This window comes from Dendropsophus ebraccatus, chromosome 3 (assembly GCF_027789765.1).
Source record: "Dendropsophus ebraccatus isolate aDenEbr1 chromosome 3, aDenEbr1.pat, whole genome shotgun sequence".
Lineage (NCBI taxonomy): Eukaryota > Metazoa > Chordata > Amphibia > Anura > Hylidae > Dendropsophus > Dendropsophus ebraccatus.
In genome coordinates this window covers 164991997-165136175 of record NC_091456.1, presented here as the reverse complement: position 1 = coordinate 165136175, position 144179 = coordinate 164991997, and the positions used below count along the sequence as shown (strand labels likewise).

Genomic DNA, 144179 nt, shown 5'->3' with positions numbered 1-144179 from the left:
TATCTATTTATTATCTATCTATCTATCTATCTATCTATCTATCTCCTATCTATCTATCTATCTATCTCCTATCTATCTATCTATCTATCTATCTATCTATCTATCTATCTATCTATCTCCTATCTATCTCCTATCTATCTCCTATCTATCTATCTATCTATCTATCTATCTATCTCCTATCTATCTATCTATCTATCTATCTATCTATCTCCTATCTATCTATCTATCTATCTATCTATCTCCTATCTATCTATCTATCTATCTATCTATCTATCTATCTATCTCCTATCTATGTATCATCTATCTATCTATCTATCTATCTCATATCTAGCTATTGCAATATATATATATATATATATATATATATATATATATATATATATTGGGATCACTGATTGTTCCACTCTGTCACGATGAAATTGGACAACACAGAGCGGAGGAGAAGGGCAGGCAACCCAGCTTTGCCAGTGTCTTTTATGTCTGTAATATCCCGCTGCTCTCTGTTATTAGATAATACAATATACATTAATACATACAGTATGTCATTCCCTTGTTACAAGCATGGACTAGTTTCAAGGTCATTGCTAAAAGCAAGGCTATAAATCACTCTCTGCAGATACAGGCTGCTTCCTTATAAAAGTGAGAAGACACTGTTTCAGTAGCACCAAGTCCTATGTTACATGAACATGGTTCTCTGCACATTGTAACCAACAGAACGCTAATATTCTAAACTGTAAGGAATCTATTGTCCACAATTTATAGCCTAATGGATATAATTGTTTTGCAGTATATGTTACAAAACTGTGTGCTAGTACTCTACATGGTGACAACTAAAATGATTGCACTTGCCTACAATGCAAAGAAAAGATCATACTGTACATAGTAAGGAATAGAATGCTCATACTGTACATAGTAAGAAATAGAATGCCTATACTGTACATAGTAAGGAATAGAATGCTCATACTGTACATAGTAAGGAATAGAATGCTTATACTGTACATAGTAAGAAATAGAATGCCTATACTGTACATAGTAAGGAATAGAATGCTCATACTGTACATAGTAAGGAATAGAATGCTCATGCTGTACATAGTAAGGAATAGAATGCTCATACTGTACATGTAAGGAATAGAATGCTTATACTGTACATAGTAAGGAATAGAATGCTCATACTGTACATAGTAAGGAATAGAATGCCTATTCTGTACATAGTAAGGAATAGAATGCTCATACTGTACATGTAAGGTATAGAATGTTCATATTGTAAACAGTAAGGGATAGAATGCTCATACTGTACATAGAAAGAAATAGAATGCTCATACTGTACATAGTAAGGAATAGAATGCCTATACTGTACATAGTAAGGAATAGAATGCCCATACTGTACATGTAAGGAATAGAATGCGCATACTGTATATAATAAGTAACATAATACCCATCCTGTACATAGTAAGGAATAGAATGCCCATACTGTTCATGTAAGAAATAGAATGCCTATACTGTACATAGTAAGGGATAGAATGCTCATACTGTACATGTAAGGGATAGAATGCCCATACTTTACAAACAGTAATAAGGAATAAAATCCCATACTGTACATGTAAGGAACAGAATGCTCATACTGTACATAGTAATGAATAGAATGCTCATACTGTACATAGTAAGGAATAGAATGCTCATACTGTACATGTAAGGAATAGAATGCTCATACTGTACATAGTAAGAAATAGAATGCTCATACTGTACATAGTAAGGAATAGAATGCTTATACTGTACATGTAAGAAATAGAATGCTCATACTGTACATAGTAAGGAATAGAATGCCTATACTGTACATAGTAAGGAATAGAATGCTCATACTGTACATGTAAGGAATAGAATGCTCATACTGTACATAGTAAGGAATAGAATGCTCATACTGTACATGTAAGGAATAGAATGCTCATACTGTACATGTAAGGAATAGAATGCTCATACTGTACATAGTAAGGAATAGAATGCCTATAATGTACACACTAAGGAATAGATTGTTCATACTGTACATGTAAGGAAGAAAATGCTCATATTGTTCATAGTAAGGAATAGAATTCCCCTAATGTACACGTAAGGAATAGAATGCTCATACTGTACATATAAGCAATAGAATGCTCATACTGTACATAGTAAGAAATAAAATCCCATACTGTACACAGTGGGGAACAGAATGCTCATGAGTGATATTGTAACAAACAGAAATCTCAAACTGTACAGTACACTCTAAGAAGCAACATGTTCATATGTGATATTCTAAGGGATAAAATATAAATATTGGATATTATACTGGGGAGGACATGTACTCTGTATATGCCAGTGCTCACACAGTTCTTTCGACTTAGCATAATGTTCATAGGTTACAGTTTAAATTATGGTGTACATTCTAAAGAATGCCCTTACAATATACTCCAACTAGTAGAGAGCCCATGCAGTATACTGTATTTCAACAATCAACATGCTTATATTCTATATTCTAATATTGTAACAATCAGAATGCTCATTTTCAACACACTAATGAATAGAATGCTCGTAGCTAGTATTCCATATTAACAGAACCCTCCTTTAATATACTCAAATTACCAGGAAACTCTAAATGAATCTACTAAGAAAAGAGGCTTCTACTGAATATGTAAATGATTAGAGTGCTCACACAGTATATCCTCAAAAAGACAACACTCACACTATACAGTCTAATAGAATGTCCCTACTGTCTATCCAAAAATACTAGAAAGCTCAGGCAGTCTATCTATAAATACTAGAATGCTCAGGCAGTCTATCTGTATATATTAGAATGCTCAGGCAGTCTATCTATACAGTATATATATATATATATATATATATATATATATTAGAATGCTCAGGCAGTCTATCTATATATATTAGAATGCTCAGGCAGTCTATCTGTAAATATTAAAATGCTCAGGCAGTCTATCTATATATATTAGAATGCTGAGGCAGTCTATATGTAAATACTAGAATGCTCAGGCAGTCTATATATATTAGAATGCTCAGGCAGTCTATATATATTAGAATGCTCAGGCAGTCTATCTGTAAATACTAGAATGCTCAGACAATATATTTGTAAATATAACACCACTCCTGCTCCATATTTGTAAATATTAGAATGTTATATATTTGTAAACACTGCAATCCTCAGACAGTCTCTCTGCACATAGGAATATTCTCATTCTGTACACTGTATAGAGAAGCCAGCAGTATGACTGATCAGACTGTGTACACCCAGAGCTGACATTCCATAAGTGTCAGGGACCTGCTGCATTATCCACAAGTTAGATAAAGTTGCTGCAGTCCTGGTATCTTCCTGTTATGCCAGATTCCCAGGAAGAGACCACACACAGGCACAGGGGCACACACAGGCACAGGGGCACACACACACACACACACACAGGCACACACAGCCTGGCATGCATGCACTTGCAAAGTCACCAGGTACTACTTGTGGCATCTGCCACCCATAAGGAAGCCAGGGATTACAGACAAGGTAGATTTGCATGAGATTACCTGAAATCACTATAGGGATGTATGATCCAAACGCCTGCAGTTTTAACCCTTTCTTGCTCTTTCTCCACTGCCTTTTGACTGCCAAACATGCGAAGGGAGAATTTATTGACTCCTGGCTGCAGCAGAGAGCTGAACTGTCTCTGCATGAACCCATATGGCCTGCTGGGCCCCTCTGCATCTTCAAAGCCAACCACGGGGTCCTCGCCATCTGTTTTGAAGCACACAGAGTTGCCATGCTCCTTCACGCTGGAACTGCTTGCAGTCAGACTTTTCTCTGCTTTCCCCTGGAACACGTTATTGCCTTCATCTCTGCTGTTAGACGACGAGTTTAATTTGCTTTCCATGCTCAGGAGTGTGCAGAAGAGGGGGGAGAAGATGTGGAGAAGAAGAAGACTGGGCTCAGCAGCGAGCTCCTGGTCTACACCTCTCCAGCTCTCATCTGATGCCCTTCAGGAGCTCAGCCTCTCTCCTCTGCAGCTGATGTGGGAGCCTTAGACCCGGCAGAGCTCTGCGTCTGCCTCTCTACACCGCCACCTGCTGGTACTGCGCCGCCTAGCAGTCTGTCCTTCCAGCAAGGCAGACTATTACCTGGTGACATTGAGATCAGTCCTTGAAAAAAAAAAATTGCGACAATCAGATTCATTCTTAAAAAAATATATATCTATATGGATAGAATACTTTAAAAATCCAAAGAAAAAATGTTTTACTATGTGTTTGTAGGAATGCAGGCAAGTAAATTAGGTTGTATTGAAGGCTATAGGAGGGGGGAAGGTCACATGACAGGAATCTCATCACATCACATGGCTTGTTTGTCCCAGGAATATATGGAAACAGTCAGCATGTAATCTCCGCCTTAGTTTTAGTCTTACTAATTGGATTCTGTCTCAATTTCACCAAAAAAATCAGATTCCTTAGAATTTTAATAATCTTTTTATTAAATTAAACATGGAAGTAAATGGATGCACTGGATGCAGAACAGCTTCCACTTACTACATTAGGCTATGTTCACACAACGCATATTATCGTAAAACCACGGCCGTTGTACAACGGCCGTGATTATTACGAAAGTATACGAAACCTGGCCATCTATGGGATCCTGTCCGGAGTGTATACACATAAACCCAGTCAGTGCACACAATGGAGAAAGTGGCTCCGGCCGTATGCTCCGTAGTGTGCTGTGGGGGCCCACGGAAGCGCCCGTATCAGAGCTCTGCGGCTGAAAACATCATTCAGCCGGTACTGCAGTACCAGACGGGATGATCTTTTCAGAGACTGGCCGTTCCATGACCTGGACGGGTCACGGAACGGCCGGTCTCTTACAGCATGTGAACATAGTCTAACAATGTCGTTAGTGAAAGCTTCACTGCATATAGCATTGATAGGTTACCAGCACCTGCCTTTGATAGGAGTCCCTGCTCCCGTATAAACCTTGCATGGGCAATCAGGGCACTTCCAAATCAGAATCCATCTATGAATCCAAAATGACATTTGGATTCATCAGATCAGACCTTAATTAAATCTTGTGAAATTTTTGCATTGCTAGTCATATATATTTGCTATATATTTGCTATATATCCACCGCCAGTGCTGATATTTCCTCTGCATGTAAAATAACCCTACATAACATGTATGGTATTATCTACAGATCTGTAATAGAGCCCATACTTCACTTCCATGAGCTTCCTAATAGATCCTGTAAGAATTTTAAAGATTTTTTTTTAGCATTGCATCTTCCTGATACATGGAAGCATCAGTCTAATGGAGCCCCCTCTGATAGGCGGCCTGCACCCACAGGGGGGCTAGCTGCTGTGTGTGGCCATTTGTCGAGTGCGTGAGGCCGTAAAATGATACACCCATCAATGACACGCATGACCAGCCCTGTTACAGTACTCTCTAAGTGCTATGTGTAATGCAACAAAGTGCTAAGTGCTAAGCAACAAAGTGCTATGTGCTGTGCAACAAATCCCCCAGTACTGTAATTGAGCCGACCATCTGTGTTATTGGGCGGCACTTTGTTGGTGAGTATCAAAATAAAAAACATTCTCCTATAATAAGAGGAGTTATCCTTTAGGGGTTTTCCAGGATTAGTTTGACTTTCTTGCAAAAACAGCAACATCCCCCCCCCCTGTGGTATTACAGTTAAGATCCATTCATTTCAATGGAACTAAGCTGCAAAACCGCACACCCAAACTGAGGACAGGAGAAGAAAGTAGACATTTTTTTTATTCCTTATTATATAAACATGTCTAATCAGTTATTTGTAATGTAGGGAGAGGTATCAGCCAATGTGGTAATATTACAGCTCCCATGGAGGGCGGTCACCTAGATTCCCAGACTTCCCAGACCTATCTACTTAGTTATATGCCAATAAAGGAACAAGGGTTGGATAATTGCTTACTGGATCTGATACTAAGGTGCCTGGCACACCTGCAATATAAGGGTACGTGCACACTATGGGTTTTCCGTTGCAGATTCCGCAGCTTGCACCCGCTTGCGGACTTCGGCGGCCGCGCCGGTCTTCGCCCATGTCATAGACTTCATTCTATGCACACGCGGATTCCGCCATCCGTCCAAACAATGAACCTGTTTATTCTTTGGACGGACGGCGGAATCTACCCTTGCATAGAATGGAGTCTGTGGCACGGGCGGAGACACGTGTGGCCGCCAGAGTCTGCGAGCGGGTGTGAGCTGCGGATTCCGTAGTGTGCACGCACCCTTGGTCAGTAATGGGGGCAGTAATGTCTGCACCAACCTAGAGTTTTTAGCAAAGTTTCTGGGAATATTTAATGAATCTATCAAATCTATCTATCTATCTATCTATCTATCTATCTATCTATCTATCTAATTTTCTATCTATATATCTACATCCTTTTTATCTATCTATCTATCTATCTATCTATCTATCTATCTATCTATCATCTATCTATCTTCTATCTATCTATTATCTATCTATCTATCTATCTATCATCTATCTATCTATCTATCTATCTACTATCTATCTTCTATCTATCTATCTATCTATCATATATCTATCTATCTATCTATCTATCTATCTATCTATCTATCTATCTATCTTCTATCTATCTATCTATCTATCATATATCTATCTATCTATCTATCTATCTATCTAATTTTCTATCTATATATCTACATCCTTTTTATCTATCTATCTATCTATCTATCTATCTATCTATCTATCTATCTATCTATCTATCATCTATCTATCTTCTATCTATCTATTATCTATCTATCTATCTATCATCTATCTATCTATCTTCTGTCTATCTATCTATCTATCTATCTATCTATCTATCTAATTTCCTATCTATCTATCTATCTATCTATCTATCTATCTATCTATCTATTTATGCATCCATGTATTATCTATATAAAATCCATGTATATAGCTACATATTTTCCATCTCTGCGGCATGCTGTAAGCAACCTGTGGCTCAGATACTACAAGTCCCAGCATGCCCAGTCCCTGATGCACAGCAGCAATATGTCCAGCTAGCCTTTTCCCACACAGAATATTTCGCATAACAATGGATGCGCCTGTCTCATGAAGCACCGTATGAATGGGCTCCTTCCAGTCCAGCCTGCGCAATGCAGATGTCTAGTGTGACTGCCTGCTATTTCCAACACACATGGATGTATCTGAGTCATTTTAGGTTCCTGTGTTTCCCCCCTCCCCCTCCTGGATGACAGCAGAATTTCTCAGTAGCAGGCTGGATTCTCTTTCTCCTCTGAGCTGGGCTTCACCTAACATTGCTGTTCCTTCCCAGCACATTATAAGATGGATTTAGTGTTGCCAGGGGTCTGTCTTGCCAAGGTCATGAGGGGCTGCAGACTGCCCCCACCCATCTGCAGGCATCACACAGGCTGCTATGCCGCTTAATGACACATGACAATTTCTGCTGTGACATGAAGGGTATTGCTGAATGGAAGTCCCCTTGAATTTGCTTCCCGCAGCTTTGATGTAGCAACAGTAAGTGGAGGTCCAATAGTATAATGCATTACAGCAGCCACTCTCACAGTAACACACCCTGCAATTGGCTGCAGCTTTATTAGCCGGTGCTTGTAAATAGTATGCCATAGGAAAATGGATTAGTGGGTTTACAAGGCTCAGTATAAGAATGAAGCAGGAGCTGGGATTGCAACAGGATCCTTGTAGAATGGTGCACAGAGCCAGGAGGGTGCAGCATAAGGGGGGGGGGGGGGGGAGGGGTACCTGCTGAGATACCTCTCCATTCACCTTGTCTATATCACAGCTGCCATGACTGTTCTGTTCTCATTGGGACATGTGATGAGACAGGAGCATTGTGACTGGCGGTGACTGGTGCTGGGCTACAGGGGGGCTGACACAGCGACAGTGTCAATGTGGATGGGAGGGGGTTAAACACATTACACGTAACTCTGTTAGGATGACAGGTTGTATAGCGTGAGCTGGGAAGGACTGCAACATGGGAAATGGTGTATTCCTCACATAGGGATTCTCCAGGATGGAAGAGGGTGTGCACATGAGGAACTGCGGAGAGTGGGGGTCAGTCAGCTGAGACCTGCAGAACAAATAGAAGGGGATCTCCAAGCAATTGATGCTTATGGAATCCCTCTACTCCATCTCTCATTGACAGAATCTATTTAAATGTAATTCCAACATCAGCTTTACATAAAGGGGTATTCCCATCTCCGATAATATACAGTAGTTATACTTGTGGGACTTGTCAAGTTTAATATTTTTGCAACAGTATTCATTTAGCAAACATTTCTCCTTCTCCTGATATGCTGCTCTTTCCCTCCTATTGTTGACAGCTTCTTGTCTAGGCTACGGACCACCACTCTGCTCTAAAAGCAGGGGTCAGGCTGGTGGATATATAGAGCTAGTATACTTATTTATATGTAGGGAAAAAGATATGCTGCTCTTTTCCTCCCATTGTTGACGGCTCTTTGTGTAGGTTGCCGACCACCACTCTGCTCTAAAAGCAGTGGTCTTTATCTATAATGTAGATGTACAGCGATAATAAACATTCATCACTAATGGTGCGTTTACACGGAACGATTATCGTTCAAATTTTCGCAATGACGATCACATTCGAGCGATAATCTGCTCGTGTAACCACAGCGAACGATCAGGCGACGAACGAGAAATCGTTCATTGTGATCTTTCAACATATTCTCAAATCGTCGTTGATCGTTCGCTAAAAATTCGCAGATCGCTTTGTGTAAACAGTCTTTCACAGATTCACCCTATGTGTGAGATAGGCTTAATCGTAATAGCGATTTTTTTTTACGATTTATTTGTCTAAATGCTGATCGTTATAAAAACCAAATCGTTGTTTCAAAATCGTTTAACGATCGATTGGGCAAATTATTGCTTTGTGTAAACGGACCATTAGAATGCTCCTAGAAGGATTTCTCCTATTTATCATCTGTCTAAACACGTCACATGGGCTGGATCGTTAAGTCTGATGTGCAGTGTTTTGACAAGTGATGAATAGGAGAAATCCTGCCTTGGGCATTCCTAATAATGAGGAGGGTGGGGAGGAGAGACGGAGAGGCGGTGCAAGTCTAATGCACAGACACTTTGGGCCAATTTAACACAGGGCTGGAAGTTTGAAAGTTGTTTTTTAGGACAATAACTGCATCACCTGCCGAATGGACCCCAGGACAGATCTTGGATTAAAAGCAGCTATCCGACAGTAGAAGCGGTTTTGGGGAAGGGGGCAGATTGTGGGTACAGAGTCACTTTAAGACAACCTAAAGATGTAGCCACTATTGTTACCATAGTGTAATATGCTATTGGAGTTGTGCATCACAAGAACGGAGGCATCTTCCTTTTGTCAAACCCCCTGTATCTGTAGGTACAGTACTCTGTGTCTATGAGCGGAGCATGGCACATTATTATTATTATTATTATTATTATTATTATTATTATTATTATTATTATTATTACTGAGCAGTGATGCATCACTGCTCACATACACTTCTCTGTATTGTACACCAATGGTGATAAAATGCTGGAGAGCCTCGGGTTACAAGACACTTCTCTATGATAGTAGACTGCATTATGGGGGAGATTTATCAAACATGGTGTAAAGTGAAACTGGCTCAGTTGCCCCTAGCAACCAATCAGATTCCACCTTTCATTTTCCAAAGAGTCTGTGAGGAATGAAAGGTGGAATCTGATTGGTTGCTAGGGGCAACTGAGCCAGTTTCACTTTATAGCATGTTTGATAAATCTCCCCCTATATGTTTAAAGGGGTTATCTTCTCCTTCAGATTGCAGAAATGTACAGCAGCAAGTGCTGATGGGAACTGTAGTCCAGTGCACTTTGAGAAAAGAAGTCCCTGCTTGCCATGGGCTGGACACAATGTGAATTAGTATGGTATCATATATTATAGGCTTAGAGGTCGGGGCATCAAAATGAACTGGAACTAACTGTACCTATGCTCTATCCACAGGGGGCGCTGTATCCTGATGCAAGACTCTACATATTTGTATCTATAAACAGTATAGTTACAGCATCACAGCTCACATAAATATGGACAGGTATGATGCAGTGTCTTGCAGTAGGTAGCCATGTTTTCATATCCTACAACTCATTTACTTTTCCCAATCACAACCATCCTGCGACCCTTAAAGGGAATGTTTCTGACTCCTGACCCGCCGTTTGAAGAACTGGTTCATGGCCACATTCAATTACATAGTAACTTTGCTGTTATCATTATACACAAGGGGCACATGGGTTATTGGCGAAATAACTCAAAACGTGATAAACGCCGGCAGCATGAGGCCAACTCGCTGTCAGCACAATTCTAGATTATAGGACGGTTTTATTACCATACTATATTATAAACAATATTGTATTCACTTATAGAAGAGAGTGGAGAATCCAGCGTCTGGGACGTCAGCCAGAAATGTATATAATAACGTTCTACAAGCAGCATGGTCGGTGGTAGTAATAGACAAGAGCAGCTTCCATGGGAGAAATATTTCATGGTGACATAATCCAACATTTGCCCCCACTGACCTTACCCCCAAGGGCAGGGGCGGATTAACTTTACCATAGGCCCCGGGCTGTTCACCAAGCCTGGGCCCCCCCACCCCCCTTTAACCACTTAAGGACAGAGCCAATTTCGATTTTTGTGTTTTCGGTTTTTCCTCCTTGTCCTTAAAAGGCCATAGCACTTGCATTTTTCCACCTAGAGACCCACATGAGCCCTTATTTTTTGCGTCACTAATTGTACTTTACAATGACAGGCTGAATTTTTGCATAAGGTATACTGCAAAACCAGAAAAAAATTCAAGGTGTGGTGAAATTGAAAAAAAAAACGCATTTTGTTTATTTGGGGGAAATGTGTTTTTACGCCATTCGCCCTGGGGTAAAATTGACTTGTTATATATGTTCCTCAAGTCGTTATGATTAAAACGATATGTAACATGTATAACTTATATTGTATCTGATGGCCTGTAAAAAATTTAAACCATTGTCAACAAATATAAGTCACTTAAAATGGCTCCATTCCCATACTTATAACGCTTTTATCCTTTGGTCTATGGGGCTGTGTGAGGTGTCATTTTTTGCGCCATGATATGTTCTTTCTATCGGTACCTTGATTGCGCATATACAACTTTTTGATCGCTTTTTATTACAATTTTTCTGGATTTAATGCAACCAAAAATGCGCAATTTTGCACTTTGGGATTTTTTTTGCGCTGACGCCGTTTACCGTGCGAGATCAGGAATGTGATTAATAGTTTGGGCGATTACGCACGTGGCGATAGCAAACATGTTTATTTATTTATTTATTTACTTTTATTTATAACCTGGGAAAAGGGGGGTGATTTAGACTTTTATTAGGGGAGGGGGCTTTTTACTAATAATGACACTTTTTTTTTTACTTTTACACTTATACTAGAAGCCCCCCTGGGGGACTTCTAGTATAAGTGCTTTGATCTCTCATTGAGATCTCTGCAGCATAGATATGCTGCAGAGATCCATGAGATCGGCACTCGTTTGCTTTCGGCTGCTGCAGCCAGAAACAAACGAGTGCCGAGCCGGGGACGGCGCAATTTTGGAGCGGTCCCCGGCCGGCTTCAGTTACGGAGATCGCTCCTCCGGGATAACATCCCGGAGGAGCGATCTCCCCACTAGACACCAGGGATGACGCTGCTTCCGGTAATCGGATGCAGCTGTTATGTTTGACAGCTGCATCTGATTACTGTATTAGCGGGCACGGCGATCGGACCGTGCCCGCTAATACCAGCGGTCCCGGGCTACAAGTGGCACCCGGGACCGCCGCGGTTCAGAGCGGGGTCGCCGCGCGGCCCCGCTCTAAACTCCCTTACCGGCATCAGGGCGTAAATTTACGCCCGATGTCGTTAAGGGGTTAACTATGGCAGCACTAGCCTGGCGTTCATAGTACAGGACAGATAATGTCATAATGTCCTGATTTGTGAAAAATTGCCATAAAAAACTGTGATTTTTTGCAAATCATGGCGGAAGTGTAGCCAGGAGACAGTACATAACTGAAAGTATAACTCTTTTTGGGTGGTCATGGGCCCCCCAGGAGCTCAGGGCCCCGGGCTGCCGCCCGAAACTCCCCTGTTGTAATCCACTACTGCCCAAGGGTGATTTGTTGCTTTGACTTGATCACTGGGTAGAGTTTGCAGAAATATAGAACCTTATGGGGTTAAGTGATGGCAGGTTTACATCGGTGACGCCAGTTGTTGACAGATGCGGTGTGCAGCAGTTTCCGGAACTGTGATATTTGCCGTAGAAATGCTGAATTCTGAGTTTTCATGGTGACCTAGGGTGGTCGCCACTGGCAGAGAGCTGCGATGTGACATTTCCGCTGCTTTCATAATTACTGATATTTTTAGCAAAAAGATGTCAGAATCTGCCTGGTGCTGTATACATTCTGAATTCTAAATCAGCGAAGGTGCGAAATATGGCTGAAAGCGTATTCTGGCTCATATATGAAGTCACATGACTCACGGTGCAGTCTGCATTATTGGTCTATTTTGTATATAAAAGGTCTGTTCACACCAGGCATCCTTTTCATTCTGATTTCACGTAATGGTAATCATTATTTGTTTTTTATTTTCTAGGTTTAAATCAGTAATATACATGCGGCCAAACTGTATCTATAACATTGTGCTGATACTTGGCCTTTTCTCTGCTCATAAAAAGAGACCAAACACAGGAAGTCCCAGTCCTTTGCAGCTCATTCAAGGAAAGACACCTGATCATTATGCAGGTTGTATATCAGCTGAGGGCAATTAACTTAGGATAATTATATTGTTAACCAAGGCTAATTATATTATCAGTTATCAAGCTTACCAGGAGACAATGCTTTTTTGTTATGCAACAATTCAGTGAGTATACTGTAATTAGGAGAGCTGACCATACAATGCAAGGATCCCCCCCCCCCAAGATTCTCTGCTACTGAATGAGGACGTGCAGCAGCTGTACACATGCACACATGTGCATGCTCAGGAATGGCTGTCAATCCATACCAAGCCATGTGTGTGTGTTTGATCTCTTTTTTTTTTTTAACAAAGAAAAGACCAAATATTGGCATGGAGGGAGCATGGACCATAGTTTGGCCATATGTATCACACTGATTTAAACATAGAAAACATAATAAAAAAAAAACTAAGCAGGTACCGTAGATTGCAAAACTGCTTGTGATTACAACCCTGTTAATTTCTTTAACCTCTTCAGGGCCATGCAAATTTTCGTCTTTGAGCTTTCGTTTTTTCCTCCTTTAAAAGGTCGTAGCACTTCCTTTTTTCACCTACAGACACACACGAACCCTTATTTTTTGCACCAATAATTGTACTTTGCAATGACAGACTTCATTTTTCCATAAAATATGCTGCAAAACCGGGGAAAAAATATTTGCACAGTGAAATTGAAAATAAAACACATTTATTTTTATTTTGGGAGGTTTCGTGTTTACACCGTTTGTCCTATGGTAAAACTGACTTGTTATCTATGTTCCGCAAGTCAGTACAATTACAATGATATGTAACTTGTGTAACTTTTACAGTATTTTATTTGATGGTTTTTGAAAACATTAAAACCTTTTTAAAAATCTAAATGCTCCTTAAAATTGCTCTATGACCATGCTTATAGCGCTTTTATCCTTTGGTCTATGCGGCTAGTTGAGGTGTCATTTTTTGCACCATGATGTGTCATTTCTATCGGTACCTTGATTGCGTATATGCGACTTTTTGATCGCTTTTAATTACAATTTTTCTGGATTTGATGCGACCAAAAATGTGCGATTTTGCACTTTGGCCGATTTTTGCGCTTATGCAATTTACCGTGCGAGATCAGGAATGTGATTATTTAATAGTTTGGGCAATTACGCACGCGGTGATACCAAATATGTTTATTTATTTTTTTATTTATTTTTATTTATAAAATGGGAAAAGGGGGTTATTTAACCCTTAGGGGACACAGCCAGTTTTCATTTTTGCGTTTTCGTTTTTCCCTCCTTGTGTATATAAGGCCATAGCGCCTGCATTTTTCCACCTACAGACCCAAATGAGTCCTTATTTTTTGCGCAACTAATTGTACTTTGCTATGGCAGATGTAATTTTTGCCTAAAATGTGCCGGGAAACCAGAAAAAAAATTATATGTGTGGTGACATTGAAAAAAAAATTTTTTTTTTTTTTTATTTGGGGGGGGGGGGGGGGTTTTTTTTACTCCGTTCGCCCTGGGGTAAAAATGACTTGTTAAATATGTTCCTTAAGTTGTTACGATTACAACGATATGTAACGTGTATTACTTTTATTTGATTTGATGGCTTGTAAAAAGTTAAAACCTTTTAAAGAAAATATATGTTCCTTAAAATCGCTCCATTCCCAGGCTTATAGCGCTTTTATCCTTTGGTCTATGGGTCTGTGTGAGGTGTAATTTTTTGCGCCATGATGTGATCTTCCTATCGGTACCTTGATTGCGCATATACGACTTTTTGATCGCTTTTTATTACAATTATTCTGGATTTGATGCGACCAAAAATGCGCAATTTTGCACTTTGGGATTTTTTTGCGCTGACGCCGTTTACCGTGTGAGATCAGGAATGTGATTAATTAACAGTTCGGGCGATTACGCACGCGGCAATAGCAAACATGTTTGTTTATTTATTTATTTATTTTTATTTATAAAATGGGGAAAGGGGGGTGATTCAGACTTTTATTAGGGGAGGGGATTTTGTGTTATTAAAAATACATTTTTCTTTTACTTTACACATATACTAGAAGCCCCACTGGGGTTAGGGTTATTCCCCCTGGGGTTAGGGTTATTCCCCCTGGGGGACTTCTAGTATATGCACTCTGATCTCTCATAAACATCCATGCAGTACAGTTATACTGCATGAATCCATGAGATTGGTGTTCTATTGCTTTTGGCTGCTGCAGCCAAAAGCAATAGAATGCCGAGCCGGGAACAGCGCCATTATGGTGCAGACCCCGGCCCGGGATGGATGCGGGGATCGCCCCCCTGCAATCGCGCCGCGGGGGGGGCGATCCCCCCATTAGACCACCAGGCATGGATATGAGCAAGTATTTAGAGGCAGCTGTCAACTTTGACAGCTGCTTCTAAGTACTTAATTAGCGGGCACGGCGATCGGACCGTGCCCGCTAATAGCCGCGATCCCGGGCTACATGCAGCACCCAGGATCGCGGCGACCCCCCTCTGAACTCCCATAGCGGCACGAGGACGTTCAGTAACAGCTGGTGCAGCTATGGGTTAAACTTTTATTATGGAGGGTTTTTTTTTACTAATGAATTTTTTTGGGGGGACTTGGGGGACTTCTATATACACAGCATTGATTTCCCATTTACATCAATGCTTCCTAATTAATACAGCATAGATCTATTAGATCGGTGCTCTATTGGTATGGTCTGCTGCAGACCAGATCAATGGAATAACGAGCCGGGATCAGCGTCATTCCAATGCTAAGGCTTGGCTGGGTAAGTTAAACGTATCGCCCTGTTGGGCGATCTGTCCAACAGGGATGGGGGAGAAATAGCAATTTAGAGGCAGCTGTTAGCCATGACAGCTGCATCTAAATGGCTCATTAGTGGACACAGTGCTATTAATAGCACCCAGGATCACGGCGGTTCAGAGCGGGGTCGCCACGCGGCCCTGCTCTGAACTCCCCTACCCGACTGAGGACATACAGTTATGTCCTTGGTCATGAAGGAGTTAAAAAAAAGCAGATTGAAAGGTTCACAAGTGAATAATTTAGTATTAGGATATAGTGTTCTATGTGGATGAAGCATTACAGTTATTTCCAGTTATCTTATCTTAGCATATGTAGTCAGGGCCGATTCAGAGACGGCCGGCATCGCCCTCCACCCCCCCCAGCCAGCCGCTCACCTGTCCCACGCCGCAGCCGGCCCGCGCTCTCTGCTGTCTCCACATCCCGTCAGGTCCCGCGACGTCACCCTGCAGCTGTCATGGACCTCCAGGCTGTGGTGAGTGAGTGGGGCGATCGGGTCGAGCGGGGCAGCCGGGGGGGGGGTTGTTGCAGCCCCACGCGACCCGATCACCCCAGCGCGTCCCCCACCGACCCTGGGCATGACAGCTGCAGGGTGATGTCGCGGCCCCAAGGTCCATGACAGCTGCAGGGTGACGTTGCGGGACCTGACAGGATATGGAGACAGCGGAGAGCGCGGGCGACGGGACAGGTGAGCGACCGCTGTCATTTTTGTTAAGTGATACTTAACTAAAATGACAGCAGGGGGGACATAATGCCGCCCCGTGACGGACAGCAAAATCTGCCGTCTGAGGCAGAAGGCTCATTCCGCCTCATGGCAGAAGCGGGCCTGTATGTAGTGTCCCACTACTTGTATTTCTTTTCATCTTACACCTTGGTAAAAGTGTCTCACTCTAGTGTCACAGGTTAGGACAGGAGGCAGCTGTACCTTACTCCAACCACTAGATGTCCCACTTACACAGCACAGCTGCAGATAACATTAGGTTCAGCAACACATACACTTCCTCTCTTTAGTCTGTACTTCCTTGAGGTATTTAGTCTGGTTTCAGAGAGAGAAGAAAGCAGGCCTGGTTTTTTTTTAGCTAGTTACCCAACCACTGTGGGTTGCTGGACAAGACGCCTAGGGAAACCAGAGACAAGGGAGTCTTCACCCCTTGCCTACGCCATGGATTTTACTGCTAAAACAGGACAGTTGACCACCTTAGAGAAAGGGACGGGCAACTCAAGACCTGCAGTGCCACAGTGCCAGTAAGCCGCTGTCTACTGACAAGAAGCTCAGCTTTGTAGGAAGAATTCTACAAGTCGGCACCATCCAGATCCGGGACCTGGTACTTCTATTACCCCAGTAGAACGGGGTAAATCGGGGTAAAAAAAAAACAGAAGTTATATGGCACATTACTGGTGGTACCACATACAGGTGGTGCTAAATACTGTACTGGTCCGTATTCATACTAGGCATCCTTTTAATCCTAATTGAACCCAATATTAATAATTTTATATGTTCATTTCTAGGGTTAAAAACCACTTCCAATCTACAATGTACATTTTGCAACTTTGTGGAGGGTGGGAAAAGTAGGAGGTCGTAGAGGGGTCCGACCTGTGTGCCCCCCGCCAATCTCCTTTTCAGGCCCTGCTGGCTCTGTTATGAACAGATCCACTGGTCTGGCACACAACCCGCGGCTCTATTGATTCCTATGGAGCCAATGGAAAGAGCTGAGTATGACGCTCTTTCGACGTACTTGGCTCTTTCAGTTGCTTCATAGGAATGAATAGAGCCATGAGTCGCGTGCCAGACCAGTGGCTCTATTCATAACAGAGCCAGCGGGGCCCGATAAGGAGATTGGTGGGGGGTTCAGAGGTCAGACCCCCCACGACCTCCTACTTTTCCTCTATCCTGTGGGAAAAGTAATTTTTCTTGCACAGCCTCTTTAAGGGACTGTCATATTAATAAAAATAAATCTGCATCCATCCTCTGCGGGTCACCCAAGAGCTCAGGATTACTACAACTGCATTAAGACTTTTCTCTAGGGAAACAAATGGTGCATTTTTTGTAATGGTCCTACTCTGTGTCCCCAAAAATAAGACATCCCCTAAAAATAAGAGGTAGTAGAGGTTTTGCTGATTTGCTAAGTATAAGGCCTCCCCTCAAAGTAAGACATAGCAAAGTTTTTGTTTGGAAGCATGCTTGCCAAACAGAACACCAGGGCATGCAGCTGTGATTCTTTTTAGCTCGCCCCCACTGTCCCCTACCTTCACCGTCTGTTGCAGAGCAGCTGCATGCAGGACATGAAGACCCCAATGTTCCCTTCTGTGGCCATCACTTGTAAATGTGCAGACAAGGCATCAAGAGGCCTGTTGCCTGTTGCCATCCCCGTTGTCCCCTACCTCCAGATGTATAGCTGCACACAGCCAGAGTGTTCTCTGGTGAACTCTCCCTGGTGGCTGGAAGCTGCCATACCGTATGATGTCCCTGATGTGCTGTACGAGTGTGCTGTGGTGAGCTCCCCCTGGTGGTCAGAAGCCGCCATACCGAATGATGTCCCTGCTGTGCTGTACAAATGTGCTGTCGTGAGCTCTCCCTGGTGGCCGGAAGCCGCCATGCCATGCTCTGCATGTGACGTGAATTCTTCTTCATGAAAAAATAAGACATCTCCTGACAAATAAGCTTAGTGCATCTTTGGGAGCAAAAATTAATATAAGACCCCGTCTTATTTTGGGGGGAAACACAGTCATTTCCCTCATAATGTAAGTATGTTTCCAGTCCACTAGAAGTGCAGAGGGAATCTCTATTCTGCATTATGGAGGATGACCCCAAGCTGGGGATTCCCCTCTGTGATGTCCATATAATCTTACAGCAGGGATGAGGAACCTTCAGCCCTCCAGCTGTTGCAAAACTACAATTCCCATCATGCCTGGACAACCAAAGCTTTAGCTTTGAGGGGAATTGTAGTTTTGAAATAACTAGATAGCTGCAGGTTCCACATCCCTGCCTTACAGGGTTTTAAAGTGATCTATCTGCATGAAATCTGAGTACTACAGCTGTAAAACAAATACTTACCATCTACTAGAATACATAGAGGGAGATTTAACAAACATGGTGTAAAGTGAAACTGGCTCAGTTGTCCCTAGCAACCAATCAGATTTCACCCTTCATTCCTCACAGACTGTTTGAAAAATTTAAGGTGGAATCTGATTGGTTGCTAGGGGCAACTGAGCCAGTTTAACTTTCCACCATGTTTGATAAATCTCCCCCATACAGTATAATAAGCAGGCAGCTTCACAATACAAACCTTTCAGGGCAGATTTGTTTTGCAGAGCTACAGAAAAGACTTTACAATCTCAGCAGACAAATCCCTGTGACAACATCTCTCGATAATTTCGCATTCTTTTCTTGTGCCTTTAGAAATCAAGTGTGAAACTGGTCTAGGCTGCAATCTGCTATGTAGGCCAATTTAGTCTCTGGACTCTTTCCCAGATCCCATGTATCCAGATGTCTCTAGTCACACTCACCAGAAAATCACTGTTGCTGCACGGAAACGCTGGCAGATGTGAAGCTTATAGACGCAGCTTATTCTTCGGAAAATTCGCAATTATTCAGTTACATGAAGAATGAGCAATTACCAAAGTGATTTCTACACAATCTATAAATATGGAGCAGGCTCCTTTCTTCTAGACTGTTTGCAATGTCTCATTTACAAAAAAACATTGGCCATCATCATCCTCACGTCCGCCTTATCTGCGTCTCTTTACGCCGCAGCCTCCCATGCAGATGGCGGTGGCTGCTGGCCAGGCTGTTGCGGGCTCTTATTATTGCCTGAGCTGAATGTCAAAGGTGAGCAAAGTGATTAAGTGCTTCTCTTGTGCTCTTATCACACTTATCTTTGACACAAGTGGATTAGTTGCCATTTTGCTAATGAAGTCAGACAGGAAGTCTCGCTTCTACGTGCAGGCGACAGTTGTGCTGGCTATTAATGCCATGTGGGTCACACTGCTGCCGGGTCTTTGGATTGGCAGCACATACACTGTGTTGGTTGAGCACCGCTCCCTGGACTCGGCTGGACAGTCACTTTCAGGGACAGAACTAAAAAAGGCTCGGCCCCATAGCAAACTTTTTATTGGGCCCCCCTTCCCGACTGAGCACTAAAGTGTAGTCAGGAGTGCTTGCAGTTAAAGGGACATTTGCAGAACTCAGAACTCATCCAGCGGGTGCTGCAAATAAACACAGCTTAGGGGGCCCAGTGTATTGCAGGAGGGGGCCATCAGGCTGCTACAGTAATAGTTCCGCCCCTGGTCACTGGGGCTCTTAGGGGTCTTCATTTTGAATTTTTAATGGAATAAGTGCAATTAGGGCAATAATGTTTGTAGCTTAGATGAACTACACTCCTGAGATCTCCAGACTGTATTACATACATATTTAGTATTTTGTTTGTTGTGATTTAAAGGGGTACTCTGGCACTTTTTTTATTTATTTATTTATTTATTTATTTATTTAGATCAACTGATGTCAGAAAGTTATATACATTTGTAATTTACTTCTATTTAAAAAATCTCCTGTCTTTCAGTACTTACCAGCTGTTGTATGTCCTGCAGGAAGTGGTGTATTATTTCTAGTTTGACACAGTGCTCTCTGCTGCTACCTCTGTCCAGAACAATAGCAAATTACCATAAAACCTCGTCTGCTCTGGACAGTTTCTGAGATGAACAGAGGTGACAGCAGAGAACACCGTGTCAGACTGGAAAGAATACACCACTTCCTGCAGGACATACAGCAGCTGATAAAGTACTGGCATATTTGATGTTTATAAATAAAATTATTATATAATATTTAAAATTATTATATAATATTTTTAAATAGAAGTTAATTACAAATCTGTATAACTTTCTGGCACTGGGTGATTTGAAATAATAATAATAATAATAATTATTATTATTTATTTATTTGTATAGCGCTGACAGATTCCGCATTCCAAATTGTATTTTTCTACTGAATATCCCTACTGTACAATTGTATCTAAGGGTTTCCATACACTTGAAAAATTTTGTTGTCCATCAGTATGAGTCCCCTTACACACCCGCCAATTCTATTTGCATTTGTGGACCTGGAAATGCGGACAGAATGCAGGTCTATTAATTTCCATTGCCCTATACACACATGTGTATGTGTGACGGACCTGTGTTGGTGCCGTAACACATGCCACAGCACGGATCCCCTCTCTTGAATGAAAGTGTCCATGCCAATGTAAACAGGTTTCAGACAGTTGCGAGTGCACGTCCATAGTCTGTAGCTGTGGGTCTGCGGCTACAGGCAGGACTATGTATGTGTGAATCAGGCCAAAGGTGTATGGGGCTCTCCTGACCGCCCACCGACAGATGATGTTGGACGTAGAGGAACGAAATGCTTGATATTCAACATGCCCGATCTTCTCGCTCTCAGGCAGATAAGCTGCTGCAATAGGGGGGATTGTGAGGGATATCTCTGTTGGCTGAATTAACTTTTGGCTGACAGCTGAACTTAAAGGGGTTATCCAGCACTACAATAACATGGCCACTTTTCCCCCTACTGTTGTCTCCAGTTCAGGGGCAGTTTGCAATTAAGCTCCATTTACTTCAATTGAAATGAGTTTCAAAACCCCACCCAATCTGGAGACAACAGTAGGGGGAAAGTGGCTATGTTTTTGTAGCGCTGGAAAACCCCTTTAACTGAACTATGTGGCTTGGTTAAGGCTGGGACATTTGTATAGGCACTATGACTAATATGAATAATATTTTGACTGCTATTATATTTTCAGGAGCTATCTCTTTTATAATTGAATAGTCACCATGTAGTGCATACAGGGCCTTAAAGCAAAATATATCCCTTGCTGTTACTGATTCAGGCCATCATATACCCACTATTTTGGGGCAGGAAAGCCGAGAACTTGTTGAACCCTACATTATACTGTATATTTTTTTCTAGGTAACATGTGACCAAGGCTTATTTCTTTTATACATAAATAGTAACACTTGCACTCTCAATATACTTTACTGTATACTGTTTTGCAGTGTTTAGCAGCATGGCATGAAAAATGGCAACACATGCAAAAAAAACATACAATACCCAAATACATTTATAGACGCTTAGCTAGAAATTCCTCAACCATACAACAACTCAAGGCTGGGATACGGGCACCAGTGTAACAGACCAGAGTATACCCCCAGTCCAGACTATATCTGTCAGGAACCGGACAGCAGGACAATACAAGACAGTGACCCCTAAGCTCAGCCCCGCCCACTGTCCTCTACCTACTTGCCACAATCCGCCCCAAGATGGCGCCAAGCAACTGGGCGACAGTCCCTGCACTGGCTAGGTGGGACACAAAGACAAGACAGACAGACAAAACACAATGAAGAATAGTCGACAGTCCGGGTCACAACAATCGGGCAGCACAGTAAGAAATCACAATCCAACAAGCAAGGTCAATAAACAGGCAATATGGTCAGGGGCAGGCGGCTAGCAAGGATGGTCAGAACACAAGGCAAGAAGGGTCAGAGAAAAGACAGATAATAGCAGAACCACAAGCAGACAGAGACAAGCTCACTATCCGGCAGTGAGAGGCAGGCTGGCACACACTATATAGGAGACCAGAGGTCCAGTGCAGGAGCTGATTGGACCAGACCCCTAATCTCCTCAGAACACCTGGGGCAAGAGCAACCTGACTGGCTGGGAGAACAGTCTGTCAGACTAGCTAACCAGTATCAGAGTTAACTCCGGAGTGGCCAGGAGTATCTCAGGCAAAGCGGGCGTGGCTGAACAAACACAGAAGGAAATAGAGCAGTGTTCAGACAAGGCTTAGGACACGCAAAACATACAAAACACTGAATATCAGCGCCATCTCAGGCGCGCAGCACGAGCCAAGGGGCGCACAGAGTTCGGCACAGGCATATTCATGACAAAGTTAAAGTATCTTAGGCTTGATTATACCCCAGGGTATATTTTGGCCTAGGCTAGATTATAACCCAGGGTATATTTTGGCCTAGGCTAGATTATACCCCGGGGTATATTTTGGCCTAGGCCCATTCATACCCCCTCAGGCCATATTATACCCCCATGAAATCTGCAGCAGTAAGTGATAGACAGAAGAACTACTTAATTTTTCAAAATTTTAGTGGGGATTCAGCTTTGTCTGCTAAGGTAAGTGAGAAGCTATAAAGTTTAAAAGTCTAAACATTCGAGGCTTTTTTATACTATGGGGTATACTCTGGCCTAGGCTATATTTTACCTCAGGGTATACTCTGGCATAGGCTATTTTATACCCCAGGCTATCCCAAGCTATCGCCAGGCTGGCCCAAGCTATCCTATACCTGGGGTATTTTCTGGCCTCAAGAGGTATAGTTTGACCTAGGCTATTTTTTACCCCGGGGTATACTATGGCCTAGGCTATATTTTACCTAAGGGTATACTCAGGCCTAGGCTATTTTATACCCCGGGGTATATTCTGGCCTGGGGGATTTTATTTTTTAACCCGAGGTATACTCTGGCCTAGGCTATTTTATACCCCGGGATATACTCTGGACTAAGCTATATTATACCTCAGGGTATTTATATTCCAGGGTATATTCTGGCCTGGAGGGGTATATTTTGTACCCTGAGGTATACTCTGACCTAGGTTATTTTATACCCCGAAGTATACTGTGCCTAGGCCAGACTATAACTGGGTACAATCTGGGTGGGGGTAATTTGGTCTGCTACATCAGGACATTGCACTTTGAGCATGGATACTTTCTGTTAAATATGCCTATGGAAATGAGAGGATATTTCTTGTGCATGTAACACATTGATAAAGGATTTTGTTTAGAAATGGGACACAAAGCAAAGAAGGGCTAAAACTAAGGCTGCGGCCTGCCTGGTTGATTATTAGTATTATTATTACTACTACTATAAACTATGGAAATGTTATATGATAGTGATGGGAAACCTTTGGCCCTTCAGCTGTTGCAAAACTACAAATCCCATCATACCTGGACAGCCAAAGTCTCTCCGGGCATGATGGATATTGTAGTGCTATGTTATATGCTGTACGTATGTCTACAACTTTTTACAGACACAGTATGGCACCTTTTTAGGTATACACAATAAGTAAATTTACGTTTCTGGAGCTGCAGATGAAAGATTAAGGGGATGCCCTTATGTTCCTTTCATGCCCAGAGGTATACTAAAATATCTAAACTGCGTTCTTCAATTTATCTGAGAAATAAAAAGACTTCTCTAAATGAGCGCATAAGTAACCATTACATCTGGGACTGTCAGTAAAGAACGCACAGCCAGATCCATCAGCAGACTGCCAGGATAAGGATGACAGTCTTAAATGATATCCAGACAGAAGTGTGAAAATGCTGAGGCATGAATGTAGTCATTTCCCAGAGTTAATAGAATTTCAAAAATGTGTATAAGTATATAATCAGAATCCCGAGACTCAATCTGTAAATTTCTGAAAACCAGGAGGGGTCTGCAACCACTTAAAATACATTATAAGGCGAGAAGTAAGTGAACGCCAGGTGACCGTCACATCTACTGTATATTGGCCTGTTGGACATTCTAAAATCATATGCATTAATATGGAGCTGGAGCCCCCTTTTACAACGATTTACAGCTTCCACTCTTCCCATTAGATTTTTGGAGTGTGTCTTTGGGTATTTGTGGCCATTCTGCTAAAATAGTCCATCATCCTATGAGTGACACAAAGTATTTTACTGCAGTAGGTCACAGAATCTGGAGGACATACTGTACAGTGACTTCATCATCAGTTTGTATATGAAAGGTGACTTGTATCCATCACAATATATTATGTAATATATTATTGTGTGAATCTGATGCTTTCCTGGAATTGATACATGGTGGATCATGTTTTGCATGCACATATGATTTGACTTTTTTCCATTTTTTATTTTCCTTTACTATTAGAGATTTGTTAACACAGACTAGTTTATACAGATGTAGCAGAGCTGACATTGTTTAGTATGGTACCTTGTTTAGTAAGTAATTATTATTATTGTTTAGTAAGTTTAATTATTATTAAACACATTTGGCTGATTATCGTCCATTATGGTATAGTAACAGTTCACTGCTGAATTTAGCAGTCCCATGTCATAGTATTGGGATATCAGCAACAAGTGTGCAAAGCACCATTTATAGGAACGTTATTTTCACACAGTGGCTTTTGAGGCTCAGAAATGTGCTTATTTTTGTCTAGGTTCTCAGTTATTATTTGGTATCTATTATTAGCCAGCACCAAAGGTGGAACCAACAGGGAAAACCTATAATGGAAAGATGAGACAGTGAGAAGCTGGCACCACTCCACACGATAGGAGATAAGGAGCACGTACTGAAACCCACAGCGGCCAAAGTAGGCTGTGGAGGTGTTCAGCAGTAGAAATAAAATCGCATAGTGTAAATACTCACAGAAACAGAAGTGGCACTCACCACATTGTAGCCAAAACAAGTCTTCATTGGGGTTGCTATACACTCAGCATGGAAGGGGGAAGATGGATACAGGCAGGTGCGTTCCTAAAGAAACATTTTCGCACCTGCCTGTATCCATCTTCCCCCTTCCATGCTGAGTGTATAGAGACCCCAATAAAAATTTGTTACTCACTTGGCTACAATGTGGTGAGTGCCGCTTCTGTTTCTGTCAGTATTTACACTATAATGGTAAGAGTTGCACCTTTTTCTATGGTTTGGTCCCACTCCTAGTATTGGCTATAAAAACTGACCGAAATACTGACCAACATAGTACAAATGAACCCGACCTAAATTATTGGCCAAATAGCCTGATTATTGCCTGGTGGAAAATATTCAGCGATTATCTGACAAGCAAGCAAGTAAAAATGATGACTAATCGCCTTATTGTTATACTCTCTATGGTAGATAAGGACCACTTTTATCATCTGGTTTGTTATTTTAATTCTCTTATGAGTCCGTAATTACCAACAGTGTATGGACTGTATTGGAGATTCAAGGCTGCTCTCACACAAGCAGATTGTACAATATGTGCATTTTTATATCCATATAACAAACAATCTCGACCTGACCTTATTTATAATAACCTGAACTAACAGTCCATATAGATCAACAACAGGATCACTCTGGTCAATTTTCTTGCAAAGGTTTTTTTTGTTTTTTTTTGGCTGTTCTTTACCTTCTTTCTTAAAGGGATTATCGAGAGAGAGAAGAAAAAGTCCTACATCTTCTGCTCTCCGGCGCTCCACTTCCTCCCTTTGACTGTGTCTGCTGATAACTTCCGAGAAAAGAGGGGAGCGGGATTATGTTGCAGGCAAAGATCAATAGTTCCCCGATATTACCGATGTTGCAGTGAAATCGGGCAACTATTGAAGATTGCAGTGCCCACAACATGCTCCTGATCCCTTTCATTTTGGAAGTTCTCACCAGACACGGTCAGAGGGAGAAAGAGGAGAGCTGGAGAGCAGAAGAGGTAGGACCTTTTCTTCTTTTCAGATAACCCCTTTAAAGCGAATGTACCAACAGTACATTGCTTTTCTGTTTTCAAATCAATGGAGCTGCGTCATAGAGGACAGGGGATTGTCTTCCACTGGGGGTGAGTTGACACCCCTCCAGTGCTTCAGGTTGGGCGGGTGCTCAGTAATAGCACCGTGCGGAGGAACTGGGCTGCGGCTCAAAGCAGGACCACGGCACCGGTGTTCCTGTTACGGCGCCAGTCTATTCATGGTAATAACAGCAAAGCGATGTACCACTGGTACATTCACTTTAAGCCTTTGTTGCCCGCCCGTATCTACTACACCCTGAGTGTGGGACACAAGACTTTTAGTGCACGCCCTAGGCAATGTGCACTAAAAGCCCCAGGAAAGGTACAGCTGTCAGTTTGGATCATCCCATCCGAGGTCAGTCAGGGATCTGCACAATATGGATGCAAAAAATGTGCATTTATTACTCTTTCGTGAAAGCAGCCTTAGTCTGGAGTTCTTTGCGCCCACCAGAAAATATTATTAGAATAGTCTGTGTATTTTCTGAGGCAATTACTTACCAATCCTGTTCAAAGCAAACAACTTACTGTACGCTGTGTTCTCACATTACAACCGAATCGTGTTTTCTTCCTTTTTTGTTTAGCAAAATACAGACATGTAGCATTGAATCAATTAGAATAGTCTGTGTATTTTCTGAAGCAATTACCCACCAGTCATAGAACACAACTTCTAGTTTTCTCTGAACAGGATGGATAGGTAATTGCTTCAGAAAATTCACAGACTATTCAAATAACTGTTTCATGGTTGCAAGTCTGCATGTCTGTCAGGCAATAATAAAGACTGAATCTAATACCTAAGGCAGTCAAGAGAACTTTCTAAAAAAATCAAATGCAGCTTTAGGCCATGTTCACACGACGTATGTTTTACATAAATTACGCAATTTGAAACAACGGCTGTGATTTATGCAAAACATATGTTGCATTTGAATTGATGGAATCCCGTCCGGAGCGTATACACATAGTCGGACATTTATGAAGTCCGGCGTTTTTTACGCTGGGCTTACAAATATCCCTGTAGCTCCTAAGCTCAGGGGATTTATGTAGCGGCACATTGCCTCTACATAAATACCGATCGCACAGAGCCTGTCCGTGCGAAAATTTCAAAATCTACGCCAGCTCAGAGCTGGCGTAGGTTTCAGTATAGTTTTTCCACGGAAAAAATTATAAATGTGGCGCACGCAGAGGTCACGCCCCCTCTGCGTGCTGCTGCACTCCCCATAACGGCGCCTCTCCGCCCCACTGGCGAAGGTGGCGCAGATGGGGCCAGTGCAAAAAAAATATTCGCAAAACTACCATTTGCAAATATTTTTACGCCAAACAGCCCCATCGCACCCAAAAAAAGGCATTTTCGCCTTTTCATACATGTCCCCCATAGTATACACTTCCCCCGGGAGTTCTTGACATGGACAAAGATGGCAGGAGAGAGTAGAATTGCATAACCCATGTGCCGCTACTGGGCTTCAAGAATGTCAGTCGGCACTGAATGTATGTTTCTTTTGGGTTCTACTATGATCTCCTGGGTATGGTGTAGTGTTGCTTTTTGGCCACAAGATGGCTGTTTTTCCCCCCATAGCCAGCATAATGAAAGACATTGTAGGGGTTAATTGTTGTGTATCACTCGTAAGTGCATGAGAGGAAGATTGTCAGCTAACGCCCTCCTCCTCAGCCTATCCTAGTAGCATAGCACTGGCAATGGTAAACACTGTGCTGGGCGGGGGGAGCCTTCCAAGATGGAGGTCCTCTCAACCACCTGCGTCATAAGGAGTGAATCTTGAGATGTGTTTTGTCCAAGTTGGTAAATCTGTCAGATTAGTTTTAAATCCGGATCCTGATTCAGACTCAGAGCTGCTACGATTGCCTAAGTAAGGCTATGTTCACACTGCGTACGATTCCTGACGCATTTCGTACGCCGCCGTACATGTGCGGCTGAAACTACGGGTGTGGGAAAAATCGACATGCGGCCAGATGGGTACAAACCGCAAACATACGCCCGTAGTACAGTTATGCTTCCTAGCTTGTTTCGAAGCGATCTGAGGCAGGTCATTTACTTGGAAATCTTTGCCCAGCCCAATAAAACCCAGAACCTTTTGGATCAAAAAATCAAGTTCAATTTGGCTGAAATAAGTACTTCGTACGGGACCGCATGGAAATCCACGGCCGTGAGTTCGAACATTTCCGTCCTCAAACAATGGTCGTGTTCATTTTTCACGGCGCCGTATACGATCCGGTCGTAAGTTCATACGTAGTGTGCACTGTGTGGCCGTATATCGTATACTTTTAAGCGAACGCATCAACCTCAAAACTACGTGCGTATATTCGCGGTTCGCACTACGGCCGGAAAGATACGTAGTGTGAACATAGCCTAAATATGTAAAGGTCAAGGACTCCTCATAGACAGGTGTCCCTGTAAAGTACACTGAGCATTGGGGCCGGGTTCAGTCCATGTAGTAACTTGAAGCTATCATACACCACTGACATCTATTACATCAACTTACAGTACATTACAGGAAAAGGACCCAAACCCCTATTAAATCGCTATACGTTTATACCCAAATTTATGCTGAATGGATTCACTTATCTCTATTCCCTACCAATAGATAACTAGTTTCTCTGTACGCTCAACCACTTCCTCTGGTGCTTATAATTTACTTATATAATTCGAACACATACAGCTCCTTAGAGATTCCTTTATAGCAGGACTTTAATAGCTGTCGGCTTTAAGAACCATTTACAGTCTAGAAATATCCCATCAATCAACCTAATAAGGCATCAAACTAGAGTTCTCAGGGGTCCTGCCATCTGTTCGGACAAAGCGTTTTAGATGAGAACATATCTCAGGTGAGCTCCTGGAGGCTTCACAGCCTGGTATATCCGGCAGTTCAGGGTTTGTTAACACAGAGGATTCTCCTTGTTCATTTTAGGATGAATGTGAAAACATGGCTGCTAACAGAGCGGTCCTAGGGAAACAGCATGAAAATAACACGTCCTTCAGAAATTCTGTATATTGTTATCATTGTAATAACTGGAGTATTGGAGGGGTCCTCCTAAGCTGATCACAGCATTTTTTACTGCTGGGACCCCTAATTGTAATTCAGCATTGAGTGATCATAAGATCATATGCGATGCCCTGCATGTCTTACCAGTGTAAATAAAGTGTATACCGACGATCCAATCCATATCTGCTATTACATGGACATCGCATTTCCACCATAACAAAATGGCACTTTCATGTGTTCTGTCAGCCAGCTCACTGGTGCATGTGGCCACTTTACAATCAGAAACCCTAATAAGAAGCTATAGCACATGACTGCACCTGCGTCTGGACCCAGATCATGCCATTAGCCCTAGACCCCCTGAAGATGCTTGTGTGGGCGAAACATGTCGGAGGCAATGTGTTTCAGTTTTGAATATGCATTTTACCAACAGCAGCACTAGGTAGACTGCAGCTAAGGTTACCAGTACATTGGTGATATACACTGTGCAGTATACGCAGGCTATAGCTAGGAGTATATAGAGTGTAGCTAACCTTACTCTACAGTCATTGGCTCCTATACAATTGATATCCTTTCTCTAAGTAGTTATTGGTATAGGTGTTATTTTTTAATTCTCTCTTCTTATCTATAAAACTAAGCAAACCCAATATTTCTTTTTATTTTCATCTTGATAAATGTAAAGGGGACTGATAAAAAGTTTTAAGGGGGCATAGTAGTTGCACGCAGTCCCTGGTGCCTGGTTCTATTCTTTTACAGCACATTAAAGCTTTATGATGGTCAAAGGAAAAGTCTGTCAATTTTCAAAAATTGTCAGCCTGCAGGGGCAGTAAGAAACATAATAAACAATAACTACTTCCTTTTACCTCGCCCCATGCCTTTGCAGTGCTGGCTTGCTGCTCTGGGATCTCCTTTGACTCGAACATCATGACCAGGTTGATGGACTGCCTGCTCAGCCAGTCACTTACTGAACCAGGACACCGCTGCAGTCACTGATTGGCTGATGGGGCAATCCAACAGCTGGGTCGGGTATTTCCCCCCGAGTCGTGACAACATTGGAACTCGTAGGAAAAAGCCTTCCGGAAGGGATCCTGAAACCTCTGCGGCTCTGTGGTTCATCTGTAATATTGAACACTACAGGGACTACACCTAAAAGGCGTGTGTCTGGGACCCAGGGAGGGCATATACAACTCAGGCAACAAGTGCCGCTGCGGTACACCAACACCTGCCCTTGCAAGATTCACCTACCCTGGGTTACCACATTCTACTTCTGGACAGGGTTGTAGCACAGCCCCAATTTTTGCATTTGTATCTCTAAATTATAAGACTAGTGCTCCAACTGAGACTGGAGGCCATAACATGGATACAAAAGGGGCCATAATATGATCGTGTAAAACCGCCCTTGCGATTAGACCCCCATTTGCTTGCTTCTACATTCCCTCAATCCTTAGAGAAACACTCTCCCTTTAATAGGAAAGCCCTATCTCTTTCATGCATAATTTTACTGTTTCTATTAAATTTTTAATATTGTTTATGTCAGTTTTTTTTTTAGTTCCCGAAACAAAAATTTTTGATCAAACAACAAGAGAAAACGTCTCTTTGGAAATTCCCTTTGATGCTGAGAGTTTGCAGGAAAGATCTCTGACAAGGTGACACATACGAGGCAGGAGCGTGCTTCTTACCTCTTTAATGTGCTCTTTTCAGCTCTTCTTGTGTCATCTGAGCATTGTCTTTTTTCCTTCTGACTTGTGTATCTAGCTCACATGAATGCCTCATTTATAACACCAGAAGTGCGGATTATGTGCTGTGATTAAACATGTACGCCTTGTAAGAGCTGCTGACAGATATGGAAATCCTCCTGCCGGTTATGGTCCATATTCTTGGAAACAGAGTTATATAATAAAGCAGCATCCCCCAACTTAAATGTTGAAAAACTACAACTTCCATCAATTAGGAGTTGTAGTGTCACATTAGATAGGAATTTGTGCCTCTCTACCTCCGTGCATCAGCTACCCTAAGGGTCGTATCCCACGGGCCGATGGGGGCCCGATCAACAATGTAAAGGAGCGCCGATCTGCTAGATCGGCGCTCGTTTACTGGGCCTATTGCACAGCCCGATAATCGTTTAGCGAGGGCTGCAGGGACATTGTTACCGATGTCCTTGCAGCCTTTGTTTAAACATCATACTTTACCTATCCAGGCTGCAGGTCTTCTCCTGCGCTCGTTCTTCCTCCTGGTCCCATGCGCAGCAGCTTCAGAGCGGCCTGTCTGAGCTGACAGATTGCTTAGCCAATCACTAAACGTGGCGGTCCCGGCCAGTGATTGGCTGAGCGGTCTGTCAGCTCAGACAGGCCACTCCAAAGCTGCTGCTGTGCGCGGGATCGGGACTAAGAAAGAGCGCAGGAGAAGACCTGCAGCCTGGATAGGTAAAGTATGATGTTTTTAAATCGTCGGTCGCCCAACGCCCACCGCTATTTCATGGTCCCTGATGATTTTAGGTTTGCACCTAAATAAACGATCAGCCGATGACACGATCATCGACTGATCATTGTCTCTATTCCAGGGAGCGATAATCGGCCAAATTGGGCCTATTCGGACGATTATCGCTCCGTGAAAAAGGCCCCTAAGGCTTGGGTCACACTGTGTCTTTGCAATCCATTTTTTTAATCGGTTTATACATTTGATCCATTAAAAAAAAAAAAATGGAAGGCAATGGAAAAACAGATTAAAGTTTTTTCATCCGTTCTGTGCATAAAATGAATTTGAAAAAAGTCTGCAAAAACGCAGTGTGAATCTAGCCTAAAGGGGCATTCACGTGTTTCGTGATTACAGTCCTTGCACGGAAAATGTGCTACAAAACAGAATGCAAAACATAGGGCGGAACAGAGCTCAAAAACAGCTTAAAGGACAACTCCGGTGAAAAGCTTTTTCCCAGTAATTGAAACACTTTGCAAAGTTATATAACTGTGTAATGTGCTTCAATCACCTATCTGCCCTCCTTCCCTATCTTTTCCCCCCTCAATCCCCCATCAGGAAGTGAAGTAAACTAATTCTTACTTAACCCCTTCGTGCTGCAGCTAGTTTTGGCCTTAATGACCAGGCTAATTTTTCAAAATCTGACCTGTCTCACTTTATGCTCTTATAGCTCAGTGATGCTTTAACGTATGCTAGCGATTCTGAGATTGTTTTTTCGTGACATATGGCACTTTATGTTAGTGGCAAAATTTGGTCACTATTTTGTGTGTTTTTTGTGAAAAACATCAAAATATCATGAAAAATTGAAAAAATTTGCATTTTATGAACTTTTAAATTCTCTGCTTCTAAAAAAAGAAAGTCATAGCACATAAATTAGTTACTAAGTCACATTACCAATATGTCTTCTTTATTCTGGCATAATTTGGTAAACATATTTTACTTTTTTAGGGTGTTATGGGGCTTAGAAATGTATCAGCAAATTATCACATTTTCGTGAAACTGATTTTTTTAGGGACCAGTTCTTTTTTTAAATGGATTTAGAAGTCTGGTATCCTGAAAACCCCCATAAGTGACCCCATTTTGGAAACTACACACCTTAAAGAATTAATCTAGGGGTATAATGAGCATTTTAACCCTACAGGGGCTGGAGGAAAGTATTCACAATTAGGCAGTAAAAAAATTGAAAATTTTAATTTTCCAATAATATATACGTTTAGATTAAAGTTTCTCATTTTCAAAAGGAATATGAGACAAAAAGCACCCCAAAATTTGTAATGCAGGTTCTCTTGAGTACAACGGTACCCCATATGTGGGCGTAAACCACTGTATGGGCACACAGCGGGGCTCAGAAGGGAGGGAGCGCCAATTAGCTTTTCCAATGCAAATTTTGCTGAAGAAGTTTCTGAGCGCCAGGTGCGTTTGCAGAGCCCCTGTAGTGTCAGCAGAGAGAAAACCCCCTATAAGTCACCCCATTTTGGAAAGTACACCCCTTAAAGAATTCATCTTGGTGTGTGGTGACCATTTTGACCCCACAGGTATTACAGGAAAGTATTCAAAAGAAGACAGTAAAAATGAAAACCTCGAATTCTTCCAATAATATGTTCGTTTAGTTTGAAATTTCTCAATTTCACGAGGAACAAGAGGAAAAAAGTACCCCAAAATTTGTAACGCAGGTTCTCCTGAGTACAATGGTACCCCATATGTGGGCATAAACCACTGCATGGGCACACAGGAGGGCTCAGAAGGGAAGGAGCGCCAATTAGCTTTTTCAATGCAGATTTTGCTGCAGAAGTTTCTGAGCGCCAGGTGCGTTTGCAGAGCCCCTGTAGTGTCAGCAGAGAGAAAACCCCCCATAAGTCACCCCATTTTGGAAAGTGCACCCCTCAAAGTATTCATCTTGGTGTGTGGTGACCATTTGGACCCCACAGGTATTAGAGGAAAGTATTCAAAAGTAGACAGTAAAAATGAAAAACTCAAATTTTTCCAATATTATGTTCTTTTAGTTTGAAATTTCTCAATTTCACGAGGAACAAGAGGAGAAAAGTACCACAAAATTTGTAACGCAGGTTCTCCTGAGTACAATGGTACCCCATATGTGGGCGTAAACCACTGTGTGGGCACACAGGAGGGCTCAAAAGGGAAGGAGCGCCAATTAGCATTTTCAATGCAGATTTTGCTGAAGAAGTTTCCGAGTGCCAGGTGCGTTTGCAGAGCCCCTGTAGTGTCCGCAGAGTAAAATCTCCCAATAAGTCACTCCATTTTGGAAAGTGCACCCCTCATAGAATTTATTTTGGGGTGTGGTGAGCATTTTGACCCCATAGGTATTTGAGGAAAGTATTCAAAAGTAGACAGTAAAAATGAAAAACTCGAATTTTTCCAATAATATGTTCCTTTAGTTTGAAATTTCTCAATTTCACGAGGAACAGGAGAGAAATGTCACCCCAATATATGTAAAGCAGGTTCTCCTGAGTAGAACGGTACCCCATATGTGGGCATAAACCACTGCATGGGCACACAGCCGGGCTCAGAAGGAAGGGAGCGCCAATTAGCATTTTCAGTGCAGATTTTTCTGAAGAAGTTTCTGAGCGCCAGGTGCGTTTGCTAAGCCCCTGTAGTGTCAGCAGAATAGATTCCCCCCAAAAGTCACCACATTTTGGAAAGAGCACCCCTCAAAGAATTCATCTTGGGGTGTGGTGACCATTTTTACCCCACAGGTATTAGAGGAAAGTATTCAAAATTGGCAAGTAAAAATGAAAAACTCGAATTTTTCCAATAATATGTTGGTTTAGTTTGAAATTTCTCAATTTGACGAGGAACAGGAGAGAAAACGTACCCCAAGATCTGTAACGCAGGTTCTCCTGAGTAAAACGGTACCTCATATGTGGGCATAAACCACTGTATGGGCACACAGCAGGGCTCAGAAGGGAAGGAGCGCCAATTTACAGGAGCAAAACCGCAGCTAGTAATGGTTATTAGAATAGCGCAGTTACTAAAATAAAATAAAAAAAATTAGATTACAGGTAATGTGGGGTGGTTACAGGCAACCAGGGGTGGTTATGGGCAACCTGAGGTGGTTACAGGTAATCTGGGGTGGTTACGGACAACATGGGGTGGTCACGGGCAACCTGCTGTGGTTACAGGCAACGTGGGGTGGTTACAGGCAACGCGGGGTGGTTACGGGCAACGTGTGGTGGTTATGGGCAACGTGTGGTGGTCACGGGCAACCTGCTGTGGTTACGGCAACGTGGGGTGGTTACAGGCAACGTGGGCTGGTTACAGGCAACGTGGGCTGGTTATAGGCAACGTGGGCTGGTAACGGGCAACGTGGGCTGGTTACGGGCAACCTGCTGTGCTTACAGACAATCTGGGATGGTTACGGGAAACGTGGGCTGGTTACGGGCAACCTGCAGTGCTTACAGACAATCTGGGGTGGATACGGGCAACGTGGGGTGGTTACGGGCAACCTGCAATGCTTACAGACAATATGGGGTGGTTACAGGCAACGTGGGCTGGTTACGGGCAACCTGCAGTGCTTACAGACAATCTGAGGTGGATACGGGCAACGTGGGGTGGTTACGCGCAACCTGCAGTGCTTACTGACAATCTGGGGTGGTTACGGGCAACGTGGGGTGGTTACGGGCAACGTGGGGTGGTTACGGGCAATGTGGGGTGGTTACGGATAAACTGAAGTTCTTATAGGCAATCTGGGGTGGGTACCTGTAATCTGACATGGGCACCGCAATCTGGAGGGGGTCATTGGCAATTTGGGGTGGTCAGAGGCGACGTGTGGTGGTCAGAGGCGACGTATGGTGGTCAGAGGCGACGTGTGGTGGTCAGAGGCATCGTGGCGTGTTCAGAGGCATCGTGGCGTGGTCAGAGGCATCATGGCGTGGGCAGAGGCAACGCGCGGTGGTTACGTGCAATCTGGGGGGGTTACATGTAATCTGGCATGATTACGGGGAACCTGGGGGGTTATGTGCAACCTGGAAGGGTTACAGACAATCTGGGATTGTTACTGATAAACTGAAGTGCTTATAGGTAATCTGGGGTGGGTACATGTAATTTGGGGTGGTTACGGGCAATCTGGAGGGGGTCACTGGCAATTTGCGGTGGTTACGGGCAACGTGCGGTGGTTACGGGCAACGTGCGGTGGTTACGGGCACCGTGCGGTGGTTACTGGCAACGTGCGGTGGTTACGGGCAACGTGCGGTGGTTACGGGCAACGTGCGGTGGTTACGGGCAATGTGCGGTGGTTACGGGCAACGTGCGGTGGTTACGGGTAATCTGGGGAGGGGTTAGGGGTAATTTGGGAGTAAACTGCAATTATTACTATAATAAAAAGTGTGTGTTTTATTTTTTTGTATGTTTGTCACTTTTTGTACTTTATACATTCATTTTCACTGTATTACTATGATTACTGTGATATTTTCTATCACAGTAATCATAGTTCAGTGACAGAGACTAAATTGGTCTCTGTCACTTTAAATTTTCAGAGCTTGGCTGGTTGTGGAGCGCATGCGCACTTCATAACCAGCCAGGACGTCGAGGAGGAAGGAGCTCCGTGGGTTCCGGTGAGTATATGGGGAAGGGGGGGTGACTGGGGGACGGGGGTGACAGGGGGGGTGGGGGGGCGACTTGGGGGGTGGGGGGACATCACTTTTTATCCCCTGTCACCAATCATTTATGGTGACAGGGGATAAAAAGTGCCGGGAGCACATGGTACAAGCGATCAGCGGTATATAGTATATACCGCTGATCGCTTGTACCGGGACCCCACAGGGGGGGTCCCCGATGACTGCCCCATGCTCTCCGCTACCTCCGGTGGCGGAGAGCATGGGGCTTTCATTCATTTTAACTTTTTCATCGCTGTGAACCGACGTTAGTCGGTTCACAGCGATGGCGGCGGCCATCTTGGAAATGATGGCCGCCGGGGGAGGGGGGTTAGTTATCGGGGCACTAGGGGGGTCTGATCTGGGGTCTGATATACACTTATTTCATCTCCCCCCGCCGTAGATTCACGGCGGGGGGAGATGAAAGGCGGCGGCAGCACCGGTAATCCTCTTTACCGACGGCCGCCGCTATAACGTTAATAGCGGCGATCGTCGGTAAGGGGGGGGGGCCGGGACGGACCCCACACACTGCCCCAACCCCTCAGCTACCTCCGGTAGCCGGGGGGATGGGGTGGGGGCCGTCCCGGCCCCGCAGCCTTATTCTCTGCCATCGCCGTAAAAAGCTGATGGCAGCAGAATAAGGCCCATTAGTGACCGCCGTAGAAAGCCGTATCGGCGGTCACTAAGGGGTTAATGACTTTTGACCCCAGGCTGCTATTTGGCAGCCATTTTGTGACAATGACATCATCAAGAGGGAGGCGGGTCTAAACTCTGTTAAGCCAGCCTCCCTTTGTCAGATGACACAGGTTGCTGAGCTCTGATTGGCCGACCAAGATATACGCCATCTAACAGTTGTACAGAGTCAGTTAGATATCACAGGAGACAAAATGCATAATGGGAAAGCCCAAATCAGGAAGTGAAGAAAAATTTTCCATAGGTATTTAATGTCTGACTTCCTGCTTTTCTGTCCTTTCTTAAAGGGGTTGTAAAATTTTATAACCTATTTTCATACACAGTATTAAGGAGCTCAGAGTTTATAGAGCGGAATCCTCTGTTCAGCATCATGTTTTGACCAGCTAGAGAGAACATATCAGTTATTCCATCCTTTTTTTTTTTTTTGCCAAAAGGGATTGCAAAAACGCAGTGTGAACCCAGCCTTAGTACTGGTAGTTGGTTTTCACTTCACATTCATCTTGTCCTTTCAGTTCCACTCCTGATTTAGGGTTCCTTCACACGTACCGGATCCGCAGCAGATTACATGCTGCGGGTTTGCAGCGAAATCTGCTGTGGATCCATGTAGTGTGAAGGTCTATGGGTTACATATCCGCAGTGGAACGAAAATTAATCCAGTCCCTTTAACCCCAGCTGCCCACAGCCCCGCAGCATACATCACATTACCTGCTCCAGGCTCCTGCAGGCCCCGGGGCCTCCCAGCCGGTAGGCTCTGAAGCAAGCAGAAGCCTGGAGCAGGGGAGCTACCCCTGGCCCGGAGCATCCATTACCAGCTCGGCTCCACGGCTCTGTGAAGCTCCCGGATCCCCTCACTCCCCATCAGCCAATCAGTGCACGGCAGCACTGATTGGCTGTTGAGGAGCAAGGGGAGCCGGGAGCTTCACACAGCCGCAGCGCCGAGCAGGTAATGTATGCTTCGGGGCGAGGCTGCGGGCGGCCGGGGGTTAAAGGGGCCGGGTCACTTATCTGCAGCAGATTTCGCTGCAAACTCGACGGGTGAAATCCGCTGCGGATCCGGTTCGTGTGAAGGCACCCTTAAGCTATAAATACTGACCAAAATACAATGTGTGAACATAGCCGCAGTTTTATGCCAGCTGTTAGGATCCATTTTGCATTGAGGGATCGAAATGGAACCCATGGACTCTTTCCCCACCCTGCATCATGACCACGTTTTTCTGTTCAAATAAACAATTGAACCCTGACCCGTTAGACAGCAAAAAGGCAGTGTGAACCTAGCCTTGCTATACTTAAAAAACAACACATTTGTTCTCTTTTTTTATAAATGTTTGTGGTACTCATCTGATTTCACCTTCTTTGTTTCATGTCACAATCCCTGCTTTGAGGTTCCCTGTGGTGGCGCTGAAGGGAAATGAACCACTAACTACCAGTTCTACTAACTGGACACAGCTGGAGATCCCAGTAGAAGGACACTTCTATGGGCCCTATTGCCCAGGGCAATGATTGGCTGACCAAGCTAATATCACTGAACGCCAGACCAGCAAGTGCCCATTCCCCTGGCTGATTATGTTGTTTTGACTGGTCAAAAAAATGATTACCTGTTGGCCTGCATCACCATGTATAAAGGGGATATACAGCCGATGCAGGATGAGTGAATCCTTCCAGAACAAATTTTTATTTATAATTGAATTTACGCTCTGAATAAACTCAACAAAAAGAATAAATGACAATCAATGTTCCTATTCATTAATTCATGAAAATCCTTGCTGTTGTCTCACTGAGCAGCAGGTATTGTATCCCCAATAACATGAGATGCGATTCCATGGGCATTATGTAGACTTGTATATATGTAATTATAGGAATAATTGCTATAAGTTCTATTGGTTCCGGCGAGTCTTTACCATTATGGAACGTTAGATAACAGACCTTGAAATCTCAATGATCTCGCGGTTCTTATTCAGCCTTTTCTACTTTATGTTATTTTCTTAGAACACTTGAGAGAGGCAACACTCTTTAAGATGTAGGTATAGGCTGTGTTTTATTATAGCTGTAGTGAAAAACATAACATCTACATTACAACTACAGATATTGTCCAGATTTATAGAAACCAGCGTCATCCCAAGTGTTTTCAAGCCTCAAGTACAGTATGGGCGTTCTCTGAGAACAGACTCAGAATACACTGGTTAGAAAGCCTGGATAGTGCCGCCATTACCAAGACCCACTGCCAATGACTATTTGTAGATATTTACATTATTGGTAGCTAAATAAATAAAAAAGAACTGTCACATAACTACATAGTGTTTCATAAGATAATATTAGATGTCACAATACAGTAGTCTGGAAATGAACTTGGCAGGCTGTATGATTTCATGAGTTAAAGGGGTTATCCAGTGAAAACCTTTTTATCTTTTTCTTTCAAATTAACTGTTTTCAGAAAGTTATATAGTTTTGTAATTTACTTCTATTTAAAAAATCTCAAGTCTTCCAGTAATTATCAGCTGCTTTATGTCCTGCAGGAAGTGGTGTTTTCTTTTCAGTCTGACACAGTGCTCTCTGCTGCCACCTCTGTCCATGTCCGGAACTGTCCAGAGTAGGAGAGGATTTCTATAGGTATTTGCTACTGATCTGGACAGTTGCTGTCATGGACAGAGATGACAGCAGAGAGCACTGTGTCAGACTGAAAAGAAAACATTTCCTGCAGGATATACAGCAGCTGATAAGTACTGGAAGACTGGAGATTTTTAAGTAGAAGTTCATTACAAATCTATAAAACTTTCTGAAACCAGTTGATTTTGAGGAAAAAGATTTCCTGCTGGACAACCCCTTTAATTGCAACATGTGTCATCTGAAAAAAAACTACTGTTTAAAGGGGTATTCTGGCAAAAACAAACATACAACAACAAAAAAGCACAGTGTGATGTGAATCATGGTATTTATATGTTGCTGTGAGCAGAGGATGTGAACAAGCAACAGTTGAGTCTTTTTTAATGACAAAAAGACCTAAAAGTTAAGTTGAAACATCGCTTGTTCTTATTGGATCAGCGATTGTATCCTAGTTTTCAGCCAGGAGTGCTGCACTCTTTGGAGTGGATTTAAGTATTTGGTGGAACCTGGTTCAGCCCCTGAAATTTGCACCCGGAATTTAAGTGTTTGACTTTGACAGCGCAGCTCTGACCACTGAAATTGAGATTGCTTCCTTTCTATATGTCGGCCATCTTATGGACAGACTCACCACAGAGCAGGACAGCACAGCCTGGAGGAGGGGAGTCTGATATTAGCTCTATGAGGTACACAAGGAGCTGCTGTCAGTATATACAGTGAGTACACTTACTAATACTGTACACTGAACTATTTCACTATAAAGTAGTCAACCCCTTTAATTCTCATTAATTCAGTAATATCAAATACATAAATCTTGAATGGCTGCAGTGCTATCCGTGTACTCACAAATTCATACAGGTTTTAGAGCAACAGATCTCCCATCCCTGCACTGATGTGATGCTTTCCTGAATGTCCCCTGTCAGGATTACAGATGTATGATGGGCATTATCAGACAGTGATACAAGATGTTCTTGATGCCAATAGAAAAATGGAGCAGCGAGGAGCTGCTTTTATGCAGAATAATATTGTGCTGTTTTCACCTTGGTAAAGACAGATATATATATATATATATATATATATATATATATATATATATATATATATATATATATATATACAGTGTTGCCTTGGATTACGAGCATAATTCATTTTGGGACTGTGCTTGTAATCCAAATCCACTCTTAAACCAAATCAAATTTCCCCATAAGAAATCATAGAAATGAAGACAATTGGTTCCACACCCCAAAAATAATGATTTATTATTCTGAATAACATGTAAAACTAATGAAACAAACATTCAGAAACAGCAGAATATGTAAAATTATAAAATACTGTACTGCAGGGAGCATGAAGGAATGAGCAGGGCAGATGTGGGCACATACATGCTGCACACTCTGTTCGGGGAAAGAGGGGTTACAGCTATGGAGAGATTACCCTCCACAGTCCTGTCCCCTGATGCAAGCCCTAGCCTGAAGTGGATATGCTATGATTTGAAAGGTGAGGGAGACTTCCTGGGTTTAGATATATATATAGAACAACACTTTAGAGGATGCTACATTTTATTTTACCATTGTTAGGATATAAAACCTGAGCTGTGATTGGTTCCTGTAGGAAAAACTTTTGACACGTCCTTGATCAGTCATGGTCTGGGTGTTCAGATTCCTGCCATATACTATACGTAATGTGAGTTTCGGGCAGCTTGATAAAGCTGGGCCATTGTCCTTTGCTGACACTATACAATGTGTTTTGCACAATGGAAGGCTACTTCTGTGTGTTTGCCTACTGTCCTACCTTCTGGATAACTATTGGGAAAGTGACAGTGAGGCCAACAGGGCCATGCACCAATCTACATAGTACAAGCATCAGAGAGCCCTGATGGATGTTGATTTTAATGCAGATTCAAATCCACTTTGTCACGGGCTGAATACCAATGGAAACTTTTTCCAGGGACACCTATAGAAAACATTCAGTGCATCCAAAAGAATTCAAATTTCTTTTCAGGATTTTCAGCAGACTGCATATATACAGGAATAACACTTTAGGGGGTGCAAAATTTTGGTATTTAACATATTGTGACAATCTACCTCCTTGTGAGGGTTTTGTTTTGGGGAATGGTAAAGTGGTACTATGGCAGGTATTGTATTGCAATACTATAGCTTTCATTGTGAGGATCCCAGGGCCGTATTACCAGCGGCTGCTGTCCTAGGCACTAAACCTGAAGAGGCCCCATCCTCACTCACTAATTAGCATAAAGATTTTCTAGTTTCTGGACATCATATTGATATCTGTTCAGTCTTAGGCCACGTTCCAACATTTACTGTACGTCACCACATGCAGCAGATGCCAGACCCTCATGCGGTAACCAATAGGCGTATGGCCAATAATTCTGGTAACAGCACATGACTACTGAGGAAGAAATGGGAGAGTGGTTTTGGCCACATACATTTTTCTACATGTAGAAACATTGTCTGAATCACGTTTTTCATGGTTTTTAACAGCTTAAAACATAAACAAATTTCCACATAGAATCAATGATTAGAGCCGTCTGCATATTGTCTGAGGGAATTCTCACCACAGGATTGGTAGATTGGTAGGTAATAGCTCCAGGCGTCACATTTACCACCACCAGACCAGACCTGACCAATACCGCCATACTGTGACTGGATAACACCGCCATACCAGACCTCACCAATACCAACATACTGTGACTGGATAACACCGCCATATTAGACCTGATACCGCCATACTGTGACTGAACAACACCGCCACACCAGACCTGACCAATACCACCATACTCTGACTGGATAACACTGCCATAGCAGACCTGACCAATACCATCACACTGTGACTGGATAACACTGCCATACCAGACCTGACCAATACCACCATACTGTGACTGGATAACACCACCATACCAGACCTGACCAATAACACTATACTGTGACTGGATAACACCGCCATACTAGACCTGATACCACCATACTGTGACTGGATAACACCGCCATACTAGACCTGACCAATACCACCATACTGTGACTGGATAACACCGCCATACTAGACCTGATACCACCATACTGTGACTGGATAACACCGCCATACCAGACCTGTGTTAGGTCCTGGTTTTATGTTTTGCTGTGATTTTGGGCATTTCTGCCTCTTTGCAGAGTGGCCATCTTAGCTGCTCTCTGAGGCTATATTATTGTGTGCACCTGTGCCCCTCCCTGCCTGAATATCAGTTAGAACTTAGCTTCTGTCTGCCTCAAGCTTACAGACTCTCCTATTTGTACATGCTGCAGTCCTCTTATTTCAGTGTCCTGCTACTAGACCTGGACAGTAAAGGCGGTGGGTGCAGCTCACTATAATCTCCGGGGCCGAGGTCACAACTAGGCAGTGACTACCCTGATCACTAAATATCAAACAGAGAATAAAAGAAAGAAGCCTAGACCTCAAAGCTAGTGTAGGTATGCAGATGGGTAAAAATTGGTATGTGAAATGAAAATTTTAAAATACCAATTTTTACCCATCTGCATACCTACACTAGCTTTGAGGTCTAGGCTTCTTTCTTTTATTCTCTGCTACTAGACCTCCTGATTATACTCCTGCTGCACATGGGCAGGCCCGCTTCTGCCATGAGGCGGAATGAGCCTTCCGCCTCAGGCGGCAGATTTTGTGGTCCGGCAGGGGGGCCGCATTATGTCCCCCCTGCTGTCATTTTTGTTAAGTATCACTTAACAAAAATGACAGCGGGCGCTCACCTGTCCCATCACCCGCGCTCTCCACATCCCGTCAGGTCCCGCGACATCACCCTGCAGCTGTCACGGACCTCCAGGCTGTGGTGAGTGCCCGGGGTCAGTGGGGGACGCGCTGGGGTCATCAGGTCGCGCGGGTCTGCAGGGTGACGTCGCGGGACCTGACGGGATGTGGAGACAGCGGAGAGCGCGGGCCAGCTGCTGCGTGGGACGTGCGTGGGACGACGTCGGCCATCACTCGGGGCGGCCGCCTGAGGTTTGCCTGAGGCGGCAGAGACCCCAGAATTGGCCCTGCACATGGGATCACTCTGCTGTTTAAAGTGACTGTACCACCAGGCCCAGGCTGAAGCACTGGAGGCGGGCCGACCCACCCTGGAGGCGGGCCTGGTGGTACAGTCACTTTAAACTCCTCAGCAAGATTCCCCTAGTGCTACACATCCTGCCTGCTGACTGTCAGTGGCGCTGCCGATCTTCTATCCAGGATCCGCTCCTGCCGTGTGCCACCAACCGCTACAACCACTTACCACCTCCAGCTCTGTTGAACCACACTCTGCTCACCTGCCGGACATTATCCTGCGCCACTGTAACTAAACATGAGTCTGCATATACTTACTGTGACTGTTATCTGATGTGTTCACCCATACCAGCCATAGGCTTCCACAAAGTATCCACACAAAGTGTAACAACCTGACAAATACCACCATACTGTGACTGGATAACACCGCCACACCAGACCTGACCAATGCCACCATATCGTGACTAGATAACACTGCCATACCAGACCTGACCAATACCGTCATACTGTGTCTGGATAACACCACCACACTAGACCTAAACCAAAACCGCCATACTGTGACTGGGTAACACCGCCATACCAGACCTGACCAATACCACCATACATCCATCCCCCCCCCACTCCCGAAAAGACACTGGATTTACTGACAAGTTTGAACGGGAGGTGGGAGACCCCCTGCAAGGTGCTGCCCTAGGCACCAGACCATGAGTGCCTAGTGGAAAACCGAGCAAAAATACAAAATTTACCACAGCACTCCAAACAGTTCAAAAAATAGAACTAAAAAAACAAAAACAAAACAAATAATTGGATGAAGCAAAGTTACATGTTCCGTAGTCCAACAGAACAAAATGTCCATAGAAAAGAAAAAAGTAACAGCATCCAGGCGATTAAAGTGCAAAACGCAAAAAGTGCTTTATTACCTCATGGCACATACACAAATAGCGACGTTTGGACCTACATGGTGTTTTTCAAGCTCGGAACATCGCTATTTGTGTATGCGCCATGAGGTAATAAAGCACTTTTTGCTTTTTGCACTTTAATTGCCTGGATGCTGTTACTTTTTTCTTTTCTATGCCTAGTGGAAAATACGGCCCTGGAGGATCCCTGACGCTAGACTTATAGAGGATGTGTCTAAAAAGGAGTGTGCTGGGGTGGGTGGGTTAAAAAAGTAAGGGCCCTATCACACTGTGAGATTATCTGCTGAATCAGCTAGATTCGGGCAGATATTGGTTTGTGTAATAAAGAAAACAATCAGCCAAGGAGCCGATCATCGACTGATCTCCGTCTTTCCACATCATCGGCCGCTACGTGTAATAGTTGATACATGAGAGGGGTACTTGGTGTATAGAAAATAATAAATATGTATACTTACCTAAATAGTAAGCTATATTCATTTTCAACTATATGCTCAGACTTTATTTCTTTTTATCCTCCATCTTTCATCTCTCTCCATACACAGCATGCAGTTATCTCCTGATGCAGATGTTCGGCCTTTTCATGTGGATGTTCAGAAAAATTTTGTAAGTATTCAGCAGAATAAAATGTATATAGACGATCTGTACTGCGTGTCTCATATTTTATACAAGCAAAATCTTTTATTTTGGTGTCTTTCTGTGTACTTGTGGGAGTGTGCATCCTTGCAGAGTCCATTCCCACCCATCTCTAGGGAGGAAACAAGGAAGAAAAGGAAAGACCAAAAAATAAGGAATGAAGGAAGGCGGAGAGAGAAAACTATAACTGAATTAGGGAAAAGAGGGAATGAAGAGAGAACGAAAAGAACAAAGGAAATGAGGAAAGTAGGACAGAAGGAAAAGAAATTGAGTAAGGAACAAATCCAAGAAAAAAGTAAGGAAGAACAGGGAATGCACAGGAATGGAGTAAACAATGGAAGGAAGTAACTGAAGAAGGAAGCAGTTCCTTTGACTACTGTCCTCCCAATTACACACCAAATGTAAGTGAAAAATGAAAAAGAAGGAAAGGGTGACTTTAAGACTTAAGAAAATAGGAAAGAAAGAACAGACAGCAAAGGTCTTAGAACTAGTTGCTCACAAGACAGAGAAAAGACAAAGACAGTGGATCCTGAGCTGAACCCCATCCACTGTCCCTGACTACTTGCCGCGGTTTGCCCTAAACAGTAGCGAGCAACTAGGTGACAGTCCCTGGCCTTGATCGGTGTAACAAATACTGCAGACAAGATATACAAACACAATAAAGAGGAGTTGACAGTCTGGGTCACAACAAACGGGCAGCGCAATACAGAAATGGAATCCAAAAACAAGGTCCAGAGGCAAAAGGAATAGGTCAGGGCTGTCAGCAAACAAGAATGATCAAAGAACAAGGCAAGGTCAGAGTAGCGTGAAAATAGCAAAGACATAGAAGCAGGCAAGAGGCAAAGCTCAATGACCGGAATCCTAGTGTAGGCAGGCACACACTATATAGTGGACCAGAGGTCCGGTCCAGGAGCTGATTGGAATGGCCCCTCTGATCCTCAAAACAACACATGGGCAGCATAAATCAGGAAAAAGGAAAGAGAGGAAATACTTAAAAATGGAGTATACATGGAACTGAAGAAGTAACTGTCCTTTCAATTCTATATCAAATACTGCTAGAAGAATTGGCACTCAAATGTGTAACATTGGCCCAGATGCCTGACTGCCTGACACCTACACTGATTGGTTTATCACAGCTTGTGTTTTATTTTACCATCGTTAGGATATAAAACCTGAGCTGTGATTGGTTGTCGTAGGGAAAACTTTTGACATGTCCTTGATCAGTCATGGTGTTCCGATTCCTGCCAGATACATGACATATTGTGAGTTTCGGGCAGCTTGATAAATCTGGGCCATCGTCTTTTGCTGACACTATACAATATGTTTTGCACAATTGAAGGCTACTTCTGTGTGTTTCCGTGCTGGATAACTATTGGGAAAGTGACAGTGAGGCCAACAGGGCCATGCACCAATCTACATAGTACAAAGATCAGAGAGCCCTGATGGATGTTGATTTTAATGCAGATTAAAATCCACTTTGTCACGGGCTGAATACCAATGGAAAAATTTTCCCGAGCTGCCTATAGAAAACATTCAGTGCATCCAAATGACTTCAATTTCCCAGAATTGCGCCAATTTCCAGAAACGTATAGATTTCAAAAGACGTAAACTACCGTCCTCTAAGCCAATATAATCTCAGAGTAATTAGTATTTTACTAAAGGAATTCCTGTTGATAAAAGAGACACACATGTAGATCTATGCGTCGCATTGATTTCTCTGATTTGCATTTTTTCAATTTATTTCACTTGCTCAGAAGCAATTATGTTTATGTAATAGACGCTCACAGAAAACTATTTCTAATCAATGTTATTGTTTTATTCCTTCCACGACGCTTTATTGTAATGGTGGATAATGTAATAGAATTTATCTTTATGGCTTAACCATGTGCGGAGGAAACCATTAGTGTTAAAGGGGAAGGATCACAAATATAAACCATTGTTGTTTATACACTTTGTAGCAGTAGAGGCCTGTAGAAAGGTATAAAGGATTGAGCATACATGTCATGTTAGTGTGAATGTTACCTAATGAAGGTGTCCAGGCCTGCCATCTTAGTACTGTTAGTACCCACAGAAAAAAAAAAAAACACCTTAAAAGGGGTATTTCGATCAGACATAACTTTTCACATGTTGCTGCCCATGGTGAGACTAACAATTCCTTTTATACTGGTTATTATTTATATCTTCTTCCCCCCGTTCCGAGCTGCTGCTTTCTGCTGAAGACACAAAAAAACTGTGTATGAGCTGTTCTCTCTGTCTTTCCCTCCTCCTTTCTGAGATGGCTGATGTAAACAAGTCCCTATCTGCAACTTTGCAGTAACTTTGCCAAGCTGGGAGGGATAATTACAGTGAGTTCATAAGCAACTTGACCTCAGATTAACCCTCCCAGCATTACAAAGAAGCTTCAAAGTTGCAGAAAAAGCCTGCCAGGGACTGGTTTACATCAGCCATCTCAGAAGGGAGGGGGAGGAGGGGGAGACAGAGAGAAAAGCTCACACTGATTTTTGTGTCTTCAGCAGAAAGCAGCAGCTCAGAAGAGGGGAAGGAGACTGATTAGATAATAAGTATAGAAGGCATTGATAGTCTCACCATGGAGAGCAACACATGAAAATTTATGTTTGAGTGGAATACTTTTTAAAAGAGTAATCTGGAGGGAAAAAAATATTTAACTGCTGTCAGAATGTTATTTCTGTAATTTACTTCTATTTTTAAAAAAATCCCCAATTTCCCAGTACTTATCATCTGCTATACGCTATATGGTGTATTCTTTCAAAACTGACACAGTGCTCTCTGCTGCCCCCTCTGTCCATGTCAGGAACTGTCTGGAGCTGTAGCAAATCCCTTTAGAAAGCCTTTCCTGCTCTGGACAGTTCCTGACATGAACAGAGGTGGCAGCAGAGAGCACTATGTCAGACTGGAAAGAATACACCACTTCCTGCAGGACATACAGCAGCTGATAAGTATTGGAAGACTTGAGATTTTTTAAATAGAGGTAAATTACAAATCTGATCAAAGTGATACAAAGATACAAAGTTATCTAAAAGTCCCATCTATTCCAAAATGATATCAGTAGAAGCTAAAGCTCATCCTGCAATAAACAAACCCTCACACAGGTCCATCAACAGCAAAACAGACAATAGAAAAGAGAGCTAAACTGCTATTACCGAACATAGCCGAGCCATAATAGGGCAGAGCTAAAGAAAAAAACTCTAAGCAACTAGAGCTGAAGAAATAATAGACTAGATAAGTATTATCCATAAGTCCTGGCTACATGTGTATTATCTGTATATATTGATTTTAAAGCACTATATGGAACAAAGAATAGAAGACAATAGATAATCCAGCTTCAGCCCCTGTCTTGCCTTTGTTTTCATAGACAGAAATCTTTCTCAGTCTATTTGCTGAGGTTTTATTGGTGCTCTATTTTATTTCTATGGGCCTGACATATTACAGCTCTGGGGAGAGAACGCATTTATTCACATCACTCTGTGCCTCAGTGGATTCATTCCTTATCGCGGAGCATTTATATTTAGAGGTGGCAGGATTATACCAGTATAACTTTTACGGCTACGGATTGAAACTTTTGTATCTGAAATAAGTTTATATGAAATGGACATATGGATGGACATCCCGCTGCAAGCTTGTCAGCAGCCCGCCCCGTTAACCAGCTAGAGCATATACATCACCTGGTCCCTGCTCCGGCTTGCTTTGGGGCTCCCAGTGTCTTCACGTCACGCTCAGCCAATCAGTACGCTGCGGCGGGGCAGCGCACTGATTGGCTGAGCGGGACGTGCCGGGAACCCCCGAAGCAAGTCGGAGCGGGGACCAGGTGATGTATAGGCTCTAGCTGGTTAACGGGGCGGGCTGCTGACAAGCTTGCAGCGGGATGTCCATCCTGCTGCGAGTTTGTCTGCCCATAGAGTGTACAGGGCAGGGATCCGCATCGGGTCTTGTTGCGAATTTGCAGCGAGAAACCCACTGCAGATCCGTTACGTGTGAACCCACCCTAAAGGGTTAATGGACGAATTTCAGTGCGCTGGCTGGTTCCTGACCCCGGCTGGGCCGACATCCTGTGTCAAGGATGAGCAAAGCTAGTGGTGGATCATGGGATCCATATTGTCATTGTCCTCAAAAGCTCAGCTAAGATTTATTACCTACTGACTTACCTAATGGGTAATTTGAGGTGAGTGGGTGAAGACTAACTTGTCTTGGGAGTTATAGCCCGTTCAGCCAATCATTGGCTGAAATGGGACAGCACCATGGCCAGTGATTGGCTGTCTGGGCTGTCACTCCCAAGACAAGTTAATCTCAGAAGCAGCAAAACTGAAGTCAGCGAAGGACACCGCAGAGGCCATATTAGGACAATGGGGAAGAGCGGAGAGGTAAGTATAACATGTTTATTATGTTCACCGACAGAGCAGCAATAATATTTATTTGTATGGCGCCAACAGATTCTGAGTGTGGAATCTAAAAACTGCAGAGGTGACAGAAGCATGGGGTTCAGACTTGGAGAAGAGAGAAAGTTGGCGGGCATCTGCCTCCATGGACAGAACCAGGGGCACTGCTGAGGAGCAGGCAGGACTGTATGACGAACAGTAAGCTGCAACAGAAGAGCAGACAGGACGGTGAGTAGAGGAATGCATCCATATAACATCGGTATAAGGAACTATCCTGCCGGCTGCCAGAAGGGAAAGGAACCTTTGATCAGAGAACCATCAGAGTAGCTGCGCCACCACACCAAAAGGGACCATGGAGGCTACAAATGATGATTGATAGAATTGTTCCTGCAAAGGTTGAGCTAGGGCCTGGCTGATGCCAGGACCCCTGTCAGGGACAACAAAGTCAATATTTCATATATCCTTAGGTTTAAAAAAACAACAACCCCTCTCTGTAGTATCAGACTAGCTCACAAGATCCTCAGCAGGCCCAGGTTCTGACCCTATAATGGGCTCAAAGCTTTCTGAAGACATTTTAGGCCGTAATCACAACATAATAATGATTGACAGTGGATCAAGCCCCCCAGCAACCAAGCCTGTTAATCCCATCAGATCTTTGTTCTACCTCCGATCCCCAGAAATCTATCCAATGATTCTACGGTATCATTTGTGACCTACACCAAAAGTCACAGCGGCCGAAATCTATCTCAGTAATGGCCGACAGGATGACAGGTCTGGAAACAGAAGGTGCGGTGGAGGTGCCATAATTCACAGCTAGCCTGTGCGTAGGGTCAGAGGGATAGAAGGCATCAGAGGATTAATGCATCCGCCGGGATTAGGTAGCTGTTGAATTTCTTGTTAATGGGCGCCGAGTCGATTTGTCGGCGCACTCCTCCTCCGTCTTCAGATCCTATTGTAGAATTGCACAATATTAATTAAGATACTTAACATATAAACACAAAGGGCTCGGCAGTGAAAGAGATGTTAGGGGCCTTTTTTCTGAACTATAAATACAATCTCACGTTATCACTTATTGATGGATTGAAAGTCTTGGGTTACAGTCCTTAACCACATGGCTAAGTCTGTCAGACTCACTGATGAAACAGCACTCCTGTATTATACACCAAGGTGGACAGTCAGTGTTCTCTGCCTAATTGAATGTGATACCGGGGACTCTTACATTACCTGTAGTTACTCCTGCCAGCTGCGCTACATCTTATAAACATTTTGGAGTGGCTTGTGGCTTATGTAGGTGAAGGGATCGATAAAATGTCATCAATTCTACAAATTTTTGTCGATGCATAAAAGAGAGTTGGTTTCTTATATAAAAACTATATAAATGGGACCAGTCACCAGGTCCGCTAGTCATGTCACAGGTAGGTAGGGATAGTGCGTCCCTGCTCGCTCCCATAGTCCCATTCCTACCTACTCAAACAATTCATTATAGACAGGGACAGATGCAGACAGACAAGATACAATAGAGAGTAACCAGACTAGTCAAGGATCAAACCCTAGATAGCAGCGCAGTACAAAATCAGAGTAGTGAAAATAAGAAAAGCTCAAACCATGAAAGTATAAAATCAGAAGGCAGATATAAGGTCAATAGAAGTCAATCAGGGTACTAGGAAAGTTGAGTACAAGGTAGACCACAAGGTAGAACAAAATACCTTGTCTAGTCTGGAGGAAAGAAGGGAAAGGGGAGACATGATCGAACCCTTTAAGTATGTTAAAGGACTAAATAAGGTTCAGTAGGGAAGAGTTTTTAGGAGAAAAAACTAAACACAAGAACAAGAGGACACAGTGAGAGGTTAGTTGGGGGGAAAATATCTGAAGCAACGTGAGAAAATATTACTTTAGTGAAAGAGTAGTAGTTGCTTGGAACAACCACCAAGCAGATGTGGTTGGTGAATCTACAGTAAGTGAATGTAATCCTGCCTGGGATAAACATATATCTATCCTTAGATAAAATGAAGGAAAATACTAAAAGGGCAGACTAGATGGACCCAGCGGTCTTTTTCTGCCAACAATTTTCTATGTTTCTATGGGATTTATCAAAATAGTTTTAAAAAGAAAGTGGTCCATATTATGCCTTTAGAGATTTAGATATTTTTCTGCAGTTTTACAGAAACTGTCCAGAGCAGGAGAGGTTTTCTATGAGGATTTGCTGCTGTTCTGGACAGAGGTGGCAGCAGAGAGCACTGTGTCGGACTGAAAAGAATACACCACTTGCTGCAGGACATACAGCAGCTGATAAGTATGGGAAGACTTGAGATTTTTATATAGAAGTAGATTACAAATCTACATAACTTTCTGAAACCAGTTGATTTAAAAGAAAACGATTTTCACTGTAAGCCCTTTAAGCTGTGATTCTTCTTTTCCTTTTCTTTGTTAATCTCCAGAACAGATCCTGGAGAAAAAGAGGAGCCTTTGGTACGAATACACGACTTCTGCAGAAGTAAGGTGGGAGAGCAATGAGCTTCTAGTGGCCCCCCCATCTGATAGCAGAGTAATGTAGGCAGGGAGATGAAATTATACTTCACTAATCAAGTTACTAATGGATGGCTCGCTATAGGGATTGTCTACTAAAAACCATCCTTAATTCAGATAGCGGAGATGTAATCAAGAAAATACTGCGTTCTGACTTCATGCTTAGCTTTATTAGCTAATGCAGCTTTTATCTGATTTTAAGAATCAGCTCAGGTGTAATTAGATATATTAACTGTGTTGTGAGCGGGCACTACTTAAAGGGGAGCGCCGCCTTCACAAACTGCTTATGTTATTCCTCCAAAACGAAAAACAAACATCTTCCAGACAGTCTTACTTACAAATCTCCAGCTCCTGTGCACATCTGTGTATTTCCAGGATAGTAGTGGGAGACAGTTGGAATTAAAACTGAAGGATGGGACTACGCAGAGGTTTTTTTGTAGTCTGTTACCATGGAGACAAATAGGCCTGTATAGGAACTATGGGCAAAAACAATACAATTTTTACAAGTTTTAAGCTAGGTTCACACACAGTACAACAATAGCAAAATACGTCGGTAATTTTGAGTAAAAATAAATCAATGTGAGAACAGGTTGAAAAAGAGGTCATAAATAATAAACGTGTTCATTATTGTGATGTAATAAATTACGGCCATTATTCTATAGCGTGTTTGCATTGCTGGTCAATTGACCATTGACTTTAATGGAGCTTTTTTTTTTAACTACCTGCTAAACTAGTGATAGGTTAATGTCCTCTCAATTATATTCTTATTCTTTCATAGGAATTTTGGAATTATGGACATTTATCCATTGCCCACAGGATAGGAAATAAATGTATGAGGGCTGGGGGTTTAAATCCAGCATCTCGAGAATGGATCTCTCGGAAGAAATGGGAGAGCATATACTTCTTCTCCCTGCTCTCTCTCCTGATCGGAAAGGATCTGAACACTCAGACCTGGATTGATCAAAACTTTTAACGTGTCTCTATTACATGTCAAAAGTATTTTTTTACAACGACAGGTACACTTTAAGTAACAGCAAGAAAAGATACCAAATGCAGGAAGAGATGTCAGTTGTCTCAGTGAAGATAAATTCTCATTGGCCTGCAACCATGTACTGCTACAGCTTAGTGAACTTAGGGCCAGGGGCGTAACTACCACTGTAGCGGCAATAGCGGCTGCTACGGAGCCCAACGCATCGGGGGCCCAGTGGCCCACTCCTGCAATACAGTGGGCCCCCTGAGCTCTAATCATTTGTAGCACTCCTGGCAAATGAGTACAATTATGAAACTATGACTACACTTGTTTGGTTAGTGGTCAGTCGGGAAGGCTTGGGTCCGTTCAGCAGGTGATGCAGTTAGTGTCCTAAAAAACAACTTTTAAAATTGTGTCAAATTGGCATAGCCAAGAGTGTCTGTGCCCTAGGATTGTGATGCCCCTCCGTCCCTCCTCCCCGCCCTCCTCAACATTAAGAATGTCCCTAAAAGGATTTCTCCTAATCATCACTTGTCTGAACACTTCACATTTGCCTTAACAATCCAACAAACGTGCAGTGTTCAGACAAGTGAAAACTAGGAGAAATCCTGCCTGGGGTATTCCTAATGTTGAAGAGGGCGGGGAGGAGGGACGGAGGGGCGTCGCAGGCCTAGGGCATAGATACTCTAGGCTATGCCAATTTGACACAGGACTGAAAGTATAAAAGTTGTATTTCAGGACCTCAGGACAGATCATAGATTAAAAGCAGCTATGTGACGGTACAAGCGGTTGGGGGGTATATTTATATTCATTATTTCTAAGTAGATTTTATATAGATTAATTACTTTTATAGAATAATATGACAGAATCATACTGAAAGTCCTAACACATAAGATTAGCAGGGTAACACACATGCAGCTTCATCCACTATAACATGCTTATTACAGGGGTGAATAAACCAACAGAAAAGACTAGAGGTGTCTTATTCTAGTTAAATGTCCGTTCTGAGTGAATTACAATACGCCCAGTGTAACAGGCGTCACTGAATCACACGATTGTAATTAACACAAATGGTCCGGTGGCAGAAGAAGACAGTGAATCATTACAGTCCTCTAAGGTTTCTGCCATGTGAGATCCCCTCCAGGTTACACGTGTCCCTATTTATTTGTGCTGTCTTAATAAATTAGACATAACGGCCATAAAACAACTGTTAGGCCGCAGTCACATTTGGCAGGTTTGCAGATTTTGTTTTCTGCATTGTACAAAAACACAGTTTTAAGGAACAGGATTTGTAATCTTATTTATAAGTATATGGGGTACTGCGGGAAAAAAAACAGCTGGTGTCACAAAGTTATACAGATTTGTAAATTACTTCTATATACAAATTTCAAGTCTTCCAGTACTTATCAGCTGTTGTATGTCCTGCAGGAAGTAGTGTTTTCTTTCCAGTCTGACACAGTACTCTCTGTTGCCTCCTCTGTCCATGTCAGGAACTGTCCACAGGTTTTCTATGGGGATTTGTTACTGCTCTGATATGGACAGGGGTGGCAGCAGAGAGCACTGTGTCAGACTGTAAAGAATACACCACTTCCTGCAGGACATACAGCAGCTGATAAGTACTTGAAGGGTTTGAGTTTTTGTTTTTAAGTAGAAGTAATTTACAAATTTACAGGAATTCAATATGATCATCTGCATTTCCCCTTTAAATCTTTGGCTGCATTTTGTCTTCCACAGTTGTCAGAAAGTTGCAGCAGAGCTGTGCTGAGAGTTGACATGAATCGTGACGCTGACTGCTGAGGGAATTCATTCTCATCTTCTTAGTTTGTTTTATCCAGTTTGTCATTTTTACACGGCGAATACATAAAATATGTATCACAGGCCACCTACACAAACTCCTCATGTCGCTGCCACTCCGCTAACTGTGTAAATGTATTGTTCTCTATGGGAGGGATTGATCCTGTCAGCAGTGCTGTAGTGAAGGATAGCAGGGTAGCAGCAGATTTTCTTCCTTACTATTTTTGTTGTTTTTTTGTCATAATTTTATTTCTAAAATATTTTTCTCTAAAGTGAATAAAAAAAAAAAACATTGCATAGTGAATCCAGGAGACATTAAAGAGACATAGACATTGTATAGCGTAAGCCTCTCAGTGAATCCAGCAGGGCAGGGACGGGGCCTTATTTAGGACCAGTGTATGAGTATGGCGATCTTTGTAAATGTCGCGCAGGGATTCCTGATGAGCTTACCGCCATCAGTCAGCAGTTATCTCCTGGGGAACTTTTCAGCAATTTTTTTTTTACTTCTGTGCAGCACCCCCGCAGGTGAAATGTGGTATTACATGGAACCCAGTGGAAACATTGAAAAAGAGCTTTCGAGTCCTCCACTAAACCAGATAACCCTTAAAGGGGTTATCCAGCACTACAAAAACATGGCCACTTTCTTCCAGGATGTAGAGAAACGGTTTTATGATCTGGTACAAGGAGTCAAAGAGGCTTAATATACTGCAAGCTGGAATGCCTCCTCTCTCCCCCTCCCTGCTTGACTGACACCTGGAAGCAGGGTCAGGGTCTCAAGCAGGGTCAGGTATGTGAGTGGGGAGTAAGAAGGTGTTACAGCCTGGTGCACTTTAGGAACTCAGGAATTACTTTGTGTGCTATAGGATAAAAGCATTGTTTTATGTGATTAGCAAAGATTAGCAACGAATCGGCCGAGTTTCGGGTTCGTATGAACCTGAACTCTCGGCTTCTGATTCCCGCTGTCTGCAGCCTCCCTGCAGCGGGTGGATACAGCCTGAGGACCGCCTAGAAAACTGGGATACAGCCTATGGCAATGGCTGTATCCCAGTTTTCCAGGCGGTCCTCAAGGTTGTATCCACCCTCTCCATGGAGCGGGCAGACAGCGGGAATCAGAAGCCGAGAGTTTAGGTTCATATGAACCCAAAACTCGGCCGGTTCGCTCATCTCTAGTGATTAGATACATGTATGACTTCATTAACCCATTTTCTGCCCTTGACCATCAAGGATGCAGATAACTCCTCTACTGCCCTAAACCTCCAAAGATGGTTATTAACCTCCTTTCTACTCTAGATGACCAGATATGCTAACATTGACCTAGTGTAGACACTTCTTTGCCCTAGTCCACTTTTGATGAGGATAGGGCAGTCCTTTGTCCAAGAGCCCCATAGCAGCTGCACAGTCTGCCCCTAGAGATATGCTCTTATGTATAAAGAAAAACTGTACTTGCTGGCTCACTGATGTTTCCCAAGCCCCATAGAAGCTGCATGGTCTGCCCTTATAAATATGCCCTTATGTATGAACTGTACTTGCTGTCTCACTGATGTTTCCCAAGCCCCATAGCAGCTGCATGGTCTGCCCCTATAGATATGCCCTTATGTATGAATTGTACTTGCCGGCTCACTGATGTTACCCAAGCCCCATAGCAGCTGCATGGTCTGCCTCTATAGATATGCCCTTATGTATGAATTGTACTTGCCGGCTCACTGATGTTACCCAAGCCCCATAGCAGCTGCATGGTCTGCCTCTATAGATATGCCCTTATGTATGAATTGTACTTGCCGGCTCACTGATGTTACCCAAGCTTTTCCAGGAACAGATACAGCTAGTCAATGATTGAGTACAATTTTTAGCATCCTGACAGAAGGGGACAGCTCAGTGATTTATATTTACTGGGGAATGTTTAATTTCAGATGTCACAACTATTCAATCGAATATCTTTTTTCCCCATAGTATTAATAGCTGAAGCTTTGTGATAAATCATCAGTGTGTATAGCTTGGGGTGGTTATACTGTAATTTACCTGGTCAGTGACATGTTCTGTTTGGCTTCAATTATCCCCGCCCCCCATCCCCACCCCCAGAAAGTATATACTGGAACTTTTTTAAGATTCATAAAGCAAAGTGACTCATATGAAAAGAAGTTGTGGGCATGCTGTGTGTCATCTGCAGTAGTGAGCGTTCAGGACGGATAGTGAGAGAGTACGGAGAAGATGAGCTGTGTTAGGATTTTATTAGACGGCCGAACTTGAAGCTAATTGTTCGTGTGCGCTGATAAGAATGGTTATAACGATCATTTTCAAAAATTTGAAAATGCAAATGTTTACGCCAATGTACGCAACTGTGTAATTTACGCTTTGCATCTGATAATCTGTACGCATGTGCGCAGACCAAAACGTACGCTTCTACTTCGTTATTTGTTTGTGAATATTCAGGGAACACAAACACGAATCGATCACGATCATTTTTTTTTATGTTCGTGTCGGGATAAGAAACAAACATCAGGATGTTCGCTCATCACTAATCGCTATTAGCGATGCGCTGTCGGCAGCCGATGATTTTCGTGTCAGACCATTTGACACAATAAGCTGAAGATGGTTGTCTCCATTACACAGTGATAATCGGCTGAATTGGCCTGATTTGGCCGGAAGATTATCGCTCTTTGTCATAGGTCCCTTAGTCTTCCATTTGCGATGGTTTTATGCTATGGTATTTGCCCCCAGCAAAATAATGAAGCACCTCTTTCTAAATTTGACTCCCTATTTTAATGTTTTGAGGGTAAACTAACTCAACTAAATCAGGCAGCACGATCCTAGTTTAAACCTTCAGTAGCTTACTACATGGGCAGCAGGACAACAGTGTTCCAGCTCAGGCACAGTGATGCCATCACTACATTTCAGAAGGGTGGCAAGGAGTCAAAGGAGCTTGGGCAACTCTATAGAAACAGGTCAAAGCTATAAGTTGAATATGCGAAAGAACACTGCAGAGACACCATCACATGTCTTAACGTCAGTGACCAGACCTTCCTCCGGGAAGGAACAACCAAGCCAAGGAATGTCTCCAATCAAGGAAACCACTCAAACAAGATATCCATCCACAGAGAGCTGTTTCGGGTTATTTGCCCCTCATCAGTGTGAAGTAGGAATCTGGCTAGTGGGAGCAATGACTAGTAAGTGCATGCAAAAGAACGCTAGTTGACCTCAGGGAGATCAACCAAAACACCAAAACATAGCTGGAAGTGGTCACAATGGTCTGGGATGGAAAGAGAATAAAACCCATGAACTTGAGACAGGCAGGAGTAAAGAATGGAGGTCATGGGGATAGGGCCCTTTACCACTTGACCAAAGTATTCTTCAGAAACCTATTGTCTGAACTTTATTTCCATTTACTGTATCTCACCTTTCTTATCGCAAGATAAATGTTATACAGATTTGTAAATAATTTCTTTAAAAATACCTACTTATCAGCTGCTGTGTGCCTTGCAGAAAGTTTTTAGTCTGACACAGTGCTCTCTGCTGCCACCTCAGGTAACGGTTTGAAACAGTAGCAAATCCCCACAGAAAATCTCTCCTGTTCTGGACAGTTCCTGTACAGACGTACAGCAGCTGATAAGTACTGAAAGACTTGAGATTTTTAAATAGAAGTAATTTACAAACTTATATAACTTTCTGACACCAGTTGCTTTGATTTTTTTTTTTTCACCGGAGTACACCTTTATGGTAACAGGGTTGTTTGAAACCTTATATGACCTACGTACAACATTGGCTGTACTAGGGAAAGGGAGCTGATAGAAATATTTTCTGCTGTCAGGTATTTTCCTATAAAATTGACATGGCTTATAGTTTGGATCAATTGAACGAACTATAAGAAATATAGGGTCACAAGCCTGGAATAATGGTCCCTGAGTGTGTCGTAGTAAGATTGGATACAAGTTTGCTGGAAGAGATTATTTTAATCTCTCTTTAGGGACACTTATGGCTCCCTGAACAGCCCAGAAGCACGGAAGATTAACCGATTATCTGGAACAATAACTGGAATGCTTGCAGCAATCTTTGTTATTGCTTTTTAAAGTACAACACGTCACAAAGGAAACCCCTGTATACTTTTCGAAATTATTTCACTAATTCCTGCAATATCTTCTCCAGTAGCTAAAACAAGATGAGAGCAGAGGTTAGAGATGAGGGAATACACAGTATCCAGATTGTATTTCTTGTGTATGAGACATGATATATGCATTTAAAGGGTTTATAGCATTTTTTCAGTCTTTTTGGTAGGGGGATCATTCTGTAACTGTAGACTAGAGCTGCACTATCGTCCTTCATTGTGACAAATGTAAGTCAATGAGGTTGTGCAGTGACCTCATCTCTGAGGAGGGGAATATTGTCATTTATAAAACACAGTCTAAGGCCGAGTTTACACTACTTAAGACACCGGCCGTTCTGTAACACGGCCATGTCACAAAATGCCCGCTGTCTGTGAAGTTCATCCTAGCCGCTTCTGCAGTACCGGCCGGATGAACTTAATTTCTTTAGAATTGGGATGTGGGCGCATTCGTGTTCCCGCATTCCAATGCACCATGGCACACAATGTAAAGTGTGATCGGAGCGGCACTTTACATTGTCTGCACAGTCAGTTTTGTGCGGCCACTATTCAATGAATAGAGCGGCACAAAACTGACATGTCAGTTTTCCCTGCGGCCGCTTGGGTCCCGGCTGCATTGTTTACTAGTTGTATACACTCCAGCCGGGATTCCATTGACTTCAGCTCAATGTAAGTTTTCTAATTATCACGGCCTGTGTTGCAATTTACAACTTTCAAGAAGCTTCAGAAAACCATCAGTGTTTCCTGACTATAAAAATGGAGAAATAAAAAAAATAAGCTGTACTCGGCTGCCGCAGACTGCAGCGGTGCTCCTATCTGCTTGTGCACCGCAACTCTGTGTGTATGTGTGTGTGTGGGGAGGGGCTCTTATGGCCACAGGAAGCATTATGGCGTGGGTTGGAGGCATTCTCTGACTCGTCCTCACCCTAGTATCTTAACACTGCATAGTGGAAAGAAGTGTACCTTTTGAAGAAAAAGTCTCTGTGTCTCCCATGTGCGTCTATGCACTAGACTAGACTACACTGGACCGGAGGGGAGACCTGGCAAAGCCAGGGCCCAGTTGGGCTACAGCAGGGGCCATCTTGTCTTGCGTCCTCTCTCCACCAAGACTTGGGTGAGACTCACACACTACCCCACCTACACACACTACCCCACCTGACCCCTTTACACACACTACACCACCTGACCCTCCCTACGCACAGTATCCCACCTGACCCCCCCATACGCACACTATCCCACCTGACCCCCCCATGCACACTATCCCATCTGACTCCCCCATACGCACACTATCCCACCTGACCCCCCCCCCATGCACACTATCCCACTTGACCCCCCCCCCCCCTATGGACACAATCCCACCTGACCCCCCCTACGCACACAATCCCACCTGACCACCCGCGCACACAATCCTGAACACTATATGGGGCAAATCATACTGAAATACCATGACCACATTTCAGCACCACATAATGACTAACACCATCATACTGTATACAATACACTATATACAGACCATTTATACCCCCATACAGTGAGCATATTATAGCACAGATACTATACATCCAATGACTCACAAGTGACCTCTTCTCTGATTGGAGTCTTCCTCTTCTGTTGTCTTCCCCACTTGGCCTAGACTGTCATGATGACGTCTTATGGTCCCAAGCCATCTGGAGAGAATCTGTGGGACACACATCTTAGACTTTTAACTTTTATAATACTTCCTACCCACCTCTATACAAGTGACTAGTTACTCCCCCCCATATAGTAGCTAATGCCCCCCCAATCCCCCAATAGTGCCTCATATAGTATCCTATACCCCCCAATAGTGCCCCATACAGTATCCCATACCCCCCAATAGTGCCCCATACAGTAGCCAATCCCCCTATAGTGCCCCATACAGTAACCAATCCCCCATAGTGCCCAATACAGTAGCCAATCCCCAATAGTGCCCCATATAGTAGCCAATCCCCCCATAGTGCCCCTTATAGTAGCCAATCCCCCCAATAGTGCCCCATATAGTAATCAATCCCCCCATAGTGCCCCATATAGTAGCCAATCCCCCCATAGTGCCCCATATAGTAGCCAATCCCCCCCATAGTGCCCCATATAGTAGTAAATCCCCCATAGTGCCCCATATAGTAGCCAATACCCCCATAGTGCCCCATATAGTAGCCAATGCCCCATAGTGCCCCATATAGTAGCCAATCCCCCCATAGTGCCCCATATAGTAACCAATCCCCCCATAGTGCCCCTTATAGTAGCCAATCCCCAATAGTGCCCCATATAGTAGCCAATTCCCCCATAGTGCCCCTGATAGTAGCCAATCCCCCCAATAGTGCCCCATATAGTAGTCAATACCCCCATAGTGCCCCTTATAGTAGCCAATACCCCCAAAGTGCCCCATATAGTAGCCAATACCCCCATATAGCATCCAATCCAGCCCACTCCCCACTCTGCAGTGTCCTACTAGTGACACCAGCCCGGCCCCCGCACTTTCCCATCAGGAAAAAAACAAACAAAACTCACCAGTCACCCGTTCCCAGCAGCTCCTCCCCCGGCAGCACGCGGTCTCCTGTGATCTTCCGGCGCAGGCAGCATGGTACAGAGAGGCTGCTTACGTCTCATGCCCCTGCAGCCTCTATAATTCATGATAGAGGCTGCCTGACACATCCGGCACAAGCAGCGTCTCTGTACTATGCTGCCTGCGCCGGAAGATCACAGGAGACCGCGTGTTGTCGGGAGAGGAACTGCAGCCATATCGCTGCCCGTTCCCAAAGTGTCTGGCAGCGGGCGGCCTCCTTTTGACAGCGCGGCGGCGGCTGTGGCTGTCAAAATACTCACCAGCTGGGTGCCGTAATTCCAGCGGGGAGAGAGGCACAGGGGCGCTGCCGGGCGCCCGTGCAATGGCCCTGACCCTGGAGCATGACGTTGGTAAGCAAAAGATTCGGGGCAGTGAACTTCTTATCCGGGGCACTGGCCCCGAATCCTAATGCCTAGCGACGCCACTGAACATACAACAACCCCTTGTTCACTACAGCTGTGCTACACACAAGTTCATATACAGATAACAGTGACATCTTGTGGTAAAACTTAGGTACTACTTCATTACCACGTTTACTTGAAGTTCAGACTTTTGCAGGGGTGTAAAAACTAGTAACACCCGTGGTGTCACACCACACTTCCTCTCCTGGCCATTGTCACAAGTCACCCCCAAAACACCAGCGCCCACCAGCTGCACACAACACCTGCAACCAGCGCCACAGGCCACGGCATATTGGCATGCCACATGGCATATAAGAACAAATGACATCTCGACCCACATTAGAAAGGCATCACACAGCTATGCCTACCAGAAAACAAATGCCAAAACTTAAATTAGCTGGTTATATAGTGCAGCTTTATAGTCAGCGCTCATTCTAGTCCGTTTGTCTTCCTTTACATTTCTGATGCTGAATGATAGAAATAGGGAATCCCGTATAGAGATAAATAATGTATATGGAGCGAGGCCAGTGCTGTGCACACTGCCAACTACCCAGAGCAGCTAGCAGAGGAAGTGAGCAGGCGGTGTCTTCCCTATCGCTGGTCTAACATCTGCTTCATCACCAAGGACGTGTGCATCACCCAGATTTTATGTGTGATCATAAATGAGGGAAATCATTGATGCTTGCGCAAATGCGTGCAGCTCCGAAGGCTGTTCATCTTATTTAAAGGGGTTTTCCGAGAAATTGGCTAAAGAACGGAAATGCTATAAAATAAAATATGCATTACTCACATGATAAATCCCCCACAGCTATGGCACCGCTGCTACACTGCCCCCTTCTGGTCTGTGGTTACTTGGCTACAGGTGCCGGATGGATATTTGGTCCAGTAATCCATCACTTTTTGTACTGTATCATGGTTTGTCACCTTTTATTTCCAATTGCTTCTGATTAAATTTATTTATTTTTTTGCATATGTATACAATATACTGCAGTATGTTCTAATTGGACAACCCCAGCCACATGTCCCATTAAAGGGGTACTCCAGAGAGAAAAAAAAATCTAACTGACTATACAGATTCTATTAAAAATAAAATCCAGCCTTCCAGTACTTGTCAGCTGCTGTATGTCCTACAGGAAGTGGTGTTTTCTTTCCAGTCTGACACAGGGCTCTCTGTTGCCAACTGTGTCCATGTCAGAGACTGCCCAGAACAAGAGAATTTTTCTGTTTCAATATATTTTATTCGATTTTCAAGATATTTTTAAAAAGGTGAACAACATTTAGTACAAAAAGGATAGAAAGCTGCAAAGTATTACAAATAACAGGAGAGTTTTTCTATGGTGATTTACTACTGCTCTGAACAGTTCCTGACATGGACAGAGGTGGCAGCAGAGAGCACTGTGTCAGACTGGGAAGAATACACAATTTCCTGCAGGACATACAGCAGCTGATAAGTGTGGGAATGCGTGAGTTTTATTTAAAGAATAAATGTATAAATCTGTATAACTAAAAATAATAATTATGTTTTTTTCCAGAATACCCCATTAAATGTATATAGCCATTTCTTTATGCAGAGAACCACTTTAAGGAGACCCTCCTCTAGGTCTAGCTAGGTCTTGAGAGAAAACACATTTAGATCATCAAGACATGGGAGGAAAGGAAAGTTATGCTTGCACATTTGCGGAATTGCTCCAGGGCACATTGGTGAGTGTGTATAGGAGCCAGGGCCCAAGCTGACTGCTGTAGGGAGCGTTCTAGCTTGCGTCCTTTCTCTACAGAATCTTAGGCAAAAAGACCTCACACTTCCTCTACCCATGTGACTTCCTTCCTACAGCAGGTGTAAACTATGCTGTGAGTGGGTGAGGAGTGCGTGCAAAGAAGTAAAGAGAAAGATGCTAAGATAGAAAAGGAAACAACTCTCATTGGGTTACAGATCCATGTGATACATAAACAAAACAGCAACCCTTTAGCTTCTACAGCTGTGCAATATCTGAATATACATACTAGTGACAACGACATCTAGTGGCGAAACTCTGGTACTACTACATCACCACTTACACTTAAAAGTACAGGCTTTTGCGAGGGTGTAAGCAATAGCAACCAGGGCTGTGGAGTCGGTAAGCCGCAGCTCCGACTCCAACTCCGACTCCTGAATTTTATCAGGACCGACTCTGACTCCCGACTCCGACTCCTGCTCCTTCATAAATGGCCAGTCATATACCAGGGGAGTTATTTATCACACTGGCTCAGCAGCTTCTCCCTAATGTCCTACATGATCCTGGGGAGAATTCTGAGGGAATAAGGAAACATATAAAGCAGCTTCTCCTGTGTGTGCAGTGGATGCAACCAGTCTCCAGCCTCCATGTCCTGAACAACTCAGAACTAGACTAGATGGAGCAGATGGTCTTTTCCTGCTGACAATCTTCTATGTTTCTAACTAAATATTCACCATACTTAAACACTGCTAACACTGCCAGATCCCTGTGATATAGAGGTCAGCCATAGTGATATAGAGAGGGGTCACACATAGTGATATAGAGGTCACACAGTGATATAGAGGTCACACAGTGATATAGAAGATCACTTTGGGGGCACGTACACACACACACACACACACAGCCTGCTGCAGCCATAGCATACACACGCCCACACAGCCTGCTGCAGCCATAGCACACACTCACACAGCCTGCTGCAGCCATAGTGTGTGCACACACACACACACAGCCTGCTGCAGCCATAGCACACATACACACAGCCTGCTGCAGCCATAGCACACACACACACAGCCTACTGCAGCCATAGCACACACACACACACACAGCTGCAGCCATTGAACACTGAAGAAAAACACACAATCTTCTCCCAGAGAGAAAACACCACACTGAGGACAGAGGTTACAGCTACACTACTTATGTCTTCTCCTCCTCCTCTATATTACACAGGATATCTTCATATTACACTGCTGCTCATATACAGTCATCCAGCATCCAGGAAGAGAACAGCACAGATCTCCCCCCACACAATGGACTCTTCCAGCTCAGAAACAAACTGACAAATAGTGACTGACAACTATTCCCCGACCACCCTTATGTAATAGGGCCAGTGTTCTATTACTGATATATTCCCCGACCACCCTTATGTAATAGTGTCCTATTATAATGTTGCTCATAATATACACTCACCGGCCACTTTATTGGGTACACCATGCTAGTAACGGGTTGGACCCCCTTTTGCCTTCAGAACTGCCTCAATTCTTCGTGGCATAGATACAACAAGGTGCTGGAAGCATTCCTCAGAGATTTTGGTCCATATTGACATGATGGCATCACACAGATGCCGCAGATTTGTCGGCTGCACATCCATGATGCGAATCTCCCGTTCCACCACATCCCAAAGATGCTCTATTGGATTGAGATCTGGTGACTGTGGAGGCCATTTGAGTACAGTGAACTCATTGTCATGTTCAAGCAGAAATCGAGACTCATCAGACCAGGCAACGTTTTTCCAATCTTCTACTGTCCAATTTCGATGAGCTTGTGCAAATTGTAGCCTCAGTTTCCTGTTCTTAGCTGAAAGGAGTGGCACCCAGTGTGGTCTTCTGCTGCTGTAGCCCATCTGCCTCAAAGTTGGACATACTGTGCGTTCAGAGATGCTCTTCTGCCTACCTTGGTTGTAATGGTTGGCTATTTGAGTCACTGTTGCCTTTCTATCAGCTCGAACCAGTCTGCCCATTCTCCTCTGACCTCTGGCATCAACAAGGCATTTCCGCCCACAGAACTGCCACTCACTGGATGTTTTTTCTTTTTCGGACCATTCTCTGTACTCAGACGAGCCCTTCTGGCACCAACAACCATGCCACGTTCAAAGGCACTCAAATCACCTTTCTTCCCCATACTGATGCTCGGTTTGAACTGCAGGAGATTGTCTTGACCATGTCTACATGCCTAAATGCACTGAGTTGCCGCCATGTGATTGGCTGATTAGAAATGAAATGGTAACGTGCAGTTGGATAGGTGTACCTAATAAAGTGGCCGGTGAGTGTATATTCATGAGCAAAACTTGTAAAATTCAATTCTACATTTTTTAAAGATTTTTTTAAAGCTGGAGTCGGAGTTGGTACATTTTTTTTCCAACTCCAACTCCGACTCCAGCCAAAGCTATCTCCGACTCCAACTCCGACTCCAGCCAAAACTAGCTCCGACTCCACGACTCCAACTCCACAGCCCTGATAGCAACACCCGTGGTGGGACACCACAGGTGAAGCCACTGATACACAGGAGAATAGAGACATCAACTACTACAGAGTTTGTTCCAGAAAGCTTTGCCATACAGTTGGACTGTTCCCGAAAAGGCTAAAACCTGTAGCTGATACCTGCACCTTCCACCATGATGTATAGCGGCAGACGTGCAGAAGATAGTGATAGTCTTAGTACATACAGTGGAAAATCATACATACTTAGTGTAACTATAAGCCAATGAGCTTCGGCTGACTGCCTGGAGACATGATTGTAAAGCCGCCAGGACAATGCTGCACGTGACTCCGCTCATCGGCACTCACCAGGTTGTTGTTATTGTTGTTGTTGTTATTGTTGTCGTCTCGGCAGAAGAAATACTGTCCTCAGCTTAAAGTCCAAGTCACGTTGAGCTCAGAGCCAGATGGGATTTCTTGTGCTATGTAAATGAGTGTGTTTAAGCAACATGATATTGTTCCTACTATTTCAGCCATCTTCTGGTTTAATTACAAATGAGTCTGATACTTGATATTTTCGGCTCTGGAATCAGGTACCTGTCAGATTGTGGCTATTGTAGCACATAAAACTCATCTAACGCCACCCGACCTATTTATTTTCTATATATCAGCTGTAATCCATTGCTTGATCAGAAGACATAGGGCAGGGTATATGGAACCCTCCAATGGAGATGCAAACCTAAACCTGGAATTGGGCCCCTATGCCTATAATCGGTTATACGACTCCATACCCCGTGTCATTTATAACACCTATGGCACATCAAAATTACTAAGGCTTTTTACCTGTTTTCCAATATTGTTAGAGAATTTTTTTTTCAAAAGTTCACTTCGACGGATTCACCGAGCTTTAAAGCAAAGTGTAGGTTCATATGAAGCAAACCTTAAAGTGTCACTGTTGTTTAATTATTATTATTTTTTTTTTGCAGAAATCAATAGTACAGGCAATTTTAAGAAACTTTGTAATTAGGTTTATTAGCCGAAAAATGCATTTTTATCACGAAAAAGCAGTTTGAAGCTCTCCCCCCTGTCTTCATCATTGTGTATGGAGAGGGGAGGGGTGGAGGGAGATGAGGCACCAAAACAGGACAACAAAGAGTTAATTTACAGCTACATCACCGGCTATCTTCTCTGACAGTCAGCACTGACCTCTCTGACCTCTTAATACCACTTTCATGCAGCTCCTGGCTGTGTAATCCTTTGTTCTCTGCTCTCTGCTGCCAACTAGTCTCCCTCCTCCCTCCTCCCTCTCTCCTCTCCATAAAACAGACAGGGGCATATCTGATGCAACAAGTCACAATTTCCTGATATTTTGCAGTGAATGGAAAAGATGAACGAGGGAGGGGGGGGGACCTGGGAAAAGGCTTTTTAAATGCAGATAATAGCATATTTGCCTAATAAACCCAATTACAATGTTTTTTAAAATCGCCTGTACTATTGATTTCTGCAAAAAAAAAAAAACGACATTTACTCTTTAAAGTGTAAAAGGGTAACTGTCATTTAAATGTCACTTTTCAGAAATCAATAAATATCAATAGTACAAGCAATTTTAAGAAACTTTGTATTAGGTTTTAAACAAAAGAGTTCCCTTCTGTACTCCAAAAGCTGTTTTGTTTTTGTTAGGGTTGTCCGGGGCTTCCTACACTCCAAGCTGAAGGTCTACTCAAGCACCTGTAGCAAGGAAAAATGGCTAGTCAAGAGAGATTCCCTTACTTCATAGCACAACACATACTTCTCTCTGCTATGCCATGACATTGCACTGGACTTGACAGGCTTGTACTGTACTATTGGGGAGGAAAGGGTTACTGATGCGCTGTTTTTTACAAGGTACTATGCAAGCCAAAATGAGAGAAACAGCAGTAGCAGTTGCACAGAAAAAAAAAAGTTGCTGCTGCTGACTGGCTAAGCAGACAGGTCATACCCCCAAGTGGTCTTCTCATAATCTAGAAGAGAGAAGATGGGGGAGATAGGGGGAGGCAGATGAAGTTGACCAGGAGCTGTGGGGGAGCAGTGGTGTATTAGGACTAGGTAAGATTTATTTATTTTTTTGCTCTTCTGCAAAGGACCCCTTACAATATAAATTTAAAGACAAAGATGACATGGAACAAGTGTGGATTTTGCTCAGTGGAAACAGCAAACTACTCAAGGAGGCAAAGTAATCCCCCCCAACACCACCCCCATCTATTGTCCATTTCAGAACCCAAAGAAACCACTTAGGTGTGCTCATCCCGAGTAATGTTACTGGTTTACATAATTAATAGAGATCCACAGTGAGACACATTAATGGAGAGATGATCCGTGCTATATATATATATAGTGTATAGCAAACATACTTGCACTAATATGACATGGCATGTACCATACAACACAATCATTGGGCTATATGAAGCGCTGCTGCTCGGTTGCTGGGGGAATAGGCAGCACTTACATAATAACTGCTCAGAACTGTTACTAATTGTGACGCATGAAACGCCGGCTCATTCTATAGACTCTTCTGCCATCTGCTGGAATTTACCTGAAAAAGCAGCCAACTGTTCTAAAAGGGGAAAGCTATTTTTCTATTCCATTTAATAATATTATGATGACTATGTATAACTATAACTAAGGTTACATTTTAATATTTCATATATTTTATTTTAAAAAAAGTTTGACTGAAGTTTGTGTGTGTGTGTGTATATATACCTGGACACAGGTGGCAGCAGAGAGCACTATGTCAGACTGGAAAGGAAACACCACTTCCTGCAGGACATACAGGAGCTGATAAGTACTGGAAATCTTAGGCTTTTTAAATAGAACTAAGTTACAAATTTGTATAACTTTCTGACATCACTTAATTTAAAGGGGGAAAAAAATCACCGGAGTCCCTCTTTAAGTATGAGAAACCCTATTTTAGTATGCAAATTAACTGTATAATTAAAAGGATTGTCTCTGGACTTGAAAAAAAATTATATGGGTGGGCTAAGATATATAATATAGTACAAACAACACTGGTTCGAATTCTGTAATTCCTACTATTATTACTACTCACTTGTAATCCTCAGCTGTAAGCCTGCACTGTGTTGACCCTTCATTGTATCTTTCTTCCTCCCTCTTATCTTTATAGAGGTCTTAAATCTAATTAGCTAAATGGTGCCCAATGGCATACAGTAGATATCTGTGCTGATGTCTGGGGAATCATGGGAATACTGCGTTGCCATTGGTTAAGTCTATTCTGCCGTACACTCATTGGTGGATCAGACAGTGGATTAGCAGGAGGATTTGATTTGAACTTCAGTCCTGTTCCAGCCTTTACGCATTAAAGATCAGCGCCTGCCCTCTTTGCCCAATTTATTGATTTTAGAATCATTGTCATGATTTTTTTTTTTTATTAGAGGGGTAGTCACCAGCCCATGCTGGGCGAGGAGCTGTGGTGTTATATACTTAGCGAGATATTAGCGTTAAATGTATCTTTACAGTGTTCAATTATATACGTAACTCTAAACAAGAAATACACAGCCTTATTTTATCCACAATATGCAGTATGTGGTCACTTATTATTTACAGTGTTTATTGGTATGTTTTGGTGGTGGGGTGATGGATATGATATGGGACTGCTAAGCCCGGGAATGTAAGGGAGATAAACTCTCTATCACGTGGTGTCCTACCACGGGTATTGCAGTTCTATGCACCCTTTGCAAAAGTCTGTACTTACTGTACTTGTTTGGTGATAAAAGTAGTAATAAAGTTTTGCCACTAGATGTTGCTCTATAAGTTATATGTATTTGGAAGCTGCACAGCTGAAGGATGTAAAGGGTTATTATTTCTTTATGTGTCACATGAATCTGCAGACCAGTAGAATCTGTTCTTTTTTTCTCAGCTCTCTCTTTACTTCTTCTATTGCACTCTTCACCCACTCACAGCGCACCTAAGATGCTGGGAGATAGGAAGTCACGTGGGAGACAGGAAGAGTATGTCAGTCTTAGCTAGAACCTCGTATGGGTAGGAAGCAAGACAGTACCCCTCTAACACGTTCTTCTTCGGTGATGCAACACAACACTATGCAGTGCTAAACCACTCTTAGGCTATGTTCATACAACGTATGTTTTTGTAAAAGTACGGCTGTTGTTGAAATTGGCAACAACGGCCGTACTTTGTGCGAGAACATATGTTGCCTTGCTTTGTATGGGATCCCGGCTGGAGCGTATACACATAGTATACTCTCCGTCCGGGATCCCCAGTGGCTCCGCAAAGAGCTGACATGTCAGTTTCCTACGCCCGCTATTTAGTCAATAGCGGCCATAGAAAACCATGTCAGTGCACACTATTGAGTGAGTGGCTGCACGCTCAATGGTGCGGAGTGGAGAGTTATGATGTGGGCGAGCACGGAAGCGCCCGCATCAGAACCCTGCGGCAGGAAAGATTATCCGCCTAGTACTGCAGTACCGGTCGTCACGGAACGGCCGGTCTCTTACGCCATGTGAACATGGCCTTAAGAGAGGACAAGTCAGAGACAACTTCAAGCCACGGCGTGGACAAGGAGAGTAACAGATCAGGACAGTATCCACAGACAGCAGTAAGCTAGGAACTGATCCGGATAGAGCAAAGTTGCGATAAGCCTAGGAACTCTATCTCGCAGCGCGGGTGTCAGCAGGGAACCCTCAGCATTCCACTCATCCCAGGTAACAAGGTCTGGGGCCTGTGTAATCTTCTAGGAAGTTTCAGCCGAGTCTAGTGGGCATAAGGTGGTGTGAAGACTATTTAAGTTCAATACACAGGCACAGGTGTTCTTCTTCTAAGTCTTCTACCTCATCCTCCAACATTCTGGCAGAGCACAGTCCTATGCAGTGTCCCAGAACATGCAGACTACTACTCCTATTATGGCCATTTCTCTTGCTGTGTCAATGCCTGTTCTGGTAAGTGTTTGCACTGCAACTGCTGCTGGTTTTCCCCTAGTATTCTCTAGTAATGTGCATTCTCATGTGTATTCTCATGTATTCCTGTGTATTATTACAGTGTACAGTGGTATGCAAGGCTGTTGATCACGTGACCTGTAACCATGGTTCCTCCAATGGCCGACTAGCTCTGGCCAGGAGCAACCATGTGACCTCCCACTTCCTCCTAACAAGTTAGTCTTCCCCTTGCTGCTGAGCAAGGAGGTTGTGTGTGTCGTCCCTCTCCTGCCTCAGAGGAGTTGTGGATCGAGTCTGCTGCTGTATTCAAGTCTTCGGCTGTATCTGCCTGCTCAAGTGTCCGGAGTCTTCTCTCTCATCTGGGTGTCATTCCGTTATCTCTCCTCATCGCTACAAGGATTCACAGCAAGTATTATTCTCAAGCTAATCCACCCAGCAACGCTATTTCTCTCATACTCCTACTCCCATCATCCGGCACGTATTCTCACAGCCTATGCAGCACCACTCCTGCTTTATTTGTCAAAGCCTGCTATATACCCGGTTGCATCCAGACAGAACTGTTGCTACTAGTTACCTCATCTATAATAAAACCGCTGTTACTGAACCCTGGCATTGGTGTCCACTAACTGGTGCCCTGACTAGGTGCAGCGAAGAATCGCATGCCCATCATCACCCGCAGATTCCACAGACCGGCCCTACAGCTGTGCTGCCCTCAGACCTATACCGTGACAAGTATAACCCCTGCAGCTGCCCCGGTCATTGCCCACTCATAACACCAGCACTGCGGAAGTGGCCCCCAGGGGCCAGGGCATCGCATTTTTGGCGTCACGAACAGGATCCGTACACCCCGCGGTGTTCATATTTGCTACCCCTCATCATGTCCACCGGCCATCACAGTGACTCTGACGGGTCCGGCAGTCCGCCAAATGGCCCAGGCGCCACCCGCAGCTCCCGTTGCTATGGCTACCGCAGCGGTTCCGTTCTTCATTGGGCCCAACAACCTTCCCTGTTATAAAGGAGAACCCCACACGTTGGCTGATTTCAAGGAAAAAATTTCCCGCACCCTTGAACTTGTCTCACTCTCTCCCACTCAGCAGGTGCAGTTGCTGCTAGGACAACTGGAGGGTCCCGCTGCAGAGGAGGTGCGGTCATGGCCAGCTACGGAGAAAGCTAATGTACAACAGATCCTGGCCCGGCTGAGTAAAGAATTTGAGGTACAGTCACCCACGGAGGTCCGCCTTAAGTTTTATGATCGACGACAAAGGCCAGGTGAGACCCTCAGAGACTATGCACTAGCACTCCAATCTGCCTACCGGGCCCTGAGACAGGTTGATACCATAGACCCCTCGGCTGTGGAGAGTATGATCACTGACCGCTTCATAGAGGGGGTGGACTCTAGACTCATCCAGAGCCAATTGTGTATGCTAGCTGCCCAAAACCCTACAATGCCTTTCCTGGACTTCAAGACTCTGGCTCTAAGGGTGGTTGGCATTGACAATCCCTGTGCCGGCTGTACTCCAGGTTCAGATTGCCCGGACCCGGTGGGATCTATACCCTCACCTCCAGTGCCCACTATGGTTCCGCCGGTTTCCGCTATACAAGCTGCCCAACAGTCTATCCCGGCTAGCTCACCAGCGATCCCTGCTCTCCTTACGCAAGTGGTTGACTCTCTCTGCCAAGCCCTAAGGGGGCTACAAGGGGCCTATCCAACACCTCCACCACCACAGGACCCCTGCCCTGAGTATGCAGTTCCCGATCGGCCTCCTCCACAGAGACTTAGAGCCCCTGAGCGCCCCTATTGCCGCCACTGTAGGCGACATGGACACTACCGCTCCCAATGCTATCAGTTAAACGGGCTACCCCTGGGTCCGAGGGCCAACACCCAGGAGGTCGAGATTCAGGCCCGCAGGAAGCACAGTGGTTCTCAAGGTTCCTCTCACAATGCCCGCATGTGACTCTCTGGGTGGACGGAGTCCCCCTGGAGGCTCTGGTAGATACAGGTTCCCAGGTTACCACTATCCCGAGGCATGTGTTTGAAGAACATTGGGATCTGAGAACCCTAGGTCCAGTTGAGAAATACCGTCTGAAACTTATTGCTAGTAATGGTCGTCCTATTGTGCAACTAGGTTACTGGGAACCCACTGTCTGCATAGGGAAGCAAGAGCTAGCACGTCAGGGTATCATTGTTACTGAGGCTCAGGGAGATAGTGGGACCGTGGTATTAGGCATGAATATTATCCGTCATGTATTCACTGAAGTGTTGGATGCCTTGAATGCCTCTATGTCTTGTGCTTCTCCTCAGTACAGGCAAGCCGTCCAGAAGACCATTAAAGTGCTCACCGCTCAGCGGAAGTTTGCCAATCCTCGAGGAGAAATCTGTCGTGTCCGCACTAGAGATGCTCGTCCGATCACCATCCCAGCTAACAGTGAGTTCCTCATCTGGTGCAGGGTCCGTCCGGGCCTTAACAATGCTGACTATGTGGCCCTTCTGGATGCTATTGAAATTGAGGGGCAACCTCTTGTCAGGGCTGCTAGAAGTCTGGTGACCATCTCCAATGGTCAGGTCCCTGTCCGTCTGGTGAACCTTGGAGACTCCCCAGCTGACCTACCCAAGTTCACCACCGTGGCCATGCTATACCAACTCGATCCTGAGGACATCGTCTGTGAGGAGACCATTGCCTATCAGAGATCCATCCGTGGCACTCAAAGGGACTCAAACAGGGCTCTCGCCCCTTGGTGGGACGAGCTCCATATTGGCGATGCCAATACCCCACTTGAATACCTCCACGGCATCCTCAAGGTGGCCAAAAGGTATCACGAGGCCTTCAGCAAACACTCCCTCGATTTCGGAAAGACCAATCTGGTCCAGCATCGGATCAACACTGGGGACCATTTGCCTATCAAAGAGAAACATCGGCCAATCCCCCCTGCCAGCTATCAGCAGGTCAAGAAACTGCTCAAGGAGATGAAAGACTCTAACGTTATCCAAGAAAGTCAGAGTCCGTGGGCTGCCCCTATTGTCCTTGTGAAAAAGAAAGACGGTAACATCCGGTTCTGCGTGGATTATAGGAAGATAAACACAATCACCCACAAGGATGCCTATCCTTTGCCTCGGATCGAAGAGTCTATTGCTGCTTTGGGGTCAGCCGCCTACTTCTCCACCTTGGACCTCACCAGTGGGTACTGGCAGGTGCCCATGGCACCCGAAGACCGTGAGAAGACGGCCTTCACCACCCCCATGGGGCTCTTTGAATTCACCAGCATGCCCTTCGGTCTGTGCAACGCCCCCGCTACCTTCCAGCGGTTGATGGAAAGGTGTCTTGGCCATCTCAACTTTCAGAGTGTCCTGCTATACCTAGATGATGTGATTGTCTATTCACGTACCTACGAAGATCACGTCCATCATCTGGCTGAAGTGTTCCAGGTCCTAATCGATCACGCCCTGAAAATCAAGCCTTCCAAGTGCCACCTTCTCAAACCCCAAGTGAACTATCTGGGGCATGTTGTGAGTGCTGAGGGGATACGACCCGATCCAGAGAAGATCTCGGCTGTGGAACACTGGGATACCCCTAAGACCGTCAAGGAGGTGAGAAGCTTTCTGGGATTTGCCGGCTATTACCGCCGCTTTATTCCCCACTTTGCCCAAGTGGCCGAGCCCCTCAATGAGTTACTCCGGGGTTGCCCTCGAGAAAGCTACAACCGACGACTCCCCGTCGAGTGGTCCGAACGGCAGGAGGTTGCCTTTCAAACCCTGAAACGTCTGTTGACCACGCCTCCTATCCTGGCCTACCCGGACTATAACCTTCCTTTCCGGCTCTACACGGACTCCAGCTTCCAAGGCCTGGGAGCTGTGCTGTCCCAGGTTCAAGATGGCCAAGAGAGAGTTGTAGCTTATGCCAGCCGGAGTCTTCGGGGCGCTGAAAAGAACGACAACAATTATAGCTCCTTCAAGTTGGAGTTACTAGCCCTAGTGTGGGCTGTCACCGAAAAGTTCAAGGACTACCTGGCTGCCACCCCTGTTACCATCTATACGGATAACAACCCGTTGGCGCATCTCAACACTGCTCGGCTGGGCGCCCTGGAACAGCGGTGGGCTTCTCGACTGGCCAATTTCCAGTTTGAAATTAAGTACCGCAGTGGCAAGGCTAACGTCAATGCAGACCTCCTGTCCCGACTACCCAAGGGCGAAGAGGCCCCAGAGGACAGCGATTGGGAAGATGTAGAAATGCCTCCCTTCTATCAAAGGTTCGCTACCCAGAGTGCTATTGATGCAGCTAGGCCTGAAACGCCTTCGCCTCCACCTAGGGCCCCGCAAGACTTGGCCAGGTGGCAGACCATTCAGGAAGAGTCCCGTGTCCTGGGGGAGATCTATGACTACCTCTCTACTGGTCGGGTCCCCATGCGGATAAAGAGGCCCTATCCTGATGTCGAGCTAAGGCGACTCTGGAGGCAAAGAAAGAGGCTCTTCCTACAGAAGGGACTGATCCTGCGGAACTCTCTTGACCCGGTCTCTGGGGAGAGGTGCCACCAGATCCTCATTCCCCGACGAGACGCTAAGATGGTGCTAGATGCCTACCATGACCGGTCCGGTCATTTCGGGGTACACAAGACGGAGGCCACTATCCGACAGCGGTTCTACTGGATCGGGATGAGGGTTGACATTGAGAACTGGTGTGCTGAGTGCCCTGCCTGTAATATCTCCAAAGCTGGGGGAAGAGAAGTCAGGGCCCCTTTGCATCCAATCACCTCCCACCGGCCGAATCAGCTAGTCGCCCTGGACCATGTGAAGCTGGCCCCTACAAGATGCGGGTATACCTACGCCCTCACCATGGTCGACCATTACTCCAAGTGGGTAGTCGTGGTACCTGTCAGAGACTTGACCGCCAAGACCACCGCCCTTACTTTTTACAAGGAGTATGTAAAGCACTATGGGTGACCAGAGTCTCTGCTGACGGACCGGGGTCCGGCCTTCGAGTCGCAACTTTTCCAGGAGCTGTGTGCCTACCATGAATGTAAGAAGCTCCGTACCACGGCCTATCACCCTCAAGGGAATGGTCTGTGTGAAAAAGTTAACCAGGTCTTTATCAACATGCTCCGAACGGCTTCAGTGACGAAGAGAGTAGAGTGGCCCCACTTGTTGGATGAACTAGTGGAGATCTATAACAATACCACTCATTGTTCCACTGGCTACTCACCGTTCTACCTGATGTTCGGCCGCCCAGGCCAAATTCCTCAGGACCGTGCTCTTGGAGTCCAAGCTCCTGACACCTTCAACCCCCTACCTGAAACTGACTGGGTTCGGGAGCATCAGAGGAGAATCCAGGATGCCCGGGAAATTGTTGACCGGAGGATGGGGGAAGCTCAGCAGCGCCAAGAGGATGCCTACAACCAAAGGGCGAATGCCACACCACTACAAGTGGGAGACAAAGTTTGGCTAAAGAAATATCATCGCTCTCACAAACTTGAAAGCCTTTAGGAGCCTGAGCCCTATGTCATCTCTTCTATCCCTTACCCAGAGACTGATGTGTATGAAGTAAAAAAGCCAGGGCTAGCCCCACAGACGGTGCACCGGAATAGGATAAAACGTTGCACTAAGGAGGACCTACAGGGCCTTACAGCACCGTGTCCGGTACCTGCATCCACACCTCCGGCTCCCCCAGCAGCTCCAGCTAAACCTCTCTCTCTGGAAGAAATGTTCCAAGTTGAACCGTTCCTCATGGCCATAGGCTATCCAGCGGTCCCTGTACACATTCCAGTGGCCCCTCCACTTCCAATTGTGCCTCCAACAACTCCATCTCTACAACCAGACACTGGGGGTGATCTTCCACCAGTACCTGCACCAATCACTGTTGAAGAGGATCCTCCGCTGAGACGGTCTGAGCGCTCTACCAGAGGAATTCCTCCACTCCGCTACAGAGATGAGTCCTTAACTGTTTCTGTTGTCTAACTGTTTAATTGTTTCAGGTTCCTGCTATGCAACGTTCAAGGTTCGTGCCTGGTCCTCCTGACCAAGTTCCCTGTACTAACCAGCCATGAGCTGATGGACACTTACCATAACAAAAGGTTCTCTAGTGCCTGTCCCAGAAGCTTTTACATGGACGATGTTCCAATTGCCTAAAAGAGACTCTACCTAACAGAGACACTTAACCCATTCCTTCCTACTGCACTTTCCTGTGATTGTGTGTTCCACACAGGGTATTATTGCACTTATTTCATTATTGCACTTTTCCTACTATTGCATTCCAGTGTTATCGAAGTCTTTGTATTTCCTCCTCTGAGTAAGCACAAGGTTACATAGATTGCCTCAGAGTAGAGCGCCTCTTTTGTAAAACAGTATATTTTTCCAGTGTCTAAGTCAGATAGCTCCTCCTCTGAGTAAGAGAAGTCAGTTTACATATACCTCAGAGAAAGTCCAGTTTATGTAGGAGTGTATTTTCTCATCCAGTCTCAGTATTGTGTATTATTATAGTATCTATAGCTGGAAAGATTTAGTTGAGCCAGTTCGTATGCAGATTTTTCTCAGATTTTCATTCAGATTTCTCTCAGATTTTCATTCAAATTCATGTGAGCCAGTTCTCCTCAGGACCTCGCAGTATTTATTGTCCCTTGTGTTTCCTTTCCTTTTGTTTCCAGTATTTGTTCCCCTCTGTCTTGTCCCAACACAGTAGTAATCACACATAGTCTTACTTAACATTCACACTGGTCCATACATATTGCACCTTGGATACCCTTTCGTGTGTTTGACCTATTGAGTAATTGTGTTGTATGATTGACCCGTATGCATGGGCGCCCAGATGTATGCTTGCTTTTATTATTTTGTTCTATTCTCTTCCAGGTATCCAAGACATTTCACAAACACGCCAAGATAGTACACAGGTCTTCACGTTCTCCTCCAGTAGGGTAACACATTTAACAGAAAACCTACTGTCTAACTGGCTGGAATATGGAGGGTCACCCGCCAGCAGTTAAGTTGTCCTGGCTTACACGTCAGATGGTTCACGCACTAGCTACCTGGTCGCCAGAGTACGTTAGGCACCCCTAGGTGAAGTCCTGCCACTAGGGTTTCTCATCCTCTCTCTCTTCTCACCTGTGCCTTGGGCGTGGGAAACACACACCTCATCACACTCACTCTCATCATTCATTCCTGTTGTTTGATTGTCCAGTCTATTCATGTTTGCTGCCTTCTAGATTCGCCGAGGTCGGCTCAAATTTGCTAGGGAGGTATGCAGTGTCCCAGAACATGCAGACTACTACTCCTATTATGGCCATTTCTTTTGCTGTGTCAATGCCTGTTCTGGTAAGTGTTTGCACTGCAACTGCTGCTGGTTTTCCCCTAGTATTCTCTGGTAATGTGCATTCTCATGTGTATTCTCATGTATTCCTGTGTATTATTACAGTGTACAGTGGTATGCAAGGCTGTTGATCACGTGACCTGTAACCATGGTTCCTCCAATGGCCGACTAGCTCTGGCCAGGAGCAACCATGTGACCTCCCACTTCCTCCTAACAAGTTAGTCTTCCCCTTGCTGCTGAGCAAGGAGGTTGTGTGTGTTGTCCCTCTCCTGCCTCAGAGGAGTTGTGGATCGAGTCTGCTGCTGTATTCAAGTCTTCGGCTGTATCTGCCTGCTCAAGTGTCCGGAGTCTTCTCTCTCATCTGGGTGTCATTCCGTTATCTCTCCTCATCGCTACAAGGATTCACAGCAAGTATTACTCTCAAGCTAATCCACCCAGCAACGCTATTTCTCTCATACTCCTACTCCCATCATCCGGCACGTATTCTCACAGCCTATGCAGCACCACTCCTGCTTTATTTGTCAAAGCCTGCTATATACCCGGTTGCATCCAGACAGAACTGTTGCTACTAGTTACCTCATCTATAATAAAGCCGCTGTTACTGAACCCCGGCATTGGTGTCCACTAACTGGTGCCCTGACTAGGTGCAGCGAAGAATCGCATGCCCATCATCACCCGCAGATTCCACAGACCGGCCTTACAGCTGTGCCGCCCTCAGGCCTATACCGTGACAAGTATAACCCCTGCAGCTGCCCCGGTCATTGCCCGCTCATAACACCAGCACTGCGGAAGTGGCCCCCAGGGGCCAGGGCATCGCACCTACATGGGTTGAGACTCTCACGACATCCTCCTCTCTGCTACTCTGCTTTTTTGTATCACTCAGTACACTCACTCAGTCGGCACGACTGTATCCTACACTACATCCCTACTGCAGATAGCGGTATTGTCAAGTATTTGTCGGGAACTATTGTCAAGTGTATTACTAAGTGCATTATTAAGAGAAACCTCATAATCATGTAACCCTGCCCCCTAGCACGTATCATCTTAGTAAAAACAAGCTTATTTAAGTTCAAGGACTCTGTGATCTTTGGCCTTCCACTGTCACAGCACACACCTAACCTTGGGACACTTCCCCTTTCTGTGGGTGGCAGCTCCGATAGTCCAAGAGGCTTACTACACCACTCTGGCCATTCGTGATCAGTCTAACCCAGGGGATCCCGTAGCAACCCGGAAAGACACTGTCCACAGGGGGAAAAGGTACAACTGGTCATGTCAAATAAAAGCAGGCGTGCCATCACACCTGTGTGCCCACTCGGCACTGGCGTCACAAAGTGACAAGGTCCTGCCAACTACCTCCAGCATGGAGTCACACCTCACCACCTAGCAAGTGATCGGCCGCTCCTCAGATATAACATCACCTCGGGGGTACACTTAGACTCCATGTGCCATAAAAGCAATATACATGACTGCAATGGGGTATTCTATAGGAGGGAGAAAAGCACTTATCCACGATTGGAAAAAGCACAGCTTTCTTGAAAAAACAACATCACCCCTGACCTCAGGTCATATGTGGTATTACAATTCAGCTTCATTTCAATGGAATTGAGGTGGAAATCCCACACCCAAACTGAGGACAGGAGTTTTCTGAGGGAAAAAAAGTGACCATGTTCTTCTAAGCCTGGATAATCCCTTTAAAGGACAAAGGAATATTTTTATTAAAGTATTGTATTGCCCCCAAAAGTTATGCAAATCACCAATATACACGGGAAATGCTTATAAAGTGCTTTTTTTCCCTGCACTACTTCTGCATCAAGGCTTCACTTCCTGTATAGCATGGTGATGTCACTTCCTGGATAAAATGGTGATGTCACGACCCAACTCCCAGAGCTGTGCGGGCTGTGGCTGCTGGAGAGGATGATAGCAGGGGGATACTGAGGGACACAGGGCACTGGAGGGACAATGAACATCCCCTCTGCCATCATCTTCTCCAGCAGCCACAGCCCGCTCAGCTCTGGGAGTCGGGTCGTGACAGCACCATGTTATCCAGGAAGTGACATCACCATGTTATCCAGGAAGTGAAGCCTTAATGCAGTAGTAAGTGCAGGGATAAAAGCAATTTTAAACATTTCCAGTCAGAAGTGTATATTGGTGCTTTGTATAACTTTTAGGGAGCAATACAATGCTTTAAAAAACTTTTTCGCCAGGTTTCTCCTTTAAGTGTTTTTCCTGCTTGTCTGATGTAGTGGATACTTGAAGCTACTACTTGGGATTTTCATTGCATACAAATTTGTATAGCTCACTTAAAGGGGTAGTGCGGCGTTTACCTTTTGCTCACGAAATAACACTCATACAACGTTGTCGACCCAAGATTGCGTCCGGGGTCGATAGCAAATACGTAAGTATAATGCACCACACTTCCGGGGTGGGGGGAACACGGGGAAGGGGGCCATTTACTTAAATAACACACGTTACAAAGTTGTATAACTTTGTAATGTGTGTTGTTTAGTGAATAAAAGTTAAACGCCGCACTACCACCTTAAAATCAACCCTAACTCCCTCTAGTGGTGGCTATAGACAGCCAGAATGATATAATTTATTTAGATGGTAAAAAGAAAAAAAAGGCAGATATAGTAATAAACACATCGCTAGAGAATAAACTTTTATAAGTAATACAGATGACAGATCCCTCAGTAGAACGTAGGGGCATTCTCTGTTTTGCCACAGGTTCCTATAACTTCTCTATGTACCCCGTCTATGACTTCTCTATATGTACCCAGTCTATGACTTCTCTATATGTACCCAGTCTATGACTTCTCTATATGTACCCAGTCTATGACTTCTCTATATGTACCCCGTCTATGACTTCTCTATATGTACCCAGTCTATGACTTCTCTATATGTACCCAGTCTATGACTTCTCTATATGTACCCAGTCTATGACTTCTCTATATGTACCCAGTCTATGACTTCTCTATATGTACCTAGTCTATGACAATTACTTTCAGACACCTATTATTGGATAGTTGTGATTGTGTAGGATATCTAAGGCTCTCTATATTTTACCCACACTGCCTTTACCTACCGACATACCTGTTCTCGCGTACATTCTTGTTTATATGAATCCATCCCATAGGAAGTATACGGTATGCTCTGTGTATAATATACTGTATATACAAGGGGTGAATTTACTACTTTGATGCATTAACTTAGATATGCAATCTTGTCTTTCTTTTCCTCTGTTTCCTCGACTCTGATACCTGTCTGGCTGGATAATAATTTTGTCGATTTGCGTCTATTTTGGCCCAACTGGGGATTTTTCGGTGAAATTAATAAAAGATACGTTTTATGTGTGTGTCGCAAATCATTCGCATTGAATAAGACGTCGTTCGGTCGTTCGCAGTAGTGACAAACGCAATAGGGAGGACAAGACGACCGCAAGAACGATCATAAGTAACGATTATCGTTCCATGTAAATGGGTGAAAGATTTCAGGTCGTTTGGATCGTTTATCGTTAACGATTATGCGAACGATAATCATCCCGTGGAATAGGGCCCGTATAGTCAGGAAAGTCTAATGGAATTGAAAAAGAGGTGGCTGAATTCCTAGCTAAAGTGTAGTGTACACAGGAACAGGAAGTCTGTTACAAGGCATACACCAGATAAAAAATTCTTTAAATACTGTTAAAATTATATGTTTTCTATTCTTAAAATACTGTCCGGTCTATCTGGAGAGTTCTGTTTTGTCTCTTTGAGACCAGGTTGTGGTATTAAAAAAAAAAAAAAGTATTGTACTCACCTTTTCTTATTCCCACTGTCATCACCAGATAGTCCCCAGGTTCTTGGTCTCAACACAAGGAAGTGTCTTCTCAGTCCTATTCACAGCAGACACAGGATTGGGCATAACTAGAGTTCAAGGGGAAATAAGGGGGGGGGGGGTCTGACTGCTGCACCCCCAACCCTACCCCCCAACAATGGAGCTGAATATATAGAGCACTGCCATGCATGCCCCAACTGCGGCTTCATTTAGCGCAGGGATGGGGAACGTACGGCCCTCCAGCTGTTGCAAAACTACAATCCCCATTATGCCTAAACAGCCAAAGGTTTAGCTTGATGGGATGATGGCATGTTGGGAATTGTAGTTTTGCAACAGCTGGAGGACCGAAGGTTCCCCATCCCTGATTTAGCAGATCCTTGCTAGGACAAAACGATGCACCAAGGGGGAAATGTTGTGATGTAACACATATCGCATATGTTTATGGCAGTCTACCAGCCTACAAGGGCACCATATTGACCTGTTCAATATGACTACTGTGCATTACTGTTGAGAGAGGAGTTAAAGAAAGAGCACTCTAGTAGAAGAAATAGGGGGAAAAAACACAGACTTGGTGTCAATTGTTTAATATACAGTAGATATACAGTGTCATTAATAAACTGTGTGATAGTATACTGCAAAAGGTTCTTATTAGTCCTGCAATAAAATACATTACATTATAGTACAATATACAGTAGTACTATATAAAGCACAGCTTATGTTTTCAAGGGTTTTTTTTTAGGAAGAAAAAATTGATGGTCTATTCTTAGGAGAAGTCATCAATGTGTTATTAGCGGGGGGTCCAAGTAAATGGGGCTGAGCTAAGGATCCCGGCACAGCAGGGGGTGCGGATGTGTCAGGGTATATAATGAAGAGCTCCATGGTCCATATGTTCTGCTGAGCAGTATGAGTCCTAGAAGACTGGGCCATCAATGTAGATTCCCTGAAAAATCCCCTTTAACATGCAGTACTCTCCTATAATACAACCACTATACAAAATATAATGTAACAATCCTACGATTACCTTGATGCTGTGGAAAAACACTGAGCATAGAGTTGGCAGCTAACTGCAATGCATGGGGTCCTACAGTAAATAAAGCTGCTGTATATTTGCATAAATCGCTTAGGCTGGGTTCACACTACGTTTTTTTCCCAAACATTTCCCCCCCCCCCGCCCCCCCTCAAAAAAATGGATGGAAAAATGGATGCATTTGGATCCGTTTTGATCCGTTTTTCAATTGACTTGCATAAAAAAAAAGGCTCAAAACACATTCTTTTTTCATGTTCATGTTCATGTTTTTGTGTACGTAAAAAAATGGGTGCATTTTGATCCTTTTTTTTTTTTAAATGGAAGTCAATGGAAAAACTTATCAAAATGGATGCGCACGAATGCATCCGTTTTTCCATAAGTTTTTTTCTAAAAACGGATGAATAAAACGTGGTGTGAACCCAGCCTTATACGTGTACAACATTAAATCGAACAGTCCTTTATGTGCCATTGATCTGCTTATCCAGAATTACAGTACATAGTTACAGTGACTCTGCTGTACAGTGTCTATAATACAGGGAAAACTAAAAATAGTCATTTGCATTATAAAAATGATGGGGGGAATTTATCACCATTTTTACGTATGTCTTTAGATGTAGAAAAGTCGTAAATGTTTGCGCTATCGCTTTAATACGTTTACACAGCTCAAGTTCTATTTTTGCCAGCCATGACGCATGACGCCATAACTGCGACTTTTTAAAACCTCCATTACAGAATAATGCCAAAGACACGTCAATTGTGTGATACGGTGTGTCTCCCAGGTTGCCCCAAATTTATGAAATTTTGATAAATTTGGCACACAGAAAAGAAACTTGTACAACCAAAAGTATAATACATATACATTAACAACTACTTTGATAAATCCCCCCTAATCCAGCTTCCTGCTATATTTGGTATACTTTTTTATTTCATGTATTACATATGTACAGTATGCAGCTCAAGTAAAAGGGGTATTGCCGTCTCAGCTAATATAGTTATATTTGTAGGATTTTTGCAAATACATTCATCTAGCGAACTCCTGATATGCTGCTCTTACTTTTCCATTGTTGACAGCTCGTTGTTTAGTTTACAGACCACCACTCTGCTCTAAAAGCAGTGGTATGGCTGGTGTATATATAGGGATAGTACATATTCATTTATATTATACAATTGATATATACACTATGAGGGACATTTATTCAGTCCGTCCTTTTTTATCGCTGTGCTTGTCCCTGCAACGCCAATGCTGACCGCATTTATATAGAGGCGCAATTCTCGCAATTTCTCTACATAAATCGTGTGTGCACACAGTGAAACCTATGCCAGCTTAGAGCTGGAGTAGGTTTCTGTTAGTTTTCCACTGAAACGCACGTAGAGGGGCATGGCTGCACCCCCTTTTATGCGACCTCTCCTCCCCTCTGGCGCAAGTGGAGAAGAAGGGCCTGATGCGAACAAGATATTCACACAAGCGTGTACCAATAGATATATTTTCTCTGTGCCAGAAAATGCAAGTTTCGACGCTTCTTAAATGTCCCCCCATACACATGTACATTATATCTATATATACACCAGCCTGACCACTGCTTTTAGAGCAGAGTGATGATTGGTAACCTAGACAACGAGCTGTCAAAAATGGGAAGGAAAGAGCAGCATATCAGGAGATGATCGGAAATGATTGTATTTGCAAAAAATATTTCACTTGATGCGTCCTACAAGTATAACTATATTAGCTGGGATGAGAAAAGCTGAAGTGGCGATGACCATTGTAGGACGAATACTTGGATTATGTGATGTCTAAAATTGGCTAGGATTCCTGTCACAGACTGAAAGCAGCTAAGATTATCAATCCAGAGACCATATATAATATTTTCCTGTTATATCTTGGAAGACGAAAACAAAAACTAAGGATTCCCCCTTGACATCCTTCCCACCATAGAAGGAACAGATATCACTCAGAGGACAGGAGCATGGCTATGGTAGCTGCAGAGGTAGAAGCTACACCTGGACCCAGGTGTATGAGGGTGACCCCCTCCGCACTCATATACACTAATATTACACATAGGACCAGGAGGAGGAGACCTTTACATTAGGAACAATGACATAGAATAGACAGTAGTTTGCGTTAAAAGACTCCATAGGTCGAGTAAAGGCCACAGATCAGGGAAGATCAGGCTGGAGGCTGGAGGGACACAGTGATCACATCTGATTCTAAGATACGGAGCTGCGTCAGCATTCACTTCACTGTAGACGAGAAAAAATAAGATTAAGATGGAGCATAACATCACATAGACTTAAACATCAATGACAGTATGTCTAGGTTGTTTCTAGAAGGGTTTGCCAATCCTAATGTGTTCATCAATAATACAGGTTTAGGTGAGAATATTGCCATGCTGCTTTTCCCCTCCTTTCTCTCATCTGCTGATTGGATTAGTCAAATCTGACAGTCTGGTTGCTATGGATACCCATGCTGACAAATGGGGTTGTCAGGCAGAATGTCCCTAGCAACTTATCGTTCTTAAAGCAATCGATTCTTCCGTTTAAAGTGACGCTCCACCGTTCATCATTGTGTCATCTTTACGTCCAAAGGGGGTAGTTATGATTGATTGACAATAAAACACAATTTAAAAAAAAAATCTATGGGAAGGAGGAGAAGTTTTATCTGCTATCTACCCTGTTTCTCCAAAAAGAAGATCTACCAGAGAATAGACACACTGTACAAATCCTGGACAAGTGTGCCGCTACCTCCCACCATGGCAGGGCAAAATTCACTCACCCATTCACTCTGGAGTCTTTGAGCGGAGAGCGGAGACGTGCGAGCCCTCCCATTCAAACTGAAAGAAGGCAGGATTTGGTGCCAAGTCTGCGCGGGGAGATTCCGCACAGAATTTTGCCACTGATTCCACAGTGTGAACAGTCCCTAACTGGTATACTGTATAGGAAACTGGTATCCTGTATAGGTAACTGGTATATAGGTAACTGGTATACTGTATAGCTAACTGGTATATAGGTAACTGGTATACTGAAGGTAACTCGCATATAGGTAACTGGTATACAGTATAGGTAACTGGTATATAGGTAACTGGTATACTGTATAGGTACATTTTTACCACCAGACAACATTCCAAAAGAAAAAGCTACTTGGTGAAGTCCAAGAAAAGAATCGAGCATGAAGTGTGATTATTGATCATGGGGAAAAGATAAGTCCTACCCCAAAAAAGAAGCCCTAGCCCTTTTTACATAAGACAGTTCCCATTGCTTGTAATTTTTATACAGAGGTAAATAGGCGTTCTTGTTCCATCACATATTACAAGGTATTCTGTCCAGTATTCCTTATAGGCGAGAGTAAGGTGCATTATGGAGATAGCACATGGTGGTCCACCGAGTCCCTATGAGTCTACGCTATAGACCTGTAAGGACTGTGTGTGCCACAATACAGGAGCTCTGCATGCCTCAATAAGTCCTTTAATATGTGCAGACAGAAGTCTAATATACACTCAAATCTAATAGATTGGCCCTCATTTATTGAGCCTTTTACATGGTTAAACAATCACTAGATGAACTATTCGGTTCTTCACTTAGGATCATTGTCACATACCCTGTTTACACAGAGAGGATTGAAGGCGACCAATGATGATCTTTAGGGCCGCACAACCACAACAAACTAGCCTATGTGTAACTTCCTTTAAAAATTCTCATTGAGAACCAAATTGAGTTTTGTGCAGATTGAGAACTGACATATCAATGCGTATGATAACAAAAGATATCTATAAGCACCACGTGTTTCCATTACTGATCATACTGAGTGTCTTTTCTTTTTCCCATTCCATGACTATACAGCTATATATAGAAAACACATGCGATACCCATCCATCATTCTCTTTTACAAGGCTCTTTCTATTACAAGGATACCCAGTCAGACGGCTTTCCCTTACATGTAATGAAAACACTGACTTCATCTTGACATGAATTGTTTCTGATATCCTTAATACGGAAGAGGAAATATTGATTAAAGAGATGAATAAAATCTTCTACTAATCAGATGGAGATATCAAAGTGCGGATGGAGAGGGAGGAGGTCCATCCATTATTAATGCTGCTTCTAATAATAACTCCTCGGCTCCCGTTCTAGCCTTGGGTTCTCCTTATCACTCTGCTTCACTTGTCAAGTCATTCTTCCTTGCTACTGTGCTTCTTGTTAGGACTGTATTAGATGACCTGACATTTCCCTGTAAGCGAACATGGATCTGCTAGATCAGCGATCGCTTACCAAGCCTATACATGGCTCAATAATCATGCTTTTTACATGAAAAATAATAAGATTATACTTGCCTATTCTCCTCCAGTGTCCTGCAATCTTTTACTCATGTTCTCCGGTCACCACTGGTGCTTCTGGCCCTGTCTGGTCAGTGACAGGCTGCTCAGCCAATCACTAGCCGACACGGGACAGCGCCGCGGCCAGCGATTAGCTGTGCGGCCTGTCACTGAAGGGGCCAAGGGCGTCAACGCTAAACATGGAACAGGGGCAAAGTCTGCAGGACACTGGAGGAGAACAGGTAAGTATAATTTTAATATTTTTAAACTGTCACCAGCTGTCAGCCACACACCACTACAACGCATTGCTGACAGCAGATGACTTTTAAACATGTTTAAAAGGCAACGATCAGCCGATGATGGCGCTTCTGCTGATTGTCTCTATTACACAGAGCGATAATCTGCCGAATCAGCCTGATCGGGCAGATTATCGCTCTGTGTAATAAGGCCCACAGCGGTGGCCACTGAGTTTAAAAGGTCCAAGCACTCACTAATCTGGTATATGTCTCAATATGTTTTTTTTTTTTCAATAAATAGAAATTAATGTAGTGCGTTACTTTTTTTTTAAATTAGAAACTTACTTTGTAATGGCGGTCCATAAATAACACATGCAATAGGGTGGCCTGTATCTGATACATCCGGGCTGGATATATCTGGGCCCCATTTATCAAATAAATTGATTAAATTGTTAAATTTGAGACTCCCCCTCTACTGTAGTGTGAATACATACCTACTAAAACAGTTCATGCATACAATGCCTGTTAAAGCTACATCCGTAGTAGAGATGAGCGAAACCTCAAGCACGCTAGTGTTATTCCGAGCATGGATACAGCCTAGTATACGGCTGTAATGAGATGACAGTTATTGAATGCTGCATGATTGGGTTTGGATGAACCTAAGCATGCTCGAGGTTCGCTCATCTCTTTTCCATAATTGTTAAACCTTGACTACCACAATGCAAAGCAAAAACCATACACCTCCTCACTACCCCCCTTCAAAACACTTCTGATAAGGACTATTGCTGCATTCTACGCTCCCTACAATAGTAATAACATCTGGTGAATAATACGTGATGCTATTACAGATATATTGACATTTACAATCAGTATAGCGGCACTTCCTGTAGTCACCTTCGCGAAATAGTGGAAAAATAGAAAAATAGAAAAAACTTGGACTGCTGCTCTGACACCCGATTTACTAATACATAATTTATAGTCAATTTTGGCTGGAAACGTCCTTTAACAAGGACTTATCCATTGAAACGTTTAACACGTATAAGCCATTAGAGCTGTCTAGCGGGTTATTATAGTACCGTATACGCTGCCTAATATGTCTGGAATAGCACATTTAAAAAATTCCCTCGCTTTGTATATATCAATATATATACTGATAATATGAAGAATTATATCATTGCAGCTTCCCTGGGGCTTCCTTTCTGGCAGTGGCCTATGCATGTCTATATACTAGGATGGTAGAGGAAACTGTCAGGATACATCCATCCAATGGAAGACTAAAGCCCAGCCTTATGGACATGTTTTCTAGTAAATTGCTCCAATCAATCCGCTACAGATGACAGATGTAGGAATGCCTGCCTGCACGGCTCTCTGTAAATGATATCACCTTTAGTATTACACCTTCCTCTGCCTCGTGGTGCCGGCTTCATTTATACTGCTGTCCTCCGACTTTCTGAAGAAGAAAGCAAAATGACAAAATGCAATGAGTCCAAGTCATAAAGGAAGAGCCACAAGTTTAAGAAAGTTCTGGAAATGTATCCTTACAGTTGCGACATTGGTTCATAGTCTTTCTTCACATCTGTAGGAAGGAAGAAAGATAAGAAATATTGTGAACTAAAATGCTCATACAGTGAAATGTTGTATACAAAGTATTCAGAGAACAAAAATATGAGAATCATTTCACATAATGAGGCTACTACAAGATATGTGACCGTCCTAAAAAAGCAGTATAAAAATCATAAAGGGAATCTGTCACTGGGTTTATGCCGCCTTAAATGAGGGCAGCATAAACTAGTGACAAAAAATGCTGAACAGATCGGTGTATTACTTACATCATTCTGTTCAGCAGTTCTCCTAATATGTAGGAGAATAGGATTCTTGCCACACCCCTTCCCAGCCCTTCATCTGCCTATATACAGCATGGATAGACAACTGCGAATCAGCAGCTGGTGGGCGGAGTTTTCTGCTTCTCATGAATATCCAGGACTACTGGGCTCATGCACATAATGGAGAGGACTACTTATTGTCCATGTTATTCAGGAGGATCTCTCTGAATCAGCTGCACAGAACAATATAAGTGATACATCATTCTGTTCAGCTTATCTGTCACTACTCTATGCTACCCTTAGATAGGGCTGCATAAACCTACTGACAGAGTCTCTTTAAAGTAAGGCCCTACCATTTAAAAGGGTTGTCCAGGAAGCAGAAAATGGCTAAAGCTTTCTGCAACCCAGCACTGAAAGTCTTTTAGTCTCTCTCCCCCTTCCAAGACATGGAGGGGTGGGTCTGAATCCCAATCATTGTGTGAGGGCAAAACTAAGGCCGCATACAATGTGCAATAGCTGCAAGGTGTCCCTGTAACATAGGAGAAACAGTGCAGCTAGTGGAAATTCCCATCCACTTCTTGGAAGGGACACTTCAGAGGTGTGGAATGACAGGAAATAAGTTCATTTTTGATTTGTTTCCTGAATGCAAAATTAGGCAATTTAATATTCATAAAAAAATTCCTACCATTTAGCTGCGTCCCTGTTATAGGCATTGGGTATCAGCTGTATGTTCCCGGGAAATTAACCCCATGCCTACTGTTTGCAGCATGGACATAGAGCCCTCACAGGTATTGATCCGATCCAATCAAATCCTGTCAAGGTTCTGAAAGGTACAATCGCAGCAAAGAGTATGGGTGCCGATTGGTTGTTAGGGCTGCCAGAAGGTAATACTTACCTTCCATGGCAGCCTGAGGATTGCTACTGATTAAATGGAGCCTGGGGCTGATATGGAGATTGCCGGGGAGTGTGGAGATAAAACCCCCAGCAATGTCTTTCTTGTCCCCTATCCTATCGATAGGGAACAAGTCAGTTTTAGGCTATGTTCACACTACGTAAAACTACAGCCGTAGTTCTCGCCGCAGAACTACGACCATAGTTTTGAGGAGTTGAACATAGCCTTATGTGCAATGGGATCCCGGCCGGAGCGTACACACATCGTATGCGCTCTGGCCGGGATCCCATGTGGCGCCGGAAAAAACTGACATGTCAGTTTTCTGCGGACGGAATTCACTGAATTCCGGCCGCAGAAAGACCTGTCAGTTCACACAGTGAAGCAAGCGACTCCGGCCGCTTGCTTCACTGTGGGCTATGGGAAGCTCTGATGCGGGCGCACGCTAATGCGCCCGCATCAGAGCTCTGCGGCCGGGCGGATCATGCGGCCAGTACTTAAGTACCGGCCGCGATGATCCGGGCACAGACCGGCCGGGGTCACGGAACGGCCGGTCTGTTACATAGTGTGAACATAGCCTTAAGTTGGAATGCCCCTTTAAACCCTCATATAGCTCACTATATGGAAAAATATAAGAGTTATGTCTCTTTGAATGTGAGGAGTTACAAATTGGCCAAAAATCTTATATGGTGGAAGGGCTTAGATAGTGGATGAGTGGTAGAAACCCTGGAGGACAGCTCATATATACTGAAAATAGTTAACACAGCAGGTACAAGGCAGTCTGCTGGAGGAAGGTATCAAAAATTCTATTTCCTACCTTCCTGCCCCTTTTTCTTTTTGCTTATGACCTCATAAGCCACTATGATGACCACTAGGATGACAACTTCAGCAGCTATCGCCAGGAAGACCTTCAGAGGAACCATGTAGCTGAGAACTTTAATCTGAACTTGGCCTTTACTTTCTCCAACGGTAAAGTCGGCCTTGCACATGAAGCTCCCGCTGTCAATTTCGGCAAGATCTGTAATGCGCAACTTGGTTTCGTTGCGTTTTGTGCTAAGCTCATCGTATCTTTCCAAAGAGAAATTTACAGGCACCTACAATAGAAGATATAGGTCGTGAGGAACGTCAAGAAAGGCCAAGTGTATGTATTGCTTTTAATGAGGCTATCATTACTCATAACCTTATACTGACTCACCAGAGTATAGTAGGATCCTCCAGTGGGCTTAGGCCATGACATTAGAACGTTCCAGCAGAAGGCAATTGTATTAGGAGGTGACTTTGAAGACAATTACTTACCACTAGGGTCTATTTCATACAGGTAGATTCACTAATAGCCTACTAGTGTGTGTCCCGATGATTCAATAAAAAGTAAATGTGCACACGGTCTGTTTCTACGTAGGGTGGAACATTATTATCATATCTTCTGGTGGGCCCATAGAATTCCAATATAACACAAATCTCTTAGTAAGCAGTCTCATATTTAGTAACCTGGGATCTATAGTGTTTAGTGGAGTTGGCAAAGGTTTACATACATCAGCCCATGTGGCTATTATTAGGCCCATGGAACAAGAGGGTGCAGTTCTGATTGGTTATATAGTGGACTTCTCCAAAGGAACACAGGGGCTACAAAAATTCTTACTGAATTAAAGGAGGTTTCCAGGCAGAAAATATTGATTTAAAGGGATTATCCAGTGTTAGAAAAACACGGCCACTTTCTTCCAGGGACAACACGACTCTTGTCTCCAGTTCAGGTGTGGTTTGCAATTAAGCTCCATTTACTTCATTGGAACCAAGTTGCAAAACCTGCACCCAAACTGGAGACAAGAGCGGTGTTGTCTCTGGAAGAAAATGGCCATGTTTTTCTAACACTGGATAACCCTTTAACAGTTGATAAACTGGGTGAGGCATCAATAGTGGCTGTGGTGCTAAAATATATTCTTTATTAAATTTCCGTCTAGAAGTTTGGGTTTCCGTAGAAATGTCCCACGCATCCTGAGAGTTATGTGCACAAGCCCTACTCTAACTACTAAAATTGCCTGAGTGGGGCTGTTCTTCAGACATCGGTAATCAAATGCTGAATACTCTAATCTCTACCTTTGTGCATTCTGGTGACCATAATAGCTTCACTGTTGTCCTAAATTTGTGCTTGGTATTTTATTTTAGTTCCACTAAGGCACATGGATCCAAGTTCTAATACCACACACAACCTGAGGACAGGGGTGGTGCTGTTTTTGAAAGAAGGCAACAACACTCAGAAGACAAGAAGTCATTCAGAACTGCATAACCAGGTGAAATCCAACAATAGAACTGTAATGAATAATAACTCACCAGTTCCCCCTCAGTGATCTTGTACCATGACCATTTCAGGGGTTTGTAAGTTGAGGTATCGCACTTAAGAACTAAGAAATCTCCATTGTAGCTCACTACAGCCTTGCCCCCATCGTGAACAGCAGGCACTAGAAAAGATATCATAAAATCACAAATTTCACGTGGCAGAAATACAAGATGGATGACCTGGAATTATGGTTTGGATTGTGCTTGATGTTTATGGTGAAAGAGGAATTATGTGAACCCCATGATGGGCATATTGCATTAGAAACCCATGTAAAGTACTGCAGAAGACCCCATCACATACTGTCACAGGCCAAGCTGCTTCAATGAAACATTGAACATTGCCAACTAAGCCAACTGGTGACTGCAACTCGGTTGCTGCTGTGACAATATTTCATACCCCACTCCCAAATGTTAGGGATTTGGGCAGTGAAAATCTGTGATGATGGCTGAAGAGTGAGGAAGGTAAGTATAGCTTTTCTATGTTTCCCAGCTGCCTGTGTACATTTTTATTTAAACTTCTTTCATTGCACTTTGCGTAACTTGCAGATTTTGCTATTAATTTGCCATGGACGTCATTCTCGACATTGCAATTGTATAAAATAGGAGATGCTGTAGATCTGAAATGCAAGTCCTAGAAAACAGGTGTGAAACGCATGATAGGTATTGTAGTTCTGCAACAGCTGGAGGTTGACAACTGTGCCCTAAAATCTCTTCAGATTAGTGTTGCGCGAACATGCCAAAAGTTTGGGTTCGGCAACATTCGTCCGAACCTGAACGCTCACCATTTGACTCCCAGCGTCTGGAGAAGTTGGATGCATATATGTTTCCCTGGACTCCCCAGGGCGGCATCAATGTCCTCCAGAAACTAGGAGTCAAATGCCGAGTGTTCAGGTTCGGACGAACATTGCCGAATCCAAACTTTCTGCAATTTTGCTCAACTTATTGTATTAGATCTTTTCTGTGACGTGTGCACAGTCTTTCATTAGTATGGCACTATGCTTTGTCGCAAATTTTTGGTTCAAATTCCCTACACCCTCACATAACCATAGTGAACAGAATGAAGCAAAATGATTAATAATGTTTCTGTCTCACCTTGTAAACTAAATGTTCCATTCACTTTTATGGCAGAACTGAAAATACATGAGTAATTCCCAGTCTGGTTCGTGCCTGTTACTTGAAATCTGTGAAAGGAAAGATCAAGGCTAAAAGTTTACTATACAGTATTTAAATCAGGAGCATGCCTAGAGGGCGCTGGAGGGGCATGTGGCCTAAGGGCTAAAAGGGGTCAATAAGCCACTTTAGGTATGTAAAGTCAACACAAACACAGAGTATCAAACTTTTTTTTGTTTTGCTTTGTATTTTTTTCCTGGTGCTTATATAGCGCCAACATATTCAGCAGCGCTGTACAAAGATTACTCATATAAATTCATGTGCCAATGTGGTTTCCAATTTTCTTGGTATATTAGAGGAAACCAGTATAGCTGAAGAAATTCCACAGAAATACTGTGTCGACCAGTCTAAAGTCTTCTCCAAAATGCAGGTGGACACCTTACAGAGGTGGACACATATTTCCCTGTCTTACGGTGCTATTACAAGGAGCGCCAAGGGAGGAAGAAGGGAGTGCCGTCCTGTCAGATCAACACTCGCTTGCTCCTTGTTCCCACTTGCTGCTGGTGCTATTACACACAATGACATCGAGTGGGGAACCGCAGGGAACTGCTTGCCCATTGGAAAGAAATCTCGTTCATACCTTTATTCACCTAGGGAGCCCATTGCCCCCCTTTAGTCATGGTCAGAGGTGATATACACGTGTTATATACTCACTCATAGGTGGTATGCCATTGGTTATCGGTATAATTGTATGTGTACTGGTTGCTGCTGATTTCTTCCTCTCCGTGTTTCCATAAAACTTTCATCTGTGAATCCATGGAGCCAACAACTAAAGTACACTCAAGCTTCAGATGGAGGGCATCATGGATGACTATTTTCTTGGTGGAAAAATCTTTGAAGAAGAAAAAGACTATAAATCAACCAAAAGGCAGAATAAACCAGGCACTGATAGAGTTGTTCTTAAAGGGGTTTTCCTAGAAGGGAATTATTTTTAAACACACACTAACCTGCCTGATGGCGCCCACTGCTCACCACTCTCTAGAGACATGCCAATACAAATCGCTGCCTGGGGAGGGTCGCCACTATAGCCATTGACTGGGCTGTTTGGACAAGCCAATTGTAAAGGTGAATCGGGAAAGACTGCTGTCTGATAAATAAGTTCAGCACCAGCTATTTACTGTGTGTTGCTAGTAGAGAGGAATACAATTCAGGCATGCTTGAGTCTGTCCAAACCCAGGACTCCTTAGGGTTGAATCCAACTTCTTCAGCCACCGGTAATCAAATGCTGAGACTTCCGGGTTCAGACAGACACAAGCGTGCTTAAGTTGGGCTCATCTTTAGTGGCTAGTAGTGATGAGCAAATAGTGAGATATTCGAATATTTGATATTCGTACGAATATCCCGCGAATATTCGATCCCATTAAAGTCTATGGGAACAAGTATTCGATTAGTATAAAACATCTATTTGACCATTTGGAGGGTGAAACCGGAAGCTGGGGGATTTGAATGCTTATCGAATAGTTATCAAATATTCGCGGGATATTCGTACGAATATCAAATATTCGAATATCTCAATATTCGATTGAATATCTATTCGATCGAACAGTATTCGCTCATCACTAGTGGCTAGCTTTAGCTTCCATGATCTTATGGTGGAATGTGCTGCTATTTTAATAACAGGGGCGTAGCACATGTCTTGTCCAGTATGGGTTTAAATCTTTTTGTCTAGGCCAAACTTTTTAACCCATGGTAATACTATGTAATGTTTTCCATTCTTTCTTCAATACCCAATTCTCTCATCAGTTAATCTACGCATATCATAAGCGCTCACTTGGAGGAACTTGTTTATCTTGAAAATACTGTATAACTAATTCAATGAGTTAAGCGCTATTTGCGATATATTAATATCATTTGAACCTTCCAATATCAGTTCAGCTGAGCATCTAAGGTATGCTGGCTTCACAACTTTCTTCCAACATCAGACATGGATATAGGATATCTAGCTGATTGGTGAGGGTCCAACTGCTGGTGACCCCACTGCTCTTGTCCCTTGAATGAATAATCAGCCCCCACTCAGTCGACACTCTATTCAATGTCTATAAATGAACAAGCTCAGCACTAGGCAAAGTTCTGTAGTCAATAAATGGAATAGTAGCCAAAAGTTCACATTTGGGAAAAATTGGCTGCCGTTCCAAGGATCAATGGGAATCCCAGTGGTTGAGGACCCACCAATTCATTCGGTATTCCCTATTCTGTTGACAGGCAGTAACTTTCAATCTTAGGATAACTCCTTTAAATGGGGATGAGCTGCAATGCCAGACACTTTCCATTGAAAAGAATGTCGATTTTGTTAGAAAGCAGATCTTTCCTTCAAATTTTATATATCACTGTTGACATATTGACATATCTGACAGTCCATATGGGGGAGATTTATCAAACATGGTGTAAAGTAAAACTGGCCGCGTTGCCCCTAGCAACCAATCAGATTCTACTTTTCATTCCTCACAGACTCTTTGGAAAATGAAAGGTGGAATCTGATTGGTTGCTCGGGGCAACTGAGCCAGTTTCGCTTTACACCATGCTCGATAAATCTCCCCCATAGAGTCTATACTACTGTGTAACCAGGAACAGTGATTTCTGCATATATAGATACCATGCACCAACCTCAGAATACCAGATAGTCATCCAAATGTCAATAAACACTTCAATGGATCGATACTTTGCTCCTTCACATAGTCGTATGTAGCTTTGAGGCCTTACCTGTTATCAGTAAGCTATGTATTGCTTTGGTGTAATTAGAAAAAACATCTTCTCCCATTTGCGCAGCCTCCGGTGTCATATCTGGACCTGGGAGAGAAGACATGGAGGATTAGATTGGCCTAAATCCACTTTATGTTTGTCTAATGCCATTGTGCTCACAGCTTGACCTTCAGCCCCTCTCTGACAAATCAATATTGTGTTTTATAGTCTGATTAATGTGCGCCGTCCTCCTCCAGCGGCTTAACCCTCCTTCTTCAAGTGTTCAGGAAATAACAGCATTATGGGCCGCAGGTGCTGCAGTTAGATTGGTACGGTCTATAAATAAGGAACCTTGTGTTCCGCACGGCTCCAGGGATTCACCTTCCTATGTAAAAGTGGAGCAGCTATATTTATATTCCTATCTCTGTCGACTGTATAGAATCCATGCATGGTTCTGGTTATACTAAACCTTACATATACACATATTATATTGTATGCCAAAGAATGTCTTTGTATAATAGATTTTTCGATCACCTTAAAGGAACACTATAAATTCTTATTCTGTGCTAGGTATCATTCAGAGTCTAAGGGGTGGAGCATGACACCAGGAACTCCACTAAAGAAGACCTGCAAGAAGTAATCTAAAATTCCTAAAGGTGGGAGAGAAGGGGTTGCAGGTGCCCACGATGGAGACCCCAATGGTGTCCATGCATTAGACATCACAGTTTTTCCCATAAACCATCTAATGCCTTATTTCTACTGTGGATGTACTGCAGGGGAATTTAAGTATTTGATTTACATGTACATCAAATGACGGGTCGAGATGTGTGTGAACTTCGAAGCTATCTGTAGCTGACACGTTTTATCGACAGCTGGTATTGGAGATAGCACAGATAACAACAGTGACTGTGGCGTCCAAGTGGTTAGATGCTGGCTGTCACTCCTGCCTGGTTTCCAGTCATCCCTACTTTGCGACAATCATGGGATGCTGATCTTTTTATATGAAAGTCAAGAACCTGGTGGAGGCCCCTGTGACTGGCATGTTTGTGCTTCTATCAGACCTTGCCATAAAAGTACACTGCAATAAGTATTGCAGTTAACTGTATAGGCAGCGTCAGAAGTGCCTTTCTTTGTTGCCTCACATCCTAGAAAAATGGGATAAAGAGCTATCAAAAAGTCTCATATACTGCATAAAGCAACAAATAAAAACTACAAATCACAACACAAAAAGCAACTCCAACTCTAAGTCATAAAACATAAAAACGATATAAATTTAGTAGTGTTGTAGTCATAGTGATCCTCTGGACAAAGCTAGGACATGGCCACACAATGTCTTTTTTTCTGGCTGTTTGACGGTCATAATGTATATAAAACAAAATGACGTCCCTAAAAAAAATAAATAAATAAAAACATTTGTCAAATGGCTAAAAAAAAAGACGTGTGGTTGTGGCCTTTGGCCATGGTTGAAAATACAGCAACAGTGCACATCTTTCCATTATAATTTTGCCCTGTCATTTCCACTCCTGGTTTTGGTTGAAAAAATTCTGACAAATACTATGGAGGGATTTATGAGTATGCCGGTCTTAAATCAGCCCACATCCCCTTTCTCTCAGCTGGATTCAGCTGGAGCCCGAACCTGCGCCCGCCATACCAAACCTACAAGCAGGTGTAAATCCTGATAAATGAGGCACAGGAGGAGGTCTCCTCCCACCTTGCCATGCCTCCCTGAGTCCCCCCCTGCCCGCCCATCAGGCCAGAAAGGGATATGGCAGGAGTAGGCCAGGAAGAAGGGGCAAATCTTCACCTTGTCCCTGGTGTACTTTGTATAAGTGTCCCCCTATGTGTGAACAGAGCCTAACGTGTCATTTTTTTCCACTTGGTGAGCTCAGTAAAAAAAATCAAAACCCAAATTATATAGCAAAATGTAAAAGGATTTTTAAAAAGTACAACTTGTGCCACAAAAAAAAAAGAAAAAAAAAACAAACTAATAAAATGGTTATCCTAGAAGGCAAAAAAAAGAATAGCAAAGATAATTAAAAAAAAATTGCTGTGCCAGGTAATAGTTAAACCGCATGCATTGTATTTGCATAAATTGCCCATCTCCAGCAATAACCGGACTACGCTTCAGCTCACAGACAAATGACTGGACTTTCTCCTTAATATTTCATACACTTAACTCATCATTTCTTCAGTAATGGCTCTTTGTCCGGATCCTAAGCCTGTGGATGAGCGCTGATGCAGAACACTGGTGTCTGACTTCTCACTCTCTAGCTTTCTAGTTTTCTACAATTTGAGATCTGAGTCGTTTGGGGTCCTATTCGGATGATTTAGCCCTTGAATTGCAATTGGATTTGAAAAGTCCCACCTGTCCATCCAATCCAAGTTAGCCGAATGGAGGCTGACAATTGCAGCGGGTCTCAGGACGTAGAACTGGTGCACGTGTGCACAACATCAAAATTTATATAAAAGCCAATAACACTTTAACAACCCAAAGGTGCTGTACCCGTCTTGCCTTTTTGCCTTTAGGGGGGTTCTCCAAGATAAGAAAAATATGGCTGCTTTCTTCCAAAAAGAGCATGACTCTTGTCTCCAGTTTGGGTGGGGTTTTGCACCTAGGCTTTTGGTTCTTTTAGACGGATCGATAATTCACCCGTTTGCACGATTAACGATTTTGAATGAACAATGTTTTTTTTATAACGATCAGCGTTTAGACAGAACAATACATTGTATGGAAAAAGTTTTGCGATCATTCACACATAGGTGAAATTGGTGAAAGACTGTTTACACTGAACGATCTGTGAATTTTTTGCAAACGATCAACGACGATTTGAGAACATGTTGAAAGATCAAAATGAACGATTTCTCGCTCGTCGCTTGATCGTTCGCTGTGTTTACACAGAACGATTATCGCTCAAATGCGATTGTTATCGTGCAAATTCGAACGATAATCGTTCCGTCTAAAAGGACCATTAGGGTCCATTTACACAGAAAGATTATCTGACAGATAATGGCCAAAGATTTAAAGCCAAAGCCAGGAATGGAAAATGAAAATCTCAGGCTTTCCTTTATTACCTGATCTCTGTTTATAGTCTGTTCCTGGCTTTGGCTTCAAATCTTTGGCAGATAATCTGTCAGATAATCTTTCTGTATAAATGGACACTTATTCACTAGTGAATTGCAAAACTCCACACCAAAACTGGAAACAAGAGTGGTGCTGTTTCTGGAAGAAAGTGACCATGTTCTTTTAAAGGCCCTTATACACCAAACCAATTGTTTGGGGTAATAGCTCAGGTTAAAAGGCAACGATTTTGTGACATACAAGATGTTGGCTGTTCCTTGTCTTTCAACATGTTGAAATTACATATTTATGACAGCAACGATTTGCTGCATGTTGCTCCGTGTAATAGAAGCGGCAGCACAAGACCACCATTGACTTCAATGGGCATCTAAGGATTCCAGTACTTGTCAGATGCTGTATGTCCTACAGGAAGTGGTGTTTTCTTTCCAGTCTGACACAGTTCTCTCTGCTGCCACCACTGTCCATGTCAGGAACTGTCCAGAGCAGTAGCAAATCCCCATAGAAAACCTCTCCAGCTCTGGACAGTTCCTGACATGAACAGAGGTGACAGCAGAGAGCACCGTATCAGACTGGAAAGAATACACCATTTCCTGCAGGACATACAGCAACTGATAAGTACTGGAAGGCTTGAGATTTTTAAATAGAAGTAATTTACAAATCTTTATAACTTTCTGGCACCAGTTGATCTTAAAACATTTTTAGCATTAGGCGTCATGCCCAAGCCAAAGCAGACACCATCTTAACCTTTCCACTTAGCTGTAATGGCACTGTGTGAATGGGGGGCGTCATGCAAAAAATAGTATACTGCTAGACAGTCCAAGTGACTGCTGCACTGTGTGGTGTCTGCCTGCAGACCTAGCTAAGGTCCCATTAACCTGCTATAGGAGAATCTCACTGCCGAGTTGTCAGGGCAAACTACACGTTATGCAGTAGTAATTATGTGCAGCCTATTTCTAGACTGACTTTTTTTGCACTTTTTTTTTTGTACCTCTTTTCCACCTTCTTTTCATTTCTTTCTTTGCCTACAGATTCTAGTTCTGCCTCACAATTCTGAAGCCGCAGTCATTTCAGGCAGATATAAAGTCTGCTTTGCTTCCCTGACCAGCTGGGGTGACCTTCTGTTCCAGCAGCTGGTACAATCTGTTATTACCATAGGTTCCTTCACGTAACAACAACACAGAACAAAATCTTTTCTTTTTTTTATACTTTCTTTTTTTTTTTTATACTTTTTTTTAATACTTTTTGGGGGAGATTTATCAAACATGGTGTAAAGTGAAACTGACTCAGTTGCCCCTAGCAACCAATCAGATTCCACCTTTCATTCCTCACAGACTGTTTGAAAAATGAAAGGTGGAATCTGATTGGTTGCTAGGGGCAACTGAGCCAGTTTCACTTTACACCATGTTTGATAAATCTCCCCCATTATACTTAAATTGATAGAAAATACATGATTAAATGACTATTTGTTCTATTTATTCATTTAATATACACTCTACAGCAAGCGGTAGGGAACCTTGGCTCTCCAGCTGTTGCAAAACTACAACTCCCATCATGCCTGGAAAGCCAAATCTAAAGGAGTGGATTAACTTTACCATAGGCCCCGGGCTGTTCACCAGGCCTGGGCCCCTCCAACCCACTGTAACCATGGCAAGACTAGCGTAGTGTTCATAATACAGGATAGATAATGTCATGATGCCCTGAATTTTGCAAAATTGCTGTAAAAAAGCTGCAATTTTTAGCAAATCATGGCAGAACTGTATCCAAGAGACATTACACCTCTAAAAGTATAAGTCTTTTTCGGTGTCCGTGGGCCCCCCTGGAGCTCAGGGCCCCGGACTACTGCCCGAAACTGACCTATTATAATCTGCTACTGGCTTTGGCTGTCCAGGCATGATGGGAGTTGTAGTTTTGCAACAGCTAGAGAGCCAAGGTTCCCTCCCCCTTGCTGTACAGAGACTGTTCTGGCTGCTTCCAATCTATAATATGTTTTTATGAGTGTAGGAGGAAACCGCTGTACCTGGAGGAAACCCACAAATAACAGGATGAGCATACTGACACAATGCAGATGTCGCCCTTGATCAGTCTCTAAATCAGCATCCAGCAGTGCAAGTCAACAACACTAACCACTGAGCCGCCATGCTGTTCCAGCTCACTGCCACATGTTTTTAACTCCTAGACGACAATTTGAAAGTAGTAACTAAAGGCCTAGAACACCCCTTAAAGTAATCTATTGCTTTTCTCCCTGATCTCTGTGCATGCAGCTGCCACATTCCCATAGACTTACATAAAATTATTCAAGTCAACTGATTAAAGAAAGTTATTCAGATTTTTGAATGACTTCTATTTAAAAATCTTAAGTCTTCCAATACTTTCAGCTGCTGTATGTCCTACAGGAAGTGGTGTATTCTTTCCAAGCTGACACAGTGCTCTTTGCTGCCACCTCTGTCCATGTCAGGAACTGTGCAGAGCAGTAGCAAATCTCCATAGGAACCCACTACTGCTCTGCACAGTTCCTGACATGGACAGAGGTGGCAGCAGAGAGCACTGTGTCAGACTAGAGAGAATACACCAGTTCCTGCAGGATATACAGCAGCCGAAGTACTGGAAGACTGGGGATTTTTAAGTTGGTAATTTACAAATTTGTATAACTTTCTGACACCAGTTAATTAAAAAAAAAAAAAGACATTTTTTTTCTCCAAAACAAAATATACCATACTAATGCTGCACCACTGATCCAAATCACCACTGGTCTAAAAGGGTTAGTCCAGCTAAAAAAAAATTTCTTTCAAATCAACTGGTGTCAGAAAGTTATATAGATTTGTAATTTCCTTCTATTAAAAAAATCGTAAGTCTTCCCATACTTATCAGCTGTTGTATGTCCTGCAGGAAATGTTTTATTTTCAGTCTGACACAGTGCTCTCTGCTGACATCTCTGGCTGAGACAGGAAGTGTGCAGAGCAGGAGAGGTTTTCCATGGGGATTCATATAGCACTGTGTCAGACTGAAAATAAAACAACACTTCTTGCATGACATACAGCAGCTAATAAGTATGGAAGTATGAGATTTTTTAATAGATGTAAATCACAAATCTATATAACTTTCTTATATCAATTGATTTGAAAGAAAAAGATTTTCACTGGATAACCCCTTTAAATGGGGCTTCTGATTACTTAGCCAGGTGACGTGTTTCCTAGTAATGATCCGAGGAAACTCACTGGTTGGCTACAGAACATTTGGAATGTCATTGACAGAGGATGGAGATCTCATCATCAAGTTAAGCAAACAGATGGGCTGGACCTGATACAAGGTATGCTTTAAAGGGGTTATCTGGCATTGAGAATTTTTTTTTTTATAAAATGCTACTATTATGAAAACATAATAAACATCCAATGCTTACCTCTCCACGTTCCCCTGGTGCAGCCACCAACTTGTCTCAGGAGTGACAGCTTGCTCAGCCAATCACTGGCCGCACCACTGTCCCATCTCACTCAGTGATTGGCTGAGCAGGCTTTCACTCCCTAGAGTGATAACAGTAGAATACCTCACTAACATTCTCTATCGACTAGGGCTTCTTAACAGTGTCGGACTGGCCCACCAGCAGACCGGAGAATCCTTCGGTGGGCCCCCCGCATTAGAACTTGCACAAACTCTGATTGACATGTCGTGTCTTACTGGTTGTTCATTGGTGGGCCCCCAGGATCATTCCCTCTGGTGGGCCCCAGATACCCCAGTCCGACACTGCTTCTTAATCTTCCACTAGGGCCTCACTGACCAGAACATGGCTGCCCTTTACCATCAGAGCTGCACTAGGATCTATCTGATAATCCACAATCTGACCTTATTGATGACATTGCCCGTCTGCACAATGACAATATCAAAAATTACAATGTAATAAAATCCACATCAGCATACATTGTACAGAATGAGGGTGGATGTCTGTGGGGTCCAGGGAAACCCAATCCAACACTGAGCAGATATACTGGTATCATTTACACTGTTATGGTGCCTGGTGTAGAAGGACAATGGGGTGACCTCTACCCTCCCCCAACACACCAGCTGATCAATGTCTCTTTACCTTTATCTGGATAGATAGATAGATAGATAGATAGATAGATAGATAGATAGATAGGAGAGAGATAAATAGATAGATAGATAGATAGATAGATAAATAGATAGATAGGAGATAGATAGATAGATAGATAGATAGGAGAGAGATAAATAGATAGATAAATAGATAGATAGATAGGAGATAGATAGATAGATAGATAGATAGGAGAGAGATAAATAGATAGATAAATAGATAGATAGATAGGAGATAGATAGATAGATAGATAGATAGATAGATAGATAGATAGATAGATAGGAGATAGATAGATAGATAGATAGATAGATAGATAGGAGATAGATAGATAGATAGATAGATAGATAGGAGATAGATAGATAGATAGATAGATAGATAGATAGATAGATAGATATAATAGATAGATAGATAGATAGATAGATAGATAGATAGATAGATAGATAGATAATATAAAGATAGGAGATAGATAGATAGATAGATAGATAGATAGGTAGATAGATAGATAGATAGATAGATAGATAGGAGATAGATAGATAATGAATATGAGACACAAGAGAGAATAGGAGACAGATAGCATACAAGACACTAGACATACCATATATAATGTATATAAAAGACAGATTATAGAAGTCACTATATATACCATAGATAATAGATTATAGAAGTCACTATATATACCATAAATAATAGATTATAGAAGTCACTATATATACCATAGATAATAGATTATAGAAGTCACTATATATACCATAGATAATAGATTATAGAAGTCACTATATATACCATAGATAATAGATTATAGAAGTCACTATATATACCATAGATTATAGATAGATTATAGAGGGCACTATATATACCATAGATAATAGATTATAGAAGTCACTATATATACTATAGATAATAGATTATAGAAGTCACTATATATACCATAGATAATAGATTATAGAAGTCACTATATATACCATAGATAATAGATTATAGAAGTCACTATATATACCATAGATAATAGATTATAGAAGTCACTATATATACCATAGATAATAGATTATAGAAGTCACTATATATACCATAGATTATAGATAGATTATAGAGGGCACTATATATACCATAGATAATAGATTATAGAAGTCACTATATATACCATAGATAATAGATTATAGAAGTCACTATATATACCATAGATAATAGATAGATTATAGAAGTCACTATATATACCATAGATAATAGATTATAGAAGTCACTATATATACCATAGATAATAGATTATAGAGGGCACTATATATACCATAGATAATAGATTATAGAGGGCACTATATATACCATAGATAATAGATTATAGAGGGAACTATATATACCATAGATAATAGATTATAGAAGTCACTATATATACCATAGATAATAGATTATAGAGGGCACTATATATACCATAGATAATAGATTATAGAGGGCACTATATATACCATAGATAATAGATTATAGAGGGCACTATATATACCATAGATAATAGATTATAGAGGGCACTATATATACCATAGATAATAGATTATAGAGGGCACTATATATACCATAGATAATAGATTATAGAGGGCACTATATATACCATAGATAATAGATTATAGAAGTCACTATATATACCATAGATAATAGATTATAGAAGGCACTATATATACCATAGATAATAGACAGATTATAGAGGACACTATATATACCATAGATAATAGATTATAGAAGGCACTATATATACCATAGATAATAGATTATAGAGGACACTATATATACCATAGATAATAGATTATAGAGGGCACTATATATACCATAGATAATAGATTATAGAGGGCACTATATATACCATAGATAATAGATTATAGAAGTCACTATATATACCATAGATAATAGATTATAGAAGGCACTATATATACCATAGATAATAGACAGATTATAGAGGACACTATATATACCATAGATAATAGACAGATTATAGAGGACACTAGATAGATAAGAGCAGTCAGTAATATACAGGCGCTCCGCTACACAGCCGATACATGCGGCACAGTACAGAGTGTATCACCGGCTGTAGTATCGCAGCATCCTGCGGCACACACCAGGCATGCCTGTGACCTCTGCTCGCCAAGGACGCGGGGCCGGGGGCTGTACACACTGGGCGCTTACCTGCGGTATTGGAGGTGATGCCCGGGGAGGCCACAGACAGGATGCCGCAGCAGAGGGGCACCAGCAGGGGGTGCAGCAGGGCGGAGAGCCGCATGTCGGGGCAGCCGGGTGGATGGAGCGGCAGAGCTGGGTGTGCACTGAGCCCTGCGCTCTGCATACGTTACATCAGCCCCCAGCAGTGTGACGGTAATGTGATGAATCATGCAGGAACCTTCCCCAATGCCACCACATCACCAATACATTGCCTCACGGCGGACGCTCGGTGTGCGGTTGGCTGTTGGAAACGTCTTTCCGTTAACATCAAATACACGAATCTCTAATATTCATTTTAACCATTTGTGATACATCTGGATAACAGCGGCTTCTATCACAGCTTCCAGATGTTATTACCACCCAGCTTTCCCAGACCCCTGCTAGGTAACGCTTCCTTCTGTAGTTCTGCAGTTACTCCAGCCTTGTGGATAATAATTCCTATGGTTATAAAACTTGTGTGCTCCAAACTGATTGTTTTCCGAGACCCCTGAAGGTAACTCTACCTAGAAATGCAGTTATATTTCTCAGACTCATATAGACCATATAGTCCATTCAGGGTTATGGAAAAGCTGGGTGCTATAAACCTTATTTTTACCAAGTATATATGTTACAAAATCTTAATCAGCAGCATATAAAGCAAGTCTGCAATATACATTAATTATTGATTTATTTAGTAATTTAGATATTTATGTATTTATTTTTGTTATCATGCTGTAAAACATAGCAATACTTACTTGTATCCAGGTCCAGTCTCTTGAAGGCAGCTTTTTTAGTTTTGGGCTAGTTGAAAAAAAGAGACTAGAGTACACTGTCATGACTCAATGGGTCCATCAATTAGATGACTGCTTTCTCTGTGTGTTTAGTCTGTTTTTTTTTTTGTTTTTTTTTTCCAACCAGCTCAAGACTAAAAAGGAGACTGAACCTGGATAGGTAAGTATATGACAGTCAGAGCATCAAAGGACCTGAATGCACCCTTACCATATATCATCATATTTGTTTGGACCTCAGCGTGGTCCTGGGCTCATAGTATATGGCTGACAAGCACTCTTAGGGTACTATTATACAAAATGATTTTTCGACGATCAACGATTATTAATAAACAAACTCAAACCACCGATATGGCGAACGACCTGAAATCGTTTACCCAATTACACGGAACATTGATCGTTACTTATGATCGTTATTGCGTTCGTTCTGTCGTCGCCACTGCATTTACACCACTACCACGAACGGCCGAACGACGTCTTATTATATGCGAACAATTTGCCAACGATCAACAATAAAAACAGGTCCAAATTCTAGTAAAGGACCAACGATTTCTCATTGGTCGTTTAATCGGTGTCTGCTATTACACTAAAAGATTATTGTTCAAATCCGAACGATTTAATGATTTTTCGAACAATAATCGTTCCGTGTAATACCACCCTTACTGCACAAGCTAGGCATACCCTGTATCCATATCTGTATCTTTTTACCTGCTTATCCTGATCTGGGTTCTTGTACTTTTGACTACTCTTTTGGATTCTGATCCTATACCGCATTGTCCATTTGACCCCGACCCATACGACTATCCCTGGGTGTCTGTCTGTCTAGTCTTAATGTTTACGCCTCAGGTAAGGGACCATCGCCAGTGTCCGTGTCCCCCTTATACCCTTCCTAGCTGACACATATGTCATGAAAGGTAACCATATTATGTATCACAATACCATGTATGAGTGCCGTGTGTAATACAGTACAATAGTGCCTCCACTTTGTTTACTTGTGTGTTTATATACATATGGCCCTTAACCCTTTGAGGACCAGGCCCAAAATGACCCAGTGGACCGCGCAAATTTTGATCTTAGTGTTTTCGTTTTTCCCTCCTCTCCTTCTAAGAGCTCTAGCACTTTCAGTTTTCTATCTACAAGGCCATGTAAGTGCTTGTTTTTTACAGGAATAGTTGTACTGTGTAATAGTGTCTTTCATTCCACCATAACATGTATGACAGAATCCCAAATATATTATTTATGAAGATATAAATTGGTGAAATCGTAAAAAAGAATGCAATATGTTAACGTTTGGGGGGTTCCTGTGTCTACGTAATGCACTATATGGTAAAATCGACATGATACCATTACTCTATAGGTCAGCCCGAACACAACCATATGCAGGTTTACACAGATTCTCTAATGTTATATATATTTTTTAAATGAAATCCTTTTTTTTGGCAATTAATTATAAATAAAATGGGCCTATTGTGTCGCTTATAACGGTTTTATTTTTTCACCTACGGGGCTGTATGGGGTGTCATTTTTTCCGCCATGATCTCTAGTTTTTATTAATACCATATTTGTGAAGATCGGACGTTTTTATTACTTTTTATTTTTATAAAATTTTTTTATATATAATGTAACATTAAATCGGTAATCTGCGCACTTTTTCCCCTATTTTTGTCTACGCCATTCGATGTTCGCAATGACGCTTGTAATATTTTAATAGATTGGACAATTAAGCACACTACGGTATATTATATGTTTATTTGTTTATTTATTTTTATATGTTTTATTTATATAATGGGAAAGGGGGGGTGATTTCAACTTTTATTGGGGGAGGGGTTTTGGGGTAGTGTGTTAGTGTTTTTGACTTTTTTCTTTTTACACATTTGAGGTCCCTTTGAGGGACTTTTACATACACTACTTTGATTTATACACTGATCATTGCTATGCCATAGGCATATCAGTGATCAGTGTTATCGGCGATCTGCTCATTGAGCCTGCCTGTGCAGGCTCAGTACAGCAAATCGCCGATCGGACCGCAACGGAGGCAGGTGAGAGACCTCCAGCGGTCCGTTTTACTGATTGGGACCCACACCACACTGCGGGGGACTCCCCCTGTCACTTAAATGTCGCGGTCGCGGTGTTTAAGGGGTTAATGACACGCGGCAGCGCGATCGCTGCAGCGTGTCATTACCGGTGAGGTCCCGGCTGCTGATTGCAGCCGGCCCCCACCTGCTATGAAGCGCGCTCCGCTTCGGAGCACGCTTCATAGCGGGAGAACCACCCAGGACGTACAGTTACGCCCTAGGTCGTCTGGGGACAGACTTCCATGGCGTAACTATACGCCCTGGGTCGTCTAAGGGTTAATAAGGGATTGTATATGTTTACATCCAACAAACTGAGGTCCATCTGTGATGATGACATGACTGTGGCCATGTAACATGTTAAAGGGGCTGTACAGAATGTTTTTCTTTCACATGAACTGGTGCCAGAAAGTGATTTGTGATTTTACTTCTATAAAAAAAAATTTTAAGTCTTCTAGTGCTTATCAGCTGCTGTATGTCCTACAGGAAGTGGTGTATTCTTTCCAGTCTGGAGAGCAGGAGAGGTTTTCTATGGGCATTTGCTCCTGCTCTGGAAAGTTCCTGACATGGACAAAGGTGGCAGCAGAGAGCACTGTGTCAGACTGGAAAGTATACATCACTTCCTGCAGGACATACAGCAGCTAATAAGTATTGGAGGATGGGAGATTTTTTTTATTTTTTTTTTAGCTACATGGAGTAGCTATATTTTAGCTAGCAAATCATCCAGTGCAGGAAGCAACAGCGGTGTACTGCAGCCCCGGCTCTACTGAATCTGTATATAGGTCACTCTGAAAGAATAAGGGGGTTTAACTCTGTGATAAAAGGGAGTTTTTGTAATAGCAGGGACTCTTTAAAGGGGGGTTCCCATTTCAACTAATATAGTTAAGCCCCAGCCTGAAGTGGATCTGCTATGATTTGGAAAGTTAGGGAGACTCCCTGGGTCAGAGTACAAGGCTGTAGATCCCGCTATGCAGACCATGCCGCTCCTCCACTCACCCTCCCACCCAGTACAGGGAGCTCCTAAACCAAAGCAATGCTCTTCAACCAAGTTACAGTTTTGAAAAACTGTGAGCTCTTCTTGCAAAATGCTTTCAATCCATATATATATATATATATATATATATATATATATATACAGTATATATCAGCCAAACCACGGCTTTTAGAGCAGAGTGGTAGTTGGTAACGTGGACAAGAAGCTGTCAACAATGGGAGGGTAGGAGCAGCATATCAGAAGGAGAGAAGACTGCTAACTTCCCCATTAAAGTCAGTTTGCGAAAATCCTAAATAAATGTGCAGACGTGCCAACAAGATCCCATGCCAGAATATGTGAATAAGATTTTTTTTCACATTGCTTGTACTGCAAACGCTGTTCATTTCTGTCACATACATTTTTAGTGGGAAATCCTCGGCCTTTCCATCACCCCCGAAGTGACCACAGCACCTAAACAGCACCAAAGCATCCAATCCCTTATTCAGGGAATAGATGGGGGTCCTGGAAGTCGGACCCCCCCTACTGATCAAAATGTGATGGCAAGTCCTTCCTTCCTATGGTGGGAAATCCTCTCTATGGTACAATGCCAGTTGTAATTCTAGGAATAACAGAGGGAGAAGTGAGTCTGTGTTCGCTTGTATATAAATTTATAATGTCACTGCTGAATAATTGAGTCATCATTGATTATTTATAGCCCTTACAACCATCCAAATGTTATGAATGCACAAGTCTCCAGTCACACTCAGTACATTGACTTAAAAATAACTCCTAGAGAAGCTGCAATAACCCAGACCTGGCCAGACTGTGACCCTGACCCCAATTCGCCTTAGGGTGCCTTCACACATACCGTATCGCTGCATTTTTAATGCGTTTTTATCGCTGCGTTTTTGTTGCGTTTTTGCTACGTTTTTTACATGTGCGTTTTGATTTTCACATGATTTTCATGTGAAAATCAAAACTTGCATGTAAAAATCGCACCAAAAACGCAGCAGTAAAAACGCGATAAAAACACAGCGTTAAAAACGCAGCGATACGGTACGTGTGAAGCTACCCTTAAACGGTTTTCAAGGATGAAGTCGTCGCCCCTCCCCCAAAGTATACTGCAGTTCAAAGGAGCAGAAATTCACAGCAGGATAGCCATACTAAATTGCATAACTAAGCCATATATGGGCTGCCTTAAAGTGGTATTTCAAGGTGTTTTTTTTTTTTTATATTATGTAAAGGAAACATAGTATTCCAGAGTAGTAGCAAATCCCCATAGAAGACCTTGACTTTGGTATTGTAGAGTATGGTCCGCAAGAACACGCCCCACAATACCAAACGCTTTAACCCTTACCCCCTTTCCCACTGCCTACCCTATCAGCCATAACCCCCCCCCCCCCCCCCCCCCCAACAAGAAGACACAGAGTCGCGTCCTTTTGGCTAAATATGGCCACAGCAGCCAAATTTTATTAAATATAAACATACAAAAACATTTAGCAAAACATTTTTATTGCACCAAAAAACATCCTAACAAAACTTCCTATGAATAGCCGTAGAGGAGATGCTTGTAGTTCCCAAAAAGATCTGACGCCATGAACTAATTCTTGTCATTAATTTGCCTCCAGACGCCCAGCCCGACTCGGAGACACCATTTAACCATGTATGGCTCCCAAGCCAACCTCTGCTCTCTGGTGATACACCTTCAGTGAGAGCCCTTAAAGCGCCAGACCCCCCCAAATTTCTTAATCATCATTGAGGAGGAGGGTCATACCCCACGATGATCCCCCCATCCCCCCATCAATTTTTTGCCTCCAACTACAAGGAGCTCCCCCCTGCCACCTGCGAGTAGGCCTTGAATACCTCAAGCCTGCGAGTAACCCACCACCCGCAAAGACCTCTCAACTCCATCCTGTAAAGCCAAGGCCCACAGATCGATGCCAACAGCATTGAGATGTACCCCGTCTCTTAACCAGAAAGCTCCCTGACCGCCCTCCAGATCTACATGCCGCACAGCCACACCCCCATTCCGCGTTACAAACCCGGAAATCGCCCTGTTAACCTTTATCCTTGCTTTATTCAGCTTCTCGACCGATCGGGCTGTGCGCCAAGTCGCCCGAGGAACAATTTCCGACCACACCACCACCGTCCCCGGGTACTCAGTCCACAGCCTGAACAGGTCATTCCGGATATCCCGGATCAATTCCCGCATGGGGCGAACCCCCAAATCGTTCCCCCCCACATGCAACACCAATACCTCCGGGGGGGCGGTCCAACCCCACAAAACGACGAACTTCAGGCAGCACTCTACTCCAAACCAGACCACCAATACCTAGCCATCTGACCACCGCCATCTCCACCGCCAAAGCCAAGCTGCCTCCCCTCGGGGTGCACATCTGCCCGTTGAGCTCCACGAGCCACGTAAGAGTGCCCAAATATTCATACAAGGTACGGCGGTCTACCTTCAACACAAAAACAGCAAGCACATAACTAAAATCTCTACCAACCTGCAATCACCGGAACACCCCCCCCCCCCCAACTCCTCTAACAATCCTACGTACTCAAACACAATGGGGGCGAATATACCACTTATAACGGTTAGAGTCCCAACGACCTATCCTTTTCACCACCTCCGCCCCCAAGCCCCAGCTCGCGGCCTCAGTCGCCGCCCCTATCCGGAATGAGTGTGGAGCGAAGCGAGACGGGTCCAACCCCAAAAACAACAAGCACCGCTGAAAAATAGCTGTGAACTGGTATCGGGACAAGTATGTCCCATCCACATGGCACAGCAGCGGGATGGCACCCGAAGGGCGCACCCGCAAGTACTCCTCCAAGCACCGCACCGGACAAACCCCAGAACCAGACAGCTGTCCCAACACTACCCACCGTCCGGCCCCCACCTGATCCGTCTTGGACTTTCTTATCCAAAACTCAACCCGCACCGGATAAAGCTGCACATCCGCCAGCAACAACCCCCCTAACTTAGAACCACTAGGAGCAACAAGCTCCCCTATCTTCAACACGCCAAAGAAAGCAAGCACAAATGCTACCCTTAACAAAGCCGCCTCAAAGGAAGAACGACAAATACCAACAACCGCCTCCCCCAACCGTTCTAACAGCTGAAATCCCACCGGCCGACGGGTATCCCTGGTGGACCTCCCCCTTCTAAACCCCCTCACCGCCTGAGCCACCACAAAATCCTTGGTAATATTGGGCAACCGATGCAACTTAAACCCAAAAGCCAACCCCGCCAACACCCGATTAACCTTCGCTACCAACCAACCCTTCACAGACATATCCCCCAACCAACACAATAAAAGAAGTACACTACCCTCCCCCGATGCAGCACCACCACCACACTCACACCATTCCTCCCACAGTTGCCAAGCAGACTCGTAGGAGGCCCACGTACCAGTAGCCAGGGAAGCCTGAATCAACTGCCCCGCCACTCGCAGCCCAGCTCCCAGAGGTGCGCCGGACACTTCAAGCCGTGGATCTCTGCATCGGGTGCCAGCTCCCGGAAGTGATCGAACTGCAAGCAGGAGAGAGAATCCGCAATTGAGTTAAGACATCCCGGCACATGGACAGCCACCACCGACGCATTCAACTTCAAACATTCCAACACCAGACAACGCAGCAGCCTCACGACCGGCAAAGAAGAGGCCGACAGGTGATTCAGGGCCAACACCACCGCCATGTTGTCACAATGAAACCTGACCTTACGATCCCTGAACCTGTCCCCCCACAGAAAAACCGCCACCACTATTGGGAACAACTCTAGGAAGGCCAGATTCCGAAGCAAACCCGCCCCCTCCCACTCCAACGGCCACCTCTCTGCACACCACTGCCCCTGACAGAACGCCCCAAAGCCCAGCTTCCCGCCGCATCTGTGTACAGCTCAAAGTCGGCAGTATCCATGACCTCAGCCATCACCAGAGATCTACCATTGTACTGAGTAAGGAAACTATCCCACACCTCCAAATCCTCCCTATGGTCCCGGGTCAACCGGATATAATGGTGAGGGCCCTGCACCCCCGAGGTCGCAGCCGCCAACCTCCTACAGAATACCCGCCCCATAGGGATGATCCTACAGGCAAAGTTCAGTCTACCCAACAATGCCTGAAGGACCCTCAACTGAACCTTCCTGCACCGCTTCACCTGCCCCACCTCATGCCTCAAGGACAAAAGTTTGTCCTCCGGCAGCCGGCATTCCATAGCCAGAGTGTCAATGGTAATCCCCAGAAAAACAAGCTCCGTACCGGGCCCCTCCGTCTTCTCTGGTGCCAGAGGGACACCAAAAGAGCATGCTACCCCTTCCAAAGAGCTAAGTAGCGCCCGACACATGGGTGAACCCCCAGGACCAATACATAAGAAGTCATCCAGATAGTGGATGAGAGACTGGACACCTGTCACATCCCGCACCACCCACTCTATGAATGTGCTAAAGGCCTCGAAGTATGCGCATGAGATAGAGCATCCCATGGGCAGACAACGATCCACATAATCCCAGAAGCAACCCAGCAGCCGGACGCTATCAGCATGGACCGGCAAAAGCCGAAATGCGGCCTCCACATCGGCGTTGGCCATCAAGGCCCCCCCCCCCCATACAATCTAACCCAATGCAGCACAGCGTCAAATGACGTATAAACCACAGAGCAAAGCTCCGGGTCTATGCCATCATTGACTGAGGAACCCCTGGGATGGGATAAATGATGGATGAGCCGAAATTTATTTGGCTCCCGTTTGGGGACCACTCCCAAAGGAGAGACCACCAAATCCGGTATGGGGGGAGAGTCAAAGGGGCCTGCCATTCTACCTAACGCCACCTCCTTAGCTAATTTTTCTCAAATTACCTGAGGGTACTGATAGGCCGACTTTAAGTTCCTCAACGATAAGGGGATAGGGTGAGGTGGAGGGGGGATAACGAACCCACCCCGAAACCCTTCAACCAATAATTCCGCTCTCCGCCTATCAGGAAACCTATTTAGATACAGGAGCATCGCGGCCAGCTTCACCGGGGTTCACCCTTGGCTATTGCCCTGCCCTGATCCACGGCCCTTTCCCCTTCTAAAACACTTAGCTGCCCCGTGTGTGGTGCCATTACAAACGGAGCAGGCATGCTTAAACTTGCAGTCATTCCCCCATCTACACTGCCCCTCATTGAACTGCCAGCAAACATCAGCCTTTGACCCGTCTGCTGACCGCCGGCGGAGGGGGTTCCGCCGGAAGCTCAGTGGCCGGCCGAACCGGCCCCTCCTTGAAAGGGGTGCCCATACCGTGTGGGAGCCATAACTCTCAACCACAGGCCTATATCTTTATGATCCCAGCGAATGGAAGGCCTAATGGCCTTCCGCTGCCGGAACTGCTCATCGTAACGGAGCCAAGCCTGGCCTCCGTAAACCCGATGAGCCTCACTGATGGCATCCATATAGCAAAAAAGGGGCAAACAGTGTTCAGGCGCCTTTTCCCCTATAACACTCGCCAAGATGGCGAACGCCTGCAACCAGTTATTGAAAGACTGGGGGATCAAGCGCCACCGCCTCTTCTCTTCATCCTCTTTCTTACTATCCTCCTTCCTACCTTTATCAAGGTTAAATTTCTCCAATGGAAGGAGTGAGAATATTTCTATATACTCATCCTTCCATATCCTCTCCCTAACCTCCTTTTTTAAATGGGAACCAAGGGGGCCCTCAAAACATACATACACCTCCCCCTTAGCCCTATCATCCAACCGAATCTGATCACCCTCCTTCTCCTTCTCTGTCTGCACCGAAACCGCCACTCCCACCCCCCTAGAGGGGACTACACTCTGCCCGCCCACAACCGAACTCTCTATTCTCTATTCAGAGCAGGTCGCTTGGATTCCTGGGGATTGGAGGAAGGAGGAGTATCTGCTAACAGCTCCCTGAGTCTCCCCTCCAGCCATGCCGCATTAGACGAGCCTGCAGCCGCACGCAGCTGCTCCAGCAGAGCAGGTAGGCCAGACATGGTGAGAGGAGAGGCGGTGCAGGAGGACCAACTACTTCACGGTCTCCCGCCTGACTGACTTCCCGCTCGCCACCTCTCCCCTATATAACCTAAGCTCCTCCCCTCCGCAGACCACGCACAGGCCGCAGGCCTACATGCAGGCCCGCATGACTGGGGTTTGTAGGGGGGCTACAAACCCCAGTCATGCGGGCCTGCATGTAGGCCTGCGGCCCCGCTCCGACCCTGCTTTCCTGCTGTCCAGACTAGAAAAAATACCACTTCCTGGATGGCATACAGCAGCTGATAAGTACTGGAAGACTTAAAATTGTTTAATAGAAGTACATTATGGCTGCCTTGTTAGGACTCCTAAATGGGGCCCTACAGATATATTCAGCTTATGTACAGGAGACGTTCCTTATGAGAGAGGGAAATGCAATGTGAACAGAGCCTAATAGAGTGATACAAACATCTCATAGGCAGGGGCGCCGCAATGATGAGGCGACCTGAATCGTCTGCCTCAGGCGGCGCCACCAGCTATCTTCATGGGGGCGGCATTCAGTGGCAGATTATAATATGAGCGGTTCGGGCGGCCGCCCACATTATAATCCGCCACTGACTGTACCCAGGGCCGCTTTAACCAGAGGGCACATGGTGCACGTGCACCGGGCCCACTGGTTAAAGGGGCCCCCCCCGAGCAGGCCGGCCGTTGCTATGTGCGACCAGTGCGGTCGCACAGGGCTCCGGCCACCAGCCTGTCAGGGGGGAGCGCCATGGATGGGTAATCTACTTACCCCTCCATGGCGCCCCCTGCAGGGCCCCCCCGTCCGCCGCTGCCCCCGTCCGCTGCTGCTGCGGCGCTTCAGCGCTGCAGCAGCAGCGACACTGACAGAGAGAGAGCCATTGGCTCCCTCCCTGTCAGTCAGTCACTCTTGTGGACGCACTTCCTGCGGTCACAAGAGGCCGCGCTCTCCCTCTAGCGCCCGACGTCACTGGAGCGTCGGCGCGAGGGTAAGGGGAGCGCAGCCTCTTGTGACCGCAGGAAGTGCGGCCACAGGAGGGAAGAGAAGAGGAACGCGTGGACCCAGGTGAGTAAAAGTGTTTGTTTTTTTCAATGTTATATGGGAGGGGGAGCTATATACTATTGGGGAGCACAGGGGGCTATATACTATGGGGGAGAACAGGGGGCTATATACTATGGGGGAGAACGGGGGCTATATACTATTGGGGAGCACAGGGGGGCTATATACTATGGGGGAGAACGGGGGCTATATACTATTGGGGAGCACAGGGGGGCTATATACTATGGGGGAGCACAGGGGGCTATATACTATGGGGGAGCACAGGGGGCTATATACTATGGGGGAGCACAGGGGGGCTATATACTATGGGGGAGAACGGGGGCTATATACTATTGGGGAGCACAGGGGGCTATATACTATGGGGGAGAACGGGGGCTATATACTATTGGGGAGCACAGGGGGCTATATACTATGGGGGAGCACAGGGGGCTATATACTATGGGGGAGCACAGGGGAGCTATATACTATTGGGGAGCACAGGGGAGCTATACACTATGGGGGAGCACAGGGGGCTATACACTATGGGGGAGCACAGGGGAGCTATATACTATTGGGGAGCACAGGGGAGCTATATACTATTGGGAAGCACAGGGGGCTATATACTATTGGGGAGCACAGGGGAGCTATATACTATGGGGGAGCACAGGGGAGCTATATACTTTGGGGAGCACAGGGGGCTATATACTATGGGGGAGCACAGGGGGCTATATACTATGGGGAGCACAGGGGGCTATATACTATGGGGGAGCACAGGGGAGCTATATACTATGGGGGAGCACAGGGGGCTATACACTATGGGGGAGAACGGGGGGCTATATACTATTGGGGAGCACAGGGGGCTATATACTATGGGGGAGCACAGGGGGCTATATACTATGGGGGAGCACAGGGGAGCTATATACTATTGGGGAGCACAGGGGAGCTATACACTATGGGGGAGCACAGGGGGCTATACACTATGGGGGAGCACAGGGGAGCTATATACTATTGGGGAGCACAGGGGAGCTATATACTATTGGGAAGCACAGGGGGCTATATACTATTGGGGAGCACAGGGGAGCTATATACTATGGGGGAGCACAGGGGAGCTATATACTTTGGGGAGCACAGGGGGCTATATACTATGGGGGAGCACAGGGGGCTATATACTATGGGGGAGCACAGGGGGCTATATACTATGGGGGAGCACAGGGGAGCTATATACTATGGGGGAGCACAGGGGGCTATACACTATGGGGGAGAACGGGGGGCTATATACTATTGGGGAGCACAGGGGGCTATATACTATGGGGGAGCACAGGGGGCTATATACTATGGGGGAGCACAGGGGGCTATATACTATGGGGGAGCACAGGGGAGCTATATACTATTGGGAAGCACAGGGGGCTATATACTATTGGGGAGCACAGGGGAGCTATATACTATGGGGGAGCACAGGGGAGCTATATACTATGGGGGAGCACAGGGGAGCTATATACTATGGGGAGCACAGGGGGCTATATACTATGGGGGAGAACAGGGGGCTATATACTATGGGGGAGAACGGGGACTATATACTATTGGGGAGCACAGGGGGGGCTATATACTATGGGGGAGAACGGGGGCTATATACTATTGGGGAGCACAGGGGGGCTATATACTATGGGGGAGAACGGGGGCTATATACTATTGGGGAGCACAGGGGGCTATATACTATGGGGGAGAACGGGGGCTATATACTATTGGGGAGCACAGGGGGCTATATACTATGGGGGAGCACAGGGGGCTATATACTATGGGGGAGCACAGGGGAGCTATATACTATTGGGGAGCACAGGGGAGCTATACACTATGGGGGAGCACAGGGGAGCTATACACTATGGGGGAGCACAGGGGGCTATACACTATGGGGGAGCACAGGGGAGCTATATACTATTGGGGAGCACAGGGGAGCTATATACTATTGGGAAGCACAGGGGGCTATATACTATTGGGGAGCACAGGGGAGCTATATACTATGAGGGAGCACAGGGGAGCTATATACTTTGGGGAGCACAGGGGGCTATATACTATGGGGGAGCACAGGGGGCTATATACTATGGGGGAGCACAGGGGGCTATATACTATGGGGGAGCACAGGGGAGCTATATACTATGGGGGAGCACAGGGGGCTATACACTATGGGGGAGAACGGGGGGCTATATACTATTGGGGAGCACAGGGGGCTATATACTATGGGGGAGCACAGGGGGCTATATACTATGGGGGAGCACAGGGGAGCTATATACTATGGGGGAGCACAGGGGGCTATACACTATGGGGGAGCACAGGGGAGCTATATACTATTGGGGAGCACAGGGGAGCTATATACTATTGGGAAGCACAGGGGGCTATATACTATTGGGGAGCACAGGGGAGCTATATACTATGGGGGAGCACAGGGGAGCTATATACTTTGGGGGAGCACAGGGGAGCTATATACTATGGGGGAGCACAGGGGAGCTATATACTATGGGGAGCACAGGGGGCTATATACTACTGGGGAGCACAGGGGGCTATATACTATGGGGGAGCACAGGGGGCTATATACTATGGGGGAGCACAGGGGGTTATATACTATTGGGGAGCACAGGTTAGCTATATACTATTGGGGAGCACAGGGGCTATATACTATTGGGGAGCACAGGGGAGCTATATACTATTGGGGAGCACAGGGGTCTATATACTATGGGGGAGAGCACAGGGGGCTATATATTATGGAGAGCACAGGGGGGCTATATACTATTGAGGGGGAGCACAGGGGGGCTATATACTATTGGGGGAGAGCACAGGGGGGCTATATACTATTGTGGGAGAGCACAGGGGGGCTATATACTATTGGGGGAGAGCACAGGGGGCTATATACTATTGTGGGAGAGCACAGGGGGGCTATATACTATTGTGGGAGAGCACAGGGGGGCTATATACTATTGTGGGAGAGCATAGGGGGGCTATATACTATTGGGGGAGAGCACAGGGGGGCTATATACTATTGTGGGTGAGCACAGGGGGCTATATACTACTGGGGAGAGTGCACAGGGGGGCTATATACTAATGGGGGAGCGCACAGGAGGGCTGTATATAACTGGAGGAGCACATGAGGGTCTATATACTACAGGGACACCTTAAAACTATGGAGGCACAGAGGGGTGTAACTATGTAGGGGTACAGAGGGGTGTAACTACTGTATAGGGGTACAAGGGACCTAACTACTGTATGTGTTGGAGCCTAAAATATTTGTCTGGCAGATTCTGGAGAGAAGATTCACAGCCAGGAGAAGACTTCAAGGTGGCCCACGCTGGATGGAGAGAAAAAGAAAAGGTGACAGACTCTGATCGGAGAAGACGCCTCCGATGAGTCACTGGATGTAACTTCACTCTGTTATAGGCTTGTACTGATAGGGGTCATGATGTGGCGGTATTATGTAATGGTATCAATGGTGATATCTTTCTGTTTTGTTTAGTGCAGTTTTTATGTAATATGTAATCACTGAATGGTGGAAATAGTGTTATAAGGTAACTACTGTATGTATTGGGGCTCTTGATACAGTGTGGGGGCAAATTCAGTACATTATACAATGTGCAGAAAGGTAAGGGGGGGCCCACTCTTGAGGGCTGTGCACTGGGCCCACCAGTGTATTAAAACGGCCCTGACTGTACCATGTACTGGAGCCCCCCCGCCCCCGGGCAGTATCTGTAATGAGATGCTGTGAGCGGGGGGGACTGTATTCATAAGCGCCGCGCTGTACTAAATCAGCCGCGCGGTGCTGATACTACAGCGCGACGCTTATGAATACAGTCCCCCCCGCTCACAGCATCTCATTACAGATACTTCCCGGGGGCGGGGGGGCTCCAGTACATGCATTCCACGTCCGTGATCCGTCAGGATCACGGAACGTGGGAATGCAGCCTTAGTCCCCCGGCTGATGTGCGGCTGCCCGGGGTGTCCCGTCCTGTCCCCGGCAGCGCGCGCATCAGAGAGCTCCCTGTGCGCCGGAAGTCACAGGCACAGGCGCACGGGGAGCTCTGTGATGCGCGCTCTGCCGGGGACAGGACGGGACACCCCGGGCAGCCGCACATCAGCCGGGACTAGACCAGAGAGGCTCGACGGGGGAACGGAGGGCAGGTGAGTTGTGTGCTGTTTTTTGTTTTTGTTTTATCTGCTGTGCAGGGGGGGGGGGGGAGAGGGGGACCATCTATAAGGTAGGGGGGGGGAAGGGGGCCATCTATAAGGGAGGGGGGAAAGAGGGGGACGATCTATAAGGGAGGGGGGAAAGAGGGGGACGATCTATAAGGGGGGGGACCATCTATAAGGGAGGGGGAGAGGGAAGAGGGGGACCATCTATAGGGGGGGGCCATCTATAAGGGAGGGGGGAAAGAGGGGGACCATCTATAAGGGGGGGCCATCTATAAGGGAGGGGGGAAAGAGGGGGACCATCTATAAGGGGGGGGACCATCTATAAGGGAGGGGCGGGAGGGGGACCGTCTATAAGGGGGGGGGAAGAGGGGGACCATGTATAAGGGGGAGAGGGGGACCATCTATAAGGGAGGGGGAAAGAGGGGGACCATCTATAAGGGGGCATCTATAAGGGAGGGGGGAGAGGGGGACCATGTATAAGGGGGAGAGGGGGACCATGTATAAGGGGGGGAGGGGGACCATCTATAAGGGAAAGGGGACCATCTATAAGGGAGGGGGAGAGAGGGAAGAGGGGGACCATCTATAAGGGGGGGGGAAAGAGGGGGACCATCTATAAGGGGGGGGAGAGGGGGACCATCTATAAGTGGGGGAGAGAGGGAAGAGGGGGACCAACTATAAGGGGGGGGGGGAAGAGGGGGACCATCTATAAGGGGAAAGAGGGGGACCATCTATAAGGGAGGGGAAAGAGGGGGACCATCTATAAGGGAGGGGGGAGAGGGGGACCATCTATAAGGGAGGGGGGAGAGGGGGACCATCTATAAGGGGGGGAGAGGGGGACCATCTATAAGGGAGAGGGGACCATCTATAAGGGGAGGAAGAGGGGGACCATCTATAAGGGGGGGAAGAGGGGGACCATCTATAAGGGGGGAAGAGAGGGACCATCTATAAGGGGGGAAGAGGGGGACCATCTCCTAAAAGATCAGCACCCTCCTCTCCTGACATCCTCTGTGCTGCTGGGACTTCTCCTATAGGATTAGCACCCTCCTCTCCTGACATCCTCTGTGCTGCTGGGACCTCTCCTATAGGATTAGCACCCTCATCTCCTGACATCCTCTGTGCTGCTGGGACCTCTCCTATAGGATTAGCCCCCTCCTCTCGTGACATCCTCTGTGCTGCTGGGACCTCTCCTATAAGATAAGCCCCCTCCTCTCCTGACATCCTCTGTGCAGCAAGGGACCAAACATTATGTTTATTGGGGACAGCAGTGGGGGGGGGGGGGGGCAGTAGTGGATTATAATGTGGGCGGATTGACGGGGGGGGGGGGGGGGGGGGCGTCATTCTATAGTTCGCCTCGGGCAGCAGAGAGGCTAGAATCACCCCTGCTCATAGGGCCACACCGGGGACTCTGAAATCACTACAGGGAATTTGTAATGAGATGTTTCCCAATAAAGGAAACTGCAAAGATGAAGAACAAATATTGTGGATATCGACAAAACCCATCATCATATGAAGGATAACACATCTGTAGGACTCCACATTGCAGAAATATAAGCGGATGCAGATTAGTTCTGCTGAATGGGGCAAATCTGGAAAACTGTGGCTAGACTGCAAACCCAGTGCAGAAATCCCAGAGTACGCTGTCTGTGATTGAACAACATCATGAGGTGTATTATAATGCTCTGCAGCAGCTGTGGTGTATTATAATGTTCTGCAGCAGCTGAGGTGTATTATAATGTTCTGCAGCAGCTAAGGTGTATTATAATGTTCTGCAGCAGCTAAGGTGTATTATAATGTTCTGCAGCAGCTGTGGTGTATTATAATGTTCTGCAGCAGCTGAGGTGTATTATAATGTTCTGCAGCAGCTGGGGTGTATTATAATGTTCTGCAGCAGCTGAGGTGTATTATAATGTTCTGCAGCAGCTGGGGTGTATTATAATGTTCTGCAGCAGCTAAGGTGTATTATAATGTTCTGCAGCAGCTGAAGTGTATTTTAATGTTCTGCAGCAGCTGAGTTATATTATAATGTTCTGCAGCAGCTGTGGTGTATTATAATGTTCTGCAGCAGCTGAGGTGTATTATAATGTTCTGCAGCAGCTAAGGTGTATTATAATGTTCTGCAGCAGCTAAGGTGTATTATAATGTTCTGCAGCAGCTGTGGTGTATTATAATGTTCTGCAGCAGCTGAGGTGTATTATAATGTTCTGCAGCAGCTGGGGTGTATTATAATGTTCTGCAGCAGCTGAGGTGTATTATAATGTTCTGCAGCAGATGAGGTGTATTATTATGTTCTGCAGCAGCTGAGGTGTTTTGTGAGTTTCTACAGCAGCTGATGTGAATTATGAGGTTCTGCAGCAGCTGAGGTGTATTATGAGGTTCTGCAGCAGCTGAGGTGTATTATGAGGTTCTGCAGCAGCTTGGGTCTATTATAAGGTTCTGCAGCAGCTGAGTTGTATTATGAGGTTCTGCAGCAGCTTGGGTCTATTATAATGTTCTGCAGCAGCTGAGGTGTATTATGATGTTCTGCAGCAGCTGTGGTCTATTATAAGGTTCTGCAGCAGCTGAGGTGTGAATTATGATGTTCTGCAGCAGCTGAGTTGTATTATGAGGCTCTGCAGCAGCTGAGGTGTATTATGAGGTTCTGCAGCAGCTGAGGTGTATTATGAGGTTCTGCAGCAGCTGAGGTGTATTTTGAGATTCTGCAGCAGCTGAGGTGTATTATGAGGTTGTGCAGCAGCTGATGTGTGTTTTATAATGTTCTGCAGAAGATGGGGTGTATTAGGATTTTCTGCAGCAGCTGAAGTGTATTTTAATGTTCTGCAGCAGCTGAGGTATATTATGATGTTCTGCAGCAGCTGAGGTGTATTGTGATGTTCTGCAGCAGCTGAGGTGTATTATGAGGTTCTGCAGTATCTGAGGTGTATTATCATGTTCTGCAGCAGCTGAGGTGTATTATGAGGTTCTGCAGCAGATGAGATGTATTATGATGTTCTGCAGCAGCTGAGATGTATTATGATGTTCTGCAGCAACTGAGGTGTATATTATGATATTCTGCAGGAGCTGAAGTGTATTAGGATGTTCTGCAGCAACTGAGGTGTATATTATGATGATCTGCAGCAGCTGAGGTGTATTATGATGTTCTGCAGCAGCTGAAGTGTATTAGGATGTTCTGCAGCAGCTGAAGTGTATTAGGATGTTCTGCAGCAGCTGAGGTGTGTATTATGATGTTCTGCAGTAGCTGAGGTGTATTATGATGTTCTGCAGCAGCTGAGGTGTATTATGAGGTTCTGCAGCAGCTGAGGTGTGTATTATAATGTTCTGCAGCAGCTGAGGTGTATGTTGAGGTTCTGTAGCAGCTGAGGTGTATTAGGATGTTCTGCAGCAGCTGAGGTGTTTTGTCAGGTTCTGCAGCAGCTAGGGTCTATTATGATGTTCTGCAGCAGCTGTGGTGTATGATAAGGTTCTGCAGCAGCTGAGGTGTATGATGATGTTCTGCAGCAGCTGAGGTGTATTATAATGTTCTGCAGCAGATGAGCTGTATTATTATGTTCTGCAGCAGCTGAGGTGTTTTGTGAGTTTCTACAGCAGCTGAGGTGTATTATGAGGTTCTGCAGCAGCTTGGGTCTATTATAATGTTCTGCAGCAGCTGAGGTGTATTATGAGGTTCTGCAGCAGCTGGGGTCTATTATAAGGTTCTGCAGCAGCTGAGGTGTATTATGAGGTTTTGCAGAAGCTGAGGTGTATTATGATGTTCTGCAGCAGATGAGATGTATTATGATGTTCTGCAGCAGCCGAGGTGTATTATGATGTTCTGCAGCAGCTGAGGTGTGTATTATGATGTTCTGCAGCAGCAGCTGAGGTGTATTATGAGGTTCTGCAGCAGCTGAGGTGTGTATTATAATTTTCTGCAGCAGCTGAGGTGTATTGTGAGGTTCTGCAGCAGCTGAGTTGTATTAGGATGTTCTGCAGCAGCTGAGGTTTAGTATGAGGTTCTGCAGCAGCTGAGGTGTGTATTATAATGTTCTGCAGTAGCTGAGGTGTATTATGAGGTTCTGCAGCAGCTGAGGTGTATTATGATGTTCTGCAGCAGCTGAGGTGTGTATTATAATGTTCTGCAGCAGCTGAGGTGTATTATGATGTTCTGCAGCAGCTGAGATGTATTAGGATTAGAGATGAGCGAACCTGGAGCGTGCTGGAGTCCATCGGAACCCGAACGTTCGGTATTTGATTAGCTGGGGCTGCTGAACTTGGATAAAGCTCTAAAGTTGTCTGGAAAACATGTATACAGCCAATGACTATATCCATGATTTCTACATAGCCTTAGGGCTTTATCCAACTTCAGCAGCCACCGCTAATCAAATGCTGAAAGTTCGGGATTCGGATGGACTCCAGCACGCTCCAGGTTCGCTCATCTCTAATTAGGATGTTCTTTTTTAAGTTTTACACTTTTGTTTAGCAGTAATCCAATAGTTTTCGCTGATTGTGACCATTGTATGATAATTATGGGGATCCTGGGTCATCTTTCATACATTCTGTTATATTCCGATTCCCTTTGTGTATCCCCAGGAGTCTGCTGGCACTGCGCTGATTCTTATAGGCTGAGGTGTAACAGCAGAAATTAATTCGAGGACCCCCATAGGGGTCCGGGGTCCTCGAACAAAGCCACAGAGCACTGGAGTCCTGAGGAGCAGGTACTGAGAAGGAATAGGAACAACACCAGGGGGCGCCGTGTAACAGCAATATCTACACATAAGTAGTTTAAAAAAATAAATGATTCCAATTGAAAGAATGGACAGTTCCTTTAAGACACCCGAAATCATTTATCACCCAGATTCGGACCGCAGTTACATCACTACAACAAAGATTACTATATACAATGGAATACATTTTGTATAGTTTGAATGTGAATGATTTATATGTTATGCTAAAAATAGGATCAGGTTCTGACAGAAGATGGAAGTATAACCTTTCCTGTATACTTTCTTATTTTCAGGCTTCACTGCTTCCCTTTTTGCCATAAAATATACAACATTTAGATTGTTCATATGGTCACATGAAAAGAAAAAAATCTTTACACGATTTAACGTTCACTTAGCACCATCTAGTGTTTATATGTGCGTAGTGCAGGCATGGGAATAGAAAGAAGTACAGTATATATTAGGCAACAAATAAACAGTATGGGGGAGATTTATCAAACATGATGTGAAGGGAAACTGGCTCAGTTGCCCCTAGCAACCAATTAGATTCCACCTTTCATTCCTCATAGACTCTTTGGAAAATGAAAGGTGAAATCTGATTGGTTGCTAGGGGCAACTGGGGCAATTTCCCTTTACACCATGATTGATAAATCTCTCCCATTGGGTACAAATGAGAATTTTCAAAGCAGCAGGACTTGTGGGATATGGAGTGTTCCTGGAAAGCTGTGGTCAGTGCTTGCCAAAAGTGGTTTAAAGGGGTACTCTGGAGAAAAGAATTGTTTTCAAGTCAACTGATGTCACAAAGTTGTACATATTTGTTAATTTATATTTAAAAACCTCAAGCCTTCATGTACTTATCAGCCTAAAACGGTGCTCCCTGCTGCCACCTCTGTCCATGACAGGAACTGTCCAGAGCAAGAGAGGTTTTCTAGGGGGGATTTGCTACTACTGACATGGACAGACGTGGCAGCAGAGATCACTGTGTACTAGAAAAAATACAGTACATCTCTTCATGCAGGACATTCAGCAGCTGATAAGTACTGGAAGACTTGAGATTTTTACATTTCCAAATCTGGTACCAGTTGATTTTTTTTCTGAAGTACCCCTATAAAGAAGGACAACTGGTGCCCAAGGTTCATTGATGCTTATTGGGAGTAAAGGCTAGCCTATCTAGTCCAATCCCACAGAAGAGATAATGTAGCATACATTGCTGAAAAGGTTAAAGCTAGGAAAGAATGCATGGGGCTGAGTAATAACAGACAGATTAGAATGTCTACAGTGGGCACATGAGCATCAGAACCATGGAGCAATGGAAAAAGATGGGCTGGTCTGATGAATCACATTTCCTTTTACATAATCTGTATGGTTGGGTGCATGTGTCTTGCTTGTAGAAGGTAAGGAGGCATTATGAGAAGACAAACCAGTGGAGGCAGAATAAAGTACCCTGCCACACTGCAGCAATTCAGGAATGGAATGGTACAATGGAAGAGACAAACACTTTAAGAGGTGAAGCATGCAACCCCCCTCCCCAAATGCAGAAGCACACTGATGTGGGACCCTGTGCCGTCTGTGCATTCTCTATATAGTAGATGGTGTCCTCTGTGCATCCCGATATAGTAGATGGCCCCCTGTGTAGATCCCCCTATAGAAGATGGCATCCTCTGTGCATACCACATATATTATGGCCCCCTGTGTAGGCCTCCTCTCCTATGGTATGTGGCCTTTGGTACAGCCCCTATAATGGCCCAGAGTAGGACCCCCTATAGTGGATGGCCCCCTTGTGTAGTCCCCCCTATAGTAGATGGCCCCCTTTAGTAGATGGCCCTCTGTGTAAGCCCCCTATGGTATGTGGCCTTTGGTGCAGCCCCTATAATAGATGGCCCCAAGTAGGTCCCCCTATCGTAGATAGACCCCTTGTGTAGTCCCCCTTTAGTAGCTGCCCCCCTGTGTGGGCTCCTATGGTATATAGCCTTCGGTGCAGACTCTATAGTAGTTAGCTCAGAGTAGGTTCCCTATAGTAGATGGCCCCCTTGTGTAGTCCCCCCCCTTTAGTAGATGGTCCTCTGTGTAGTCCCTCTTTAGTAAATGGCCCCCTGTTTAGTCTAGGGTCCATTGTGCAGTCACCTGTTTAGTCCATGGTTCCCTGTGCTGCTCCCCTAAAGTAGGTAAATAGAAAAAGAGTCTGTGGTACTGTATGTCAGGAGCGCTGTGGTACTGTATGTCAGGAGCGCTGTGGTACTGTATGTCAGGAGCGCTGTGGTACTGTATGTCAGGAGCACTGTGGTACTGTATGTCAGGAGCGCTGTGGTACTGTGTGTCAGGAGCGCTGTGGTACTGTGTGTCAGGAGCGCTGTGGTACTGTGTGTCAGGAGCGCTGTGGTACTGTGTGTCAGGAGCGCTGTGGTACTGTGTGTCAGGAGCGCTGTGGTACTGTGTGTCAGGAGCGCTGTAGTACTGTGTGTCAGGAGCGCTGTGGTACTGTGTGTCAGGAGCGCTGTGGTACTGCGTGTCAGGAGCGCTGTGGTACTGTGTGTCAGGAGCGCTGTGGTACTGTGTGTCAGGAGCGCTGTGGTACTGTGTGTTAGGAGCGCTGTGGTACTGTGTGTTAGGAGCGCTGTGGTACTGTGTGTTAGGAGCGCTGTGGTACTGTGTGTCAGGAGCGCTGTGGTACTGTGTGTTAGGAGCGCTGTGGTACTGTGTGTCAGGAGCGCTGTGGTACTGTGTGTCAGGAGCGCTGTGGTACTGTGTGTCAGGAGCGCTGTGGTACTGTGTGTCAGGAGCGCTGTAGTACTGTGTGTCAGGAGCGCTGTGGTACTGTGTGTCAGGAGCGCTGTGGTACTGTGTATCAGGAGCGCTGTGGTACTGTGTGTCAGGAGCGCTGTGGTACTGTGTGTCAGGAGCGCTGTGGTACTGTGTGTTAGGAGCGCTGTGGTACTGTGTGTCAGGAGCGCTGTGGTACTGTGTGTTAGGAGCGCTGTGGTACTGTGTGTCAGGAGCGCGGTGGTACTGTGTGTCAGGAGCGTGGTGGTACTGTGTGTCAGGAGCACTAAAATTTAGCGCGTTCATCTGGGACAGCTCTGCAGCTGCACTTAACTCAGGGGACCACCGAAAGATCATCCGGTGTGCTCCCAAGTCTTGTGCTGCTGCAGTGAGATCAGATTTTAGTGGTTCTGATGGTCAAGGGCCTCCCAGGGGCCCCAGGCCTCGGACAGCTGCCCTAGCCACCCACATTATAATCCACCACTGGCTCACATAGCAAGAGAAGGACCAATGCAACATTAGATCAGTGGTTTTCATAATGTTGCGCTATATTATTGTAGATTGTTGGAGGTTTTTTAGCTGATCACCAGGTCAACTCCTTTCTCAATAAAGAAAGGAGTAGTTGCATTAGGACAATCCTTTTAAGAAAGTAATTAGTATGTATGTTCTGCTAAGTTTTTATTCCTGGACAGCTCCTATAAGCTTACTATATGTTCTCATGGAGAAAAGTATTTGAATAGTTACTGCTATTATAAACACCTTCCCTCTATGTGATAGCCCATATGACTGATAACATTTTTGTATATCACTATATTCACTTCATACCCCAGAAAAACAGCTCTAAAGTCTTGTCCACTAGGTGTCTCCCTTCTCAGCAATTCGGCTGTCCATTGCCTACTTTTAGGAGAAATGCATCTTTAGTAACAGTCTCTGCAATATAGAATTCAAGGGGGACCTGCATTGCTGCTGCTGATTATTTACTTTCTGCTCACATAGTACCTTGCAAAGAGAGTGCATTAGTAACCCCTTCTAGTCCTCGTGCCCTCTGTCATAGTGTACTGTGTAAATCACCCCTCATCAGTAACACCTTCTCTCCGACATGCCATCTATAGCAGTGTACTATGTAAATCATCCCTCAGGTCATCAGTAACCCCTTCTTCTCCACATGTCCTTTATGGTAGTGCACTGTTTAAATTATCCCCCAGTGCATCAGTAACCCCTTCTCCCCTACATGCCATCTATCTTAGTGTACTGTGTAAATCATCCCCCAAGTTGCATCAGTAACCCCTTCTCCTCCACATGCCCTCTATCTTAGTGTACTGTGTAAATCATCCCCAGTGCATCAGTAACACCTTCTCCCCAACATGCCCTCTATAGCCGTGTACTGTGTAAATTATCAACCAGTGCATCAGTAACCCTTTCACCTCCAATGTCCCCTATAGTAGTGTACTGTGTAAATCATCCCTCAGGTCATCAGTAACCCCTTCTTCTCCACATGTCCTTTATGGTAGTGCACTGTTTAAATTATCCCCCAGTGCATCAGTAACCCCTTCTCCCCTACATGCCATCTATCTTAGTGTACTGTGTAAATCATCCCCCAAGTTGCATCAGTAACCCCTTCTCCTCCACATGCCCTCTATCTTAGTGTACTGTGTAAATCATCCCCAGTGCATCAGTAACACCTTCTCCCCAACATGCCCTCTATAGCCGTGTACTGTGTAAATTATCAACCAGTGCATCAGTAACCCTTTCACCTCCACATGTCCCCTATAGTAGTGTACTGTGTAAATCATCCCCCAGTGCATCAGTAACCCCTTCTCCCCTACATGCCCTCTATAGCAGTGTACTGTGTAAATTATCAACCAGTGCATCAGTGACCCTTTCACCTCCACATGTCCCCTATAGTAGTGTACTGTGTAAATCATCCCCCAGTGCATCAGTAACCTCTTCTCCCCTACATGCCCTCTATAGTAGTGTACTGTGTAAATCATCCCCCAGTGCATCAGTAACCCCTTCTCCCCTACATGCCATCTATAGTAGTGTACTGTGTAAATCATCCCCCAGTGCACCAGTAACCCCTTCTCCCCTACATGCCCTCTATAGCAGTGTACTGTGTAAATCATCCCCCAGTGCACCAGTAACCCCTTCTCCCCTACATGCCCTCTATAGCAGTGTACTGTGTAAATCATCCCCAAGGTGCATCAGTAACCCCTTCACCCCCACATGCCCTCTATAGCAGTGTACTGTGTAAATCATCCCCCAGGTGCATCAGTAACCCCTTCACCTCCACATGCCCTCCACAAGCATTGAAAAAGGTGGCGGAGGCCACTGAAACGTTGCACTATATCTTGATTTGCTGTGCTGCACTTATCAGGGGCGTAGCTAGGATTCATGGGGCCCCATAGCACAAAACTGTATGGGGCCCCATAAATCCTGTACGCCCCCCCCCCAAACACAGACATTGACGCACATATACACACACAGAGGCACCATTAACATATATACAGATACACCACTGACATACACACATATATACGCTGTGATTACACTAGTACAGATGTATACGCCATGAGTAGACTGTACACAGGGAAATCATCTCAGTGTAATAAGAAATACTCAACCAGAAATAAAAGAAAATGCAGCAGATATTAGTGGTGGGTTCTTTTATTAGAGCCCAGCATTAATAGAAGCTGCTGCAGAACATCTTTGGGAGCAAACACACATATACACCAGTGCTACAGACATTGCTGACATACACACACATATACACCAGTGCTACAGACATTGCTGACACACACACACATATACACCAGTGCTACAGACATTGCTGACATACACACACACATATACACCATTGCTACAGACATTGCTGACATACCCACACACACATATACACCAGTGCTACAGACATTGCTGACATACACACACACATATACACCAGTGCTACAGACATTGCTGACATACACACACACATATACACCAGTGCTACAGACATTGCTGACATACACACATATACACATATACACTAGTGCTACAGACATTGCTGACATACACACACATATACACCAGTGCTACAGACATTGCTGACATACACACACATATACACCAGTGCTACAGACATTGCTGACATACACACATATACACATATACACCAGTGCTACAGACATTGCTGACATACACACATATACACATATACACCAGTGCTACAGACATTGCTGACATACACACACACACACACACATACACCAGTGCTACAGACATTGCTGACATACACACACATATACACCAGTGCTACAGACATTGCTGACATACACACATATACACATATACACCAGTGCTACAGACATTGCTGACATACACACATATACACATATACACCAGTGCTACAGACATTGCTGACATACACACACACACACACACACACACACACATATACACCAGTTCTACAGACATTGCTGACATACACAAACACACATATATATATATATAGCCACAGATACATACACATACTGACATATAAATATATACACAGATACATATATACACACACTGACATATACATATACCCACAGGTACATATATACACACACTGACATATACATATACCCACAGATACATATATACACACACTGACATATACATATACCCACAGATACATATATACACACACTGACATATACATATACCCACAGATACATATATACACACACTGACATATACATATACCCACAGATACATATATACACACACTGACATATACATATACCCACAGATACATACATACACTCACTGACACACATACACAGCACTTACAGCTCCCAGGCTTCCCCCCTCCTCCTCCTGTAGTCCGGGCTGATCTTCACATAGGTATTGAGGACCTTTGGGTCATGTGACCCAAAGATCCTTCATCCCTCTCCTGTGCCGTCTGGCAGGTCCTGCTCCTCTGTTCAGCCCGCTCACCCGGCACTACAGTGAGGGGGCTGAACAGTGCAGTGGGGGTCCCTCTTCCTCTCTGGACCCCTGGGGGAGCGGGGTACCTACCATGAAGGCAGGGCAGGCTTCCTCGGGCCCCCTTCATGCAGGGGCCCCATAGCAGTCGCCTTCCCTGCCTTCACTGTAGCTACGCCACTGGCACTTATGTATTTTTAACTTTTATGGAATAAATCACTGAAGATATTTTTTCACTACGGAAGTGCTGCTGGAAATTTGTTTATTTTAGCTACAAAGTATCATTGGTCAGATACTATCCCGCGGGCACTCGGACTGAATATCTGAAGGTGGTGCCACTAGTATTACATTGGACTATCTATCTATGTTATTAGTACTGGCAAACAGTTATGCCTTCACCCCACTGAAATAAAGAAATAGCTGAGCATCATGTAGGGGGCTCTTACAACCTCAATTACAGGAAAAACATAAAAATCACCTGGTCAGCAAGATGACCGGTCATCCTTAAAGAGTCACTGTCGTATTGTAGTCCAGGCGATTTTAAGAAACTTTGTAATTGGGTTTATTAGCCAAATATGCCATTATCTGCATTCAAAAAGCCTTTCCCCAGCCCCCCCCCCCCCTCCTCTTTTCCATTCACTGCAAAATATCGGGAAATTGTGACTTGTTGCATCAGACGTACCCAAGTCTGTTCTAGGGAGAGGGGAGGGGGGAGAGGGGAGGGGGTAGGAGGGAGTTAGCCAACAGCAGGAAGCCAAGAACAAAGGGATTAAAGGCATGGAGCTGGGTGACAGCTGTAATCAGAGGTCAGAGAGGTCAGTGCTGACTGTCAGAGGAGATAAAGGGTGAGGTATTTGTAGATTAACTCTTTGTTGTCCTGTTTTGGTCTTTACTTTAGCTCTCTCCACAGGAGAACAATGAAGACAGGGGGAGAGCTTCAAACTGCTTTTTCATGATAAAAATTCATTTTTCAGCTAATAAACCTAATTACAAAGTTTCTTAAAATCGCCTGTACTATTGATTTCTGTAAAACAAATTTTCACGACAGTGACACTTTAAAGCGACTCTGTACCCACAATCTGCCCCCCCCCCCCCCAAACCGCTTGTACCGTCATATAGCTGCTTTTAGTCCAAGATCTGTCCTGGGGTCTATTCGGCAGGGGATGCAGTTATGCAGTCAAAACAACTTTTAATCCTGCAGCGCTGTGTCTAACGGCCGGGGCTTACATTTGTATATGCATTAGGCTGGCACCACCTCTCCGTCCTTCCTCCCCGCCCTCCTCATCATTAGGAATGCTCCAGGCAGATTGCTGCCTATTCCCCACCTGTGTGTATAATGAACATGGGCTGGATCGTTAATACACCTGTGCAAAGCTCAAACAGCAGTAAATGTTCCTGGATCATTCCTAATGATGAGGAGGGTGGGGAGGAAGGATGAAGAGGTGGTGCCAGCCTAATGCATATACAAATGTAAGCCCCGGCCGTTAGACACAGGGCTGCAGGATTAAAAGTTGTTTTTAGGACAATAACTGCATCCCCTGCCGAACGGCCCCCAGGACAGATCTTGGATTCAAAGCAGCTATCCGAAGGTACAAGTGGTTTGGGGGGGACAGATTGTGGGTACAGAGTTGCTTTAAAGGTGTTGTGTCATAATGACAACCACTTTTGTAAATTAAGCCAGTCCATGAAACCGCGCATCGCTGTGGGTCCAGGGTCAAAAACTCTCCGCATTAGGCAAACCTCAGTAGAAGGTCACTTAGCAGGAAATTCCGCTATAGATGCCACCCATAGCCATGTATATAAGACATGAATAGATAGATTTACCTAAGCAAGGGCAACTCTGCGATGTTTTTCTCTGGCTTATGGGGGTGAGGAACCTACATGATGTCTCTATACCCTAAAATTGCATACAGAAATGTTTTGTCTTTGCGAGACAGTATACTGTATTTAGTGACGGTATATTTGGCCCCTTGTTCCTACACGCTCAGCTCTGTTGACTGGAAGCTTTAGTGGGTGATCAGAATGTGGTCTCCTGTGGTTGGTAAAGATGTTATTTTCGGTCTCTAATGCCTTGTGCAGCTGTAGTGAAGCCTACGTTATAATGGCCATCTGTGAGGAAGTGCATACAATTTTAGCTCCCGTAAAACATAGTGTACTGTACTAGTGACTCATGTAGTGAATAATGAATATTATTATGTTCATAGAACCAGAACAGATTTGAGGTGAACACTTTATGACTGAGTATTAGTGGGAAAGCTTCATGGTAATTCCACACAGTATGTATAGCTGAGCTGTAGGCTGCCATAACCCATTTTCCATGTTCTTTCTCTAGCTGGATTATTGTAGATTGGGGTGGGATGCTTTTCTACAAAATGTAAAAACGTGAAGGAAAATAAAATCATCTAATATTTTTAGGTTTTTTTTTTTTTTTCAAAGTCTATCTGTAACTCCACAGCCTCTTACCATATGCTCCATTGGAAGACATTGACATCATAAAGAACATGATTAAGGAATAGTCATTCCGAAATCTCTTTGTACACGCTTTTAAGGAATGAAATAAAGATTTTCTACTTTTACTGCATGAAGCTGTGGAAACCATTCTCTCTTACATCATAAAGGACACTCTGCTCTATAAACCAGAAAAGAGGGGGACTAAATTGTCCAGAAATGTCAGACAAGTGTCAGCCAAATGCTGGCTCGTTTGACGGGTCCCTCCCAATCTCCCCTTAGACAAACAGTGAATGCACATGCACTCTAGATGAAGAAAGCTGCTGCCAGACACCCCCTGATGAAGTCTTATTTTGCCTAAAACAATTAAACAGTTGAAATCCATAATTCCCGACAGTTTTCTCTGCTGAGATCTCTAGTTGGGTGGTCCCCATATACATTAGATGGTCAGTCAATACCACTAAAATTAAGGGGTTTTGCTGACAATTAAAAAAAATATATATATTATTGTACACAATGGCAGACCAAATTTAAATTTAAATCTAAATGACACATTCCATTAAAAGACAACATGTAATACTACATTATTTCTATAGTGGCCACTGCAGAAGATAAACAAAGTTGTCAATGGCAATTTCTAGCAAAACATGCAGTCATATTAAGGGTTTATACCATGCTAGAAAAACATGATCACTTTGTTCCAGAGACAGCAACACTTGTCTCCAGTTTGGATATGGTATTGCAGCTTGGTTACATTGAAGCAAATAAACCTTAATTACAAAACACACCTGAACTGGAGTCTCGCTTTAAAGGAAATCTGTCACTAGGTTTATGCCGCCTTAAATGAGGGCAGCATAAACTAGTGACAGAAGTGCTGAACAGATCAGTATACTAGTTACATCATTCTTTTCAGCTGTTCTCCTAGTATGCAGGAGAGTAGAATTCTTGCCACACCCCTCTCCCACCTTCCAGCTTCTGATTTACAGTTGACTGCCTATATACAGCATGGATAGATAACTGCCAATCAGTAGCTGGGGGTGGATTTTCCTGCTTCTCATGAATATCCAGGACTACTGAGCACACACACATAGTGGAGAGGACTGCTTGATGTCCATATTATTCAGGAGGATATCTCTGGATTAGCTGCACAACAAAATGTACATGATACATCATTCTGTTCAGCTTCTCTGTCACTAGTTTATGCTACCCTGAAATAGGACACCATAAACCTACTGACAGAGTCAGTAATGTTATTTCATAAGGAAAGTTAGACAAATTCCTAATGTACATTTATTATGGGAAATGCACATATACTGCTATTTCCCTTAATTTAGTAGATCAGGCAGGGTTCAGATTCTGTAAAAAAAAACGTGACGTCATGAGTCAGTTGTAATTCCTACGGAGTGTCCAGCAGGGAGCGCTCTATATGTAGAAGTCTATGGAACTGTATTGTATATGCAACTGTATGTAATGTATCACAGGGACACAGGGCAGACAGGGACCAGGCTCACACCGGGAGAAAGGGAGAAAGACGACACAGAGCAGGGAGGAAGAGAGGTGCCCCTACATCTGACTACCTCCCGCCTCCCTCCCTGCTCGGTGTGTGGGACACATACACACAGTACTACTTCTCCCATCATCTGCTCATAGTATGAGCAGATGATGGCGGAGTAGTACCAGACCGATCCCCATTACCGTAACCACCCCACATACATCCCTCCATCCAACACCCGCATGCTATTAGCAGATGATGGGAGAAGTAGTGCTGTGTGCATGTGTCCCATAAGCCGAGCAGGGAGGGAGGGGGGGAGGTAGTTAGATATAGGGGCACCTCTCTTCCTCTCTGCTCCGTGCCATCTATCTTCTGGTGTGAGCCTGGTCCCTCTCTGCCCTGCATCCCTGTGATACATTACATACAGTTGCATATACAATACAGTTCCATAGACTTCTACATATAGTGCCCCCTGCTGGACACTCTATAGGAATTACAACTGATTTGTGACGTCACAGTTTTTTACAGAATCTGAACCCTGTCTGACCCACTAAATTAAGGGAAATCCCATAATTAATGTACATTAGGAATTTGTCTAACTTTTCTTATCTAATAACATATAATATAAAATATTTTGGCCGGAGTTGTCCTTTAAGGAGTTTTTTTCTATGATGAGACAGGCCCTTTAATATGTACAGTATACTTATTGCTCAACTTATTAGCGCTCATTTAATTTTTGAGTCCAGGATTGAATTTAAAGTGTTGCTGTCATTTGTAATAACTTTTGTCATCAGTCATGTTAAAAGTTATTGATTGCAGCGAGTCTCACTGCAATGTTCCTGAGATACAGCCGGGGAGAAGATGCGGCCACTTGCCTCTGTCAATAAAATCCGACTTTAGAATAGTCTATGAAGCAAAAGGGTCAGATCTCCAGTCGGCTAGGGAGTCGAGAGGCCTGCCATGTCACTCCCCACCACGGCTGTATGGGGATTGCAGTGGGCATCGGGATACCCGCTGCAATCAATAACTTTTAACCTTTTAACTTTTAATCTGATGACATGTCAAAACCTTTATAAATAAAAGTAACACTTTAAGCTAAACCCAAGAACAGTCTTTAAGATCTTTTCCAGGCAGGAAAGGTTTTTAGGCTGCAATAATACTTTTGCTTTCAGACCCCACCATTACCATTTCCTCAGGTGCCCAACCCCCACTATAGTCCTCTTCTTTCTGGGTCCTGTGACATTTTGTGTGGGCCGGAAATTTGGACTTCAAGCTCTATTAAGAGTCAGCTTGGGATATCGTTTGCTCTATCCTTATATATTATACTTCAGAATCATAACCAACATCAGTAACCAAATCCAGGTCAGAATCAGAACCAGGAGGGAACCTGAGAAACAAATGGAAACCCAAAGAAGTAAACCAGGGATGAGAACACAGACAGCTATGGCCAGAAGCCACCTGTTTAGATCTCATACTACTTATCACCATGGGGTGTTGGCACTAAGCCTGATTGACCCAGAGTCCCCACTCTCTGATAGGCTAACCATCTAACCATCGCTACAGCTACACCAACAGTGACGAAAGGAGGAAGAGGCCAAGCACACTTCTGGACAACTGGGACGTAAATATATTACATTATATACATTACTGTTCAAAAGTTTGGGGTCACCCAAACAATTTTGTGTTTTCCATGAAAAGTCACACTTCTTCACCGCCATACGTTGTGAAATAATTAGAAAATAGAGGTTAGAAATAATGATTTGTATTTGAAATAACATTGTTTTTACATCAAACTTTGCTTTTGTCAAAGAATCCTCCTTTTGCAGCAATTCCAGCATTGCACACCTTTGGCATTCTAGCTGTTAATCTGTTGAGGTAAGCTGGAGAAATTGCACCCCACACTTCTAGAAGCAGCTCCCACAAGTTGGATTGGTTGGATGGGCACTTCTGGCGTACCATACGGTCAAGCTGCTCACACAACAGCTCAATGGGGTTCAGATCTGGTGACTGCGCTGGCCACTCCATTACCTATGATAGAATACCAGCTGCTGCTTCTGCTGTAAATAGTTCTTGCACAATTTGGAGGTGTGTTTAGGGTCATTGTCCTGTTGTAGGATGAAATTGGCTCCAATCAAGCGCTGTCCACTGGGTATGGCATGGCGTTGCAGAGTGATAGCCTTCCTTATTCAGAATCCCTTTTACCCTGTACAAATCTCCCACCTTACCAGCACCAAAGCAACCCCAGACCATCACATTACCTCCACCATGATTAACAGATGGCGTCAGGCATTCTTCCAGCATCTTTTCATTTGTTCTGCCTCTCACAAACGTTCTTCTTTGTGATCCAAACACCTCAAACTTGGATTCATCCGTCCACAACACTTTTTTCCAGTCTTCCTCTGTCCAATGTCTGTGTTCTTTTGCCCATCTTAATCTTTTTCTTTTATTGGCCAGTCTCAGATATGGCTTTTTCTTTGCCACTCTGCCCTGAAGCCCAAAATCCCGCAGCCGCCTCTTCACTGTAGATGTTGACACTGGTGTTTTGCGGGTACTATTTAATGAAGATGCCAGTTAGGGACCTGTGAGGTGTCTGTTTCTCAAACTAGAGACTCTAATGTGCTTATCTTCTTGCTTAGTTGTGCAACGCGGCCTCCCACTTCTTTTTCTACTCTGGTTAGAGCCTGTTTGTGCTGTCCTCTGAAGGGAGTAGTACACACCGTTGTAGGAAATCTTCAATTTCTTAGCAATTTCTCGCATGGAATAGCCTTCATTTCTAAGAACAAGAATAGACTGTCGAGTTTCAGATGAAAGTTCTCTTTTTCTGGCCATTTTAAGCGTTTATTTGACCCCACAAATGTGATGCTCCAGAAACACAATCTGCTCAAAGGAAGGTCAGTTTTGTAGCTTCTGTAACGAGCTAGACTGTTTTCAGATGTGTGAACATGATTGCACAAGGGTTTTCTAATCATCAGTTAGCCTTCTGAGCCAATGAGCAAACACATTGTACCATTAAAACAATGGAGTGATAGTTGCTGGAAATGGACCTCTATACACCTATGTAGATATTGCACCAAAAAACAGACATTTGCAGCTAGAATAGTCATTTACCACATTAGCAATGTATAGAGTGTATTTCTTTAAAGTTAGGACTAGTTTAAAGTTATCTTCATTGAAAAGTACAGTGCCTTTCCTTCAAAAATAAGGACATTTCAATGTGACCCTAAACTTTTAAACGGTAGTGTACATGAAATATAACATTCAAATGTATTCAGTCTCAGCGTGTTTCTCCTATTGCTCATACAGGTTCATTATGGGACAAATGGAAAATAATAGAATAGATAGGTTTAGTTAATTAGTTAATTTAGTTAATAAGTTGCCCTGCTCCCATAAATAAGGCAACGGGGGACCTTGCCCAAAAGGTTGCCCATAACAAATAAACCCCCACACCCCTTATTAGACCCCCATGTTAAGTTGTATGGTTATTTTTAAGCATGTTACATTAAATCCTATACCGTGTCTATAAAAGTTGAACTATAAGAATTTTTTCATACAGGACAAAAAGTGAGAAAAGTTCTCATTTTGTTCCCAATCCGCATGAAAAGGAATGAGATCAGGCAATCCATCATCATCCCCTTCCTGAATATATCACTTAGGAGATTCAGATCTCATGTCCTTAATGACTGATAGCTCCAGGAATTATAATGGAGATAAATCTTTAATCTACACATTGCCGAGCGGCTATTAAGAAATTCAAGGTTCTTTAAATTTAATATGTTAAAGGAAAAGTGTTGTAAAATCTAATTGCATTAATGAAGAGTGTTTTCCATACATGATTGATTACGTTAATTGGAAAAAGCTATACATAAGTAATGCAGGAGGGATGCACAAATGTCCTAGAAAACCTTGTAATAATGGCTTGTCAATGGGCGCCACTAATTGGGTTACTGCACCAAACCATTTGCTGTAATAAATATCTTTAACAACCCAGTGAAGAAGAGTTTATATTCATTTTTTTGCTTTCATGCTGTGTGAACGTTGTCCAAAAGAGAAGGTCTTCGGGGGTGTTAATGGAAGACTAGTGAGACAATAAGAAGTGCAGTACATAAAAACATGGCAGATACTAAACCCCCATTAATTAAATGATAAAATATTCATCCCTTGCAAGGCAGGATTTGGCAGAGGCAATGATGCATTATAGGAAAGGCAAAAGGAGCCATTTGCCCAGAGGCCTCCACCACCGAGGAGCTCCGACCTCCCTGTATATGATCTGTCAGGTTACATGCAGACTGTGAAACGCTCGCAAACTCTCAATGTCACTGATATTAGGAATTACATAACTACCGTACTTCTACTTACAAAGAAGCACCCTTACATGACGGTACCACCACTTTGCTTTATGATTGGGTATTGTTCATTGTCTGCCATATGCATTTTATTTTACTGTTTTAGGGTATGTTCACACTACGTGTGTGCCAGGATCATCCCAGCCGGTACTTAAGTACCGGCCGGGTGATCTTTCCGGCCGCGGAGCTCTGATGCAGGTGCATCAGCGTGTGCCCGCATCAGAGCTTCCCATAGCCCACAGTGAAGCAAGCGGCTGGAGCCGCTTGCTTCACTGTGTGAACTGACAGATCTCTCTGCGGCCGGAATTCACTGACATGTCCCGGCCAGAGCGTATACGATTTGTGTTTAGGCTCCGGCCGGGATCCCATTAAAAATAAAGCTATGTCCCACCCCGCAAAACTACGGCCGTAGTTTTACGTAGTGTGAACATAGCCTTACTATTCTTCCCTCGACTAGGGCAATAGTGGGTCACCCCAAACTGGTGTATGAAGTCTTAGGCTGTTATTACATGGGCCGATGGGGGCCCGATAATAACTGTAAACGAGCGCCAATCTGCTAGATTGGCGCTCGTTTACTTTGCCTATTCCACAGCCCAATTATCATTTAACAAGGGCTGCATGAACATTTGTTACCGATGTCCTTGCAGCCCTTGCTTAAACTTTATACATTACCTATCCAGGCTGCAGGGCTCCTCTTGCGGTCTTCTTTTCCCCGGGTCCCGTGCGCTCCAGCTCCAGAGCAGCCTGTGTCAGCTGCCTAAGCTGTCTAAGCCAAGCACTGGCCGCGCCGGTCCCGGCCAGTGATTGGCCGAGCGGCCTGTCAGCTCCGACAGGCCACTCTGAAACTTGAGCACGCGGGCTCGAGAACTGCTATTACACATGACATATGAGAACTGCCCAAGAACCGCTATTACATGTAGCGATGCGCGGTCCGCGCCCGCCAATTATAGGTTCACACCTATATCAACGATCAGCCGATGATCGTTGTCATCGGCTGATCGTTGTATTTATTCCATTCCAATTCAGCAGATTATATTCACATTCGGCCGATTATCGCTCCGTGAAATAGGCCGCTTACAAGCTGTGCAAAGAGCCCTCGGAAAAGTAAGAAAAGTAGGTAATTTCCAGAAGGAAAAGAACTTGCCCCACAGTGCCACCTACTGGAGTAGCTTCTCTGCTAATCAGTGTTCAAGAATATACAGTAATTAGGGATTGAATGCCAAGGAGAGTAATGTGTCTCTGTTATATGCTTACCTTAGCCCCATCCAGCCATGTCTTCTGTGGCACCTGGAGCGCTGCTCCGGACTCTCGGACCCACTCCAGAAGCCGCATGCCACTCAACTCTGAGCCAGCGCCGCCTGGTGACATCACGGATATCCAACAGCGTCCAGTCCAATCACGTCCTGGATTGGGCCCCTGACCTCCCATATATACAGCCCCTAGTTCCCATTACCTTCGCTGACTAGATTAGTGATACTAGCATGGCAGACAATAAACAATACGCAATGTGTGCATCCCCTGGCATCTACTATCCTATTTCTACATTATTATCTGGTCCTCCTGACCTCAGGTTTTGTTTATCTAACTAATCTATGGATTCCGATTTCTCTAGATTGCTGCCTGTTTGGTTTGACCCTGGCCTGTTGACTACCTATATATGTCAGTTTGTCTGGTCTATTCTTTGTATTATGATGTTATCCCAAGTTAGGGACTGTTGCCCAGTCACCCGCAGTTACCTAGGGCTGTCCGAGGCAAGTAGGCAGGGACAGTGGGTGGGGACAAGTTCAGGGTTCACTGTCTACATCCACCCTGTCCCCTCCCTGACCGAACTCTCCATGCATGCAAGCCATGCATAGCTTCAGTGGAAAAAGTATGCAAAGTAGCTCTTTTCTAGAAGTAAAAAAAAAAAAAAAAAATTGCTCTACATTGCCAGCTAGTGGAAGTAGCTTTCTTTCCAATCAATGTTCAACCCTCAAAGGGCCGTAAAACATGATTAGGGATTGTTAGGGAGTTGTTGCATTCCTAGTTTCTCCCATCTTGGACTTGTGCGACTGTTTTTAGGAATAATTGCTTTTGGCAGGTTTATACTTGTGTCATAAATGTATAGATTGTGTAAAAAAAAAAAAATTTCTGTGATTTTTCTTTCCTATAAATCAATAATGTATGGAAATATTATTAGCTTTGTACTAAAAAGCGTCTCACCCCAGTCAAGTTATATTTTGTGACGTCTAACACCTGGATATTGCATTGTCTATAAATATTCTGAAACCCTGCACTCACTGAAATCTGTTGATGAAAAGTTTTTCCAGTGTGATTTTTTTTTTTATATATTGGCAGCTTTCACGTCTGACAGTGGAGCACATGACATCACAGTATGAAGGCTGGGCAAAATCAGGTTAGCTTGGTTAGAAGCTTCATAAGGACCCCTTAAAGTGACACTGTCACCTCCTTTTTGCATTCTGACTTTACTACACAGGTGTAATTGGTAAATTTAGCAGTTTTCATACCTTATTTTATATCATACGTCATGTTGCTTGTTCAAGTAAAAAGTGATATTTTATCAATTGCAGATTGTGTTAAGTGGGCGGGGCTTTGCGGCATTAGCGCTACTTAGCCCTACTCACTGCGCCACAGTTGGCCCGCCCCTCCATGATATCATAGGCACATAATCCCCGCCCCTGTCACAGGCCATTGGAACAGGCTGGCCTTAAGGTATAGGCCCCACCCCCACCCCAGGGGCCTGTGGGTAGATGTAGGCTGGGAGTGCTGTAATCCTGAGTGTGAAATAGCCTCATAGCAACATGTGCCCTTCCATTCGAAGTTCATGAGACTAACAATTAGAGATGAACCTTGCAGAGGGACAAAACTGCAGGAAATAACACGGGTGACATTGTGATTACTGTTATCACACAGTCCCCTGGAATGATAGGTATGCTCTAAGTTTAGAAGAACAGGAGGAGAATAAAATGACTTTCCAAAACTTCCATTCTCCTTTTCACTTGGTTGCTTTTGAGTATTCATTGTTTTTGCCAGGAGCGTGCTGCATCAGCTGTTGGGTCTTACAGATATATTTATTATATATATTTTGGGTCTTACAGGTATATTTATACTACAAACACCCTGACGGTACAAGATAGGTGACCTTGGATTTAATTCATTATGTGACTAGTTGTAGGTATTACAGAATAAAAAGTTTTTTTTAGAAAGTTTCAGTCTCCTTTATGGTTGTTTCAATTTTGGGGAGGCATTCCAATTGAATCCTTGAAATCTGTGTCGTTAGAATTATGGCATGTGCTTGGGGCACTTCAAGATTTTTTTTTCCCTGATGTAATACACATACCACCACTAGCCCTACAGTGTCATCTGTTTCATCCCAGCTCAGCTGCATCCATACATTTCTTGCTGCATCAGCACATTATCACGTCTTCCTATACTTATCAGCTTTTACCTACCAATCTACCAATCCCCTGGTGAGAATTTCATCAGACAATATGAAGACGGCTCATTGAGTCGATGTGGAAATTTGTTCATGTTTTAAGCAGTTAAAACCATTAAAAAACGCGATTCAATGTTTCTACGTGTAGAGAA

The 144179-nt window shown here is 44.2% G+C and overlaps 2 protein-coding genes and 1 long non-coding RNA gene across 4 annotated transcripts in view; 1 reads left to right on the top strand and 2 right to left on the bottom strand.

Moving 5' to 3' along the window:
* Positions 1-4106, bottom strand: part of HCN1 (hyperpolarization activated cyclic nucleotide gated potassium channel 1) — a 257247-nt gene extending 253141 nt beyond the window's left edge. Inside the window, exon 1 of the mRNA XM_069964733.1 lies at positions 3556-4106. Coding sequence (XP_069820834.1) covers positions 3556-3899 — 344 coding nt within the window. The 5' untranslated portion in view covers positions 3900-4106. The remainder of the gene's footprint in view (positions 1-3555) is intronic.
* Positions 4107-84192: 80086 nt separating this feature from the next.
* Positions 84193-106167, bottom strand: EMB (embigin). The gene is made up of 9 exons (XM_069964732.1): positions 105861-106167; positions 96553-96639; positions 94507-94684; positions 93775-93863; positions 92677-92804; positions 91166-91442; positions 89179-89212; positions 89021-89086; positions 84193-85331 (listed from the first exon to the last, which is right to left on the bottom strand). Exons 1-8 carry the CDS (start codon positions 106015-106017, stop codon positions 89029-89031), a joined length of 1008 nt encoding a protein of 335 aa, XP_069820833.1. The 5' UTR covers positions 106018-106167; the 3' UTR covers positions 84193-85331; positions 89021-89028.
* On the top strand, positions 105740-143774 carry LOC138787433 (uncharacterized). 2 transcript variants are annotated; one of them, XR_011362376.1, is made up of 4 exons: positions 105740-106277; positions 125470-125594; positions 142929-142986; positions 143690-143774. It is a non-coding gene; the product is annotated as an uncharacterized lncRNA (long non-coding RNA). The 2 variants fall into 2 exon arrangements; XR_011362377.1 differs by lacking the exons at positions 142929-142986; positions 143690-143774 and adding an exon at positions 134745-135032.
* Positions 143775-144179: the final 405 nt, after the last annotated feature.

What these genes read in the sequence shown, in the direction of transcription:
- EMB (XM_069964732.1), bottom strand. Translation starts at nt 106,017, where the DNA reads ATGCAGAGCGCAGGGCTCAGTGCACACCCAGCTCTGCCGCTCCATCCA. An exon ending in CATCACCTCCAATACCGCAG is followed by an intron (nt 96,640 to 105,860) that starts GTAAGCGCCCAG and finishes CTTCTCTCCCAG; the next exon opens with GTCCAGATATGACACCGGAG. An exon ending in TATGAACCAATGTCGCAACT is followed by an intron (nt 89,087 to 89,178) that starts GTAAGGATACAT and finishes TTTCTTCTTCAG; the next exon opens with AAAGTCGGAGGACAGCAGTA.